The sequence below is a fragment of the Furipterus horrens genome, unplaced genomic scaffold (assembly GCF_987537825.1).
Source record: "Furipterus horrens unplaced genomic scaffold, mFurHor1.1.pri manual_scaffold_12, whole genome shotgun sequence".
In the NCBI taxonomy this organism is placed as follows: domain Eukaryota; kingdom Metazoa; phylum Chordata; class Mammalia; order Chiroptera; family Furipteridae; genus Furipterus; species Furipterus horrens.
In genome coordinates this window covers 26,820,944-26,965,122 of record NW_028327182.1, presented here as the reverse complement: position 1 = coordinate 26,965,122, position 144,179 = coordinate 26,820,944, and positions in this window count along the sequence as shown.

Sequence of the window (144,179 nt, the reverse complement as noted above, 5' to 3'; positions counted from 1 at the left end):
TATCTCACTGGCTTTCAATAAATTTCCTCAGCCCAATATTATCTTAATTCTTCCTAGTTATACTTCATAGATATGTATCATCCACCAATTATACAAATATGTGTTTTTATCTTCACTCAAATCATTAAAGAAAATACAGAACAAATTATACAGCTCATAATACAATCTTAGAAACACACCTTCAGTATCTCCCTTTTACATCCCTTAGTTATTTTTGTTCAACTATTAGTTATAAAGTAGTTATGAGGAAATAGTTACAGTCTGTTCTCATTATTTACCAGACTTATGTTTTATAAAGTCATGGAAGACACTGAATTAGCAAATATGGTTCATCATCCTTAAGGAAAATACAGTGTTAGCTTCCTGTGAACTTCTAGCCACAATATTTCCAATGATGACTCAATACATAATCTTGTTTTATAAGCGTTTCTGTTTAAAGACACTTTGTTTAGTACATGTTGCTGATCAGTAATATTAAAGTCACTGACAACAGCACTCTCATGTGTGAAGGAAGATTATCTAACAGGTATTTTCTCAGCAAGGAACATCACAGGCTGCTTCCACTTAGGAAACTTAGCGCTCAGCTGGGGACTATTTTAAACAGAAAAAGAAAAGCACAAAAAATGCAAAAATGTGGCACTATGGACTGTGAAAAGGACACTAGTTTACAGTGTTAGAACTTGATCAAGAAGAAAACATGACCATTTTTGCCTCGTATGAGAATGTGTACATTGGGGTGACTTTTTTTTCTGCTCTTTGCATGCAAATGACCAGGAATGACCTGAAAACATAGCATTGATTTTGGAGTTAAATAACTGTTAACAAGTAGGTGAATTCACAAATACAAAATATGCAAATAGAAGAGCGACTGCATATATTAGGCACCACCCTTACTTCTGCTGAGATAAAGTCAAATAAGACCTAGTCTGTTTCTTCACAGAGCTTTTGTGAGTATATGGGAAACTTCAATTGTCACAGATGTTTTATAACTTATTTCTTTCACTCGTTACACAAATATTTATAAATAAAGGAGTATGTCACTCACTTTATTTGTTGATCTATAGCATATATCAAAAGAATAATATGTGGTTCCTAGTCCCTACAGAGATCCCAGTGAGAAATATGAGCCAGTGAAAAACTATTAGTTCAATGCTCTGAACTGGAAAACTCAGGCTGCAATTGGGACACATGGAAAACCCGCCATGTATTCATTGTTTACAGGTTAATAATAATGTCTTAGTCAATAAGACTTTAAAGCTGAAACTTGAAAAACATGTGAATAAAAATTAGCCAAGTAGAAATAGAGTGGCAACAATAAAGTAAATGAAAATATATATCCAATAGCTTAGAGGTAAGAAACAGACATTGAAAGTCGCTTAGTACAGCAGTTGTTAGTGGGAAGTGAAAGAAGTTAATGTGTAGGGATTATTGTTAAGGGAAAATAAAATGGTAAAGGAGAAACAGTAAAATAAATTTATCTGGAAATGTAAGCAGAGGGCAGATGAAAGGTGTTAATATTAGTTAATTTAAGGTTCTGTTAATACTTTCTGATGGCAATGAGAATAATAATAGAAATTTCATAATGTGAATTAATTTTTATAGTGACAGTTTGACTACATATTTGAAAGTCATTGAAGATGGCTGGGGGAGCAGGAGGAGAGTGAGGTAGGATCCTGGCAAGCAAGGAGATCTATAAGAGGCTTTTTTCAGTAATCCTAGTGAGAGAGGATGTGGCATGGCCTGAAGACAGATAGTAAAAGTGAAGATCAAGACCAATGGATTAATTCAAGAGATATTTAGGAGTTGCAGTCAACTGGATTTGGTGATTGATTAGATGTGAGTAGTGGTTGTTGTGAAAGGCATTCTACTTCGGGCCCAATGGTCTTTGTGTGCAGAAAACAACCTATAGGGATGAAATCACATTCCCACCCGACAAAGAGCAGGCTTGCTTACTACTCACTATATAACTCAGTTTTCCTCCATTCTCACACAACCCACTGAATGTGCAGGTATCCACCTTGAGTGATGTACATTGTATCACGGAAACTGGAATATCGTGAAAACTGGTATGAACTGGAAGTCCTTGTTACCTCTTTTGTCTTGAGTAATAAAGTCATTTGTCTTTGACCCAGAAATCACATATCTTCTGCCAATATCTATGAAATAGATATTAGCTTATGAATTATAAATTAGTTTGTTAGCTTGGAAATAAGGTGAAATCCAAGACCCATCGGAATTCCTGACAGTGGTTAAATAAGCGGGTAGGGAAAGATTCAATGGTTTCTGATTTGTGTTACTCGAGATCACTGGGATAGGAGATGTAAGGTGAAGTTTGAGTTTAAGTGAGAAGAAGACAAGATCTCTTTTAAAAATGTTGAATTTGAAATGTCTAAAGTAACCACATGAAGAAAAGCCCGGCAGCATGTTCTATCTGCAAATCTGTTGGCATAGGACAGATAAAATATTTGAAATTTTTAGATTAGAATTTAATACACATATGAAAGAATATGTGAAATCCCAGAGTAAATACCTGGTCTGGTTAAAAAATTTTATAAAACAAATGCAGAATCATGTATGCATTTAAGAGATGAGTTAGAAAGAAACAGCAAACAGGAAAATTTGAAGCAAAAGGGCAGGCAATGGAATGGTTTAAAAAGAAAGTGCTCTACACTGTGAAACTATGCTAAAACATCAAATGGGCACTGTAATTGAAAACTGTCATTGGTAACTTTAACATAGTTTTTATAGACTTGATGAAAGAAAAAATCCAGAATATGTCATGCAATGACTGGATTTAAGGAAGTAAAAACCAGATATTAAGAAAGAAAGGGAAACAATATGATGGTGAAGAATATAGGAAGAAAGGGGTCTATTCCTCTTAATGGAAAATATTTGAGCATATTTGGCTTTAGATGGGAAAACATAGCAAAATTTATTGAGAAACACTTCTGAAAAATGGTAGAAGATGGTATTAGCCTTTAGATAATCTTTGCTGTTGTTACCAAGGAAGTGGAAAGAGGTGGGTAATAAGAAGAGGAAAGGGATAATTTTGGCTTCTCTCTTTTCAGTGCTGTAAAAAAGAGTTTATCAGCACAGAGAGGAAGCAGGTAGAGCAGTCCAAGGCATGCGGAGACCACTTTGTAAAGTATATGATTGTCTTACTACTATGTTGTACACCTCAAACTAATATAGAACAATATTGAATGTAAACTATTAAAAACATGGTAGAGAGAGATGCCTAAACATATGCAATAGGATAGCTGAGTACTTTGGAGAGTTGATGTTAAAGACTATGAATTAACAAAGGAAGTTACTTTTGAAATTTTGTGATATTTCTAGGGCAGCTTTTAGCACTAAAGGAGTGTCATTCCATAATGATGATTAGAGATGAAAGAACTTTGAACTGATGGAGTGGAGGGACTTTTCTCTAACTAGTGGAAATTCAAGGTACAAATTAGGTGATAAATTTGTGTCATGGACTGAGATACCATATATAATAGTTCTGATTCTTTTATTAAATAACTATCTACTGAGCTCCTCTTGCATTCTGAGAAATGTTCTAGGTGCCAGAGTTATTCTCGTGTAAAAGTTAAAATGCCTACTCCCCTGGACCTTTTATTACAAAGAGAGGAATTTATCATACTCCTGTAAGTATGCATATGTTTTTCCGCATATGTTTTTCCACATGTGTATGTCTAATATATATTGCTTTTTCTTTTAAAAAACTATACTACAAACACTTTGTTTTCCTTTTTTTTTCTTTTCTCTTAACAGTCTCTTGTGCATGTTTAGATCTAACTTATCTTTAACAGCCATAAGTTATGGGGTGAAAGTATCATAAATCTTTTTTGATGGAATTTGCATTTCTGATTTTCCAATTTTTCTGTATTATCTACATTGAGTTTGAGTAAGGTTATTGGAAAAAGAAATAATAAAAATAAAAGTATTCTATCAAAGTGTATAAAAAATTTTTTTAAATTATCAAATTATCAACAGCATGCCAACTTACATATCCACTACAGTTTTACAAAAATGCCATTTCCTGCTTTGTTACCAATATAAGCTCTTCCACATTTTTATTAACTTTATCAGTAAAAAATATATCATTATTATAACGTTTATTTTTTTAATTCTATTTTGAAATTTTAATGAGTTTGAGAAATTATTTTTATTTTTATTTTTTACATTTTGTATTACCTTGTCTGTAAACTTGTCTTTGTCCATATTTTCCATTGGACTGTCATCTGTCTCTTAGTGAGTCATTAAAAAAGAATATATATACATATACATTGAGTATAATTACATATAATTCAGGCTATATTTTGATAGAATAATTTTTCTATTTTATGTTGGCATTTCAAAACATGTTAATTATATTTTATTTAACCTTCTGCCGTGTGTCTCTAAAAAAGCACAGTCTTATAATAGCAACATTTGTAAAGAGCAAAGTCTACATGTTTAAAATATTAAGTTGTTCCTTGTCTTTATAGTTATTCAGATATGACTTTGATTGGATGATTTGTTTATAGAATCAAGTCTAAAAGTGTTTTGCAAAATGCATCATCTGAAATCCTGCCATACAAATGATAAGCACAAAAATAGTGTGGATTATGCATTTTAATTAAAGGATATGCCTACAAACTTAATACTGAGAGTTAGACAAGGAATCAAATTCTCTAGTAAATATACTTATTAGAATTTAAAGGACAGGCTAAATTGGTATGCTTTGTATTCCCAACATCCTCCAATTATACTGTATTCATTTCCATCTGTGAGTTTTTATGCACATATGTCATGCATGTGAAATAAGCTGCCATAATCTCTTATGAGTTAACTATATACTTGAATACAGAAAAATTGTAATTTGTATTACCAGAACTAGTAATTATTTCTCTGGCATATCTGGCATTTGTTGTTTGATAACCATAATCAAAGGGTAATAACTTGTCTATCTTGTTTGCCACCTATCCTTAGTGCCCACACAAGTAGCTAGCAAACAGCTGACAATTACAGTTTGGATGAATAAATTCAACTCTAATTATTCACTTTTGATATTTGCTTAACAGAAACATGTATATATGAGGACTGTCCAGAAGGTACCCAACTATATAATATAAAAAACAGAGACATTTATTGAAGAAGGAACAAGATACAAGAAACATTGTATATAGGACAAGGATGCCTCAATCCCCTTCAAAGTAGGCACCTTGGGACCTCACACAGTTCTCCCAATCACCATTAGCTGCTCCATTGTATTTTTCTGAATCTCTTGATGGTCTGAAATCCCTTCCCTTTCAAAGGAGATATTAGTTTTAGGAAAAGCCAGAAGTCACAGTGTGCCAATTCTGGGAAATAGTAGGGCTGAGTTACTCCAGGAATCTGATCTTTTGCCAAAAAACTCTACATGAGACATGATCCATGAATGAGTGCATAATTGTGATGAAGCTGCCAATCACTAGTTGCCCATAGCTGCAGCCTTCTGAATCATCCAAATAGTTTCAACAGAGGAATGTTCAAGCTCAACACAAAATTTGATGCAAACTTGTTGCTCTTCTAGCTCAGTTATTTTGAATGTGGTGGCCACACAGTGCACATGCTCACTCCACAGAATCTACCACCCCCACTGTCTAGTACAGTGAAGTCATCATTGTTCATACATGCACATTCCAGTCCACATTCCTTGGGTGCCAGGTTACATCAATGTTGTACAAACCATTCTCATTATAGTAACAATGTTTGGGCTTTTTCTGGACAGACTCTGTACATAAAGCAAATTAGGCCTTAGGATACCTATAGTTCATTTTCAATAGTAGGCTACTAAAAGCGAGGTCCTCAATACATATCAAACATATACAACTCTAAAAAAATTGTTGCCAGCCCTGGCTGGCATGGCTCAGTAAGTTGGGCATCATCCCACAAAGTGAAGAATAACTGATTTAACTCTCAGTCAGGGCACATGCATGTGTTGTGGGCCAGGTTCCAGGTTCGGGGCCTGCAAGAGGCATCCAATCAATGTTTCTCTCACAAATCTATGTTTGTCTCTCTTTCTCCCTCCTTTCCCCACCCTCTAAAAATAAATTTTTTTAAATGCTGCTAATGGTACATTTGAAAATTATTTTTGTTTTTGGCCTCTAAGATATTCATCAGAGGCTTTCTCACTTATTACTCAAAAGTGAGTTTAAAGTTGTGAGCATGCTAAAAAGAGTTTACTATTGTTCCCTCAGCCCAAACTAAATATAATGGGCAAAAAGGTTTTGGACAGGCGAGATGTGCCTAGCACACCTTCCTCCAAAGAAGCCCTTTTTTTTTTTTTTTTTTCTCCTAATGTGGAACATTGAAAAATTAATCCCTGCCTTTTGTCACCTAGTAATTATGGATTGAATGATGCTTTTTAACCCTTTTTGCCAAATCTGTTGCCCCCAGAACACAACAAGGATGCCAGCCTGCTAAACCAAGCACACCGTTGTCCGGAGACAGCCAACTGACCTGGAGTCTGCACGATCCTTCCCCATGTGGGAAGGCCACCCTCCCCTCCACACCCCCACTATTACGAAGGATTTCTGGACCCAAGAGTAGGTAGGACGACGACCATGTCCAGCTTGAAGCAGCTAGAGGAGCTTGAGACCTTCGCCCATTGTCCTTTACAAGATTACAAAGGGTCTTAATATCTGAGAGGGAGGGATAGTTATTTTTTACGAACCATGGGTATGGACTTGGGGGGGATGCTGGGGGAGGGAGATACTGGGTAGAGGGGAGTAAAGGGGAAAAAATTGGAACTAATGTAACAACATAATCAATAAAATATACTTAAAAAAAAACACTAAAATAAATAAGAAAAAAAACCAAAACATTCATTTATGATTAAAACACTCAATAAAATGGGTATAGAAGAAAAGTACCTCAACATAATAAAGGCTATATATGACAAGTCCTCAGCTAACTTCATACTGAATGGTGAAAAACTAAAAGCTTTTCCTTTAAGATCAGGAATAAAATAAAGATACCCACTCTAAACACTCTTATTCATTATAGTACTGGAAGTTCTAACCAGAGCAATCAAGCAAGAGAAAGAAATAAAAGGCATCCAAATTGGGGGAAAAAAAAAGAGTTTATTATTGTATTATTATTTATTACTTACTATATAATTATTATTAATAATAACTTACTTTTGCTTTCCAATGTATCTTTTTTGTGCTGCTAAACTTCACGTCCTTTTAGAATATAGGAAAGGAAAACACAGAATACTTTTTGATGGATAAAAATATTATACTTGGAAATTGCAACAGGTTTCTATTTATGTAGAGATTTAAGCTACCCCATGCCTCAGAAATTTAACTGCTTTCTCATCCAGTACATTTTATGTCCACATTTTATTGTCTGTGTAACTTATGGCAAAACCTTAGAGAAACAACTGTGTACTTGAATACACTATTTTTTTCTACTAGGTAGAGAGTACCCAATAATAATTATTATGCCACAATAATTTTAATAAAATAAGTAAGAAGTTTTATTTCTACACTATTTATTTTTATTGGGTAAATTTTATTATTAAAAAGGTTTTTAGCATAGTTCCTTCATGTTAAAATTTCAAAGCAATTTACATTTTAATGTTCATAGTTTTGATCCTCTTTTTCTTAAATTTCTTAAATTAACATTTCAAATAATAATGGCTTGGTTATGATGAATTCCTTTAGCTTTACCTGGTCTGGGAAGCACTTTTTTATCTGCCCTTCCATTCTAAATGATAGCTTTGCTGAATAGAGTAATCTTGATTATAGGTCCTTGTTTCATCACTTTGAATATTTCTTACCAGTCCCTTCTTGCCTGCAGTTTATTTTGAGAAATCAGCTGATAGTCTTATAGGCACCCCTTTGTAAGTAACTCTCTGCTTTTCTCTTGATGTTCTTAACATTCTCTCTTTATCTTGAACCTTTGACATTTTAATTATGATGTGTCTTGGTGTGGTCCTCTTTGGGTCTAGCTTGTTTGGAACTCTCTGTGCTTCCTGGACTTGTATATCTATTTCCTTTGCCCAATTAGGGAAGTTTTCCTTCAGTATTTTTTCAAATAAGTTCAATTTCATGCTCTTCTTTTTCTCCTTCTGGCACCCCTATGATTCAGATGTTGGCAGGTTTAAAGTTGTCCCAGAGGTTCCTAAACCTCTCCTCATTTTTTCCCCCCAATTCTTGTTTCTTCTTTCTGTTCTGGTTGACTGTTTATTCCTTCCTTATGTTCTAAATCATTTATATGAACCCCGGTTTCCTTCCTTTCACCATTGGTTTTGTGTGGATTTTAATTTGTCTCACTTAGCCTAGCCTTCATGTCTTCCTTTCTGCATCTGCGGTACCAAAGCATATCTGTCAAGTCTGTGAGCATCTTTATCACCAATATTTTGAACTCTGCATCTGTTAGGTTGGTTATTTTCTTGTCTGTCAGGTTGGCTAACTCCTCGCCACTCAGTGCTCCCACTGGAACCTTGATCCATTTCCTCTTTTGGGCCATACTTCTCTGTCTCCTTAACTTGACAGGCTCTTGTGTTTGCCTCTGTGTTTTAGATAGAGCTGTTGCACTTGTTACATCATAAGGGGTGGAGCCTTAGGTATTCATTACTACAGGGAGACCCATTTCACCACGTTGTGGCACTATCTGGGGGAAGTCTAAGAGGGGACAGTACCACTTAGCCCACACTCACCCCTTTTCCAAGAACTTCTCCCACTTCCTGTATGGGACTGGCAACTCTCTAGTTGTTGCTCTATTTGTGTTTCCCAGAGTGGGTGGGCCTGGGGGCATTCTAGGACCATGGGGGGCCTCTAAACAAACGGACTTTGCTGAGAGATCAGTAGTTACATCCTCCGCCCCAACACCCACTGACTTTCACAGTCAGAAGCAATGAGGCTCTATTTTCCCTGGCACTGGAACCGTGAGCTGTACAGTCTGGTCTGGGGCTAGGAGTGCTCCCCAGATGTCTCTCCTGAATTTTTAAATGTATGACTGCACTTTCTTCTGGCTGGCCACAGCCACTGCCACCACTGTCTCCCCTCACTACCTCCACACCGTGTGCTCTCTGCCCTGGCTCCACCCCTCCTACCTGTCTAGATAACTTTTTTTTTTTTTTAATATCTTTATTTGTTGGACCTCCACGCAGCTCTTTTTTCTGGAACTTCTGGTTGTTCTAGTTTTGAGGTAGTTGTATCCCTTCTTAATGATGGAGGGAGATGCAGTGTGTTTACCTATGCCTCCAACTTGGCCAGAACTCCTTAATGTATTTTGATGTTAGTAAGTTGTATTTTTTTGTGTGACATCTTTGTATTTAAATTGAGAGTTGATTTTTTCATTATATTTGCATAACTCACAATTAAATTCTATGAAAAAAAAATACAAATGTAGAATGGCAGCCCTTCACAATTGTTTTTGAGACTTTTGGATTCTCAATAAAAAATACATAAACTAGAAATGTAACTGCTCATTTCTTTCATTTGTAAAACTTTGCTAACTTGACCCTGAAGTCCACAAAACCTTCAATTCATTGGTAAGCTGCTGTATAAGTAAATGGCACACTTTGTCTTTTATTCAACAAAGTTGTTTCAAAATAAAACATGATACCTAAATAATTTTGCAGAATAAGTATAAAGACTGTATCAAATTGCATTTTAATTAATTTTATTTATAATTCATTTTTAATTTTTTAGTAAGAGTTACACTGTGAGACATTTCTGTACAGTGAATAAAATACAGCTTTTTAAACTCATCCATGCCTAAATTCAAATTGCCTAACCTCACTGAATTATGCTTTACCAAAAAACAAACAAAAAAATCCACTTAATTATTAATGTCATTTTCTTCACCTCTAATGTTTATAATGACCATATCACAGAATTTCAGGTTAACTAAAGAGAATTCTAAAGTAAAGTGCTTGGTTCAATGATTATCATGTAGCAGATCTTCAATAGATATCTCATAAATGTCTTTCCTTTTAATTTGTTCTAAGTTTTTAAATTATTTTATTCACTATTAAGTAATAATTGTTTGCTTTTAAAAACTGCTTTATTTTAAGATAATTTAAAGTAAAGACAATGGACTGAAATTATTATCTATATATTAATAAAATTTCTATTTGAAAATAGCAACATTTGAAATCCTTTTAAATCTTATAATATGCTATTTTGAATTAAAATACAGCTTTAAATATTATAACACTTACATCTGGTATTATTAATATAATTGAAAGAAATATTTTAATTGTTGTATATTATCTCATTCTTCACTGCATAAAATGAACATTATATATGAATCAATCATATGACTTACAGTTTTGTTTCTTTCTCCAACATAGTATTACAGGTTCATTTAACATATGTAAACTTATTTCTCTCCTCTAACATATCTTTCACTTTTATTCACCTGTGTGATAACTGACAAACTTTGACAGTGACCTGTACCATTTAATAAAGCTAACTGGATAAAGGAAAGAGTAAAATGATAATAACCTCAAAATGTAAATGGATGGAAATTTATTGGTTCTAGAAGTTAAGTTCTATTATTCATGCACTATGTCTTTTTAGAAGAGGATTAGAAAATCTATATTTAAACAGAGATCTGCTTAGAATAAAATGATCTGGTAAAAAACCTTTTCTTCCTTTAAGGTAAATTTTGATTTTTCTTTGACTTGATATATATCTTGACTTAATTTCTATTTTTTGTCTTTTTTAAGTCTGTAATCCATCTACTTTATTGATATAAGGCCAAATAACTATGAATATGTAATGATGTAATAATTAAAGAACATATCAAAATAATGGAGTATTTTATATTGCCTTTACAAAAACAAAAAATATATTTTCAGCAAAAATGTTACTACATAGAGTAGAAAAATTAAGCTGATTAATAATGTCTAATATTTTAGGTCATCTTATAGAAAGTCTAAAGTACACATATCATACATTTTTCAGTACACAATTAATAGAACTTAGATATTGTGCAAAGGTTTTTTTTCTTTTCAGTTCAATTAATCATCTTGAAATATGTTTTTGTGTTGAAAAATTGTTTCCAACTACTCTTGTATTTATATGACTTGAATAAGTTGTTGAAATGCTTTCAATGAATTTTATATTGTATATAATATGCCACTCAGAGAAGGAAAACTCTGACTCCAAAAAACCTCCGCTGCCTTGCGGCATACCTCTTCAGGGGAAAGGCTAAGGGAGTAAACCCCAACAGAAAATCTGGAGCCGGAGTCCCTAAGGCGGTTTTACGTTGTAGTCAACACCGGCAACTCCTGCGGCGCACCTGAAGCCAAGCTGTATTGACTCCGTCTTTCCCTTGGACCCTTCAGCTGCGAAGAGAGGGGGGGTCTGCTGCATGGGCAACAGCAGACCCTCCATATCACCCTGCCCAGGCTCTGTAGCTTCAGCATCATCGCAAGATGTCGATTCAACACGGGAGGAGACAGATACCATGTCACTCCCGAGTCGGACTGCACAGCCATTCTCGGCGGTGCAGATAGACTCTTAAGAAGCTACACCATCGTCTCTCGAGACGGACGACTGCCGACGACGACGATAATATGCCACTGTTAAGCACTCAAATTGAATTTTCCTATATGTCATCCTATTTTGGTGTATATTGATTTGAAGTAGTCAAAACCAGATCATCAATCAGGTTGCAAGTGGAAGTTCTAGAAATATAGATGAACTTATTTGTAAAAACCAGGTAGCACCAGAATTGATGGGATGAAGGGGAAGCAATATAGAAAATAAATGACAATGGACAGAAAAGGAAGAATAGTTGAGTATTAAATCCTAACCTAGGTCCTACTTGGATCTTTTGGGGAAGTTGCTGCTAGGTGCTTTGTAGCTACTCTGTCTCAGTCAAAAACCACTATAGAGTGCCTGCACGTGTTGCCTTGGCACAGTTAATTATATTGGCCAATGATGTCTTTTCATCTTCCTTATAGATTCAAAGTTCAAAATATTTGACTGGTCAAGTTTAGGTGGTGGTCAAGATCTCGGCCTGTGACTTTAAAGGGAAGGAAAATGTATCAAGCCTGTAAGCATTCCAGAGTGGAACAGGGTGGGGGCTATACAACAGGGTATTCTGTGAAATTAAGATACCTGTTTATGCTCAGAGGTGTTTCATAAAACTATATATCTACAAGTCCGAACATTTTTTTCTTCCATTGTTTAATTGTTTGTTTGTTTGTTTGTTTGTTTATTTATTTATTTATTTGGTATTCTATGGATTAATACTGGCCAGTTACTCAATTAAAAAAAAAAGAAGAAAATTACAAAGGAAAATTTAACTACTATCTAAACACAACTATAATTTGTATTTATTTCTCTTCCTTTTCTTATTTGTGAGGATATGTTTCTGTATACATTGATGTATATATCTATATGTATATATGTACAACTTACATTTATTTTTAAAAGTTAGATCCTGTATGAATAGATTTAATTCCATATCCTGTTTAACTATTTAACTGTTTAACTATTTGATGATTTAAAAAGTTCATCAAGAAGAGTAAATATTATTAAAACATAACTTTTACTTAATATAATTCCTTTCTACAAATGTATCACCATTTACTTGCATATTACTTTAGTTTAATCTATTAGATGTTCCCTTTTATTGTTATAAATGGTGACAAAGTAGACAACTTTTCTCAAAAATTTTATATGTATATGTTTACTCTTTTAGGATAATCCCTAAATGAAATTAACTTATGGGGTTATCTTTTAAATCTCCTTCAATATACTGTTATTTTTTTTCTAGAAAATTTAATTACCAGTAGTGTAAGATGTTATTTTTAAACTCTAATTTAATAATATTGTAGAGAATATTTTTCTTATAGAAAAAAACACAATGTGCTATTTTATATTTGTATTAATTTGACCACCTATGAAATTGATATGTTTATTTTATAAATATGTATTATATGTGTTGAGACTGTAATAAGTATTGGCAATACATTGATAAAAGCAGCCTAACCGGATCCCTTCTTTCTCAAAACATACAGTCCAGAGGAACAAGAAGTGATTAAAAGCTATAACTCTGGATGATGTTATGAGAAAATGTAATATGAGTAGCACAGCTAAAGCTCTGGAAGTCACTTGTGCTTCCAGAAAAACCATCTAGCCTTACAGTTGAGCAACTTTCCAAAGAAAGAAGAGAGTGGGGAAACATAATACACCTAGTGGAGAAACAGAATTTTTAGATTACTAATTACAAAGCTTTGGCTCCTGAGAATAAGATATAAGGGACTTAATGTAACTTAGAAAGTTACAGTGTAAAATGTGAAGGGTGGTGGCCCAATATGAGCCTGAAGGAATAAGCAGGAGCTAAATAGTATAAAGCTAAAACTATATACATAACAAGTTAAATTCAGGAACTGAAACTTCATTCTGACAGCAATAAAGATTTGTTGAATTTATTATTGTTTAAAGTGCAGAATGCCATGGTAAGATTTGTATGTTAGGAAGACCATTTTTATTATATGTCTACAGATAGATTTCTATGGAAATGGAGGTAGGAGGCCGTGGCTGTGTTTTTGATGAGACATCGTGAAAAAAAAAAAAAAAGCCTTGATAAGGAACAAAGAAATGTAAAAAAGTAAATATTTTGAAAATTACTTAACCTGGTGATAGATTTTTGTCTTGGGAAGTGAGTGGGAAAGAAGGAGATGGAATCAAATATTACAAACAATTCAGTTTGTGCACAATACTTTTGAATTTTCTTGTAAGATATCTAAGAGGATATGCAAAATTGACAGCTAGCATTTTGACTCTGTTTTGGACTAAACTGTGTCCCCACACAGTCTGTATGTAGAAGCTTTGGAAACAGGCTTTTCAGGAGGTAATTAAGGTTACATGAGTTCACATGGATAGGGTCCTAATCTGACAGGATTTTTAGGTTTAGAAGAAGAAGAAGAGGTATCTCTCTCTCTCTCTCTCTCTCTTCATCTTCCTCTCTCTTTCCCTTCATGCACTGATAAAAGTGAGAGTACAGAGTGAGAAGATTGCCATCTGCAAGCCAGGCAGCCCTTACCAGAACGAGATCATACTAGCATCTCAGATTTCTAGCCTTCGGAATTGTGAGTAAAATAATTTTTTGTGTGTTTAAGTTCCCCAGTCTGTGGTGTTTTATTATGGCAGCCTGAGGTGGCTAACACAGACTATCTCAGAGGAGATGAGTGAATAAACAAGCAGAGAACAGGCACTACGACAGAAAACTGAGTACGTAATACCAGCAAGGACCTAGATATTGTGTATAGTCCTAATAAAGTCTTTGCTTGTCTTTTTATTTTTCCTATTATGTCCGGTCATGTTATTTTTGTTTCCCTGGTGAAGTTTTAAAGATTCTTCTACTGTATATACCAAATCTTTGTATGTTAAACATATCAACTCTATTTCTCATGGTTTCAGTTGTCTTTTGTCAATTGTGGTAGATTTTCCATGATTGTCAAATCAAATTTTATCAAGGCAAATCAATCATTTATAGTATCGCCAGGCTCCAAATTGTGGTAGAACTTTTCCCATTTTCTGATCTACTGCATACTAAAAATGGTTCTGCTTTATGTAAACTTAGTTATACATGTAGCTTTATGAAAGATACGTGTTAGGCTATTTTTTCATTGCACTAACAAAAAATCCTCTCAGCCATGGAATAGATGAGGTGCACTGCTTAGCAACACTCTTCCATATATACTCTGTGTTGCTTAGCAGCAAACTTTCAATAAAGTGACTCTTCGAATTGGCATAATTTTGATATAATTCCTCTCTTCCCTGAGTAGAGAAATACACTGATATCCAGATCCAGCCTCCTCGATAGCTATATTGTGGAATCTGGACAGGGCAGCAAACTAATACTATCAGTTCTTTTGTCTTCTATATTCAGAAAACTGTTTCCCCAGACAATTTTTCTTTTTTTTTTTAAGTATATTTTATTGATTATATTGTTACAATAGTTCCAATTTTTTCCCCTTTGCTCCCCTCCGCCCAGCACCCCCCTTCCCCAACAATCCCCTCTCCAAGTCCATGCCCATGGGTTGTACATACAAGCTCTCCTGCCTCACCCTTTCATATATTCTTCTTCTTCTTTTTTAAAAATAATTAATTAATTAGTTAAATATTTTAACAATAAAAAATAACAATCCCTCCCTCTCAGACTTAAGACCCTTTACAATCTTATAAAAGACAATGGACGAAGGTCTCGAGCTCCTCTAGCTGCTTCAAGTTGGACATGGTCGTCATCCTACCTACCCATGGGTCAAGAAATCCTTATAAGAGTGAGGGTGTGGAGGGGAGGGTAGCCTTCCCACAAGGGGAAGGATCGTGCAGACTCCAGGTTGGTTGGCTGTCTCTGGACAATGGCATGCTTGGTTTAACAGGCTGGCATCCTTGTTGTTTTCTGGGGGCAACAGGGTTAAAGGACATCATTCAATCCGTAACCACTAGATGACAAAAGACAGGTATTAATTTTTCAATGTCCTACATTAGGGAAAAGAAGGGCTTCTTTGGAGGAAGGTATGTCAGGTACATCTCACCTGTCCAAAACCCTTTTGCCCATTATGCTTAGTTTGGGCTGAGGGAAATATTTTAGGTTTCCCCCCTCTCAGACCTCTGGGCTCTTTCTGTCCAAGCCATTAGGATAGAAAAGAGAAACCAGTTTCAAAGTGAAGCCCACAGACCACCCCATTCTTTACCAACCCAGCCACTTAATTCAGCCAAACCATTGAGTCTCAGGAGCCAGCGATGCAGACAGGATTAAGTGAGGCCTATACCTACAGACAATCACTCAGGTAATGAGATCGTAGGCTTATGCCCCCAGACAATTTTTCTTGACATACCAGAGGCCTGATAGTGAGTTTGTGAATATAAAGACTAATCTCTCTCAAAGAAACTCATAATTTGTCGATCTTTTCAAGCTTCAGAATTGTGGGATCTAGTATATACAGTATGTCTAAAACCCAGATTCATAAGTTTTATTGTTATTGTGTTTTCTCTGCTAAATCATACAATTTTTTTTCAAAAAGCAATTTCTTACAATTATGAACTATCCGATAATAATGCAGTTTTTGGCAAGACTAGAGGAGCAAGCCATCAACTGATTTCAATTCACTAGTGTTTGCCTTTGTTACTAACAGCAACCATTAAATACATGTACTAACCCTTTCTTTAATCCTCATACCAGTCTTATGAGGATTAAAGAACACTATGCATGTTAAAATATTAGCATACAGTAGACACTAAATATATACTATTATCAATACTATCTTTAGTCATTTCTACCGACTATTCTATTGTCATATTCTAACATTATTGTTAATAATTCAGGAAAATGTATAATTTAAATCCTATGAATATTAATTTCTTTTAGGTAAATCTCTTCTTTCTGTTCTTAGATGACCTTTCATCCTTCTTATTCTTCAAGGTTTTGTCCTCAATAATACCTAAGGTAGGTATTAAATTTCATTATAAATTTTCATTAATAATTTCATCATAGATTTCAGTAATATAACTAATTCACAGATTTCATCATAGATTTAATTAATATAATAACTAATTCACAGGTCCATATTTACTCATCAGAATAAATTTATGGAAATAATTTTTTGAGTAGGAAAGTTAAAAGTCTATTCTTATTACTTGTATAGGCAACATATTTTACATTTTAAACTGCGGAATTTCAAGTTGAACTGAAATACTAAATAAGCAGCATAGTTGTTCTCTTTCTATTTGTAAGCTATTGTGTTACAAGGATAGAGGTTTGTCTTATGTAGAATACAACCAAGCTTAAGTCAAGGTTAGCAAAAATGGTATACATTCACTAGTATACTAGCAAGATGAATTATGATTTATGTGTCCATTTAACTATGATGGGGGATAGCTTTGATTTTAACAAGCTAGCCTTTTAGTTTGAAGGTAGAAAATATAAGGTCCATTTTTTCTGAGAAGAAACTAAAATGGAACCAATATAGCAGTCCAAATAAGTGCAGACAGTTCAACAATATCACCACATATATGTTCTTTTGGGGAAAAAAGAAAACTACATTCTTCTAGTTCACACATTAAAAACTACACACTGATTGTTGCCAAGAGAGAGATAAGTAGAGGGATGGGTTAAAAGGTGAAGGGGAAGATAGCCTATAATGGTGTGATAGCTTTGCACAATGACAGATGGTTACTACAGTCAATGTGATGAATACATAGTAAGGTATATGTGTCCAATTTCTATGTTGTACACTTAAAGCTAATACATATTGTATGCCAAGTACACTTTTAAAAAGTTACAAGACTTTTAGAATGAATGAGTTTAAAACCTTACCCTTCAAAACTATAACCAAAACAGCAGCAATGCTTATACATATACTTACAAGGCTAAATTTCCAATATTTGCAGCTAGAGTAACTTTCAGTCTTTTTTTGGGGGGGGGGGGCATTCAGCCATGCTGTGTTTTGATTGGAGCACTTAACCATTTACATTTAAAGTAATAATTGGAGGAGGTAAGATGGCGGAGGAGTGAGGAGAGGTTGCGGTTTTAGGCTCCGGAGACCCGTCTGCAGTTTGGTCTAATTGCAGACAGAACATCTCAGTGAGCAGCTGGACATTGGCGGGAGTTGAGCCAAGGCACTGCTGGATTAGAGAAAATCCATCTGGGAACAACCTGTTTAGTGAGGATAGCGGAGAAAAAGGGGACGAAACGGGATTCCTGACCGGGGCGGCTGCCCGAGCTGTGGCGGGAAGCACACAAAGGATTATTGGCGACCACAGGCTACCCCAGAGAGGAGCCAGGCGGAGAGTGGATCTCTGACCGCTGGCAGAGACGGGACTCGACCAAGTGGCATTTGCCCTGAAGGACAGGAGACAGCGTGCTGCCGGGCAAGTGAGAACATAATTCTCCTTTATATTTTTCTCTAGTGGACTTCGCTTGTTGACTCCTGTAAAGGAGGAAAGAGGAAGGACATCTCTAAAATCAGAGAAGGAAAACTCTGACTCCAAAAAACCTCCACTGCCTTGCGGCATACCTCTTCAGGGGAAAGGCTAAGGGAGTAAACCCCGACAGAAAATCCGGAGCCGGAGTCCCTAAGGCGGTTTGACATTGTAGTCAACACCGGCAACTCCTGCAGCGCACCTGAAGCCAAGCTGTATTGACTTTGTCTTTCCCTTGGACCCTTCAGCTGCGAAGAGAGGGGAGGTCTGCTGCATGGGCAACAGCAGACCCTCCATATCACCCTGCCCAGGCTCTGTAGCTTCAGTTTCACTGGAGAGGACACTCCAGCGTCATCGCAAGATGTCGACTCAACACGGGAGGAGACAGATACCAGTTATAAGCTCATCAGATTGGCGAAGGAAACAAGCGCCAGGGGTCTCCTCTGACGGTGGGAGAGGTCATCGCACCTCACTGGACAGCTACCGTCTCGCCATGGCTCGCCTGCCCCACTGGGTGCGTGGGGATCAGAGAGGCGCCTCTCGAAAAGTGGGCCACAAAACACCCGCACCAGTTAATTCCAAGCAAACAACAAGAAAGAAGCCTCCGGCTCTTCGCCTCGCTAGCTGGAACATCAGGACCATGTGCCCCGGACTTATTGCAGACCTTCCGTGGATCAAGGGTGCCAGGAAAACCGCTGTCATCGATAGGGAACTGGCACGACTAAACATCGACATTGCGGCTCTACAGGAGACCCGGTTGGCCGACAACGGAACTATCAGAGAAACCAACTACACCTTCTACTGGCAAGGGAAGTCTCCGGACCAACCAAGACAGCACGGTGTTGGGTTCGCTGTGAAGAACACGCTTGTTAACTCCATAGAGCCACCCACAGGAGGCACAGAGAGATTACTTACCCTCCGATTGTCAACAACTTTCGGCCCAGTCAGCATTCTTAGCGCATATGCCCCAACCCTCTGCGCCACCACCGAAGAGAAAGAACAGTTCTACCATGCACTGGATGAAGCGTTATCCAAGATCCCCAGAAGTAACGCTCTCTATCTCCTTGGAGACTTCAACGCAAGAGTAGGAGCCGACCACATGGCCTGGCCCACCTGCCTTGGAAACTTTGGGAGAGGAAAGATCAATGAGAATGGTCAGCGACTGCTTGAGCTTTCGTGTCACACGGCCTGTGCGTGACAAACACATTCTTCAAGTGCAAAGAGATCCACCAGGTGTTATGGAGGCACCCCCGCTCCCGCCATTGGCACCAGCTTGACCTCGTCATCACCAGAAGAACGGATATTGGCAGCACCCTCCTCACCCGCAGCTACCACAGTGCAGACTGCGACATGGACCATGCCCTCGTGGTAAGCAAGGTGCGCATAATGCCGAAGAGGTTGCACCACTCCAAGATGAAGGGTCGCCCACGCATCAACACCAGTTGTGCCAGCAACCCAGTTAAGACCCAGCAATTCATCAACAAGATGGAAGATGCACTCGGCGAGGGAGTGGCGGCAGATGACATTATCGAATCCAATTGGCCACGTCTCCGCGACGCCATATACAACTCCGCCATTATTGCTTACGGGAAGAAAGAGCGGAAGAATGCTGACTGGTACGAGGCTCACTGGGAAGAAATGGAACCCGTGATTGAGGCTAAGAGGAAGGCCCTACTGGCTTACAAGGTCACGCCCACTCCCAGTACACTTCAAGCTCTACGGGCTGCCAGGAACAAAGTCCAGAAGACCGCCCGCCACTGTGCCAACACCTATTGGCTAAACTTGTGCAGAACCATCCAGGAAGCCGCCGATATAGGCAACGCACGAGGAATGTATGAGGGTATCAAGAAGGCAACAGGCCCAATCCCCTCCAAGATCGCCCCCCTTAAGTCCAAGACAGGTGAGGTCATCACTGACCAGGAACAGCAAATGCGGCGGTGGACCGAGCACTACCTCAAGCTGTACGCAACGAAGAACACCGCAACAGACACTGCTCTTAACGCCATCCCAGACCTACCAGTCATGGAGGAGCTAGACACCCCACCTACTGCGGCAGAGCTCGGCAAAGCCATCGACCGCCTCGCTTGCGGGAAAGCACCAGGAAGCGACGGAATCCCTCCAGAAATCCTAAAGAGCGGGAAACCAGTCCTGCTACAGCCGCTCCACCATCTACTCTGTCTCTGCTGGAAGGAGGGTTACATCCCCCAGGATATGAGAGACGTCAACATTATCACCATGTACAAGAACAAAGGAGACCGCAGCGACTGCAACAACTACCGGGGCATCACTCTCCTCAGCGTCGTCGGCAAAGTATTCGCCCGGGTCGCTCTTGCCCGCCTGCAGATCCTTGCTTCCCGCGTCTACCCAGAGTCCCAGTGTGGCTTCAGAGCTGGCCGATCAACAGTGGACATGATCTTCTCCCTACGCCACCTGCAGGAGAAGTGTCACGAGCAGCATAAACCACTCTACCTCGCCTTTATCGACCTCACGAAGGCGTTTGATCTGGTCAGTCGAAGCGGACTCTTCAGCTTGCTACGGAAGATTGGCTGTCCACCACATCTGCTTGCTGTGGTCATGTCCTTTCACGACAACATGCACAGCACGGTGTCCTACAACGGCGCAGCCTCTGAGGCCTTCCCAGTCAGCAGCGGAGTAAAGCAGGGCTGCGTCCTCGCGCCTACGCTGTTCGGAATCTTCTTCTCCATGCTCCTCCAATACGCCTTTAAGGACTGCAGCGAGGGTGTCTTCATTCACACCAGATCCGATGGCAAGCTCTACAACCTGGCCCGTCTACGAGCCAAGACCAAAGTCAAAGAGGTGCTCATCCGTGAGATGCTCTTCGCCGACGACGCAGCTTTGACATCACACTCCGAAGAGGGACTTCAGCAGCTAGTCACTTGCCTTTCCCACGCATGCAAGGAGTTCGGACTAGCCATCAGCCTGACGAAGACGAATGTTATGGCTCAAGGCACGGGGACTCCCCCATGCATCACCATCGACGGATACACCCTGGAGGCTGTCAACGACTTCACTTACCTCGGGTCCACCATCTCGAGCTCTCTGTCAGTCGACTTGGAGGTCAACCGGAGAATCGCCAGGGCAGCCACAGTTATGGCCAGACTGAACCGGCGAGTGTGGAACAATTCCAGCCTCACTGAGAAAACCAGACTGCGCATCTACCAAGCCTGCGTACTCAGCACTCTCCTCTATGGCAGCGAGACGTGGACCACCTACGCAAGGCACGAAAGGAAACTCAACAGCTTCCACATGAGGTGCCTGCGACGCGTCCTGCATGTCGCCTGGCAGGATAAGGTTCCCAACACCGAGGTGCTGAAGCGAGCCAATATGAGCAGTTTGCATGCAGTTCTTAGCGAGAGATGCCTCAGGTGGCTCGGCCATGTCAAAAGAATGGATGCAGGCCGTATCCCCAAAGACCTCCTCTACGGCGAGCTAGCAGAAGGCAAGAGGATGACAGGGCGCCCAAAACTACGGTTCAAAGACATCTGCAAAAAGGACATGACACAATGCTCCATCAATCTCAACACATGGGAAGTTCAAGCAGACGACCGCCTAGCCTGGAGGCTCGCGGTCAGGCAAGGTACGTCACGTGCAGAGGTTGCGCGCAACGAGGAGGCGGTCCAGAAAAGATCGAGGCGGAAGCAGCGTCAACAGCAGCAACAACGGCCATCTGCCTTCACCTGTAACAAGTGTGGCAGGGATTGTCACTCCCGAGTCGGACTGCACAGCCATTCTTGGCGGTGCAGATAGACTCTCAAGAAGCTACGCCATCGTCTCTCGAGACGGACGGCTGCCGACAACGACGAGTGGACGGTGGAGACGGGAGGAAAGTTTGGGGGCGGTAGGCCGTTCTAGAGGAGCCCAGGTGCAGAGGCCCGCTCATCCACTCCTCAACCCTACCATTGGGTCGCGGGGGCGCACATAGGGAAGTGCTCTCATTCACTGGCCCAGGTGCGCAGGGCCGTGAGTCCAGGTGTCCCTCGGACACTCCCCAACGGACATAAGATCAGTGTCCCAACGGGCACAGGGAGGGCCCACTGAACACGCAGAGGACTGTGCATAGACACCCCTAGACAGCTCCCGTGGGCGCAGGGCCCCAGGCCGGAAAGCAGACCACTAGCGCAGGCTCTGTTTGTGCCCGCCAAGACGGGTGAGGGAAGGTGGGCAGCTGCAGCACGGGAACAGCGGGAGGCGGCGACCCACGGATGCTCGATTCCACTGAGCACAAGTGTCCCTGGCCCTGCCCTAAGAGGCAAGAGACCAACTCCCGGAGCTCGGCTCAGCGGGACTGAGGGCACGGGGCGGCACGCGAGCGCAAAAGCACCTCAGCCCGGGGTCAGTGGGCACCAATCCCGGGGAAAGCGCTCGGGCCGCCCGCGCGGGCAGGGACGCCTCGGCGCGAACGGGGAACCGCCGCGGCCCAGCGAAAGCAGGAGCCAATCCCGGGGAAAGAGCTGGGGCTGCCCGCGCGGGCAGGGACGCCTCGGCGCGAACTGGGAACCGCCGCGACCCGGCAGAAGTGGGCTCCAACCGCGGGGCAAACTCTCGGGCCGCCCGAGAGCGCAGGGGCTTGCGCGCAAGGGCACCTCAACTGGCTCCAGCAAGCAGCAAGGGAGCGCGCCGTGCCGGCAACCGCGGGCGCGCACCATAGCAGCAACCGGGGGCGCACACCAGTCCTGCAAAAAACAAGAACCTCTGACCTGCCACATTAGACCAGCTGCGGACCCAGAAAAAGAAGGCAACACACCAAGGCTAAAACGGAGTAAAAACATCGATTTTTTTTTTCCAAATTTTTTCTCCCAAATTTTTTCTCCCTTGTTCTTTCTTTCTTCTTAATTATTTCTTTTCTTTCCTTCTTTCTTTATTCTTTTCCTGGGGTTTTTTTGGGTTTTTTTGGGGGGGTATATATATATATTTTTTTTAATTTTTTTTTCTTTTCTCTCTTTTTTCTTTCTTTCTTTCTTCTTTCTTTTCTATCTTTCTTTGTTCCTTTCTTTCTTCCCTTTTGGGGTTTTTTTTAGGGGGGGTTTTGTGGTAAATTTTTTATTTTCTTCTCTTTCTCTCTTCTATTTTTTGGGGATTTTTTGGGGGGGGTGTTTTTCCTTCACCTCTTCCAATAATAACAAACTTTATCTCTAACGTGTTGCATATAACCTCTCCTTCTCATCCTTTCTCTTTAATCGTGGTTTATTCGTTTGTGTGTCTAGCTTAGCCCCCCTATCACTCTAAATAATATAATATAATTACTATATAAACCCAAATACAATACAATCCCACTTTCTTACTATAATAGGTATTTTTCTATCCTTTTCTTCTATTTTTATTAACATACAATGTAAATATTACTAACTGGCTTGCACAGTCTCAACTATTATTAATCTATCAACCCCTCTATCAAAAATTATATTTTTCCTCCCCCAAAACAACTCTTATCTATTCTTCTTATAGTATAAAAGCTCAAATCTCTTTACATTTATATTAATACGGGCTAGTTGGCTAACGATAGCAGGATAGAGTGGGGGATACTTTCTGAGGGTGTGGGTCTCCTGCCTGGGCTGTGTGTTTATTATGTCTTTAACAGCATATCCACAAAAGAACTCAAGACAAAGCAGATAGAGTGACTCTCAACCAAGTAGCCAGAAGGAAGATCCTATCAAAGAACATCTGAAACATAACCAAACAGCATAAACAAACGACATAAAGGGTAACTCAAGACCATCAGGCTCAGGATATCAAAGAGACTGCACCACAAAAACTCCCAGACCTTCGATAAAGAATATTACACCACAAAGGAGGGAAGTCAAAGCAGACTACCCCCCCAAAATAAATAAATAAATAAATAAATAAATAAATAAATAAATAAATAAATAAATAAAAACAAAAAGAATCCAACATGGTAAGACGCAAAAATAACCCCTCAATGAAAAGAAAAGAAGAATCCTCAGAAAGAGAGATAGACGAAATAGACATAGCCCAAATGTCAGACATGGAATTCAAAACAATGGTGGTAAAGAAGCTCAATATACTCGACATCCTTAAAATCAACTATGACAACCTTCAAGGAAGTTACCAGCAGCTCCAAGAAAATTACAGGGAAATGGCAGAGAACTACACCAGCATAAAAAAAGACATAGAAATTGTTAACAGGAACCAGGAAGAACTTAAGAATACAATCTCTGAACTGAAAAACACAGTAGAATCAGTCAAAAGCAGACTTAACGAAGCAGAGGATCAGATTAGTGAGTTAGAAGATAATGTAGAGAAAAACTCCCAGACAATACAGCAAAATGAAAAACGATTGAAAAAATATGAACAAGATGTAAGGGAATTACAGGATAGCATTAGGAAAAATAATTTAAGGATCATCGGAATACGAGAGGGAGAAGAAAAGGAACATGGAATTGAAAATCTGATAGGAGAAATAGTGACAGAAAATTTTCCGAACCTGATGAGAGGAAAAGCTATGCAAGTCCAAGAAGCACTGAGAGTTCCAATCAAGAGGAACCCCCAAAAACCCACTCCAAGGCACATCATAGTTAAAATGGCAACATTCCAAGACAAAGAGAGAATCCTAAAAGCAGCAAGAGAAAAACAGCAAATAACATACAAGGGAGCTCCGATAAGGCTATCAACTGATTTCTCAACAGAAACATTACAAGCCAGAAGGGAATGGTCAAAAATATTTCAAACAATGAAAAACAAAGGCCTACAACCAAGAATACTCTACCCAGCAAGGCTCTCATTCAAAATAGAAGGTGAAATAAGGAGTTTCTCAGACAAAGGAAGACTGAAAGAATACATCTCCACCAAACCAGCATTGCAAGAGATGCTAAAGGGACTGTTCTAAGAAAAAAAGAAGAAAAAAACAAGAGAGGAGAGGAACAGAGGTACAAAGGGAAATGAATAAATACACGTCAATAATAACCTTAAATGTAAATGGATTAAATGCTCCAATTAAAAGACATAGGGTAACGGAATGGATAAGAAAACAGGACCCACATATTTGCTGTCTACAAGAAACACACCTCAAAACAAAAGATTTACACAGACTGAAAGTAAAGGGATATAAAAAAATATTCCAAGCAAACGGACCGGAAAAAAAAGCCGGGGTAGCAGTTCTCATATCAGACAAAATGGACTTCAAAGCAAGGACAATAAAAAGAGACAAAGAAGGACACTTCATAATACTTAAAGGAAAAATCCATCAAGAAGATATGACTTTGATAAACATATATGCACCCAACATAGGAGCACCCAAATACATAAAGCAAATACTAGAAGACCACAAAAAGGATATCAACAACAACACACTCACAGTAGGGGACTTCAACACTCCATTATCAACAATAGACAGATCATCAAAGCAAAGAAACACCCAGGATATACAGGCATTGAACAACACACTAAACCACATGGATCTAACTGATATATATAGAACTTTTCACCCCAAAGAAGCAAAATATACATTCTTTTCAAGTGCACATGGGACATTTTCAAAGATAGACCACATGATAGGTCACAAAACAAGCCTCAACAAATTCAAGAAAATTGAAATCATATCAAGCATCTTTTCAGATCACAATGCCCTGAAACTAGAAATCAACCTCAGAGAAAAAAATCAAAGACACCCAAACTCATGGAGATTGAATAACATGCTATTAAATAATGAATGGGTTAACAATGACATCAAAGAAGAAATCAAGAAATTTCTAGAAACTAATGATAATGAGCACACAACAACCCAAAACCTGTGGGACACAGCAAAAGCAGTCCTGAGAGGGAAGTTTATAGCAATACAGGCATATCTGAAAAGGCTAGAAGAATCTGAAATAAAAAACCTAACCACAATGCTACAAGAACTAGAACAACAACAACAAACAAAGCCTAGGGCAAGAAGAAGGAATGAAATCATCAAGATCAGAGCAGAACTAAATGACATAGAGACTAAACAAACAATCCAAAAGATCAACAAAACTAGGAGCTGGTTCTTCGAAAAAATCAACAAAATCGACAAGCCTCTAGCCAGTCTAATCAAGAAAAAAAGAGAGAAGACACAAATAAACAAAATCAGAAATGAAAGAGGAGAAATCACGACTGATACCTCAGAAATACAAATGATAGTTAGAAATTACTTCAGACAACTGTATGACAAGAAATTTGACAATCTAGAAGAAATGGACAAATTTCTAGAAACATACAACCTTCCAAAACTAAATCAAGAAGAAGTGGAAAGTCTCAACAAACCAATAACAAAAAAGGAAATTGAAACAGTAATCCAAAATCTCCCGGCACACAAAAGCCCTGGACCGGATGGCTTCACAGGCGAATTCTACAAAACATTCAGGGAAGAACTAACTCCTATCCTCCTCAAACTGTTCCAAAAAATCCAACAAGAGGGGAAAATCCCAAACTCTTTCTATGAAGCCAGTATTATCCTAATCCCCAAACCAGGTCAAGACACAACAAAGAAAGAAAACTACAGGCCAATATCACTGATGAACATCGATGCTAAAATCCTCAATAAAATATTGGCAAACAGGATCCAGCAATACATCAAAAAGATCATACATCATGATCAAGTGGGTTTCATTCCAGGGATGCAAGGATGGTTTAATATTCGCAAATCAATATATATATAATACATCACCTAAACAGAATGAAAGACAAAAATCACATGGTCATATCAATAGATGCAGAAAAAGCATTTGATAAAGTACAACACCCATTTATGATGAAAACACTCAGCAAAATGGGGATTAAAGGGAGCATATCTTAACATAATTAAGGCTATATATGAGAAGCCTGAGGCCAACATCATACTCAATAGACAAAAACTGAAAGCATTCCCCCTGAACTCAGGAACTAGACAAGGTTGTCCACTCTCTCCACTCCTTTTCAACATAATGTTGGAAGTCTTAGCCACAGCAATCAGACAAGACAAAGAAATAAAAGGCATCCAAATTGGGAAAGAGGAAGTAAAACTTTCATTATATGCAGATGACATGATAGTATACCTAGAAAATCCTATAAACTCCACTAAAAGACTACTCGATATAATAAGTGAATTTGGCAAAGTCGCAGGGTACAAAATAAATATACAGAAATCTAAGGCATTTCTGTACACCAACAATAAAATAGCAGAGACAGAGACAAAAAAGAAAATACCATTTACTATAGCAACAAGAAAAAGAAAGTACCTAGGAGTAAACTTAACCAAAGAGATAAAAGACCTGTACTCTGAAAATTACATAACATTGAAGAAAGAAATTAAGGAAGAAACAAATAAATGGAAGCAAATACCATGTTCTTGGATGGGAAGAATCAACATCATCAAAATGGCCATACTACCCAAAGCAATTTACAAATTCAATGCAATCCCTATTAAAATACCAATGACATATTTCACAGACCTAGAACAAATACTCCATAAATTCATATGGAATCAAAAAAGACCCCGAATAGCAAAAGCAATCTTGAGACAGAAGAACACAGCAGGAGGAATCACAACACCAGATATCAAACAATACTACAAAGCCACTGTAATCAAAACAGTATGGTACTGGCATAAGAACAGACATATAGATCAGTGGAACAGAATAGAGAGTCCAGAAATAAACCCAGGCCTCTATGGTCAACTAATCTTTGATAAATGAGGAAGGAACATAAAATGGAGTGAGAAGAGCCTCTTTAACAAATGGTGCTGCGAGAACTGGATAGGGACCTGCAAAAAAATGAAACTAGACCACCAACTTACACCACACACAAGAATAAACTCAAGATGGATCAAAGACTTAAATGTAAGCCGTGACACCATAAAAGTCCTAGAGGAAAACATAGGCAAGAAAATATCAGATATCTCACGTAACAATCTCTTCACGGATACATCTCCTAAAGCAAGAGAAATGAAGGAAAAAATAAATAAATGGGATTACATCAAACTGAAGAGTTTCGGCTCAGCAAAAGAAAACATCAGCAAGATGAAAAGGAAACCAACCATATGGGAAAACATATTTGCCAATGACATCACAGACAGGGGACTGATCTCCAAAATATATAAAGAGCTGATACGACTCAACATCAAGAAAACAAACAACCCAATTAAAAAATGGGCAAGGGACCTGAACAAACACTTCTCTGAAGAGGACATACAGAAGGTCCATAGACACATGAAAAAATGCTCAACATCATTAGCCATCAGGGAGATGCAAATAAAAACCACAATGAGATACCATTTTACACCAGTCAGAATGGCCATCATCAACAAATCAACAAGCAACAAGTGCTGGCGAGGATGTGGAGAAATGGGAACCCTACTGCACTGTTGGTGGGAATGCAGACTGGTGCAGCCACTATGGAGAACAGTATGGAATTACCTCAAAAGATTAAAAATGGAACTGCCTTTTGAACCAATGACTCCACTACTAGGATTATACCCGAAGAATCTTGAAACACCAATTCAAAAGAACTTATGCACCCCTATGTTCATTGCAGCACTGTTTACAATACCTAAGTGCTGGAAACAACCTAAGTGCCCATCTGTAGATGAGTGGATCAAAAAACTGTGGTACATTTACACAATGGAATACTATGTAGCAGAAAGAAAGAAGGAACTCCTGCCATTTGCGACAACATGGATGGAACTAGAGAGAATTATGCTTAGTGAAATAAGCCATGCAAAGAAAGAAAAATACCATATGTTATCACCTAATACAGAAAACTAAAGAACAACACAAACAAAGGAACTAAATAGAACAAAGAGCAGAATAGCAGTCAATAGGGGGGAGGGGAGAGGGAGAGAAGGGGGATAAGTAAGGGAAGGGTTTAATTAAAGAGCCTGTATGAAAGACTCATGGACATGGACAACGGGGAGGGATATGATTGTGGGAGAGGGGGTGGGTTGGGTGGGGGAGAGAAATTGGGGGAAAAGGGGACAACTGTAATTGAAAAACCAAAATAAAAAAATTAAAAAAAAATAAATAAAGTAATAATTGATAGTATCTAGTTATTGCCATTTTATTATTCAAATTTTCATCTTTTTATTTTCCTCCTTCTTAGAGAAGTTCCTTTAACATTTCTTGCAATACCTTTTTGGTGGTTATGAACTCATTTAGCTTTTTCTGGTCTAAGAAGGTCTTTATCTGTCCTTTGTTTCTAAATGATGCATACACTTCCTACAAGATACTTATTTCCAATTGAAAGTCACACACAGTAAAATGATGGGAAAATACAGTTTATGAAAATAAGAAGAAACTGGGATAGCAATACCTATATTATACAAAACAGACTTTAAAACAAAGGGAATAACAGGAGACAAAGAAGGACCCAGCAATTTTATTTCTTCATATTTATCCAAAGAAACTAAAAACACTAATTTTAAAAATATGCATCTCTATGTTCACTGCAGCATTATTCAGAATAGCCAATATATAGAAGCAACCTAAGTGTTCATTGATAGATGAATGGATGGAGAACAGATGGTACATATAGACAATGGAATATTATTCAGCCATAAAAAATAATAAAATCCTGCCATCTGAAATGAAATGGATAGACCTACAGAGTGTTATGCTAACTGAAATAACTCAAACAGAGGAAAACAAATACTATATGATTTTACTTATATATTAAATCTAAAAAACAAAATAAATGAACAAATAAAACAGCATCAACTCACAGATAACAGAGAACATTTTAATATTTGCCAGATGGGAGGAGGCTTGGGAGAAAGGGTAAAAAAGAATAAGGGATTAAGATATGCAAATTGCCAGTTATAAAATCAGTCATGAAAATGTAAAGTACAGCAGAGGGAATATAGTCAATAATATTGTAATAACTGAATATGCTATCAGCCGGGTACTCGTCTTATTGGGGTGATCGCTTTGTAAGTTATGTAAATGTCTAATCACTGTGTTGTACACCTGAAACTAATATAATATTGCATTGCAATTGTACTTGAAAAATAAAAATATTAAAAAAAAAACCAAAATGTCATTCAGTTCATTCTTTGATTTTCCACAATCTAGCTCATTTAATCTCTAAACTTCTTGCTCTCCTCCAGAACACTCATCTTAAATTGCCCACATACAACCTTTTTAAAAGGCTTCAGCTGATTAATTTGCTTGCTTTATTTTCCTCCCACAAAGCTAGATAATTCAAATATCTTCACCAGACAGAATGATTTGGTACAAGGAAGAGTTGAAACTCATTGCAAATGATTATTACATCAAGCCTAAGTTTTTATTGTCAATGCTACACAGCAGTTCAGAAGAATAAAAGTGAGTAAAACCAGTGATAATGACCAGCAATACAGTGTATTATATTCATACTGGAGTTACATTTCAGAAAAATCAATTGTTTTTAAATATTAATGGCAAATAACTACTTATTGAGAATTTTTCAAATAAAAATCAAATGGTTGAAAAACTAAAATACCAAGAATTTTTTGTTTGAGTTCAGCTCCAGACTGAACTTTCATCTAATTCTTGGTTGTATGATTTTAAAATGTAGGTAATTTTTTTTTACACTGCATAAAATATAGCTATGGTTTGGTAAAATCAGTATTCTATTTAGTATCTGAAGCACAGTTAAATTTCAATTGTTCCTGTTTATATTTTTATAAAGATGTATGCACACATATGTAAACTTCTATGCTATAGTCTTGAGTTTTAACAAATCCATAGGATATTTTGCTATTTATGTTACCTTAGTTTTATTTCAGCATGACTCTATGCTCTTATGCCTGTAATTATATTTCATTATAACATATTATGAAATATAGCCCTGGTTAGTGTGACTCAGTGTATTGAGCAATGGCCTGTGAACCAAAGGATCACCAGTTTGATTTCCAATCAGTGCACATGCCTGGGTTGCAGGCCAGGTCCCCAGTTGGGGGGCATGCAAGAGGCAACCACACATTGATGTTTTTCTTCCTCTCTTTTGACCCCCCTTCCCCTCTCCCTAAAAAAATAAATAAAATCTTAGAAATATATGTGTATATATAAATATATATTCTGTACATGGTTTGAAAGGTTTTCAATTTTTTTAAATACCAAAGCATGAAATAGAAGTGACTCAGCATTTTAAAAATAAAATCAGGCATACAGATACAGTTGAAAATTTGGGGGCATTTCTAGATTAATAACTGTCAGTCATACTTTGGTTTTAATGCTACTTCTTAATTGAAGCCTTCCCTAGTCACCCATTGTACTGCTCTTCTTTCTAATCCACCACTGTGTATCACATTTTTTATTTACTTAAAAAATATGTCAGTTATTTAAATGATCTTATTTCCTCCACTATAATGTAAACACACACAAGCAAGATCTTGTTTCTGTTTTTAACCACTGCATCCTGATCTAGAAGAATATCTGTTGGTCTCATAAATATAAAGTCTATAAATGAATAAGTAAATGAGTAAATAAATAAAATCACTATTATTTTTTGTATAATTACTTATTAAAATTACATGTCAGAGTAATAAAAGAACATATTAAATATTGACTGTGCAACTTCATTTCTACTTCTGTTTCATTGTTCAATGTGATTCTCTGAGATAACATAAACTTGTTAGATACTAAAATTTGAAAAAAAAACCTCTTCTAATTAATTTCTCATGTGTAAAATAATATTAAAACAAAATACTCTGAAATAAGTGGACTCATAACATCCGTTCAAGAAAAATCTTCTTAATAAATCCTAAAACAGTCACATAACCTTATAAATTCAGGATTTGATGAAATTGTTTTGTTATTATTTAGTTAAACATAGTTATTCAAAAGCATGTGAAAGGAGAACCAAAGAAGGAATTATGATACTTTGATATATCATACCGATTTTAACCATAACATTCTTTTGTCATGCAAACTTTTTAAACAGATTAATTTAGTAAGTCTCCATTTACTTGTGAATTTTTGAAATCGGGTAAATTGATATATTATTCATTGTTCTCTATGTAATCATAGAAACTGCAATCAAATGTGACATTATTAAATCCGATTGTCAAGCCTTATTCATATGTAGCCTTATGAAGAGTCAGAGTAGGCAGCTGAATATGTCATATGATTTGAAAGCACTGGAAATTATTTTTACTTAAAATATCTTCCTCATTACCTTTCTCTGTGAATGTAATTTCATCTTTAAAAATCTCTTGGGGTTTAAACTTGAGTTTTCACTTAATACATAGAAGTATAACTCTGCTCTCTTTCACAAATGTTCTTTGAGAGTTTGGAGATTCAGGAGGGAGGACTCCCCCTTTAAACCAACTTAAAGAACTTATATCTTATTTCAGGAAATTTTTTCCTATCAAGAAATTAAAATATGCTATATAAAGAAGGGAAGAGGTTGCCCTTGTAGCCAAATCATACCTGGGAAAAAGAAAATTGGTAAATCTCTCATGTTGCAGTCAAACAAAAGTCATATGACCAAAATCAGAGACCAGAAGAAAGATTAGGACTAGGAGGAAAATCCACAGAATAAAATCTTATAACATTATATTAGGAGAATATTCAGTCTATCTCTTCATCTTACAAAAAAACTGAACATCCAAGAGATTGTAATTTACTTATAGCAACATAATTTTAGTTGACAATTTTCACCCTCATTTCCTGGCAAACTGTCTCTTTCCTATTATGTACAACTACTTTCCAATCAAATCAGAGAGGGAAAAATACAATTGGACTTTAATTAATCTTTTTTGTGTCTATGGGTTCTTATTTTTTTGTTGTTATAATAGAACTCATTTTGAATGAATTACCCATCACAATGAAGCAACAGATTTAATTTGTTAAACAAACATAAAATTTAAAAAATAATAATTCCATTACCTAAAACATCCCACTTTCCAGTTTTTTTAATTAACTAATTTATTTGTTTGTTTGTTTACTTATTTTTTATTTTTAGAGAGAGGGGAAAGGATAAAGAGAGGAAGAGAAACATCACTGTGTGGTTCTCTCTCATTTGCGCCCCCAACCGGGAACCTGACGTGCAACCGAGTAATGTGTCCTGACTGAGAATCGAACCAGTGACACTTGGCTCGCAGGTCGACGCTCAATCCACTGAGCCACAGCAGCCAGAGCCCACTTTCCAGTTTTAATTTGAGTAATAAATATAAACATTCGATGATCAATATTTCCGATTCCCCTTTTCTCTTTTACTTTACACTTAGCAATAAACACTCCTTAACATACTACATGCTTTGCTTACATATTTATTGTCCCTTCCTTTCACTTTCTACAAAAATTAAGCATATGAGGGCACAGATTTTTACTGTTTGTTCATTGCTGTATCCCTGGTGCCTCCAACAACTTGATACATATTCAGCATTCAATAACATATTCTGAATAAATAGATAGATGCGATGTGAAACAAGAGAAGCACAATATTCATTAAACTAAAATGTTAACAGTACACTCTTACAATAATACATATCATTTTAAATGAATTCCAGGCATAATAAATGTACAGCGCAAATGCAGATGTTTTAAACAGGCAGTGACAAACGAGTCAAAGAAACCCCATAGAGCACAATAATTTTACAGAATAGCATATCTCATCTTTTAATGGCCTGTAACTTTATAGTCCAGATGTCCTTCTTAAGTATGTAGTATTTCACAGCTTCTAGAGGTACGTGGTAAGTGACCGCAAGCTTTGTAGGATTTATCCATATTCTCCTCCTATTCTTTTCAAAGTTTTCTGATGGATACAAGATAAATATACATTCAGTAGTACCTAAGTACTCTTTAATTAGCTATCTTGAACAGAGAGATTTTATTTAGAATGAAAAAAAATAGAATCCAGAGAGGAATTAAAGGAAAACACAATCTTAGGTTAAAAATTGCTTGATATTATTTCAGTTTTAATAGTATCTATTATTTAATTATAAGATAAAAATTTGTCAGTAACCCAGTTGTGACACAAACATAATTAAAAATCTTTCTTCTCCATATATTTTGAAAAAATGAGAAAAAATAATTAGATTTTTAATAAGTGTGTGATCACTTATAACAATCAATATTTTTAACTTACCTATAATGAGGAGTTCATTGTTTATTTTAAAAATATATAACATGGTGTTTATTTTCTAAACTTAAGAGAGCAAGCTCTATTAGAAGTATAGTACATCAGTGTTTGTTTTGATGTCGGTTAACTGCTTAACACTTCAGCTTGTCTTCAATCAACATAAATCTTTTATAATTCATTAACACTATGTGATTGAAGATTTTCATGACATATGAAGATAGTAGTTTAAACTGTAATTTTATTGAACATGGGTTAATAGTCTTCTGTGTCAAAGAAGAACGTTGAGGCAGTTCAGTTTATTACATAAATTAACCCTTAGTCATGAGCAATTGACACTAACATGTTAGTTACAAGAAGGCCCGCATCTCTAACATCCCCAATCGTATGGTGCACAATCACGATAACAAGACTATAAAATAATCCTGATTATGAAAGAAGTAGTTACAGGTAGACTGTAACCTAAACAATTCTATATAACATAAAAATAAATAAAACCTCAAATATCTGCAGCCAACAAAATGAAATGTAAGGTGATTATCTAGAAGCTTGAGGTTATTTATTATGTAGGTAAATGGTTTCTACAATTAAAAAAGCCTGTCTCATTATACAATCAATTTTATAGTAAACCTTATTACCATTCATTAAAAAAAAAATGATGTTCACATTTTCCCATTACATTTGAATAAGAGTTTATAATTTGGAATGTTTTTTATAAAATTCAGTAGAGAAATTAAGGTATTTTGAGTTAACTTAATAAATGATAACAGTGAGAATAAAGTAAATAATAAAAAATTATGTTTCTCTCTCCATCTTCTCTTCCTGCCTTCTTTTCTCCCCATTTATTCTTCAAACATCCAAACAAATTTATTATAAGCAGATTATATAATAAAATTCTACTTGGTACTAACACTATAAATAAAAATAAGATAAAATATTTAACCTCAAGAAGCTTTTAGTGGAGAATCTGGAATTATTGTCTAGTGACATTTAAACATTTATATGATTAGTATATAGTAACCAAACATCTTTCTCTCTTCCTCTACATGTCTACATATCTCTTTCTACATAACACATATATTCAGTAGGGGCACAATCAAAACTTTTAACTAAATATAGGAGAACATAAAGAAAAAAGTTTTCAATACAGTGATCTCAAATCAGAGTATCTTGACTGATGGATGATAAAGAGAAAATTAACTGCAGGATATTAAAACATGAGCTTTTCATCCAGAAAGAACGGTTTCTAACTAAGCACAAACTACCTGATTGACAATGGCATGCTCCTTACTCTCCTTTATAAGGCTGGAGCTCCACAAAGGGAAGGACTGCTCCATCAAGCTCACTGATTATTTCTAGTACATAGCACAATGCCTAGTACAAAGTAGCAACTCAATAAATATGCCTTTTAATAAATGAATAATTTCCAAAGTTTAAAAGTCTTTTAAGACCTTGTGGAAAAGCAGCTATTACACTGGGGAACACAATTTTTGTTGAGTTAGATCTGACACTTGTTTTTGACTAACTTTTGGCATCTGAATCCAAAATGACCCCAGTTTTTCTCTATCACATCAACTTTTTAAGGTACAGGTTACCCTCCCTTTGTCCCAAAAATAATACAAAATTTACATACAGAGGGAAATACAGAAAAAATTTACCTGACTATACTGTTTACTTAGAGTCATTTTATTCACATAAAAGCTATATATTGTTACTGTAAGTCAAATTGTGTACAAGTAGTAAAGTTCTGCTACCAAACATACATATTAAGGTATTTTATCTTTTCAAATGACAGGCTTGCAAATGCCAAAATAAGATACTTGAAACAGTCTCCTTCAGTGGGCCAAGCTTTAACAAATTGCTTCATGAGACCCAGTTTTATGTGCAGAGGTGGGAATAGAATGCTCTTTCTGTCAACAAGTGGCTCATGTAGAATGTTTGGATCACCAGGTTTGAGGTCAGACCTTGGAGGCCAATTCGACTCCACCCAATGCTTCTCATGAGCTCTGCTGTCCCACATACACAGGAAACAGGGATACTTGGTGTATCCATGTTGCTGACCAATAAGGAAGCAGACCATTTGAAGGTCAACAAACATGATCCAGTTGTGCTTGTGATATTGCAACAGATCAATGACTCTCTTTATGTCTTCATATTCTTCATGAAAACAAACCAAATGGCCAATTGGGACTGCACCAAATAAATTACCAATGTGCAGGAGGACACACTTCAAGCTCCACTTTGAGCTATCGATGAACAGTCACCACTCAGTTGCGGTATAGATTGGAATTCCCAATTCCTCCATTAAACCATGTATGTTATGGCAATGCACAAAGCCACTGTCACTTCGAAAGCACTGCAGAAATGCACTTCCTCTTGATCAAAAGTAGGATGCCTTCGCTCCTTTTTCAAGCAAGTTTTCCTTATGCAGTCTTGATGCTAGGAGTTCTGAAGCCTTTTTGGATAGTCTGAAATCTCGTGCCAAATCATTCAACTCATGCTGATCAAATCCCTTACAAACTGAGTCATCTTCAATTTAAAAATCTTCATTATTGCTGTCATTTAGTTCTTCACCATACTCTTGTTTTTTGAAAGAGGGTAGTTCAGTGAAAACTGGCACTGGGATTTCAGCTGAATAAGGCACTGAGAGTATAGCTGATGGTAGGCTAGGATACTTTATTTTGCATTTATCTTTCTTGTTTAAAGGTTGACATTTTCACTCTACAAAAACAACAGTCACTTGAACGATCTCTGAGCTCTTGCCAAACCACAGGTATACCAAACGGTGATTTATCACGTGTTGCCTTCGTCCACATCCATAAACTCTCAACATGCTGCTTGCATAGCTTGTGAGGGGCCCAACACTTATTTTGATTCACCAAGTTTGACCTTAGAATATGCAAAATAGGCTTGCCTGACTGATGAACTGATGTTCATCCTTTGAGACTTGCCTGACTAATGCACTGACGTTTGTCCTTTGACTGGGAATGGTGAAACTGCCACAGATATAACAAAACAAATCAGGGTTGTCTAGGCACTTATGACAAGAAATAGTAGAGGCAGACATGATCTGAAGGAAAGAAAGTAAGTATGTATGTAAATCAAGAACTAAATCCTGCCAACTCCTTGTGTACAGACGAGAACTCGGACTACACTTCGGAATACAATTCACTATATAGAGCAGCACACAACCTCTCACCACACTGTCTCATGTGTAGCTGAATAGCCTAGACAAGCATGAACCTGTCGCTGGTCTCCAAGGTCATCCCTCACCCCTCCCCACTCGAGGGAGGTTTGCTCTCAGCCAATAGGAGAGCACTAGTGCTTCCCTCCCCCTGGCTGGTTTGGCTCAGTGGATTGAGCGTCGGCCTGCGAGCTAAGTGTCGCTGGTTCGATCTTCCAGTCAGGGCACATCAGAGAAGGAAAACTCTGACTCCAAAAAACCTCCGCTGCCTTGCGGCATACCTCTTCAGGGGAAAGGCTAAGGGACTAAACCCCGACAGAAAATCCGGAGCCGGAGTCCCTAAGGCAGTTCGACGTTGTAGTCAACACCGGCAACTCCTGCGGCGCACCTGAAGCCAAGCTGTATTGACTCCGTCTTTCCCTTGGACCCTTCAGCTGCGAAGAGAGGGGGGGTCTGCTGCATGGGCAACAGCAGACCCTCCATATCACCCTGCCCAGGCTCTGTAGCTTCAGCTTCACTGGAGAGGACACTCCAGCGTCATCGCAAGATGTCGATTCAACACGGGAGGAGACACTGTCACTCCCGAGTCAGACTGCACAGCCATTCTCGGCGGTGCAGATAAGACTCTTGGGAAGCTACACCATCGTCTCTCGAGACGGACGGCTGCCGACGAGTGCTTCCCTCAATCCAGGCTCGACCCAGACTATAGTGGTTGCATTAAGATAAGCTATACAGAAAAAAACCTGACATGATAGAAGAAAACTACCTGCAATTTTGAAATAAGCATGCATATTTAAGTCTAAAACAGCTGAAAAATCAAACTCAATAGGTATTATGTCAAAAATTGTTCCCTTGTGTTATTCATTTTAAACTTGTTTTAGATCTTACCCTAGGATAGATTAAGTCTCTTGTTATATGTTCTAGTAAGACCTCAGAATTGTCCTACATGGTATTTACTGCACTTGCTAATTATTAAGTAACTTCTTTCTTTTTTCTTTCTTTCTGTCTTCCTCTCTAGATTGTAAGGTCTATAAAAACAAAACACACCTATTTAATACATTACAGTATCTCTACTAAATGTCGTCGGCAGCCGTCCGTCTCGAGAGATGATGGTGTAGCTTCTTAAGAGTCTATCTGCACCGCCGAGAATGGCTGTGCAGTCCGACTCGGGAGTGACACGGTGTCTGTCTCCTCCGGTGTTGAATCGACATCTTGCGATGACGCTGGAGTGTCCTCTCCAGTGAAGCTGAAGCTACAGAGCCTGGGCAGGGTGATATGGAGGGTCTGCTGTTGCCCATGCAGCAGACCCCCCCTCTCTTCGCAGCTGAAGGGTCCAAGGGAAAGACGGAGTCAATACAGCTTGGCTTCAGGTGCGCCGCAGGAGTTGCCGGTGTTGACTACAACGTCAAACCGCCTTAGGGACTCCGGCTCCGGATTTTCTGTCGGGGTTTACTCCCTTAGCCTTTCCCCTGAAGAGGTATGCCGCAAGGCAGCGGAGGTTTTTTGGAGTCAGAGTTTTCCTTCTCTGATGTGCCCTGACTGGAAGATCGAACCAGCGACACTTAGCTCGCAGGCCGACGCTCAATCCACTGAGCCAAACCAGCCAAGGGCTTTCTACTAAATGTAATTTTCCCAGAAACTCTATTAATAACTATGCTTCAGTTTACTAGAAGCTAATGCAAACCATAACCTATTTTAGCATGGATTTTTTTTTATATAGCTACACTATGTTAGGAGGGTAACATTATGAATTTTACATAAGTTTTACAAATTTTTGATTTTTCAAAATAAAAAATTTATAAAGATAACCAATCAACAATAAAGTTAGCCCAACTAATTCTAATTTTGCTTCTATTAGATTATAAGCACTTTAAATATTTTCTTTAATTAAATCTATGATTTAAAAAGTTATTACAAGCTATTAAAATAGGATCTACTAATTGTATTTAGGCAAGAAATCATAAAGTTAAATAAAACTTAGTTAATTTTCTATAAAGCTTTAAACTTACCTTTTTTGACTAGAAATGCATTGCATTTTAATGGCTAAAAATATGAAGAGCAAGATAACCTTTGAGAAAAGAAAAATGTCACTTTTATTGCCAATAGGGCACAAAAACATGACAGATTTTTTTATTGGTATATTTAGAATACTGATGACAAAGGTGTCTTGTCAGTGAATGATAATTGTTGAATTTCCCTGAATGTGTTGGAATTGCACTGTTTCTTTGCAAAGCTGCAAGGTGAGAGGAGTGTTTTTATTTTCCTTCTCAGCTTATCATTCACATTCTCCTTTCTTTTAACCAGCACCTCTCTTCACAGCGTCTCCATGAAAGCCCAGATCACTCGCGGGCCCTCTTCATTTTACACAGAGCCTCATTTCAGCACCCCACACAATGATTATCTCCCCTGACCTATGAGCCACATTACTTATTTCAAGTCCCACGTCCAATACTCCATACTTTAGTTATTTTCTTAGCTTTTGTCATGTAACAAAGTTGTCTGTTAAACTAAGTCACATGAAGCTGGCAGGGCATTTTATTAACCTTTGCATTTGTATGTTTATTTTAAAGCAGATGGGTAAAAGTGATACTATCTTAAATCTGTGTAGCGGCATTCAGGCAAACATAGGAACTTTCTGTGGGTAGATTTAAGGCATATTAGGCAGAGCAGAATTTTCATTGACTTTCCAATTCTGAATCCTAGTTGTCTATTCTATTTTTATACTTTGTCAGAAAAAAATATTATTTAATAGTCCCACTTATTAATCCCTTAACCAAAGGATATTGATTTCAATTTTTAAAAAGCCATTTTTTTAAAACAGTCATAGAAACAAAAAGGAATGATGCTTGTGTTTCAAATTTTTAATTGAAGGCATGTTATATTTATCATCAAGAGTTCAATGGTTGTGCCAAGCTTGCTGTGATGGTGTGAAGCTGCCGTTGTGCCACACGTGAGGGCTTTTATATGAATTCTCAAAGATTCGTAGTACTTATGAACCATCATTGTCATTAACTTTGGACCTCAATTTAAAGCCTCCTGGCAAAGGAGTTACTGTATCAATATTTGAAAGAAAACTATAAAACTCCCCCTGCTGGCAGAAAGTACTGAGCAAATTATCTGTGTACACAAACTTCTTTTGCAGGCAACAGAGGAAAAAATGATAAGAATCAATCAGTTGCCCAAGGAAATATAATAATCAGAAACCAATCAGCAAGTTAACTGCTTTGGGGTGATGACTGGCTTTCTAATGGCTGATAGATAATGACACTTTGGCAGAAAAACAGGCTCATAGGTAAGTCACCTTCATTTTTCCAAAGGCAGTGCACACTATCTATTATACTGTCATGATTCCATAGCTGGAGGCTTAGAGAGCGCTTGACTTGTAAATAGATTTTGGATAATGGTTAACTCCAAATGACTTCATTCTTGAGGCAGATTACAGATCGCAATTTTTTAGGAAGCTTTGGTGGCAAGACTAGCTAGTTGTAATTTTCCACTGTCGTAACATTTTGACCCTTAGAAAAATGTTGAAGTAATTCTGTTTGACCCTTTTTTGGGTCAGGTTTTTGTTGTTAGAATAATAGCATCTTCTCAAATGTCTAAGGTTTTTATGACCTATCTAAAGTATTTTCAACATTAACTTTCGAAGACAATTTTAATGTGAAGTATAACTTAACAAGTAAGGCATAAATTTGAGCTGCTCTCTTAGTGATATTTTAATATAAAACAAAACCCTAATACAAAGGCATTCAAATTAGAATTTTAGGCATTGACACATATTAAATAATGGGATTATTTGTGGGGGAGGATTTCTCAAGGCAGAATTCTTTTGCTCCTTTTCCTATAAAGATAAATCAATAGGTCTACATTACTACTTTTGCAAAATATTATTTTTACATACATGAGTCTATGTTCAAGCGTTTGGGAAACACTGCTTAATGTATATCTGCTAGTGTCCCCAATATACATTAGTATATTGAGTTATCTGGAGTTTGTAAAAATACTTATGTTTGACACAACTTTCCCGAAGATATAAGACCATTTTAATTTTTTATTTATTTGTAGAGAGAGGGGGAGGAGGGGAGAAAGAGAGGGAGAGAAACATCAATGTGTGGTTGCCTCTTGTGCACTCCCAACTCGGGACCTGGACTGTAACACAGGCATGTACCCTGACTGGGAATCAAACCAGTGACCCTTTGGTCTGCAGGCTTGTTCTCAATTCACTGAGCCACACCAACCAGGGCTAAGACCATTTTTAAATATAAATTTTTATAACATCTTAGCAAACATTATTTGAGAAATACTGACATGAGGGAAAAAAAAAAAAGGACATTGACTTGTCTTCGATTGTATTGAAACCAACATATTTTTCTAAGGAAAAAAGGCACAGTAAGATAATTGATATTAAAGCAAAATTATACAGATAGTTAACATTAGATGTAAATTGTGGCATGTTGCCATATGAGAAATTATTTTAGGTGTTCACAATGGCTGTCCTCACATTTACATTTTCTTCACAAATATTGTACAGTACATACAGCTCCCAAAAGCAATATGTGATGATTACAAGGTAGTCTTTCTCCATCTGAGATATTACAGAGACATGAGTCACAGGAGAACAGAAGGGGGTTATAGGATTATAGGGCACTCAAATGCTCACAGGTGAGAAAGAGCATTACAATTTCAGCAAAGTAAGGATGGCTCAGCACAGACAGATGATATAGGCTACCATGTCTGCTGGTCTAATGTATAGTTTGGAAGCAAGATGAAGATGTGAAAAGAGGCAGCGGTCAGAACATCAAATGTTTTGCAGGCAAAGACAAAATCTTGGAAGTAGTTTGTAATCTATAAAGAGGAGTTTTTAATTTTTTTAATTTTTTTGCGGGGGTGGGAGGAATAACCGAGGGAAAATAAAAATGTTCACCGCCTGCATTTTTCTCCTACAAATTAAAAGAGACTTGTTGAATTACATGAATAATATATGTTCTTATAACTTGGATGATCTGTTCTTTTGAATAAAAGAATGTTACTGAGAAACTGACACTGCTCTTTAATAATGAAAATTATTATTAATATCTAGAAATATTTTTGCATGAACTACATAGAAACAGCCTTATCGTTCATTCTTCTCATTCTTGATTTGCTTTAGAATTTAACTGGTAGGTTCAATGCGTGATCTCATTGCATGCTCACTTTGTAGAGAAAGCTGTTGAAGTTTAGACATTGCAAGTTACTCCTCAGTCTCAGACTGTGTAGAAATTCAAACTGATTCCTTTCAATGTAGCGTTTGTTGAGCGTGTATTGAGTGTCAGAGCATTGAGATAGAGCAGTGAGTACAATAGTCCTCCTTCACCCTTTTCAAATTAAGGACTTTTTATTTTGTAGGTATAGGCTCTTTGTCACTTGGGCTAGCCTGAAGCATCATTTTGTCTGTGATCTCTCGAAAGGGCAAGATGCTAGGGCAACCTTACTCTCATTGCATTGCTCTCCAAATCCTAGACCCAAGCCCCAGCAAGGGCACAACACTGTTCATTTACAGGCTGAGCAGTGCTACAAATCCTTTTGTTAAACTCATTCTTGAATTTGTGGTTACATGTTGGTTGTACCACACTCACTCCGCCCCCAGTGCTTCTCCTTTGCAAATGTCGAATGCTGCCCTTGAAATTAATTTGCAAAGCTAAAAAGGATATATGTTGGTGGTGGGCAATGAGTTGTTCATGCTTGTGCTTCCTGAAAGGAGAGTACTATAACTTAGAAAGATAATCCAAGCTTATTTATACTAAACCCTCAATGTAGAAAAATGTATACAATTTAATATTTTTAAAAATCTAGGACAAGACTAGGCACCACTTCATAGGTAAGTTAGAAGGCTGTTGCAGAAAGAAAAATGAGAAATGTAATGGTCCAGCTAAAGTAGAGGAAAGAAGACAGAGAAGATGGATTAGGAAAATATTTAGAGGATAAAATCAAAAGTGTTTAATGTCTGAATAGGTGTGAATGAAAACAGCACAATCTAGTATAACTTCCATGTTTCTGAGTTGCACACTCAGAATGGAAGGAAGAATGGAAAATGTCAGTTACCCAGTTCAAATAACTGAGTCTATGTATATCTATTCAGACATATAAAGGTTGCTATTTTCTTGCTAATTTCTTTTCTCTCACTCTCAAATTCCTAGGAAATTTCACTAAATTCCATAGTTTAAACTAGTACTTATTACTCACCAGGACTTTAATATATAGTATATTATATATACAGGTGAACAAATTAGGTTTGCAGTTGTAAGTAAAACAGAATTTATTCTTTTTATTTATTAATTATTGTATTAGTTATTTGTATTACAACTATAAACTTACTTTTGCCTACCCCATAATACTAGATACCCTCCCTGTTAGGCACTTTCAACTACATTTTTTACTGATAATTCCATATTTCCTAATCTGTACTCATAGTCTTTATAGCCTACATTTTTCTCCCTGATATACAACACATAAAAACTATATAACCTGGGTTAAATCAATTTTCTTATCTATAAAAGTGTAATAAGAGTACTTACACTAGATTGTGCCTATGAAGATTTTTAGGATATAAACGTATGAGCATCATACTCTTACATTAGTAAATACTGAATAATTAAAACTTAATGATTTGTTCATACATTTATTCATTAGTTCTTAAATAAGTATATATTGAATCATTATTATTTAGACATTGTTATAGGTATTGGTTGGCCAAAAAGTTCATTTAGTTTTTCCTGTATGATGGCTCTAGTAGTGATAGTTGTTTTTAACTTAATTCAAAACAATGTTTTTAGATTGTATGTCGCAGTTGTCATACCAGCGTGCATTTGAAAAAAAAATATCAAAATTAATGGATTTTTGTGCAGCCATTTTAATATTGAAGATGGAAGAAAATATACAACATTTTTTCTTTATTATTTCAAGAAAAGCAAAAATGCAACTAAAACACACACAAAAAAAGATTTGTGCATTATATGGAGAAGGTGCTGTGACTGACCCAACACATCAAAAGTGTTTTGTGAAGTTTCTTTGTACCATGACATTTTGGCCAAATCTTTGCTATGGAGCTGTCTTATGCATTGGAAGATGTTTAGCAGCACCCCTGGTCTCTACCCATTAGAAGCCAATAGTGGAAGATAGTCAACATACTCAAAACGTTCAAATCAATGAAGTTATTGGTGAAAATAAGAAATGTGTCTTTTATTTTACAGAAGCAAAAAAAAAAAAAAAACTAAATGAACTTTTCTGGCCAACCCAATACCAAAGATCGAGAAATGAATTAAATAGGCCTCAAGTGCCCTGTAACTCAGTCTAATTAAGGGAAAGCAAATGATAAAAAAATATATGATGGAGTTAATGGTATATGCAATAAATATAAATAAAGTAAACTCTGGAGATCCAGAATAATTGGAGTTCTCTTTTTGGTTAAAAAAAAAAAGAAAGAAAGAAAAAGAAAAACACTGAAGGCCATTTAGAAGAGGTGATATTTGAGATAAGATAAGTTAAAAAGTAATGAATAGAATGACTAGCTTTCAAGGAAGAGAATTAGAAACTGAAAAGGCAGAAGTCTGATTAGTATATTTTAGGGTTAGCAAGAGGCCAGTATAGCTGTTACTGAGTAAGCAAGAGGTGAAATCTATAAGAAATAAGGTCAGAGAGAGCCATTGGCCAGATATACTGGTGCTTATTGCATATTGTGGATTGCTATTTATCTTAGAAACACCAGAGGGAGGTAAAAATCTTTTTTTAAAAAATAATCAATGGCAAAACTAACAACAAAACTTGTGTAAAGAAACCAATAATAAGAAATTATTTAAAATAAGTCAGCATGATATTGTGGCCATTCTTTTTACATATTTTTCTTGAATATGGTTTAGTTAATCCAGCATTTTTTAAGTACCAAAACTATTCTTAACAAGTGGTAAAATTATACATTTTAACCAAATTTAAATATTCCCTTTAAAATGCATTTGGCTTGTTGTAAATATAAAAGATGCAATCACTTTCCATTTTGAACATTTTCTAAAAAATGTCAACATAAGAAATCTTCAAACCTATAGAGAAATTTTATGAGTTTTATGAGTTTATTTGAGCCAAACTGATGACAATTACTGGGAAGCAAAATCTCAGTAATTGAATAAATGCTCCAGAAAATGGCAGTTTTGCATCTTATTTTATACATTACAATCGAAAGAGAAGAGGTCAGTGGGTTACATGAAATCCATTGGTGATACATTAGGGAGGAGTGAGAAAGCAAAGCAAGGAAATCTCTAGGATTGAATAAAAAAGTAAAATGATAGACACATACTTCTTTTACATAGGTGAGTACAGGATAGTTAACAGTCAACAATTAACATTGATAATAATAACAATGAGGGGATTTTGCACTTCCTATAAGGCATTTTTTCCATGAGAAAATATATGTTAGCTGAGTCTCAATCCAATATAAAGATATTTTCATAATTTAAATTTGTGTTTTGAGATGGTGAAAAAAAGGTTAATATTTACATGAAGTACTTGAGGATTATAAACAGAAATGCTGTGTTTCTTTCAATTAACTATAATTTAGCTACATTTCAAGACCGTTCTATTTATATTTATTTTTTGGTTTTATTTATTTATTTATTTTCAGAGAGAGAGAAAAAAAAGGAGGGAGAGAAACATTGATGTGAGAAAGAAACATCAGTTGGCTGCCTCTCCCACGCCCTCACCTGGGGACCTGGACCTCAGCCAAGCTTGTGCCCCAACTGGGAGTCAAATCTGTGACCTTTTGGTTCACAGGCTGGTGCTCAGTCCACTGAGCCACACCAACCAGGGCTCAAGAACTTTTCAAAAATGATACTCTTAAAGAAAAGTTGTATTTTCTTTCTTTCTTCCATTGTGTTATATACCCATCCAGAAAGCTTATTTCATTGAGCTCATAAAATGTCTACATACTTTACTGTGAATGGGGAAACAAAAACCTCTAATAATAATTCATTTGTGGGTCTAATTTAATATGCCAGTCAAGGAAGTGTCTTGACTCTCTGCAGAGAGTTCACTGAATCTCCTGAACTCTAAGTATGAAGGTGTCACATAGTACAAGGTGGAAATGCCTTCCAATATGGATTAGAGTTGGAAAAGCACTTATTAATTGCTTACAGACAGGAACTTGAAATTCATCTTGTTCGTTATCATTGTAGTGTGACGTTGTTTTAGTGAACATCGAATCGGGCTCACTTTTTTAAGAAGTTTCGATTTAAGTTAAAACTTGAGTTGGCCTAGGGTCATGCAAGAGTCAGGTCCATATATACATGTACAAGGTTAAACTGAGATGTCCATTATTACTACATATTCTCACTCATTTAGCACCTGTCAATAACCTAGAGGATAAAAACACAAGTATGTATTTCAAAATGTTGTATGGTCCCATAAACTTGCTCTATTCATCATAAATTAATTCTACTATTCTGTTTTAATTACATGTTTTGCCCATAATAAACAGGTTTCTATTACTCCATACTTAGTACATTGTTGATACTTAAATGTCTTTACACACAGTTTTCTTTGTCTTTTAATCACAATTTTAGTAAATATCTGTTATCAAGTCTATTTAATAGATATTTATTATATATTAATTATGTGCTAAGAAATAAAATATATAATAAGCTAAAATTATCACAATATTATCCATTTAGTAAGTGTTTATTTTTAATATCTACTTTGTTCTAGGCATGATTCTAAGAAGTAAGGATACCATGGTGAGCCAAAAATAAATTATCACCATCATGATGTTGAAGGAAACCAGAATTTATCACCTCTAAATATGTGTCTTTGACATAATTATTTTGAACTGAAGGTAATTTTAAAAAATATTAATGCAGGGAAACCTCTCTCTGTCTTTGGTTTCTATGCCTAAAGGCCAGAAATATTATTGGAGGCAGAGTCCTGTTATACCAGGGATGACACCTGGGGACTCCGTAAGTAAGCCTTACTACATTAGTTTCCCCCATTATATTTTTCTTCCCACTGTTTGCCATGCTTGGAAGCCTCAAACTGCTTTCTCCTGTTCTGTTATTACGCTACAAATTTATTCTTTGTTGGAGGTGTTTTGTGGGCCAGAGTTCCAAGCCACCACTTTGAGTTACTTTGTTTTTTGAGGTTTCTCCCACATTATATGCACTGCATGTGTAAAAACTCTGTTTGTTTCTCTTGTTAGTCTGTCTTTTTATCAAAGGGCCCTAGCTAAAAACCAATGATGCATTAGAAGTAAAATTTCGTCTCACCTACAATGATTACATTTAATTGGGAAATTAAGAAAATAAGCAAATAAATGATACAATATTACCACTATAAACAGTTATCTATATAGAAAATGCACTGGACAAAAGAAATTTTTTCAAGAATATTATAATAGGGGAGGCAGGCCAAAAATAATCTTAACTCTACTTTAGTGAAAGAAAACACAGGATAAATTTTAAGGGTTGGGATGAACTAGTGGAAAACTACCATAGAATGTTTGAAAGGCAACGGATCAGAGGGATGCATGGAGTTCGTCATTTCTTCTGTTTGTAGGTGTGTGTGTGTGTGTGTTGTTGTTTGTTTGTTTTAAGCCATCTGTGTTTGCTAATTGGCTGCCATGGAAGTTAAGCTTCTAACCTCCCTATAAGAATGGGAGATGGGGATGCTATCTTTCTTGATTATATTTCAAAGACATGTTCCCAAGCCTGTGAGAAAGTTATTCGTGGGTTGTAACTGGCAAGAGGCTTTTTAAAAAAGATGTTTGTATATCTCAAGTGGGCAGAAAAATAATTCACAATTGTAAGTTTTCTAAAGAAAATACTCAAAGGAAAGAGAGATTAGGGACCTCGAGTAGGGAAGAAGCCCATCTACTGTTTGGTCAAGCTGAGGGAGATATGAAGGCCATCTCATTCAGGAAAAAACAAGCAGGAAGGAATAATCGGAGACAATTAGTTTATGATGGATTTTAGGGAGATGACTGTGGTGATATAGGAGCAGTGGCAAATAGTGAGTATTCCTGAGGGCACAAAGTTTCTAGCAAGGAGAAAAGAAAAGAAGCTTTGTTTTCTAATGTCCCCTTTTTTCACTTCCATTTTCAACATTGTCCTAAAACAGGGGCAAAAGTTAAATAGTTTCTCTAGTCCTCTCTTTTATACTCTTGGACAAGAGGACAGCCTTGATCATGAGTAACTGGCTTCTCATCTTCAACTCTTCAGCTGCTCTAAGATGGTCCTATAATAAAATGTGTAAAAACATAAGGTTATTGAAGAAGAAAGGCCAAAGACTACATGCATTTCTTACAGGAAAGAAATGCTCTATCATGTGTTTTATTTACTGTGTTGCCTTACACAAAAATACAATGTAAACCATTATAATTTGTCTCTAATTACTGTTACTATGTAATTGCTGTATAATCTACAGTCTCTTTAATTTATATTCAGTACAATTATTTATTCAAAGATATTAGGAAGCAACTCCACACTGCCCTATATTTTTATTGCTTTAATACATTTTCAATGACTGAAAACTATATTTGCGATAAAAATTGTCTATTTAGCCATCTCACAAGCACCTGTTTCATGATATAGTCTTTCCTACAAGCCAGCCTTCTATTCTCACTCAGGTCGTCTAAACTGGAACTTCAGAACTGAAAGTGCCAAGCCACCTGTATGACCATGAGTCCTACAGGTGACACTGGCACTGAGAAATAATAGGGAGCCAATACAAGTAACTATGCTATTCACTTGGCTTTTATTAATGCAGATTCACTCCATATCCATAGTACCGTAATGACAATACTAATCACTCAGATGAAATCAGTAATGACATCCCACAAGAGAATTGGGGGATAATGAACCCAAGTCCCAAAGTCTTAGTCTGAGCGTCTGGGACACAGCACGGTAGGTGGAGGGGCCATCACCATCTGATAAGGCAGAACTTCCAGAGCCAAGCTGGCAGCAAGGCAAACTAAGTTCTCAGTTCAGCAGGGCTGAGCCTTCGGCAGCATGGCAGTCAGGAGATCAGCATGGTGTGGAGCAGCACCTTGCCAAGTGGAGATTTGGTGTCTCAGTGGTGGCTTTGAAGTCCACCTCAACTAGCATCCATGAGGGCTGTGTCTTCCCACCTTCTGGGTCTCTTGATAAGTGTCTTATGACCCATGATAAGTTGTCAGGGAATTTTAGGTGCACTTATCCATGGGTACTTCACCTCTATAGACGTGTCTGTCCAAGTCATGTATGCAGACATCTTGAACACTCCACCCTGTCAGGCATGACTTAGTTTCCTTCTTGAACCAAAGTGTCATGGCTGACCAGCAGCTATCTTGGTTGACATGAGTGACATCATTCTGTTTTATATATTTTATCCTATCTTGACCAGACCAATGCCATTTTATTAGCCCTGCTCTCCACAAACCACATTTTTATAGTAGGCTAAAAATTCCAAATTCAAACTTGTTTGAATTTAAAATGTAAATTGAATTACAAAATGTTTGCGATGACACAGTATCACTATTATGTTCATCTATTCCAAACAATTGTTAACAAAGTGCTTCTAAGTGGAGATCCTCTAAGTTATCCTTTAATGAATAGATAAGCTTCATTAACACTTTATTTGCACATTAATAAGGATGAAGTACTTGAATATTCTCTCAGATTAGTTAATTATTTCTTATGCAATTTTATTTTCTTACTGTTAAAATGGTTTCTTTTTTATACAAAACAAATGGGAAAAAAGTAAATTGTAGCCATAAAATCCAAATATAGTTAGTTTTATTATTACTCCCCCTCTCTCATAAACACACACACACAGTTAAGTGAATTTTCAGCAAATGGCTTCTACTCTAGCTGGACTTACAAAGCTGAATTCTTTATAGATAAGTTAAGAATGGTAAAACTTTACTAAGAGTAACTGTACAAATTGAATTTATATGTAAGTGTGAAACAGGGTGCAAAGCAAGGGTCTCCTGAAAACCCCCACAGCCCAAGGTTGAGAATCCGGGGAAGGGGATGATATGGCACTTAAGATCTTTGCATAACTATGGCAAGTCTTTCCTGAAGGGAAGCAGGCTGCCACCTCAGGGTAAAAGAACTATGTGACTTTCAGGGTGTGTCCTGACTCATGACTTAGCCAGGGGAGACAGAGGCCCATGCGTTGTTGAGTCACTCTTGCTCTAACTAAAGAGGGCAGCTGATAGAATGTAAACAAATGCTGTGGGGAAACTGAAAAATGTAGCACATTGTGGGAGGAGCTAGATAGGAGATCGTGTAGGAAGTTCCAAGTCAGGATTTAAAATAAGGGCCATCTGAAAGAGAAGGAGACTCTGCCATGCTGCCTGTAGTAAGGGAGGAGCTACATCTGCCCCTCTGAGGATTCGGCTATGTGGGCCTGGGCTACTAAGAAAGAGGCAGCTGGTCCACTGTCGGGGAGACAAGGAGAGGTAGCAGCCATGATAAGCTGTAGTGAGCAAGGGGCAGCTATGAGGGATTCAGCCATGAGGTCTGAGAGAGAAAGCAGCTATGTAGTGTGTACTCAGGTTTCTGGGTGGAGCAAGGAAACAGCAGCCAAGAGGGTAAGAACAGCACACTGCTGCTCGATCATGCCCACTCTAGCAGACTCCAAAGCCACCAAGGACTCTGCCTGGCAAGATGCTGACCTGCTGCCTCACAGACCTGTATTCTAGCTGGACTCTTAGGACTCAGGACACAGGGAAAGGCCACTTTCTTGGGGCTTGTGCCTTCCTGTACTTAACCATGATCCAGTGTAATATGGCATATGTATTCCTGGACTATCACATGGAGGCTGAAGACAATGTACCCTAGAACCTGAAGGAGAGCGTAGCTGCAAGAGGATGGCAACTTAGAAATTCATGAGTGTACCTTCCAGAGGGACTGGAGAACTGTTTGCACAGCTGGCTTAAGAACAGATAAGAATTTGGAGAACTATTGGGCTTGGTTTTGGCTTATAGGCTGGTGCAGAGCAAGGGAAGTGATGAGTCTCATGGAAGAGCAAAACTCTAAGAAGGGGCATTCCCAGCCTCTTCAAGGTTGGAATCCAGTAAATAAAAACTTGTTTCACTCAAAACTAATGGTTCGGTCGTGCATGAAGGTGCCATGTGTACTGGTCTCCAGTTTACTTGATTACAAGTGTTCTAGAATTATTGTTCAGTTTGGATAGTAATAACATTAGATGAAAAACAACAGTGCATATCAGCTTCTTAGAGTCCTGTATCATTTAAGTTATTACAACAAATACACACATTTATATTTCAATAAAATAAAAAAAATTAATTTAGGCAAAGTCTTGATTAGGGTAAATTAATATGAATAGCAACTTATGAGAAGTCCTTAGTTCTAAAAGTACTTACTTTAAAAAAAATAAACTAAATTAATGAAAATATGGTAGTGTAAAATATTTCACACGAGTAAATTATTCTCTTTAAAATTGCTACAAGTATGTGAATAGTAAAAAATATTCTGACATTATAAAACCACTTGCTTAAAAAATAGCTTTAATCACACTACAATATAAATACATAGGAATAATTTTCTATGAGATGAAATTTACTCTTTACCAAAAAATTTAAAGCTTTAAAATGGGTTAACAGCTTACAAATTATTAACCTACCAAGAATAATTTTTTTATATTTTAGTAATTTGTTAGGTTTAGCTGACAGTTTGTTAGCCCTGGCTGGTTTGGCTCAGTGGATTGAGCGTCGGCCTGCGAGCTAAGTGTCGCTGGTTCGATCTTCCAGTCAGGGCACATCAGAGAAGGAAAACTCTGACTCCAAAAAACCTCCGCTGCCTTGTGGCATACCTCTTCAGGGGAAAGGCTAAGGGAGTAAAGCCCGACAGAAAATCCGGAGCCGGAGTCCCTAAGGCGGTTTGACGTTGTAGTCAACACCGGCAACTCCTGCGGCGCACCTGAAGCCAAGCTGTATTGACTCCGTCTTTCCCTTGGACCCTTCAGCTGCGAAGAGAGGGGGGGTCTGCTGCATGGGCAACAGCAGACCCTCCATATCACCCTGCCCAGGCTCTGTAGCTTCAGCTCCACTGGAGAGGACACTCCAGCGTCATCGCAAGATGTCGATTCAACACGGGAGGAGACAGATACGGTGTCACTCCCGAGTCGGACTGCACAGCCATTCTCGGCGGTGCAGATAGACTCTTAAGAAGCTACACCATCGTCTCTCGAGACGGATGGCTGCCGACGACGAGCTGACAGTTTCAGTTAACTGAATGCTTTAACAATTTATAATTTAACAATTATAAACAATTGTTTTTATTTAAATGTAATCTATTTTCAAATTATTATTCAGTAATAGTGTCCTTTGTTATGTAAATATTTGTTTGATATAGCCACCAAGCACAGAGTATTCTTTATGTGAGGATTTGCCCATTCCCACCTTGGCAAGGATAAAAATTCCCAAATGTTATGCATTATCCACAGTGTAATGTACCAAACAAAGGCACTGTGTAGCAAGAAAGTCAATATCTCATTAGTCTTTTGAACAAGATTTACACTGCAACACTTCCTCAAGCTTCAGTCTATAAATTATGTAGAGCCGTTACCCCCAACCAGGGACACATTTGAAGCTGCTATTCAAAGGACAGGCCAAAAACAAATAAACAAGCAAACAAACAAACAAAAAAACAAACTTCTCATTACTGATTTTAACTAGAAGTCTAAATTCTAAAAAAAGTGAATTTTAACATTAACACTTTAAATGTATGTAGATTAATGAATTTTTATAAAATTATACTCTATGGTGACAGATATATAATATGTTTGTCTCAAAAATACACAATAAACAAATGGAGCAAGAATTACATGAGATGAGCACTTATTTTATAAAAAAGAATTGATACGTATTTTTGAATACCTTGGATTGTACCCAGGCATCAAATGTGCATGTGTTCATTAACCTGTTTTCTTTTTCTTTCCCTCTGAGGACTTAAAAATAATGGCATAAAACACATTCTACTAAAACAACAATATTTTAAAGAGTCAGAATAATATTTTTATAGAGTAAGTATAAGAATTTAGACAAAAATTATTTTATAGACATCATTTTGGACTTAGAAATTCAGAAACAATTTGACTCTTGGTTCTGATATCTAATAAGGGAAGTAAAAGTGGCTACACCATTAAAGCTGTCTGATGTTTCATTTGCTCATGTGATACAATAGGTGTCACAATAATTTCCAATAATTATGAATCAAAAACGTGTGTAAATCCCTTTACATGTTTATTAGGATCCCTCAAAGAATATGCACCTCTGAATAATACAGGCTATTGATGTTTATTTTTAACCTTGGCCCCAGCATGTGCCTTCATCATTAGTCACTTGTAAAGCCACAATAATATCCTATGTGGCATCATTATTTTAACATTATAGAGCCTCATAATTAACACACCACCGTCTTATTTCCAAAGTTTCTCTTTATTTCTTTAATCAATTATTTAAGGGCTTTTACTATTTCCCCCCTAATCTATTGTTTTTCCTTTCTTCTCACTATTGCTCTTCCAGAAACATACATTTCTACCAAACTTGTGGTTTTATATTTCTTACATATTTCTTCCTCTGTGCCTTGTCTTGTCCTCACGTCTGTTTTATTCTATAAAAATTCTCATCTTCTAAAAATTATTCAAATCTTTCATATAATTTTTACTGACTTTCATCTTTCCCCTCCCTTGCATTGTATTGTGTATATAGTACTTATATAGCATAGAACAAATTGCTTTGTGCTGGAATTGTATAAAGTTTTCATCTACTTTTGTAAAATATAGATGATATGAGGGCCCAACACTGTCTTACACACTGTCTTATATACCTTTATAACCCTAACTTCTCATGTTAAATATATATATATATACACACACATGTATATTATCTTAACTTCTCATATTAAATATATATTTTCCTGATGAGTAATACTACGATGTCGAGTTTATCTGAAGCATGTTCTGCTCACTGAAATAAGTCAGTTCCCAAATTTAAAAATATGTTAATTTGATCTGCTTTATATTTATTTATTTTTAGCCCTTAAACTTAAAGCTTAAATATAGAATGTATATAGCACTGTGTAAGAGTATTGTAGTCACAACTTTATGTAATATACCTTCTGACAGTTTAGAAAGTGATGTGAATGCAAGAGTGATAACCTTGAAAGAGGATTTAATTTTTTTTTTTCCCCTGAGATGGAAGGATACTTGTTGGGGTGGTGAACACACAATACAATATACAGATCATGTATTATAGAATTGTGCACCTGAATTCTATATAATTTTATTAACCAATTTCAGCCCAATAAATTCAATAAAAATAATAATGAAGTAAAAGAAAATAATTGTTCATATATAAAAAAGGTTAGGATATAACTTTATTGAGAAATACACAAATATACAAACACATTTATATATATAACCAAAACACTCATTTATTGAAGGAATTCTATAAATAAGGGTGCAGAACAATTTTACAAAACCTTATTATAAAATAATTATAAGCTAACTTTGAGATTAGCAGAAAGTTTGTTAAGAGCACTTAAAAAAATGACTTGCTAATAGTGAGCTAATGTCTCTAAAAACTTTAGAGAGAAAGGGGTCATTTTATAATCAGCATATTGTTTAACCTGTTATTTGGACAAAAATCCAAAAGGAGTAGGCAAATATATTCAGACTGATATCTTTTGCAAGAAGAATCTGGCAGCAAGTTCCTAAAGCAACTGGAGCTATTGCAGTGCCTCATGGGCCAGAAACCAGCAGAGGATGGCAGTAATCTAATCCTGATATAGCAAAAGCGGGAATGACCATTTCAAGATCTACTTCAAATAGACAGGATTATAACTTAATAGGGGCTCCATTACTTTTAAAAAGTACCTTTTCTGGGATATTAAATACCATGAAACAATATAAATCCAGAAAAATGTAGAGATAATAGTATTTTATAATTATTTATTTTAATAGTAATAAAAATATTTAGCTCAAAAAAGTAAAAACAAAAACTAATATAATATAAAATACAATTAAGACAAAAGGGGAACATATTGCAGTTTTGTTTATTTCTGCAAATATTCTTTCACAACCTATAGTAAATATGTGTCACAAATTACACTGTAAGTACGCTGGCTGGATAAATTATAGAAATCGTGTAAATATATAAAGGTACTGACCATTATTTCTACTCTATGATTAGAATCCAACTCTACTAGAAGTAATTTAGAATGTATAAAAATCATAAACAACATTAACATAATGAATGAACAGTTAAAAATAAAATAACATTTAAATTTTTTTCTGTTGTTATTTTATTATAGTTGTCCTAAATTTTCTCCCTTTGCCCTCCTCCACCCATCCCTCCCCTGCTCCCACAGTCAATTCCCTCACTGTTGTTCATGTCTGTGGGTCATTCACACATGTTCTTTGTCTAGTCCCTTCCCCTTCTTTCCACAATTGTTCCCCTACCCCCTAACCCTCTGGTCACTGTCAGTCTGTTCCATGTTTCCATGCCTGTGGTTCTATTTTTTTAAGTATATTTTATTGATTATATTGTTAAAATAGTTTCAATTTTTCCCCTTTGCTCCCCTCCGCCCAGCACCCCCTCTCCCCCAACAATCCCCCCCAAGTCCATGCCCATGGGTCATACATACAAGCTCTTCTGCCTCACCCTTGTATGTTCCTAGATGCTTTTCCCTTGCTGATTTTCAGATACTTTCTTTGTCCTTAAAATTTGCCATTTAAATTATGATGTGTCTTGGAGTAGGCCTCTTTGGGTTCATCTTGATGGGACACTCTGTGCTTCCTGAACTTGCATGACTTTTTCCCTCACAAAGTTAGGAAAGTTTTCTGTCATTTTTCAAACAGGTTTTCTTTCCCTTGCTCCTTTTCTTCATTTTTTGTTATTCCTATGATGTAAATGCTATTATGTTTCATGTTGTCCTGATGTTCCCTTAAACTATGCTCATTCTTTCTGAGTCATTTTTCATTTTGTTGCTCTGTTGGTGTTTCTTTCTACATTGTCTTCCACCTTGCTGATTTGGTCTTCTGCTTCATCTAGTCTGTTTTAAATTCCATATAGTGTATTTTTCATTTCAGATATTGTGTTCTTCATTTCTTCCTGGTTCTTATTCTGTTCAGTCTTCTGCAAAAATTGTGGGTGTGTTCCCCCTGCCCATGCACCACCTGTCTTGTCTTGGTCTGTCCAAGATTATTTCTAATAATGTACATTTTCTTATGAATTAGCTGTGTCAAGGGGGATGGGGCAATCTGTATAAGAGGGTCAGCTCTTTCCTGCTTGGTTCTTATGGTAGCTCTGTGTGAAAGCCGAGGCTGGGCAGGGCCCCTGAATTCCTCTTGCTATATCTATTTCTGACCTCCCTACTTTGCTGGCGTCAGTGAAATAGTGCCCTCAGAATCATTATATTTTGTCTCCTTGAGAAAAGTTCAAAATGGGTCCTTTTGGTGTGGTGTTCCTCTCTCTTTCTCTTGTGCAAATGCACTCTGCAGGGGGTTGTTGAGTATGATGTGCCCATTTTGCAGATCTTCCCTGTTGGTTGGTATTGTTTTCAATCCTGCAGCAGGTAGAGGTTCGGTGTGACCTCATCTTCCCAAACATTTGATCTCTTCTTGGGAAGTGGCCTCTGTCTGGTTGTAAATAATCTCAGGTGCTCACCTCCCACCCTTCCAGTTCCCAGCACATTCTCCTCACAGGAGACAAAATCCTGAACTCTCCACTCTGTGCAACCTCCACCCTGCCAGCTGCATCAGGCTGGGTTTGAGAAAATCCCTTGCTGTGTACTTTTCTGACCTTTCTGCCCAGCTGCACTGAGTAGGAGCAAACTGTGCCCTCAATCCTTTCTCCTTGCTGGCAGAGCAGCTGAACATGGGGTCCTGCCTAGAATGCCTCACTTCCCTTTTCAAAAGTCTCTCTGGCCATTCCCACTGAAGCATGGAGTCACTGTCTGGTTTTCCACGTGCACCACCTCTCCAAAAAATCCAGAGTCTCTCATAGCCACAAATGACCATGGTCAGCATCCTCCATCATACCCAGGTGCAGATAGAATCCCCCTTTCTCTGGCACTCTCCTTGTCAGCATTTGTCACTACAGCTATGGGTATGCTGCTGCTGCTGCTCTGTGTGTGTGTGTGTGTGTGTGTGTGTGTGTGTGTGTGTGTATCCTGGATCTCCCTAACTTCTTTGTATATCCAAGTTGCTCCTACCCTGGATCTGGGTGTTTCCTGCCCTGGGAGGGATGGAAGCTACAAAGCTGTGATCTCTGACCAAGTTTTCCACAGCTGCATAATAATAGCACTAATAAACACATTTATTTAAATAAAATATATTTTATTTTCTCCTTCCACCTATAAAATATCTTTATTGCCCATGGTGAAGCATCCTCTGTACTCTAAGGCTTCCAAACTTTGTATCAGTTAAGATTCTGTAGAATGTTCAGTTTATTTTTCAGAAGATCAGCCATGTGTCTGAGTTAGGTGCAAAAGCCAGGGGACTTAGCTTCCAACTACTTAGCTGCCATCTTTTGGGTTTAAAATAACATTCATAATGAAATTAAAAAGCTAACCTTAGACTGAATAAAGAAGAAAATAAAAGATAGAAGCATTTTTTTTCAGTACAAAGAGTTAAACAATGATTTTATAGAGATATACATATATATAAATATATACATATATATATAATTCCAACTAGAGTGATAATAATCTATGATATAAATGATGTATTTGGGTTAAAGGGTTATACTTTATGAGCACCATCAAGTGTCAAGTCAACTCAAAGAAAATAACAGTCAACCTGAAATTATTTGTATTGTATTATTGTTACGATAGCATTGTCATTACTTAACTATAAACAGGATTTTATATTAAAGCATTTCAAACCCTAAATTTCTGTCCAGTTGTGACTATAAAAGTGTTTTAACTTCTTAGTTCATTCAAACCAGTTGATTTGATTTTCCTCCATCTCTCTCATTCTCAGTCTCCTAGCTCTGTCCACATAGACACACACAAAGTATGTAACTATTACTGAGGACTATTTATTAACTTTGACATTTAAAATAGTAAGTGCATCTAGAGTTCCAATACATTAGGATAAATAGGACTGCACTGCTAGATCTTTAACAATGGCTGGCATCCCAACCCTTATGTTAGTTTGCAAGCAGATGGGCCACTATGGCCACATAGAAGTAATATAAATATTTATGCTCTAATCTCTGATCAGTCATAATGATACAGATCTGTTGGTATACCACAAATTCCTAAATGAAGTATTTATAGATGTAGTTGTTTGCTAAACTCATGAAAATTGCCTGCTCCTTGAGATTAAGCAGTCAAAATATTAATTACAGTCTTGATAAATAAAGAAGTGAATTTGTTGTAAGATTTGTCAAAATACCCACATAAATGATTGGATAAAACATCCAAATGTTTAAACAGAAAAATTAAAATAACATTTAGTTATCCATTCCTTCCTTAAAAAAAGAAATATAGCTTATTCTATTCAAACATACCTAACAATAATTTCTGTTCACTAAACAATTAAGAATAATGAGACCATAAGAATGGATTGAAATCTTAATAGATGTGTGAAGCCTCTATTTAGTGAAAATATCAGTGATTTTAGTAATTCACAAAGGAACCATTCCATTTTTCCCTCTGTGAATTTCATGCAAAAGAGCTTAAGGACCAAAGTATGTGATATTATTAAGCCCATACTAACATACTGAGTAGCATTAATAAACAAAGAAAAATTAGTATAAAAATAGCTTTTTCTATAGAAGGCGGGGAAAGAAGAGGAGGAAGAGGAGAAAAAATTACCAGCCAGGTTCAAAAGTTTAATCACATAAGCTCAGGAAGAACCAAAGAGAAGTTTGCAAAGTGAAATGTTTAGTGTCCACCCCCACAAGATACTCCCCTACACACACAGATTACTGTAATGAAATAATAAAAATCAACTGTTTCTCAAAGGAAAGTTGGTTTTTTATCTAACTCTGCTCAAAACCTAAGAAGTACAGGTGGATTATATTTTGAAAGCAACTTCAGGAGACTGTCAAGAAATTACCAAAAAAGCTATTAGAAAATATTTGGTGTTGGCAAAAATAAAAGAGGAGTCTTTTTTTCTTTATTTATATTATCACAAGAGTAAAGAACTCCTGACCCTCAGGGCAGTTTCTGATAAAGACAAACCAGAGTCCTCTCATCTTTGCTTTTATAGTTGATTTCTGAACCTAGATAAAGACCTTCCAATTTATCACCAGAAAAACATTTTAGAGTGCACAACCTTGTAGTTTGAGGAATCTTGCTTTTGAAAAATCAGAAAATAACAGAAGCACAATAAATTGCCATTGATGATCTAACTGCCTTCTGCACCGAGCAGTGGACCTGCTGATTTGTAAGAGCTTTACTGAGTACTGCTACAAACCTTGGGGATATCATCAGTCCACACACTTACCCTTCAGACCAGAGGGGATAATGATTTCTTCTTTTCACCTTCCACACATCATGTGAGCGTGCATTTTGATGAAATCCAAAGCAGAATTTTGCTGACAACATTGTCCAGTTTGCCAGCATGTATTATAATAGAAAAAAATTGAGGAGGACATAGATGATCCTTGTATCAAAAGGTAGTACCGGGGAATAGTGAGTCATTAGTTAGCAATCAGAAAAATTGAGCCATAAAAATGGTAACAAAATATAGATGATGGATGTGAGAAGAAGGGGAAAATCTAGTTGTGTGTTTTTTGTTGTTGTTGTTGATGTTGTTTTGTCTAGCAATACATATATATGGTAAATATGTGGTGAGGAAGAGGAAGAGACTGGGGAGGTGAAAAGCACCAGATCTCAATTTATAGATGTTATCAAAATTATTCAGGGGATGTAGAATAACACTTTCAATGAATTAATAATATATATTATTATATACATATAATAGTAGTAGGAATGAATCAAGATGAGCCACTTATATAGAAATAAAAGATTCATTATAGATATTAAATCTTATTCAATTGGGGGAGAGGTGGAGAAGATTCTAAAAACTCTGTATGCCATGTTGGCGTTTGTCACCACTGACTAAGCTTGTCTAGCACTCATGATGAGAAGTAGCAGAGCGTATGGAAAACTGGAACCCACAATAATATGGGAACTTTAAACACAAAATGGGACCTCACATGAAAACATGGAACTCATATCTGTCTGGTGGAGTTATGGAGCTGTCTCATATTAGTTCATGGGTGCCAAATGTTAAATCTTAAGAAGTTATAGAGGCCATGGTGAGAAAGTATTCATTATAAAAACTTAAATTCTTCTAATCGGAGATTTTATTTTCTGGAAAGACAATTTCTAAACATTTATCCATACAACACTGCATCTACCTCTGACCATTTCCAGCCTCAGCGATGCAATTGACCTATGTTTCACCCTGCAAGGTACCACTGGGCAACATTGCTGCCTAGTCTAGGACTCAGAAAAGATGAAGGAGCAAATCCATAGGAGCTAGAGCTGCAGCCAGGGCAATGCCATTGTCAAGGATGTAAGACATCAACATGTGTTCTGACGAAAGGAATAATTTAGCCTGAATTTCAGAACATAAAAATAGCTACTGCTTTACTTCTTCTTAATCTTGCTTAAATTTTCCATATTATAAAACCTATTTCAGAAGTATTTAAGGAAAATAATTCTAGAGAATACAGTTCTAACTCAGCTAAGTTGACAAAGCCACTACACAGTCGGGCACATGTATTTTCACAGTGTATTTTTCGGGATAGCTATAACTCTTTTCCATTTTCTATCAGAAATATATCAACTCTCTGTACAATTTTGCACAATGTGTTAATTATCTACAATGCTGACAGCATTGCATTGATGGTACATAAAAAAATGTGTAGTATTTAGACTTCTAATTAAGGGTCTCCGGATAAATCTTCCTGCTGGCCTGGACCCCACTTACAATTAGCACTGTGGTGGGATGCCTTTTATTCCCAGTTCTTCATTTCCCACTGGTAGTACAGTAAGACACACACTTGCAATGGTCTCATTGAGAGTGAAGTACACTTCTGTTTTCCTAAACCGTAATTTCAACTAGGCCAAGTAATTTGCTTTAGCCAATGGGATTAAAGCACATGTATGAAATAAGTATGGATCTTTTGATTTGGTACTTTTGTGCTCCTTTTGCACACCTGCTATTGCAACTTGAAAGAAATACTCCAGACAACCAATATCCCTGAAGCCTAGACCCGAGGCCAGCTGAGTTTGTGAAAATTTCAGCTAAACTGTAGATTTGCGACCTGAAGGAAAACCATACTAGCTGACCTGAAGAGCTATAAAAAAAAGGTAAAAAGATCATGTTTAGTGCTTAATGTTGGATATCAGTGAATTTTCAGGTGGTTTGTTAATGAAGTTTTAATTTTTGGTACAGGAAATACTTCTTAAATTAATTGAAAAATAAATCACTTAAATACATATTTAATAAACTTGCTTATGTCAGTTCGGACTCTAGACAAAGTCCATTTAAAATATTGAAGAGTGAGATTAGCATTTAGCTATAGTTTGTTTTAAAAAGTGACAGTTTACTGGCTGAGTCAGTCCCAAAATTCAAATTCAAGACTATTACCAGTGAACTCTGTAAGTATGAAGAATCAAATAGCCATCTTTTCAGGACAGTGTGAAAGAACAGAACATGTATGCAGTTGATAGCAAAGGTACAGAACACCTGCAAAAGGCCTCTTGTATGCGTTCTTCTGTCTTGACTATATGAGAAAGGACATGACTTCTGGTACCTGACAACACGTCCCTGTTGCCTTTCTCAACATTCAGCAGGCACCTTCTACCTCAAGAGGCAAGAATCTACTCTTTTAATACTTCTTAGAGTCACCCTAATTTTTTGATCCTGAAATTGGTGGAAATAACATAATAAACAACTCCTCAAGTCTTATATGGTTCTGTATTACTTTCTTGGGGCTTTCATAAGAAATTACTACAAACTTGGTGGCTCCATCCAATAGAAGTTTTTTGTTGAATCACTCTGGAGACTAAAGGTCTGAAGTCAAGGTATTGACAGGGCCATGCTCTCTCTGAAGGCTGTAGGGAAAAATAATTTATTTTCTCTTCCTAGCTTCCTGTGGCTCGCAGCCACTCTTGCAATTCATTAGTTCATGGCTGTCTTCCCTCCCCCCTCTTCTTACAAGGACATCAATCATTAGATTTGAAGCCTACCCGAATCAAGTATGTTCTAATTTTAACCTATTACATTTGAAAAGATCCTATTCCAAAATAAGGTCAAGTTCTGAGGTTATAAGTAAGCATGAATTTTTGGAAAACACTATTCAATCCACTATAGTCTATCCTCTTGTTCCCTAAAATTTACACCTATCCAATACACAAAATATATTCACTTCATCTCCCAATGTCTTAATCCATTATAGCATTTGCTTTAAATCCAAAATCTTACCTAAAATTATCAGCTCTAAATTTTCTAAATGTCAAAATCTAATTGATACATGGGTGAGACTTGATAAAATACAACCTGGACAATTTTTTTTCTCTATTTATGGGCCTGTGAAATGAGAAAGCAAGTTATTTGCATTCAGAATATAATGGTGGGACAGGCCTAGGGTAGGCATTCCCATTCAAAAACAAAGAAAATGGAAGGAATAAAAAGACCACCACACTGAAGTCAGTTCACAACCAAGAAAAGTAAGTTCCATTAGATTTTAGTCCTTGGTTTGTAAGCCAGCAGTCAATCTACTGAGCCACACCAGCCAGGGCCATGGCTTCTTTTATGGAGTCAATCCAGTTGATATTTGGTCTTTCTTTTTTTGAAGCTGCCTTTTGTTTCACTCAGAGTTATTCTTCTTTCCAAAGAACCCTGCTTTCACATGATATGCCCAAAGTAGGACAGCTGCAGTATTGTCACTCTTGCCTTCAGTGACTTTTTCAGCTTAATTTGCTCTAGGACTCGTTTCCTTTTCTGTTGGTCCAAGGTATCTGCAAAGTTTTTCTCCAACAGCATATTTCAAGTGAATCATTTTTTTCCCTATAATCCTTCCTCACATCTAACTTTTGAATCTGTATATAGTAATTGGGATTATGAGCATGTGGATGATCTTAACTTTGGCCTTTAATGTCATATCTTTGCTCTTTGTGATATTTTCTAATTTTTCTATTGCTGTCCCTCCGAGTCTCAGCTTTCTCTTGATTTCATGGCTGCAGTCTCCATTTGGACTAATGACTAAACCAAGGTAAGCAAAATCTTTAACAATTTCAATGTCTTCATTGTCTGTGTTAAAGTTGTGAATTTCTTCTGTAATTGTGATTTTGTCTTCTTTTTCATTTTCACTATGTAACCCAAAATTTAGTAGGTTTGAACAGTCATTTATTATTATCTTTTGTATTGATGTGTGTTTTCTCAGTGTAGCTATGTGTTCTTGCTTAGATCTCTCATCCATTACAGCCAGGTAGCAGATAAGGCAAGAATCACCAAGAGGGTCACTGACATGGCTCTTGATGCTGTTTGTCAGTCAGGAGTTCAGCTGGAGCTTCAACCAGACACCCTACACATGGCCTCTTAATGTGGATTGGGCTTCAAACAGGAAGACACCTGTGTTTCAACTGGGAGCATCTTAAAATTCAGCATTTAAAAATATGTGAATCTGCAAGCTTGATTGAGGTCTACCGACAGAATTGTCAAGATGACATTTTTTACTAATCTGTTAAAGCTGTCCCAGAGTTTGCTCATAGTCAAGTGGCTGTGAAATAAGTGGAACTTCTTGATGAGAGAATAACACCATCACATTTTGAAGAGCATAGAGGAATGGACTATGGTTGTGACCATCTCTGGAAAATATGACTTCAAAAGGGGATTCTCTTGTGAGAGAAACCAGAAGGTAACTACTATGGTCTGAATGTTTCTGTCCCCTCCTCAGTTTTATACATTGAAATCTTTTCCTTTAAAAGTGATAGTATTGGGAAATAGGGTCTTTAGCTGGTACTTAATTCATGAGGCTCCGGAGAGCTCCCCAGTCCTTTCAGTCATAGGAGGAAACAATCAAAAGTTTGTGACCAAGAAGGGGCCCTCTTTCAACTATTCTGACACCCTAAACCCACTCTTCCAACTGCCAGAACTGTGAGAAATAAATTTCTAATGTTTATAAGCTAACCAGCTTCTGGTGTTTTTTAATAGCAGCCCAAATTGATAAAACAGTCGTCGTCGTCGTCGTCGTCGGCAGCCGTCCGTCTCGAGAGACGATGGCGTAGCTTCTTGAGAGTCTATCTGCACCGCCGAGAATGGCTGTGCAGTCCGACTCGGGAGTGACAATCCCTGCCACACTTGTTACAGGTGAAGGCAGATGGCCGTTGTTGCTGCTGTTGACGCTGCTTCCGCCTCGATCTTTTCTGGACCGCCTCCTCGTTGCGCGCAGCCTCTGCGCGTGACATACCTACCTTGCCTGACCGCGAGCCTCCAGGCTAGGCGGTCGTCTGCTTGAACTTCCCATGTGTTGAGATTGATGGAGCATTGTGTCATGTCCTTTTTGCAGATGTCTTTGAACCGCAGTTTTGGGCGCCCTGTCATCCTCTTGCCTTCTGCTAGCTCGCCGTAGAGGAGGTCTTTGGGGATACGGCCTGCATCCATTCTTTTGACATGGCCGAGCCACCTGAGGCGTCTCTCGCTAAGAACTGCATGCAAACTGCTCATATTGGCTCGCTTCAGCACCTCGGTGTTGGGGACCTTATCCTGCCAGGCGACATGCAGGACGCGTCGCAGGCACCTCATGTGGAAGCTGTTGAGTTTCCTTTCGTGCCTTGCGTAGGTGGTCCACGTCTCGCTGCCATAGAGGAGAGTGCTGAGTACGCAGGCTTGGTAGATGCGCAGTCTGGTTTTCTCAGTGAGGCTGGAATTGTTCCACGCTCGCCGGTTCAGTCTGGCCATAACTGTGGCTGCCCTGGCGATTCTCCGGTTGACCTCCAAGTCGACTGACAGAGAGCTCGAGATGGTGGACCCGAGGTAAGTGAAGTCGTTGACAACCTCCAGGGTGTATCCGTCGATGGTGATGCATGGGGGAGTCCCTGTGCCTTGAGCCATAACATTCGTCTTCGTCAGGCTGATGGCTAGTCCGAACTCCTTGCATGCGTGGGAAAGGCAAGTGACTAGCTGCTGGAGTCCCTCTTCGGAGTGTGATGTCAAAGCTGCGTCGTCGGCGAAGAGCATCTCACGGATGAGCACCTCTTTGACTTTGGTCTTGGCTCGTAGACGGGCCAGGTTGTAGAGCTTGCCATCGGATCTGGTGTGAATGAAGACACCCTCGCTGCAGTCCTTAAAGGCGTATTGGAGGAGCATGGAGAAGAAGATAAAACACTCAGGATCTATGGCTCTGAGATCTCAGGGTCTGGGGCTGAGACCCGCGGCATGTTTTTCCCAGTGTGTTATCGTGAACACAGGACTCGTTGGCGCAAGAACACGTAAGGACGCTGTGAGGGAACGTGCAGAACTCAGGTCGTGTCTTTGCAACTTTGATTCCCTTTTCTCAGCCTACAGTTATTTCAAAGTTAAAAGTGTTTTATGTAGTATGTAAATGTGCAACTGAATAGGGTGGTCCTGGTTGCAGGTTATATCTTTGTTTGCTGGACTTCCATGCACTTTGATTTTCTGGAACTTATGGTTGTTTCTAGTTTTGAGGTAATTGTATTCCTTCTTAGTTGTGGAGGGAGACGCCGCATGTCTGTCTATGCCTCCATCTTGGCCAGAAGTCCTCCTAGTGAATATTTTAATTGAATTATTATATTCTTCAATTCCTGAAGTTCTGTTTTTTAAGATACTTTCATTTTGTTCATGCATCATTTTCCTGATTTTCCTTAGTTGTCTGTTTTCTCTCGAAGTTCATTGAACTTATTTAAGATGGTCGTTTTTATTTTTGTCTCATAATTATTAGGTCTTCATTTCTTTAAGGTTGTTTCTGTGCTGGCTTAGGGGAGGGGCTCTCATGGGTGAAATAATTTTTTTAACCATTTTAATGTAGCTGGTTTTGGCTTTGCACTTTCCTGGGATATTATGACTTTTTAACTGGTTTCTGGAGTTCTCTTAAAGCGTTTTTAGACAGTATATTGTTAAGTTCGTGTCTCTGTGGAAGAACAAAGTGTGGGGCTTCTTATTTTTCTAAAGGATTGGGCTGGCCTGGCAGAGGGTCCCTGGTTTATTCTTTGGGTGTTCTAGAGGGAACAGGCTATGAGGCAGAAGCCTGTCATTCTTCCAAAGTTGTGTAGTTTTTGTATTTTATGCTGTTTTAGTTTGTAACTAGCCCTATAGAAATAAGGTGATTAAAACAGGGGGAAATGATAGCAGGGCCCAGGTGTTAGAGTTTAGCCTTAATTGATAGGCTTAAGTAATTGAAGCTGTGACTGGATAGACTTTCTTTATCACCAAACCTTTGCTTCTGGAATTTTGCCTAGAGGGTGGCGGCAGGCAGCAGGACCCCAAATTGCTTTTCGGTAGCATAACTACTATTGAATCAAGATTAAAGCATTTCCATCTCCCTAAAAATTATCCTGTGTCTTGTTGTATCATCCTTTCCTCTAGCCCCATAGCCCAAGGCAACCAGTGATCTACTTTCTGTCTCTATAATTTTGCATTTTCTAGAACTTCATGTAGACTTTTATGCTTTGCTTCTTTCACTTAGCGTAATGCTTTTTGAGATTCATTTGTGTTGTTTTGTGTATCAGTATTTTGATCTTTTTTATTGCTGTGGATGTCTGTGACACGATATTCTAGCGTCCGCATCGTTTAGAGCTGCGACTCAGAACATGGCGCGTTCCTAGAAGCCGCTTTCGGCATCAGTGGGCGGCGGCGCGTGGACTTGCAAGCGTGGGGCGCGAGACCAACCGACGCCACTTCGTGTTGGACAGTGGAAGCTGGAGAGCCGGGCTATTCGGACTGAGCCAATTGGTTTCCATGGATCTCAATAGTGCCAGCACTGTTGTTCTTCAAGTCTTAACTCAGGCCACCAGTCAGGATACTGCTGTGTTAAAGCCAGCTGAGGAGCAGTTGAAACAGTGGGAAACACAGCCAGGTTTTTATTCAGTGTTGCTGGTAAGTTGCTTAAAAATAGTTATTATTTTTAATAAAATGAGACACTATTCTATTGTTTTAAAAACCTACTTGTGTTGGTGGTTTACTTAGTGAAACTGATCCAAATGTTTGGCTGCCATTGCACTGCCATTTACTAATTCGAGGCATGGCACTTGGAGGACATTTAAGAGATGTTTATTGTTGGGTGAGTATACCCAAGCAGGGTATTGGTAGTATCTGCTTAGAAGGTTACACTGCCAGTTTTCTATTTTAGCCTGTAAATGCTGCCCTCAAGACTGTAAAGGAGGAAAGAGGAAGGACATCTCTAAAATCAGAGAAGGAAAACTCTGACTCCAAAAACCTCCGCTGCCTTGCGGCATACCTCTTCAGGGGAAAGGCTAAGGGAGTAAACCCCGACAGAAAATCCGGAGCCGGGGTCCCTAAGGCGGTTTGACATTGTAGTCAACACCGGCAACTCCTGCAGCGCACCTGAAGCCAAGCTGTATTGACTTTGTCTTTCCCTTGGACCCTTCAGCTGCGAAGAGAGGGGAGGTCTGCTGCATGGGCAACAGCAGACCCTACATATCACCCTGCCCAGGCTCTGTAGCTTCAGTTTCACTTGAGAGGACACTCCAGCGTCATCGCAAGATGTCGACTCAACACGGGAGGAGGCAGATACCGGTTATAAGCTCATCCGATTGGCGAAGGAAACGAGCGCCAGGGGTCTCCTCTGACGGTGGGAGAGGTCATCGCACCTCACTGGACAGCTACCGTCTCGCCATGGCTCGCCTGCCCCACTGGGTGCGTGGGGATCAGAGAGGCGCCTCTCGAAAAGTGGGCCACAAAACACCCGCACCAGTTAATTCCAAGCAAACAACAAGAAAGAAGCCTCCGGCTCTTCGCCTCGCTAGCTGGAACATCAGGACCATGTGCCCCGATAAAACAGTAACCATCTGAATACATTTCCATTTCTGGGCACAGAGCTTGATGGCATGTAAAAGTTCTTTAACTTTTAGAAATGGCTGTATCACTGATATCCCAGCAATAGAATAAACAGAAATGTATGAACCACTCCTATATCTAAGCCATAATTCTTTGCAGTGTGTTATCATATTATTTTTCTATTCAGTCAACTAGAATAGTGATGCCCAGGGCAACCTGGGAAACCACATGTTGAAGATGATAGAACTTCTGTGACTCTGAGTTCCTAAACAATTCTGTTGATTGATCAGAAAAACCATTCCTGACAGAAAACCTTGACCTTCATTCTTTATATGTATGGTGTGTAATGTATGTGGAATTCTAATATGACCCCCACGAATGACCATCACACTTGTATAATTTCCTCTTGTTGAGTGTGGGCAGAATTTATATATATGCTAAGGTATAATTTTCAGGCTTTAGTAACATTCTATGACAAATTATATTTGCAGATGTAGTTTCCAAAATTGAATAGGAAGGTAGGAAGGTTATTTGGGGGGAAATAAACCTAAGTAGCTCCTTCTGGTAAAGAAAGGGAGAGAGAGAGAGAGAGAGAGAGAGAGAGAGAGAGAGAGAGAGAGAGAGAGAGAGAGAGAGAGAGAGAGAGATTTGAAGCATAAGAGATATTTGATGTGTGGGAGATTCTCTATTACTGGTTGTGGCAAGGAATGCTAGTGGTATTTAGGACTTAAGGACATCTGGATGACAACCAGCCAGGAAATGGAGATTCCAGTTCTATAGCCACAAGGAACTGGATTTGGCCAACACCCTGAATGATCTTGAAAGAGTAACCCAAGATCCACGTGACAAAACACACTGCCAAAACCTTGATTTCAGCCTGGCAAGATCTTAAGCAAAGAACCTAGCCATATAGAACCTCAACTTCTGACTTAACAGAGTCTGTGTTGTTTTTAATTTACTGTTTTTTGACTTTATTGCACAGGTAAACTGAGTGAAACTTTAAGAAAATAAATAGACGTTATATTTCAAAATGGTTTTAGGTGGACAAAAACGTTGCACAGAAAATACAGAGAGTTCCTCCCGCACACACTTTTGCCTCTTAATGTACTATATTAGTGTGGTACCTTTGTTATAACTAATGAACCAATATTGGTGCACTATTATTAACAAAAGTCCATAATTTATGTTAAGTTTACTCTTTGTGTTGTATAGTTTTATAAACTTTGACAAATGCATAATGTCACATAGCCCCCATTTCATTAATATACAGAAGTCTCACTACTTTAAAAAATGCCTTATTCTACCTATTCATCTCTCCCTCTCTACCAGTTATCTTTTTAATGTCTCTACAGTTTGTCTTTTCCAGAATGTTATCAGGGAGTTGTAGTATAATATGTAACCTTTTCAAACTGACTTCTTTCAATTAACACTCTGAATTTAAGTTTTATCCATATATTTTGGGGTCTTATAGCTAATTTCTCTTTATCATTGAGTAATATTCCATTGTATGGGTCAGTTCAACTTTGTTTGCTCACCTATTGAAGGACATCTTGGTTGCTTTCAGTTTTGGGCTATTACGAGTAAAGTTGCTATAAACATTTACGTGAAGTTTTTTTTGGTGTACACATACATTTGCAACTAATTTGGTCGAATGGGTAGGTATATGATATTTTGATTGTAAGACTCTATTTAGCTTTGTAAGAAACTGTCAATCTGTCTTCCGAAATAACTGTTACCATTTCACATTCCCATCATCAATGAATGAGGTTTGCTATTGCTCCAAATCTTGGTCAGTATTGGGTGCTGCCTGTGTTTTGGATGTTAGTCAATCTAATAGGTAACTGGTGATATCTTGTTTTCATATGCTATTCTCTAATGACATCTGATGTTGAGCATCTTTTCATATGTTTATTTAAAATCTGTATATTTTCTTTGGTGTCTGTACAGACCTTAGGCTCCTTTTTTTTAATCTGTTTTTTATAAATTATTGAATATAAAGAATCTTTTGTGTATTTGGATACAAGTGCTTTATCAGATATATGTTTTGCAAATATTTTTCTCCCAGGCTGTAGCTTGTCTTTTCATTCTCTTAACAGTAAGTTTCACAAAGCAGAACTGTTTAATTTTAATGAAGTGCAACTTTTCAATTTTTTCTTTTATGAATTATGCCTTTGGGGTTGTATCTAAAGGGTTAGCAAATCCAAGGTCACTTACATTTTCTCCATTGTTAGTTTCCAGAGTTTTTGTATTTTACATTTAGAATTATGTTCTATTTTGAGTTAATATTTATGAATGTTGTAGGGTCTAGAGAGTTGTATCTAAATTTATTTTCTTGCATGTGGATGTCTTCTAGGATAATGTTTTTTAAATAAATTATTTTCTCCACTGAATTAATTGTCTTTATTTCATGATTAAAGGTCAGTTGACAATGTTTATGTGCATCTATTTCTGCTCCATTTATGTTTTTGGCTACTCTTTCTCTAATACCACAATGTTTTAATTCCTATAGCCTTATGGGAAAACATGAATTTAGCTTGTGTCAGTTCTCCAACTTGTTTCTTTTTTTAAATTTTTATGAGCATTGTTTTAACCTGCCAACAAATTTGTGGTAATTTCTTTATTCATCAATAGACCAGCTGTATAAGTTTAGAATGGTTTAAACATTGTTACCTTTTTTTTTCTGATATACTTAATTTTATTTATTTTATTTTTATTTCTTAAAGTATATTTTATTTATTATGTTACAGTAGTTCCAATGTTTTCCACTTTCTCTCCTCTGCCCAGTAACCCCCTTCCCTCCAGCAATTCCATCTCCTTTAGTTCATGTCCATGTGTCATGCATATAAGTTCTTTGGCTTCACCCTTTCCTATAATTATTCTAACTTCCCCCTGTCTATTTTGTACCAACCAATTATGCTTCTTAGTCCCTGCACCATATCCCCATTTATCCCCCTCCCCCATCCCAGCTGATAACCCTACAAATGATCTCCATACCTATGATTCTGTTTCTATTCTGGTTTACTTAGTTGGATTTTGTTTTTGTTTTTTTGTTTTTTCTAGATTCAGTTGTTATAGTTGTGAGTTTGTTGTCATTTTAGGGTTTATAGTTTCGATCTTTTTTTTTCTTATGTAAGTCCTTTTGACATTTTATATAGTAATGGCTTGGTGATGATGAAATCCTTTAGCTTTATCTTGTCCGTGAAACACTTTTCCTGCCCTTCCATTCCAAATGATAGCTTTGCTGGATAGAGTAATCCTGGTTGCAGGTTGCTTTTCATCACATTGAATACCCCTTGCCAGTTCCTTTCTGCCTGCAATGTGTCCTCTGAGAAATCAGCTAATAGTCCTATAGGCAACCCCCTGTAGGCAACTCTCTGTCTCTTTCTTGCTGCCCCCAGGACTCTCTCTTTTTCTTTCACTTTTGGCATCTCAATCATGATGCATCCTGGTGTGGTCCCCTCTGGGTCCAGCTCATCCAGGACCCTTCATGCTTCCTGGACCTGTATGTCCATCTCCTTCGCAAAATTTGGGATTTTTTCCTCATTTTTTTCAATTCTTGTTTCCTCATTCTGCACTGCTTGACTTTTTTTTCCCTTATGTTCCAAATCATTAATTTGAACCCCGATTTCCTTCCCTTCACCATTGGTTTTGTGTGGATCTTTCTTCATTTCATTTAGTATAGCCTTCACTTCTTCTTTTATGTGTTTGCCATACTCAAGCATATCTGTCAAGCCTGTGAGCATCTTTGTCACCAGTGTTTTGAATTCTGTGTCCGTTAGGTTGTCTATCTCCTCATCTGTGAGGTTGGCTATCTCCTCATTGCTTAGTTTTCCCACTAGAACCTTGATCTATTTCCCTTTTGGGCCATACTTCTCTTGTTTCCTCATTCTGGCTCCTGTGTTTGTTTGCCTCTGCATCCCAGGTAGAGCTACCACTCCTGTTATGTTGTCAGTGGTGGAGCCTCAGGGATTCATCAGTACAGGGTGACCTGTTTCACCACCTTGTGGTGCTGTATGTGGGGGAGGCATCCAAGAGGGAACAATGTCATCTGCCCATCACTCGCCCCTTTTCCAGGAACCTCTCCCACTTCTGTACTGGACTGGCACCTCTCTAGCTGTTGCCGTGGCCATCGTTCCCAGAGTTGGTGTGTCTGTGGATATTCCAGGACCATGGAGGTCCTTTAAACAAGGAGACTCTGCTGAGAGACCAGAAGTTTCTGCTTCCACTCCAACCCCCACTGATCTGCACAGTCAGAAGCAATGAGGCTTGATTTTCCCTGATGCTGGGACTGTAAGCTTCGAGGTCTGGTGAGGAGCTGGGGACGCTACCCAGGTGTCCCCCCTGACTTTTTAAAATGTGCAACTGCACTTTCTACCAGCCTGCTGCTGCCACCACTGCTGCCACTAGCACACCACGTCCTCTTTACCCTGGCTCTGCCCCTCCTACCTGTCTGGATGAGTATTTCTTCTTAATATCTTTGTTGGACTTCTATGCAGTTTGATTTTCTGGAACTTCTGGTTGTTTCTAGTTTTGAGGTAGTTGTATTCCTTCCTGGTTGTGGAGGGAGACTCAGTGTGTCTGTCTATGCCTCCATTTAGTCGTAAGTCATACGTTGTTACCTTTACAACACAGTTTGCATGTCTATCTATGTGTTACTACAGCACAGTGTATCCTAAATATGCCTCAATTTTATCAGAAAATTTGGTAATTTAGAAAACATTTTTTTCCATAAAAGCCTCATAGAAACCTCTGATTGAAGCTCTCTAGCTTCGTGTTATTTGTAAAAAGATTGATTAGTGATTAAAGTTCCCTCACTTTCATGAGTCAGTTATGTAAATTTAGTTTTTCTAGATATTTACCCATTAATTTAAATATTCAAATACTTTGACGTAAAATGTCTTATAATGTCCTATATTGATATTTTTGTGTCTTCACCATCTGTTGTGATAGCTCTTTCTCTTTGTTAGTATTGTTTATTTGTACATTCAGTCTCCTTTTCATGCTCATGAGAAAATTGTAAGTATAATTTGCCTTTACAAACACTTATAGAGCAGGATACTGAGTTATTTGATGTTTGGTCTTTCTATATTGTCCCACATTGATCAATTTTTAAAAATGTTTTATATCTGCATAGAAGCACGGTTATTATATTATTACTGCATGCATTTTTAATACTTGTATAGTAAGTGAACTTATAATTTGTGTTGTGTAATTGTTTTATACCCTGATTATTTTTGTTTTCTATCAATTACCAGAAAAGATGAGTTAATACCTCCCTATATGATGGGGGATTTTTCTCTTACTCTTTACAGTTTTCTTTCTCTCTCTCTCTCTCTTTCTCTCTCGTTTTATATACATATATAAATTTTTAATCACTTAATTTCTTACTATGTGCTATGTAGAAAAGGGAATTCTTTTTTTATTATTATTCCTTTAGTGATAACTCAAGAACTTATAACATGCATAGTTAGCTTATCAAAGTAAAAAGTTAATCAATACTTATATTTCTCTTTCAGATATAACAGGTTAGCTATATCTACTCCTACATAATATTGTTGCTGCATATATGATCTCACTTTTTTAGCACCATTAAGCATTATAATTTCTGCTATATATAGTTGATAATTTATAATTACCTATGTATTAATCATATTGCATTACTTTCTTCCTCCTTCTGACTCTTCTTAGAACTGTTATATATATATATCGTCGTCGGCAGCCATCCGTCTCGAGAGACGATGGTGTAGCTTCTTAAGAGTCTATCTGCACCACCGAGAATGGTTGTGCAGTCCGACTCGGGAGTGACACGGTATCTGTCTCCTCCCGTGTTGAATCGACATCTTATGATGACGCTGGAGTGTCCTCTCCAGTGAAGCTGAAGCTACAGAGCCTGGGCAGGGTGATATGGAGGGTCTGCTGTTGCCCATGCAGCAGACGCCCCCTCTCTTCGCAGCTGAAGGGTCCAAGGGAAAGACGGAGTCAATACAGCTTGGCTTCAGGTGCGCCGCAGGAGTTGCCGGTGTTGACTACAACGTCAAACCGCCTTAGGGACTCCGGCTCCGGATTTTCTGTCGGGGTTTAGTCCCTTAGCCTTTCCCCTGAAGAGGTATGCCGCAAGGCAGCAGAGGTATTTTGGAATCAGAGTTTTCCTTCTCTGATATATATATATATATAGTCTTAATTTACTTTAGTGAGTGTTTGCTATTTTCAAAATTTCTATTTTTGTTTATATGAATTGATTATTTAGTCATTAAGGATATTTTTGGTAATTATAGACTTGTAGGTCATTAGTAGTTTCTTTTCAGTATTATTAAAAATTTTATGACACTATCTAGTGAGTTCTATTGTGATCTTATACTGTACCCAAATCCTTTAACCTCTTTTACATCTTTTGTATTTATTATTTTTGTTCCTGCATCCTGGATAATTGTTAAAATCTGTTTACCAGTTTATCAATTCATTATGCAACAATGTCAAATGGGTTATTAAATCTGTCCTGTGTTGATTATTTTTTTAAATTTTAATTCCTTATTTTCTAAATGTCACGACACTGTCCACATTCTTAATTTTTTTCTTATATTTTTCAAAGTTAGTGAGTAGTTTTTTAAATATTTGCATTCAATAGTTACAGTGTCCAAATACATTGTGTATTAGTGTTTTAGTGTAATAGAGTATGTATAACTTTCTGCTCTCTCTTCCCTCTAATATGTCTCAGTTGTGCTTTATTTTTGTCTCTGTTAGGATATTATTTACTATACTTAAATTATTTTTGAAGTACTATTTATAACATACCATTGAGGACTAGGATGAATATATTATCTTCAAGATAATATTTAGATATAATTCTGGTAGATTCAAATCAATTCATATTTAGCATATAATTTATATCTTGAAGCTTATGAAACACTGGTGATGCAAGTCTGCACTTTAAATCAGTGTGAATACCAAAAGTATTTGATGTTTCTCAGAAATAGCTTTCCTTCTCCCTGTCCTATACAGCAACAAAGAATCTACATGTGATCAGAAAGTTATTACTACTGGTCCAATTATGCCAAGAGAATATATCTTTTATAAGGGAAATATCTCTTTAGGCTACTAAACTTAGTAGTCTCTGAATTATGATTTTTATACTCCTTACTCTAGTAGGCCATGGAAACTATAGTATATTTCTTTAATATTAGCTCTTAGGAAAGATGTGTTTTTTTGTCTTTCCCTTAACTTTCTGTAATCTAGATACCTCTTAATTTTAATCTTGTAGTTCCTTTTCTTTTAAATAAAATTCTGATGTTTTTAATAAGACCTTCAAATTGTTTATCCCACATTTTTATTTGTTTTCAGTACGAGGTTTGGTTTACATATTCTAGTATGTACTAATTCTGAAAATATATGTCTTAAATAAAATGACTTGTTATTCCCACTACTTGGAACAAGGGCAGAAGTGAGGTCAATATATGAACTAATTCCTGGGCTGTGGCTAATTATCCTGCCAGATGTTAGGGAACCTGTCTGTAGCAAAAGTAAATGGCTAATGTCAAAAATGTTTTAGAAAGAAGAAAATAAATAAACCTCTTCAAATTATCCAGAAATTAAGGCTATTCATGGACTGTGTTTGTTCATCAAGAGGTTCAAATTAAACAACAGGTTCTTACACATCTTCTAGAAAAAGTGATTATTTTAAGATTAATGAGCTTTTGAACAGAATGAGAATTGCAATGAGAATTCCAACTATAAATGGGCTCAACAATATGGGCTATTCTCATTACAGGTACTCTTACCTCTGCTTAAACAAGTATTGCACAATTTTCTGGACACAACCTTAACACAAGGCTTCCTCTATGTAAGAGTGGTCAGTAATTTGTCTGTTAAGTAATGCACAGTTATTTTGTAATTTTATGTGCTTTTTCTTCATCTAATTTCTTATAGCTTTACTTCTAAAAAATAATTCACATCATGATAGAGTTACTGTCTTGGCTAGGATGATTGATCTTGTCTAGCAGTGGAAGGACTGAACTGCAACTACACAATAGAAATAAGAGAGTTTGTTGTAATATAGGACATACTTTAGGGTGTCACTCAGTGCCACCATGATATTAAGGTCAGTTGAAAACAAGAACAGCCCAATCCGGGCAGGACTACTGGTGATCCAGATCCTTGAGGAATAAAGTTTGGGTCACTCCACCAGGTAAAGAACCAATACAAGCTAATAGTCAAGGCATAGACTATAGAGAATGGGAAATGAAAGAAGCTAATTACAATTACCAGTCACAATAGCATGACCAGATATAGCAATGAGGACCATGGTTTCCATGAGTATTCTTAATTAATTAGTTTATTTATTTATTTATTTATTTATTTATTTATTTATAAATTTGAGTGGATCACAGGATCCCCAGTTACCTGAATAAACATGATTTTTGGTGTGTCACTGGGAGTATTACTAAAAGAGATGAGCATTTGAATCAGTAGACCAGCAAATCGCTTTCCCCTCCCTAATGTGGGTGGGCATCATCCAGTTCACTGAGGGTCTTTATAGAAGCTAAAAGTGGGGGAAAGAAGGTTTCACTCTTTCTCTGCCTGAATGCTTTAGCTAGGACACATTCTCCTAACTTCAGTGTTTTTGTTTCCAAGACCTTGAAGCTCAGATTAAAGTCAACACCATCATTTTGCTGGCTCTCATGCTTTTGAAATATATACCTCTAGATGACCTGGATCTGCAGCTTGCAGATGGCAGATTGTGGGACTCATCTATAATCATGAGTGAATACTTTATTATAATAAATCAATATCTGTCTATCTATCTATCATCTATCTATCATCTACTTAGTTATCTATCTACTTTCCAATTGGTTATTTTTAGTTGTTAGTTTGTGGGGTTTCCTTTTTCTCTGTTTTGAGAATGCTGATTTATTCATCAAGGACTGTAAGTGTAAGAAACATAGGTTTAGTTAATTTATTTAAAATAACTACAAATAAGTGGCAGAGCCAGGGCATAATACTACTATTTATTTTTTTATTTCTCTGTTATTTTCATAATAGAAGAAATAAAAAAGAATAGATTATGGCTCAAATCCGTTTATTTCTTACTATGTCTGAATTCCCCATGACAAGGAAAAAATGGTGAGACAGAAAGTCTGAGGTAAACTATTATTTCTTTCTGAATATTTTATTGGATATAGCTAAAGCTTTTTGAGTACTTTCTCTTGATGTATTGAATTATATTTTATTTGGCAAGTCTTTTCTCTGCACATGAATTCTGTTCTACAAATAAGTTATACAATACTCAAGGACAAGATAACTGGCTTGCTTATATCACTCTTCATCATTACCCCTAATGGGTTCATAAATGCTGCTAATTTCATTTAGGCAATTATATAAAATGTAAAGTTGTTTGGAAAAAATTCATCTGCTCTTTATGTCTATTGGTGTATGCATGTGTGTGTTTGAATATAAAGCCTTCACACCACATTAATGAAAGACTTTGCATTTATATTAAATGCAAAATTATATATTAATTAAACTTTGGATATAAACTCAGTAAATATAGCTTCTCAGTCATTACCATTATTAAACCCTCATTCCATAATAATCACTACACAATAAAATGACCATTTAATATTTTAAAGACTTTTATTTTCTCTAAAATAAACATAAATATCTTATATCTATATATAGAATTCTCTTGAAATAAGAATAATCCCCATAATGCTTAATTTTTTAAAAGTTATTTTAGTTTACAGTGAAGCTATAGAGTAAATATAAATATAAATTTATAATTTATAAAACATTATTTTTTACTTATTTATTGAGCAAAATCAGTGAATTAAATGGCTTCATTAAAGAGCATTGAAAAACAATGCTCATTTCAGCAGTATATAGTTTGCCTCAGTTAACACAACACACAGAATGTGCTATGTAACAGATGGTGGTATAAAAGCAAAGTAGTATTTCCCTTTTGGTGCTTTTATATTTATGTGCCTATTTATTGGAGAAGAAAACAGCAAATCTGTTTTATTTGAAGAAAAAAAAGAAATGGGGCTTCAAGAGAAAAATTTTCAAGACTGGATTGCTATATCGTATGCTACAGTAAAGCTACTACAAAATTATAGAAATAAAAATTTTTAAAAATTCTTCAATTCACATAGTCTGAAGGGGAATAGCAGTGAAAGAATTGGCAAGGGCATTTGTAAAACTTTGTGTTTGCAAAACTGTACTTGAAAAGCACACTTTAAAGGCTTTCCACTAAAGCTTAATATGTGTTGAATTAACTGACTTAACTTTGTATTTAACACTGAAGACTGTCATTTCAAATTAACTCTGTGTGTGTGTGTGAGTGTGTGCGTATGTGTTCAAAAGAGGTTCTATAAACCTGAAACACATAAACTCAAGTAATATCACTGATTTCCCATCTTGTGTACAGATATTAAGCACTTTAATTAATCTTTTTATTATGTGATTTTCACCAGTTTTATCCTGATTTCTTAGACAAGGGAATTGAAATTTAAAAAAAGTAATTTATCTACGTTTAGGGAAGAAGAATGTGGTGGCACTGGGATTTTGCTTCACCAGAGAACTTTCAAAACTATGCCACAAAGTCAAAATTCAGAATTCAACTTTAACTTTTTATGTTAAGGTCTTGATGTCTTACCATTTTTTTTTTTTTTGTGAGAATTCAGAATGTATCATTCCAGCATGAGTAGAGGTATATTTATCATGACATAAATGAAATGTGAGCTTCAGGATTTCTTTACTCCCTTACATAAAACCCCCAAAACTTGGCACACTTTCCCACATGAATTACTGAATTTTAGTTTATTTTACTTCAAAACCCCCATTGGTATGTTCTCCCTGTCATCATACGGAGATATAATAATCTATAATGCTTTATTTTGGCCTTGTACTTTAGAAGAATCTGTGACCATCATAAAAAAAAGAGCAATGTGTTGATAACTATAGATATTCTTTCTCAGAATAATACACTTTATATTCGCTCAGAAGTGGTTCTCAGACTTCAGCTGTATAGGCCTTTTCAGAAGCTTACCTTCAGTGTAAGCGACTTCAAAGCAGGGATCATAGGTTATTTGTTATTTTACTATCACTTCCTAGAATAGGTACCTTGGTATGTTGAAATTTCTCTCTTATTCCTTATGTATTTATTTCACACAAAAAGTAAAAGGTTAACATAATGAGGGGTCTAGAGCTTTATGGATAAATAAGTGCTATTCAGAAACAGTAGACATTTCTAGCACTAATCACTTGAGAATAAAAGGCATAGGTTTTCTCAAATATTGGCTAGGGAATCAATAGGAGTGAGCTTTGGAGAAGAGGGCAGGCAATGTTCTGCTTATCTCTAACTCTAAAATAAGATTCAAATAGCTGCTGTCTGGAAACAAGAAAAGTGAGACCTCCAGAGTACATTACGGCGTGGGGTTGTAATTAATCGGCAAAGTTACATAATGTCATGCTATTCTCTGTGTAAACTTCTTCTGATTGAGATATATGTATGTGGCTTTTATGCTTGGGTTATACTGCACACATACAACAGGACAATGTGTTTCTCCTCATTTCTTTGTTTACTGATGCAATACTTTCACTATAGATAAATATGCACAAATACACTCACACCTATAATATATGCATGCACACACAAGCACACTTTTATTTTTAATTTTTGGTACTAGGCCTTTTGCCTGCTGGGGTCTTTATGTCTTTATTCTTACTTTTATGAGATGTAAGAGTTATATTAAAATAGCATTGAAATCTGATTAAGTTTGTAAATTCAATTCAAAATGCAGCAATTTTGTAAGGTGAAAACTTCAAATATATTACTTTTAGAAGGCCCTAGATCATCAACTTTTTAAAAATAACATTTAGAAAAAAACCTAGTCAACCATGCAAAAATTGATGGGCCTGCGAGGGCAGTGAGAGCCAGAAGAATTAGAACCATAGTATGCAATCTAATATCACATACACACACAAAAGGGTTCTGATATTTTAAGGATCTGAAATATGTTGAGTTACACTGGCGAGGCTGACCCAAGGTGAGGTTGTCTGAAGCCAGAATAATATCACAAAGTATATTAAAACATGAAGCAGTATGTGGCAAAGCAGTGGTAATTCCTATAGCGCTATTTAAAAATTGTTCTTTTGGATACAATTGTAGCAGATGCCAGCTGATCATGATGTTGCTCCATGCTACCAATGGGGTAAAGTCTAAAAGGTGTTAAAAGACTCATAGATACAGAGAACAGACTGGTGGTTGCCAGAAGATGGAGAGTTGGTACACTGGGTGAAAAAGGTGAAGGGGTGGAGAAGTACAGATTGGTAATTACAAAACAGTCTTGGGGATGTAAAGTACAGCATAGAAAATATAGTCAATAATATTGTTGTAACTATGTATGGTGCCAGATGGGTACTGGAAATACCAGGGAAACACTTTGTAAAGTATATGAAAGTTTAACCACTATTCTGTATACCTGAAACTAGTACAAAGTAATATTGAATGCAAACTGTAATTGAGTTAAGTAAATAAATAAATAAAAGGTGCTGAAAGAGCACAGGCTGAGTGAGTATTCTGTTAGAACACTGGCTGAGTGAGTAACAGAATATGGAGTCAGTCTATGTTAAAAAAAACTCAGCCTGTGTTCTAACAGAATATAGACTCATTCTATGTTTAAAGAATACCCAATCAGCCTGTGTTCCAACAGAATATGGACTCAGACTATGTTCAAAGAATACTCACTCAGACCGTGTGCAAAAAAAAAAAAAAGGTGCTGAAAGAGTGCACAGTTTTCCATGAGCTGACTCGGACCAACCAACATCCTTAGGTCCAACAGCTGAGCAGACCAAGTGCATGCTCCCTCATCCCCGTGACTTTGAACAACATGGTTTCTCTAGAGGGAATCATCCCCTTGTCCCTTACTTGTCTTGCTCATTCCTCATTCCCATAATAACTCTGTTCATTGTTGATGTTCCCTAAGAAGCCTTTTATGGCCCACTTGGTGAGCTAAATACTTCTCCATCTTCTCTACTAGACTAAACGCTCCACTGTGTGTGTCATCAGTATTTCTTTTTTCCACTAAGCTGAAACAAGGTGAAGAGAGAAGCATCCCCCTTACCTACTAATGTGAACAGTTTCCCTTCTTCGTTTAGAACCCACCTCTTTCCAATATAAAATTAATTCCCCAAAAGGATAATACCTATTCTGTGGCTTTGTAAGCACAGCCTAGGGACTACACAACAAATGACTGTTTAATATACAAATGAATTATAGCTTTTCTATCTTTATTTGCCATAGAGAAGTAATACAAAGTTATAATGGCATGATGAGCATCTTGAAGAATATTTTAAAATACTTTATAATGTGCTAGAAATCAACCATGACAATCAAATAAATGAATCAAAAATAACTTATTCATGTTGTATGGCTATAGAGCATTTGTTGAATTAATTTGTTTTTATTTCCTTCTCTCATTAACTATTTTATCAAAGTTTCTTACAAATTTGAATATAAGGTTGTTTATTCAAGAATCATGTAGTCTATCTTTTATAACTATGGGTAGGTAAACACATTGCTAGATTAATTTATTTTAAAACTAGATTACATGGTTTTGTTGGCATTATAGAAGAAATAATATAGTAAAGTTAAACAGTGAAGAAAAGTGGCCAAGAAATTAAGGTCTAAAATCAGACTGTGGTTTAAGTCTTATTTCTTATGTTTATTAATCTGTGACTTCAGACAGAATCACACTTAATTTTTCCATTTTTAAAGAGAGGATAATTGTAACCCCTCCACTTTGGGTTGTTGGAAGAGTTTAATGAAATAATAATTATAGAAGTTTTTTTCCATAGTTCCTGGAACATGATATATGTTCAATAATATTAGCTATTTTTCACTTTAATAGAGAACTAGCATAAGCAACAAAATAGAAAACTAGGTGAAAAAAAAAATCAACCAACCTTAACTATCCAGGCTCTCTAGCTGAGGATCTCAGGAAGTACAGTTATTAGATTTATGGGTTATAAGACAGATGAAAGTCTATGTGAAAATTGGAGACTCAGGTAGAAGGGTCCCACTAATGACCTTGGTGTGAAAAAACAATCACAGGAATCACTGATCCATGACACATGCTTCAAGGTGGCATAAAGGAGACCTTTGAAAAGAGAAAATCAGCATGGAATAAAGAGGAACAGAATTAGAGGAACAATTGGGAGAAAACCATTTTCAGAAGTTTTGAATTTTTTTTCAATGACATCTTGATGAAAGTTCTCTAAATGTATTCTGCAATTATTCTTTTAAAGTCTAAAGGAAAGGAAACAAATTGTATAGGTGCTCACTGCAAAAGGAATTCTACCTATGACATATTGTTAAATAAATAAAAAAGAAAAGTAAACGATTTTATATTAATAAATTTCATATAGAGTATATAAATAGCAATGTGCTTTCTTTGTTATTGGGGCAATAAAATATTCAGAATCACAAAGTGGTATTTTAGGGGAGGTAAATTGTTTATTATCTTATAATTTTAATGTGTACTAAATTTTAATCAGTATCAGTTATCTAAGGAATTGATCAAAACTATATTAATTTAAAAATAGTGACAAAGTAATAGTGAACCCAAGAACACATGTAGTTGCATATTACAGAAAAGAAAAATCTTAAATTAATGTACCTGTGATAAAACTCTAATTCTATTACCAATAACACACATTTTCAATAAGCAAGTCTGCACCAGTGTTGAAATTCCTGCTTGGGAATGGTTTTTACTTTAATGGCATGAGTATGTTTTAGTGACAGAGCCTCAAACCATTCTTCATTCAGATGTCCAAACTTTTTAATTTGGTAGAGAAGTAACATAATCCAGAATCTGGTAGTTTCAGTGAATCCTGAAGGAAAGACCCAGCTGAATTGTTTGGTTCAATGTTTTTCTATCTTTTGTAAAGCCGGAATATCTGCCCATATGAGCTCTTGCATTCGCATCTGGTGACTGCCTCCTTCAGAAACAGAGAAACTACTGGCTGTGAACCCCACACCTCAACACTTCTGCTGCTCATTTCAGAGCCACTTCACCTTCTGTATGTCACCTGCCTGGTTATGTAAACATTTGATTCTGGGCTCCTCATTGTGTAGTGTTATGCAGAGATTTTTGGCAAAACATCAAATCACCTGGATGCCTCAGCCCTGCCACAGCCCACATTTGGCACCTTGAGACTTGGGCTTTTGCTAAAACTAAAATCACCTTTCAAAGGGAAGGGATTTCAGACTATCAATGAGATTCAGGAAAATACAACAGAATGGTTGATGGCAATTGGGAGAATTGTGTAAGGTTCCAAGGTGCCTACTTTGAAGGGGACAGAGACATTATTGTCCTATGTACAATGTTTCTTGTATCTTGTATCTTCTTCAATAAATGTATTTTTCATAGTACATGGCTGGATACTTTTTGGAAACACCGTGTGTGTGTGTGTGTGTGTGTGTGTGTGTGTGTGTGTGTTAAACCCAGAAAAGAAGAAGATAGGAAGTACAACAGACTTAACACTTAACCTAAAAGGAATTTAATTAGAATAGAATGGTGAGAAGGTTGTTAAATTTTTATTTGTAATTCTCTATATTATTTGAATTGTTAAATAATGTATGTATTATTTCTGAATTCAAAAGAAAATCTCATAACAGAATTACTATTAAAGACCAAAAATAAAAAACAGAAAGAAAGAAAAAAAAAAAGCATTCTTGGCTGGTATGACTCAGTTGGTGAAGCATTATTCTCTAACCAAAGGGTTGTGGGTTCAATTCCCAGTCAGGGCACATACCTAGGTTTTGGGTTTGATTCCCTGTTTTGGGCACTCTGGTCCAGGTATAAATTGGAAACAATGCTTCCCTTTTGCATGATGTTTTTCTCTCTCCCTTCCTCTCTCTCTAAACACAATGAAAAAAAAATCTTGGATAAGGATAAAATATATATATTAAAAAAGAGAAAAAGAAAGGAAATTATCACTGGAATTGAGAAGTATAATCATACACTCTACCTGCCCTAGTTTTGTCAAATCTCGGCTATATAGTCATATGAAAAACATACAGTTAGCACATACTTGTAAAACAAAAATTTCTCAAGGATTAAGAATCTAAATCTCTTCCCTTAAGGAATTTATAATCCATTGAGAGAATATGAACAAAAACAAATTAACCAAGAAACAAAAATAAGCAAACAAATAAATAAGAACATAGTTTAAATAGTAAAATGATGCACACGATTTTCTAAATATGCATAACATATTTAGTACTGCAAAGTTTTAATTTCTTTTAAGAATATTTTTCAAGTACATAAGTCTATTAATTCAATTTATGTTCACAACATATTTAGAGGCAGGTATCATCATTCTTCTATTTTAGATCAAAAAAAAAAAAAAAAAAAGAATGCTCAGAAAAGAATTTATCTCCTTGTATTTACACCAAGCTTGAAATAAGAAACAAATTGTATAATTTCTTCCTACACTACTGGCTCTTTAATGTAATGTTCTGTCTTAGAAGTATTTTAAAAGGTCATATAGTGCAGTGTTCAATTTCATCTTCACAAGATGGAGATGGATTCTTACAAACTTGATATTTGAACTTCATTTTGAGTAGAGACCTACCAAGTTACCCTTAGGACATTTTCTCCTAATTGCTGACTGTTATTGGTCAGCCTCATTAGATTTTTAGTCCTGGTCTCTTATCTGATATTTAAAAATGTTCATCTTAAAAATACTTTCCAAGATTAAGAATCTCCTGATGTTTTAGGCTTGCTAAAGGAAAGGAGCAAGAAGAGAGTTCACTAATGTATATTGAAAATGTGAGGAAAACAATAAAGATTCCTAATAGGTTTTGTTGTGAAAGAATAATGTGCTGAAAAACTTCGCTTGAGGGGAACATATAGGAGTTTAATCTAGACAAGTTTTAAAAACTGGATTTATTGATTGACTCAGTTGCTTATTACCCATTTGTGGTTGAAAAAAAAAAAAGTGGATTTTAAAGTCACTGTCAGCTGGGCTCCATCCAACCAGACCTTTCTTTCTTTCTTTCTTTCTTTCTTTCTTTCTTTCTTTATTTATTTATTTATTTGTGGGGGGTCTGCTCTGTAACAATTCCCACGTCTTAGAATTAAGACCCTTTATAATCTTATAAAGGTCAATGGGCAAAGGTCTCATGCTCCTCTAGCTGCCTCAAGCTGGACGGAAATCCCTAATAAGAGTGGCAGTGTGGAGGGGAGGGTGGCCTTCCCACATGGGGAAGGATCGTGCAGACTCCAGGGGCTGAACATGATTTTGCTGTTCTGAGAGTAGATTCTCTTTTAACTCAAGGTCAGCATCAAATGTAGTCTTAAAATATCTACAGAAGTGAATTTGATTCTGCAGGAGCCTGGGGCTATTGCTTGTATTTTTCTGGTTCTCTGTCTGTATCTGTTCCCAAATCCCCATTCAAATAACCATTCCCATCATATATTAATAATAAAACTTGCAAGGTTAAACACAAAGTTTCCAACCAAAGTGTTCTGAGAAAAAGAAATCCAAAATTGATTCTATAAACTTGGGAATAAATAAAATCTCTTTAATCAGTGATTAATATTTATGTTAATTTGTTTTAGGTGGAAAAATTTTTGTTAGGTAGAGGTCAGTTGAAGGAGGGGAGTGATCAAAGCCTGGCTGAAGAGAAAGAAAATTACTTCGTAATCCCCATAAAATATGACAGAGATTCGAACCATTGTCAAATGGGAATGGAATGAAAAAGGCATTTTGTAAGAGAATTTAGGAAGGAAGATTTGAAAATATTTGGTGATGGAATAGACATGGAGGTAGATAATTAAATAAATGTCAAGGATGTTGTTGCATTTAGTTTCTTACCAAAATTATGATGATTTTTTTTTAAAAAGGAGGTCTAGAAAATAAGCTGATTTTTAAAAATATTGATGTTCACTGTTCAACCTATGGAGGAGTTTAAGGTGAAATGAATGCTAAATGGCAGTTAAAATGAGTATAAACTTGAATATTCAAAACTGACTACGAACACTTAGAAAGAAAAAAAAAAGTGGTTCTTTATATTGTATGTAAAATTGCTTGGTGGTTTTAAATCAATCGTCCTTGAAATTTTTGACATCCTTTCATTGAGAAGTAGAATGTATGGCCATCTCCTTGATTCAGCATTGTTTTGTGACTGCTTTGACCAACAGAATATAGCAGAAGTAACACTGTGTGACTGCCAGGGCCACCTGGTTCTCTCAGAATGCTTGCTCTCCATAAGCTCTGTCCTATAAACCAATGAAGAAGCCACATGTTAGCTTTCTGGTTCCCAGTGCCAGAAGTGATCATTCTAAAGCCATTACAGCTCAGGTTAAGTGACAAAGACATCTCGGAAATAAACCCTCCAGTTTAATTTTTCTTCCCCTCATTCATTTGAGTCTTTCTAGCTATAGTTTCCTTTCTGAATTCCTGATACACAGAAACTGTGAGCTGAATAAAAGTTTGCTGCTTTGCATAATATGATTAGAACACTGTGTTACATGGTAATAGCAACCAGAGCAGCATCTGTCAATAATCCCAATCAGTCAGATCTGCCCAGCTGAGGCCCAGGCACCATGGTACAGACACAAGCCTGCTGTGCTCTGTCAGACTTTCTACTCCAAAGAATCCATGAACATTACCAAACATTTTTACACCACTAAATTGGGTTAGTTTGTTATCCAGCAATAGCTAAAACATAGAGCCTTGAGAAAATGTGATAAAATTTATGAATGTCTTCCATACATTGCACTACACACAAAAAATTGATTCTAACTATGAAGTGTTCTAAGACTCCCTTGTTTTTATTGCACTAATGAAAACAGTTAACATTGAACAGATGCTTATGGGAAAATACCTTCAAGAACAATTTATATGAAGAAATTGATCTGTCTCTCAAAACATATGGAGGTACTCTAGTTATCTTACTCTGTAAAGTAGATAGTATTACTGATAGTTCAACATTACATATAAAGAAACTGAAGCTCAAAGAGGGTAATTTTTCCAACTTCATGTGATTATTTAGTTATGGAGAAAGTATATAAACTCACACAGTCTCCCTGAGACTCTGTGCTCTTAACTCCTGCACTATCATGCCTCTCAACTAAACCTAAAGAAGACAAATATCTCTACTAAGATTAAACACTTGGTTGCAGATTGTGTTTAAAGTAAATTTAAGTTTCTTAACTCCAATTCCATGCTTCTTCGTTCAGTGTGTCTCAACAAATAATGAATTAATAATTATTCTACTTTTCTATGTAAACTGAACAGTAATTAAGATGTGTTTTTCTAAAAAACATAAGGCTGAAAACCTACACAAGAAGTATATACATTGAGCACAGCAGGATACCAATCAGTGGTCATTAAATAAAAGTAAGTTAATTAAGGGCAATAAACCATTTCATAGCATGATGATCTGACCTAAAAACATACAGCTTTTTCCTGCTCTATTAAATTTGAATTGTGCCCTTGTAGATCTCCTCCTTTTGAAAAAAGCTAAAATATATCTGGGGATAGAAAATTAGAATATCATGAGATATTTACTATCTTATAGGAATGTCTTATTTTTGAACTTGCTTCAGTGGTTTCATTATGGATGTTTTAACAAGAGAGAAGTGCTTTGTTTTGTCTTGTTTTGTTTTTGTTTTTGTCTTTTTAAGGTTGATATTCCTTTAACTGGGGAATAATATAAAGGAAAGGGTTCTGTCAGCTAAATCAACTGATTTCAGATGCTGTTAACAGAAGGACAGTGTTTCATCTCAATCACTCTCATCCTCTGTTTCATTGTGCTGTATTTCCACAGTCATTCCCATATCTCTTGGGCATGTGCTATCTCTTTTGAGTCAGCATGTTGTATTTGCGCTAACGGTGGTTGCCATAGAAGGCAATGCATATGGCATTAGGTGTGGCCCAGTTCTTTTTTCAAGAATTTTTACTTTTTATGTTGACTCTATTCTTTGTAATCCTGTTCATCATGCAAATATAGATAACATTTGAGAAAATGACACACCTCTTCTCTGTTTAATATACTTTGTTGTACCTCCTCTACTCAGTTATTTTGTTTGTGATAATATGATTCTTTAGTTTAATCGATCATTTAGTTTTACAGTTAAACTTCGAAAGTTTTTTCACCTCTCCTTATCAATGACTCCCTTCTTGATATCTTTTTTATCCTGTGAATTTCTGCAATATTCTTCCTTTTTTATTTTTTTATAAAAATATTTCCTTTTTGGTGAAATAACACATAAGTCATCTACAAGAAAACTGTCATCAGAGGCAGGTTTTTAAAGCCTGCTTTTTAGTTACTGGATTTCATTTCACTACAAAATATACAATAAAAATTGTCTCTAATCCAGTCCTCACTTTAACAACTTTGGTAGTATGTATTTCTCCCTAACATCATTCATTTTGTTCACTTTTATTGTATTTTTTTATTACCATTTATTTCCCATACCCTTTCCACCTCCACCCAGACACTTCCTGCACAGCATTCTTTTTAAAATAAAGCCTGCCACTTCCATTTGACCTTTTGATTTAACTCTCTGAGTTTTTCTATAATGATGTATATTATATACTATATATGTATCAATGTATGCTATTTATAATAATGCACCTATTGTATTTATATTGTATATTATAATATACACACATATTAAACCATTTTATTTAAGATACTTAAAAAAAGACAATTGCATTAATTTCTATCTATACCAAGGATGCATTCGAAGTTCATATGCATTTTTAATTCTTTTAGTAAATACCTCTTGATTTTGACATTGCTCCTTATGATCAATTGTACATTATCCATAGAAGAAATAAGCCCTCTAGAAAAATCTTTCTATTTTATATGTAGCCTTTCATTATCGACTTCTTGCACATCTACCCAGTCCCAAATCTTGCCACAATCCTTACATCATTATTCTACAGCAATAATGAACCATCTATGATTTCTGAAATATCACAATTGCACCATGGAGTTGCCATCGTTGGCATCAAAGGCAGAGATTTTTTTCCCCACTGCTGTTTTCTTAACAACTGGCAGCATAGAGGCATAAATGTTTGTTGGGGGAAAAAATCTGTCATTCATAGTATTTACTACATATTTACTGAAACCTTAATACATAGCCTAACTTTTTAAAAACTTCTTGTACCTGAAATACTTTCATCAAATTTTTGTTATCTGCATGTTTCTTCTAAATATGGGGCATTTACTCGCTGTGAGTATTATTTAGTTCCATGGTCTTGGAGCATTTCAGCTCTGTGATATTATTTGAATTGCCTAAATGAAAAAATAAGTCCTATAAGACAGATTTGCTAAATTCTACTCTTCTAGAATCTCTAGGGAACAGCATCTTGGATTGTAATTGTGACAACATTATTTCCATCTGCTAATAGACACATATATTTTACCTTTAGTTTTACTATTGACACTTACAGATGGCCCCATTTTCTCCCACTTTGCCCACCTCCACCCAGCCCTGACCCCCTTCCCTCTGGCCAACACCACACTGTCTGTGTCTATGGGTTATGTATATATGTTCTTTGGCTAATCCCTTCACCTTCCCTATATAGTTCATCCCTCTTCTACATACATATTTTTAAATTAAAAGAAAGTGCTTATTTTTCACAACAAGAAACTTTTCCTGAGCGAAAAATAACAACTTTACAATCTTTGTCGGTTAATCAAGTATTGGAAATTTTAGCGGTTTTAACGAAGGAACTGTAGCACTGAGTCTGTTGCAAAGTTCTTGATAAAAATGCTGCTCTCTGTGATGGGAATAATTATCACTGTAGAGTAGGCATAAAAATACTCCACAATAGTTAAACAAACAAATAAAATGCAAATTAGAAAAAAATCATTGAAACATGATTGAATATTCATGAGATAGCTTAATCCAGTCCCAATAACTCTTATATTTTAATATATTTTATAATTTAATCAACATATTGGGCTCAAATGCTTTTTATATCTAGAGTCAATGCAATGAGACAGAACTGATGCCCATCAATACAGATGTTCCATGAATTCAAATAATCAGTCCTTGAGTTTGCCAAGCCTCACACTCTACCACTTTGTTGTCTCCTTTTAGTCCCTTGATTAAATGGCATCCTGTTCTTTCCAAAAACTTTTTTGCAAAGTTGGATTGTGGAGAGCTGAATGAAGCTTATATAATAATACTTTTGGGTACCAGTTATGAAAAGAAAACACCTTTTGTAATGATAAGTGTAATTTCCATGTTCACTTTTCTAATATCCTCTATTCTCTTTAATTTTATATTACATATATCTTAATTAGCATATTTTATTGATACTTTATAATGTATGGTAATAAAAATGTGTGTTTATGTGGGTATGTATGTATGACACAGGTCTTTTAGTTTTACATAAACCAAACTAGTAAGATAAATTAAATATATTTTATGTTTTTGTTATTTATTTTAGAATACTTATTAAGTAATCACCTTGTAATTTTTATAGCAATATCAGAAATGCAAAGTCTTTATCTTAAGAATCAATATGAGGAAAACTATATTTTATGCTTAATCTGGCAAACATAAGCAGAAAGGATTTGTCCGAGACTAAATGCAGAGATTTAAGGAGAATGTAGAAATTTGCTCTTTATAATTTTGAAGATAGTATTTGAAAATCTGGCTTCATTTATTTTGTCCTTAATCACCAGATTTTTCTTTCATTCAGTCCAAAGAGACTGTTTATATTTTTTCCCAAAACCATTTCTTAAGCAAGGAATCCCACCAGTATTTTATCCTCTCAGCAGACAGCCTTGCTTCTTGTTTCAGAAAAAAATAGAGGCTATCCATTAAAACTTCCCTTTTTAAAATTTCTTTTCCACCTTTAAGCTTTTCTGAACTGCACAGAGTATCCCCTTCTGTGCAGTTGATTACACTTCCTTGCTTCTTTTTGGCAAACTTAATCTCTCAGTTGTTTCTTTATTTTATTTTCAATTTCTCACCCTCCAATGAGTCCTTCTTCCTCCTATAAGCACCTCTTTTAAAAGAAAATAAAAATAAACAAGCAAAACAGGAAAGTGTTCATTTTTCCAACTTCCAATCACATTGCATGTTATTTTCCTTTAAGCTCAAATTTTCCCTACATCACTCATTTGCTCCCTATCTTTGTTTTATTCCTCCCTTGGATCCTTTAAATTACTCATTTCCATTATGCATTTCTGAAGCAAAAATGTGTATTAGATGCTTAATATGTACAGAATATTCTTCCAAATGCTAGGCCTGGGTGGCCAAAGGAAATACCATCCTGCTTGTGGGTCAGACTCATAGGAATCTAATCAATAACAAACCATTACAGTACACTGTCCAATGAAAAGGCAGATGTAAAAATGGAGAAATACATAAGAGCAAAAGGATTGATGTTTCATAAGTAAACATTCTTTTAAAATCAACTAGAAAAAGACACACCTATATAACACATATCCAGGAGTTATCTATTTATTCATTCACTTCATTTAGTAATATTTACTGAGAAACAACTATATGCCAAGCACAGTATTAGGCAGGGTACAGATAGGAAAATGAAACCATTACATGGCCCTTAGGTAAGTAAATATTTAGTGAGAGTGATAGAGTAACTATGATGTCAAAGGAGAAGTGACTATTTCAGCCTGGAGGTAGCATAGAAAGAGTCCAGGAAAGGTTACTTGTGACTTGAGCATAAAAGTCCCAATGCTTGGCCAGGTGAGTCTATGGAGAGGTAGAGGAAAGTGTGGTACTAACAGCAGAGGATGCCTTAGGAACAGGCTCACACAGGGCTTTCCCATTTTTCCATTAAATTACATTTAACTACAAAGGATAGTGATTCATAGGCTCAGCTCAGAGTGCTTTTGTAACTGGGAACAAAATTTCCCTATCTTACTTTAAAAATACATGCAAATTGTACATACTCATGTTGAAAAGCTTAGATTCCTTTCTCCCTAAGTACTCTATGGGGGTAGTAAAGGGTATTCATATGGAAAATGACATCTTTAGAGTTGACATTTGGATACATCATTTTGTCAGCCTTGTTAAAATAGGTTAAGTTGGATGGGATACAAGTTGATGTTAAGAAGGTATTTAAACAACCTGGTGAAAATGGTAAGATGTAGATAAAGGTTGTGTAGATAGTAATGAAGGGAAAGGTTGATATTTGAAAATAAAGAAACATGGGCACTTCTGAGTGAAAGAAGCTGCTTTCTACTGAACATAAAAGAAGTTTCAGAGAGGGAAGATTATAGCCTAAACACTTCAGGAAGAAATCCCACCATTTTTGGATTGATTCTCTATTATTATGTAACAATAACCACCGACTCATAAAATTTAAAGCATTCACTTGTTAGCTCATGGTTATGAATTCAAAAGCCCAGGCATGGTATGACTGGATTCTTTGCTCAGGTCTCATTAGGTAGGTTGAAACCAGTGTTGGCTGGAACTGCAGTTTCCATGTGGGCCTCAGTGTCTGGTAGGTTCACTGGGATCAGAGATTAAGAAGTATTATGGGAGAAAAGAGATAAAGTCAGATCTGTGTTTAAAAATAGGTGGAGACTAAATTAAATAACATTGCCCCATGTCTCAATCTGTGTACATTGGAGTTTGTTATACTATACCTCTTACTTTTATAAATTTTTGGTATTTTCCAAAGTATACTTTTTAAAGCACTAAGATAGTTGATAGGCATTTGATCTTACACTTTTTTTTTTTTTTTTTAGAATATACTTTCCAGCCCTGTTAGAGTTTAGGTATTGGTCATATGATTAAATACCTGACACTGAAATATGAGCAGAAGTGATCTTTGCTATGTTCACTGGTCCTGGATTATAAAAAGAAAAAGTCTCCCTCCTAGATATTCTCGTCAATTTTTTTACCTGCTAGAACCTGAGCGAGCCAGTCTCAATAATATACTCTCCTCAGAACTGCCTAGGAATTTGTTAGACCCTTCAAAGAAGAAGCTGGGTTTTTTATTCAATAAATGACAAATGAGTCACCCAAAAGTCTTAAAATAATAAATAAATAAATTAATTAATTAATAAAACTAAATCTAGAATGGCTATGTAAACAAGAAATAGACTACTTTTGTGTTTGAGCCATTACAGTTTTGAGTTTTTTCAATAGCAGTTTAGCACCCTAGTGATTATGGTGATGATTTGTTGTGTATGCTCTTCTGAAAACAAAATAAAACTAAGTTAAATGTTAAAACATTTTAGGAAAAAACATTGAATATTAATCTAAAATAACACTGATAGAATAATTATTAGATGGTTTACAAATTCATTATATCTACCAAGATATAGGTATACCTAATTCTAGGTAATGTTAAATATTCAAACCAGGAAATTTTGTTAATGAAGATGTACTGCTACACTATTTATGATAATAAAATTTTATATTCAAATTATTGTATAATTATTGTATCACACAAGCTTTTGTTACAAAATTAAAATTTTTAAGTTTATTATCATAGCACATAATCTGTTGAGTTTTTAGAAAAAATAAAAGTGTGTTATAATAATAGCTTGTGATATTTATTCATCTACTCAAAATATTTTATTGAACACATAAGATAAACACATAGTCTACTAGAAAAAAATGAAAACTTTAATAAGCAATTAGAATACAAAGTTTTTAGTGCCACATAAGACTAAATGCAAGTTACCAAGAACTCAGCAGTCACATAAATTTGGGACCTGAAGAGAAAAGTTTAATTATGTTCTAAGAAATGAGTGGACAGACTTTTTGAACATTTGAGTGCTATGTGTATGCATTGGTTTGGCCAAAGAGCTCATTTAGCTTTTTCCATAAAATAAAAGGCACATTTTTAATTTTCATCAATAACTTTACTGATTTGGATATTTTGAGTAATTTGACTATCTCCTGCTTTTGGCTTCTGGTGGGTAGAGGCCAGGGGTGCTGCTAAACATTTCCAATGCATAAGGCAGCCCCATAGGAAAGAATTATTTAGCCAAAATGCCAATAGTACAAGAAACTCTGCAAACCACTTTAGACATGTTTGATTGGTCACAGTACTGTCCCAATACATTGCACAAAAAATATTTTTTTTTGCGTTTCAGTTGTGTGTTTACCTTTCTTGAAATAATAAAGCATAATACCCAAAAATGTTGCATATTTTCTTCCATCTTCAATATTAAAATGGCTGCACAAAAATTCACCAGTTTTGGTAACTTTTTTATAATGCTTGCTGATATGACACCTGACACAATACAATCTAAAAGAAGCATTTCAAATGAAGTTAAAGACAACTGCGCACTACTAGAGTCATTTTATGGAAAAAACTAAACAAACTTTTTGGTCAACCCAATACATGTGTTTGTGTGTGTGCACTGTGTATATGTACACAATGCACACACACAATGGTAAGAAAAACCATTCTGACATTAAGACAACAGATGATAATATCCATTATAAATGTAAAACTGTTACATAGAATGTTTCAGGTTTGTTTCCTGACAGTAAAGTACGCTGATTCAGTTTAGTGTTCAGGACATTTATTAGGTATAATAACTCATGTGGAAAAGAAAAGGAAGCAGAATTGGGTAGAAGTCATCGTATTATGCAGGTCCTGTAAAACCTCAGGCAACCCCATCAGGAACTGTAACAATACGGCCTGTCAGAGCTGTCCTGCAGAGGTTTAAAACGGCCACATCATTATACACTTGACTGATGCAGACCCTTCAGGGAGTGGCACTCCCTTGGTAAAAGTGGTTCTATGAAGTTGAGGCAAACCTTGAAATATGTAACAGCTGGAAACTGTGTATTGGCAGCTGGGAAGTAAGTCTTCCTTTTAACATGGATCTTGGGGGCACAGCTCATGTTTCCTGGAACTTGGAACAATGGTGTTTGAATGAATACAACTGAAGAATGTCAATGCTTTATAAATAAACTGGCTATGGACGGAGAGGTGGCTGAGGTAGGATTGGTCTTTGATAATGACAGAGCTTTGTCTGGACTAAGTTAGACTTTAATATACAATAGGTCTTGATACATTACCTGAAAGAATAGCTCTATAACTAATAGTTTTTCATCCTCTTTTACACAGAATTTTGCTTATTAGAAAACATAATGGTCTCCAATTCTGGACTGAACTGACTTATCAGTCAAATAACTTCATTGTACTTTTATCTTGGAGCATTTTCACTGACAAATTACAATAGAGTGTAATCAGAAACTTAGAAATAAAATACTGCATATTTCTATTTTCATCCACTTATGTAAGTTACCATAGTTCAGAATGAGTGACATTATTCCTGGGGATTGTCACCTTGTGTAAAAATAGAAATCAATCATGGGGATAATCATATCTTCAGAGAATAATAACACAATAGAGCTGGAAGGATCTTAGTAATTATCTAATTCAGTGGTTTTCTAACTGGATCTGTGAGAATTACTTTTCATCAGGAAAGCTGCAAGACCCCCTTGGGAAAAGTGGACTGATTTCTGGGTTCCACTCTATAACCTCAGCCAAGATACATCACATTTTATCTGTTCAATAGATCAGGAGAAAACAGAATTGATTTAATAAAAAAAATCAATGTAACAGAATTCAAAACACATATTGTCTGTATAAGAAAACCAAAGCTCAGGATAAGTAGGTTGTTAGACATGGATAAAATGAAGTAATGAAAGAAAATAGATTACAGTGGCATAGATGTATATTGGCTGTCTGTGATTTATTTACACAAAGTTTATTCTTTGAAGTAATTATTTATCACAATAAAAGATTCTTAAAGTTCTTCTCTAGAATTGATGCCTGCCCTCCTTTTAAACTCTTGGCATAATGTTTTAATCACTTTTCTTTGAGACCATTGTAATAGCTCCCTAACTTGCCTTATTGACTGCATCTTCTTCATTTCTAGTCCATAACCTTTATATTACCACCTATGCTAAATTGTCTTCATTGGTCCTAACACTTATTCCATAGCACAGCTGATCAGTTATTTCATAAACTAGAGTTCACCACTCCTTCAAATTTCAGCTTAAACCATTCCATCCTATACACCTCATGCTACATTCCCACTGTTCCATGTTTATACAATGTATTTTCACACAATACCTAGACACATCAGTTTTACTTCCTGAAATAATACATATCTCTGCCTGTATTTTTTTAAAGCATTATTCAGAATCAAGTGTAGATGCCTCTATGAGGCTATCTTAGGCAGCTTTAGCTGTGGCTGCTTCTATGCTTTCACAGATGTTTTCCATATAGCCATTGTGATGTGGATTATATTGTTTAACCAAAGTCTACATATGCATTATTTCATATATGTGAAAGACATACAGACCTCCAAGAATAGGTGATCCTCTCATCATTTGCCTTCCATCCAGCTACTTTTCTGCATACTACCTTTTGTGATAGAGAAAGAGGCATTTTTCTTCTTAGGAAGACTGATCCTAACACCAGTGATCATTGTTTGAAGAGGCAGTGTACTTATCTGCAGATGACTGACATGCTTCCCTGGAATAGCTGGACACTCAAGTCCTGTGCTTTAATTTCTAATGTCCTATTGGTGTCTATGACAAATTGCAACTACCACAGAGCTAACTTTACCCCATTCAAGTTTCTCTTCTCTTTTAGCATTATAGCTTCTGTTTTTGAACACTTCATGGTCTCAAGCAACCATGGCAGAGACATATTTGTAGCTGACACCATCTCAGGTGTTCACCAGAGGCAAATTTCCCAATTTGCAATCAAGCTTGGAGGGATACTGTGGCAGACATAATGAGGTTTTGTTTGTTTGTTTGTTCGTTTTTAGTATAAAAGTAGACTTGACAGTAACAAACTGTGAACTAAAGTGTCAGGACTACCTGATGAACCAAAATCTGAACAACATGAATCAAGGATACATAACTAACTGGGGACTTGTTCAGATTGGGAAAACATTTTGAATATCAAGTTGCCACAGTAATTCTTGAAAGAAGGTCCTTAAACTGGAGGAGCACCCAGAAAAAACCATCACAGGCTTGTATTGATTTGATCTTGTAATATGTAACTTATATTTAATCTAATATAATTGTTTTAGTTGAGAAAGAAAATTGGATGTTTATATGCTGATTTTCAGAATTCTCTAAGGTTCATTTGCCCACATTCCTCTGTCAGAAAAATAAGTGTCTTGGAGAACAAGGTCATGATACCTCCACTCTGCAAAATTCAGTCAGACACTTGTCCTTTAGAGTTTTTCTGTGTAGCTTTCTTCATAAGCTGAGGATGCTAGTGAGAATTTAACTTCTTGGTATTCACAAAGAAGGTAATTTTTTTTTGTTTCCTTGACCCTCACACTTGGATTATTTTAGCATCTAGCATTTTTATACTCAAAACTAGGGCTTATATTTATTCCTTTTGCCTTCAAGATTATACCTAAAATAAATCATCTATCCCTCAGAGCAGGAATACATAAGAAACATGATTCATAACCAGGTCAGATTCTAGTCACTAGAGATTTGTAATATATCTGTTTTCATGCATTGGGCACACATTAAGTACTTAGAATCATAACTCCAATTGATACTAAGCCAGCATGGGCTGATCATATGCCACAGCATGTAAAAAGAGTAGCATCTCCTTATCACATGCTAGAAATTTATTTTTAAGTATCTAAATGTTTATATTTATATTTATATATGGTATACTATATATACCATAATATATTGTAGTTCCTGAAGAGCTATATTTATTATACTTATTCCTATATTTCTGTGCTGGCACACATAGATATTCTATGAAGGTTTAAAGAATAAAAGAATAACTGGTATTTTATTATTTCAATAATATGTATACATTGCCCTATTAGCAGTTTATTTTCATAAATATTTCTGGGTCATATATATGACAAAGTCGTTCCATAAAGTATCCAGCCACACACTATAAAAAATAGAGACATTAATTGAAAAAGATATAAGATATAAGAAACAGAGAGGGTGATGATGGTTGCCAAGTAAGTAGAAGCTGAGTTCACTTGCTCTTGCACACAACTTGGACACTTGGCTGATCTTCTGAAAAAGGAACTGAACATACAATGGAATCTTAGCTTATGGGAGTTTGGAAGCCAAGGAGAACAGAAGATGCTTCACATTGGGTAGAAAGGAGATTCTTAAGTTAAAGGAGAAATACCCCATGCATGGTGCCTGCAGCCATGGAGAGCCTGGTCAGATATTGCAGCTTTGTGGCTCTCTCCCCTTCCAGGGCAGGTAACCCCCAGACCTGGGCCTGGAGTAACTTGAATACACAAAGTTGAGGAGACCTAAGCTACACACACATACAGCAAGCAGCATGCCCATAGCTGCAGCTGCAAACACCAACTGGGAGAATGTGAGAGAAAGAGAGAGAAGAGAGAGAGAGAGAGAGAGAGAGAGAGAGAGAGAGAGAGAGAGAGAGAGAGAGAGAGAGAGAGAGAGAGACTCTCTTTCTGCACCTGAGTCAGACAGAGGAAGCAGGCCACAGCCAGCTGTGGCTGTGAGACTCCTGGCTATTTGGAGAAATAGTATGTACAGAAAACCAGCTTCAGTGCTGTGCTGTGAGTTTATTTTAAATGAAAAGGAACATAAAAAGCTTCCAAGAGAAAAGAGGGTTAAAAGAGTACACCTTCACTGAGCCAGCACTGCAGGGTATGCTAAAGTGGCAGCTTTAAGAAGAAGAGAACTTCCAGTCAAGATGAAGGCATAGATGGACATGCTGCGTCTCCTTCCACAACTAAGAAGGAATAAAACTACCTCAAAACTATAAACAACCAGAAGTTCCAGAAAATCAAACTGCATGGAAGTCCAGCAAAGAAAGATGTAAAGAAGAAATACTCATTCAGAGAGGTAAGAGGGGCGGAGCCGGTGTGGAGAGGACATGGTGTGGTGGTGGCAGCAGCAGAGGCGGTTGCAGAGGTAGGCCAGCAGAAAGTGCAGTCATATGTTTTAAAAAGTCAGGAGGGATACCTGAGGAGCATTCCCAGCTCCTCACCAGACCTCGCAGCTCACGGTCCCAGCACTGGGGAAAATCAAGCCTCATTGCTTCTGACTGTGCAGACCAGTGGGCGTTGGAGTGGAAGCAGAAACTGCTGGTCTCTCAGCAGAGTCTGCTTGTTTAAAGGACCTCCATGGTCCTAGAATGTCCGCAGACCCACACACTCTGGGAAAAATGGCCAGGGCAGCAGCTAGAGGGGCACTAGTCCAGTGCAGAAGAGGGAGAGGTGCCTGGAAAAGGGGCGAGTGCTGGGTAGGTGGCATTATTCCCTCTTCGACCCCTCCCCCACATACAGCGCCACAAGGTGGTGAAACAGGTCACCCTGTACTGACGAATCCCTAAGGCTCCACCCCTGACAACATAACAGGAGTGGTAGCTCTACCTGGGATGCAGAGGCAAACAAACACAGGAGCCAGAATGAGGAGACAAGAGAAGTATGGTCCAAAAGGGGGAACAGATCAAGGTTCCAGTGGGAAAACTAAGCGATGAGGAGATAGCCAACCTAACAGATGAGAAGATAGACAACCTGACAGATGAAGAATTCAAAACACTGGTGATAAAGATGCTCACAGGCTTGACAGATATGCTTGAGAGTGACAAATGCATAAGGGAAGAAATGAAGGCTATACTAAGTGAAACGAAGAAAAATCCACAGAAAACCAGTGGTGAAGGGAAGGAAACAGGGATTCAAATCAATGATCTGGAACATAGAAAGAAAAAACAGTCAACCAGTGCAGAATGAGAAAGCAAGAATTGAAAAAAAGTTAGGAAAACTCCCCATATTTTGCAAAGGAGATGGACATACAGGTCCGGGAATCATGGAGGTTCCTGGGAGATCTGGACCCAGAGGGGACCACACCAGGATACATCATGACTGAGATGCCAAAGGTGAAAGATAAAGACAAAGTCCTGGGGGCAGCAAGAGAGAGGTGGAGAGTTGCCTACAGGGGGGTTCATACAGGACTACCAGCTGATTTCTCAGAGGACACTTTGCAGGCAGGAAGGGACTGGCAAGGGGTATTCAATGTGATGAAAAGCAACCTACAACCAAGATTACTCTATCCAGCAAAGCTATCATTTGGAGTGGAAGGGCAGATGAAGTGTTTCCCAGACAAGGTGAGGCTAAAGGAGTTCATCATCACCAAGCCATTATTATATGAAATATCAAAGGAACTTACTTAAGAAAAAGAATATCAAAACTATGAACACTAAAATGACAACAAACTCACAACTATCAACAACTGAACCTAAAAAATAAGAACAAAATCCAACTAAGCAAACTAGAATAGAAACAGAATCATAGGTATGGGGATCATTTGGAGGGTTATCAGCTGGGAGGGGCACGGGATAGAAATGGGGAAATGGTGCAGGGACTAAGAAGCATAATCGGTTGGTACAAAATATACAGGGGAATGTTAAGAATAATATAGGAGGCCCTGGATGCTGTGGCTCAGTGGATTAAGCATCGGCCTGTGAACCAAGTGTCTCTGGTTCAATTCCTAGTAAGGGCACATGACTAGGTTGCACGCCAGGTCCCCAGTTGGGGTGTGTTAGAGGCCACTGCACATTGATGTTTCTCTCCCTCTCTTTCTCCTTTCCCCTCTCTCTAAAAAAAGATAAATAAAATAAAGTAACCTTGTTAAAAAATAAATTTAAAAAAAGAATAATAAAGGAAAGTGTGAAGCCAAAGAACTTATATGCAAAACCCATGGACATGAACTAAGGGAGTGGGATTGTTGGAGGGAATGGGGGTACTGGGCAGAGGGGAGCAAAGGGGAAAAATTGGAACTACTGTAACAACATAATAAAATATTCTTTTAAAAAAGGAAGAAGAAATAAAGGCAGAGAGACACAATTACAAAGGGATAAAATGACAATGAATAAGTACCTATGAATAATAAGCTAAAATATAAAAGGACTAAATGCTCCAATTAAAAGACATAGGGTAGCTGAATGAATAAAAAAACATAAACAGCATATATACTGTCAAAATGAGACCCACAACAGAAGAAAAGATCTACAGAGTTGAAAGTGGAGGGATAAAAAAAAAAAAAAAAAAAAAATCTAAGCAAATGGACATGAAGAGAAAGCTGGGATAGCAATACTTATATCAGACAAAATAGACCTCAAAAACCATAAAAAGAGACAAAGAAGGTAACTACATAATACTTAAAGGACAAATATGTATCCAGCATAGGAGCACCTAAATATATAAAGAAAATCTTGAAGGACTTCAAGAAAGATATTGACAGCAACATTATAGGGGATTTTAACACCCCACTGTCAACAAAAGAGAGATATTTCAAACAGAATCAACAGGATATAGTGGCACTGAATGACAGTCTAGATCAGATGGACTTAATTGACACATATAGAACAATTCATCCCAAAGTAGCAAAATATATATTCTTTTTCAAATGCACATGGAACATTTTCAAAGATAGAGCACATGGCAGAACACTAAACAAGCATCAACAAATTCAAGAAAATTGAAATCATATCAAACATCTGCTCAATTCACAATGGATTGAAACTAGAAACCTACCTCAAGAAAAAACTCAGTCATTCATATACATGGAGACTGAATAACATGTTATTAAATAATGAATGGGTCAAAAATGAGACCGTACAAGAAATAAAAAAGTATCTGTAAATAAATGAAAATGAACATACAACCCAAAATCCATGGGACACAGTGAAGGCAGTAGTGAGAGGGAAATTTTTAGCAATACAGGCCTACCTAAAGAAGATAGAAAAATCTCAAATAACAACCTAACCCTACAATTATAAGAACAAGAGAAACAACAACAAAGCCCAGAGTAGAAGGAAGGAAATAGTCAAGATTAGTGCAGAATTAAATGATGTAGAGACTAAAAGAACAATTCAAAAGATCAATAAATCCAGGAGATGTTTCTTTGAATATATAAACAAAATTGACAAACATTTAACCAGAGTCAACAAGAAAAACAAGAGGATTCAAATAAACAAACTCAAAAATGAAAGAGAAGTTATAACTGATACCACAGATTTATAAAGGATTGTAAGAAATTACTATGAACAACTATATGCCAAGAAATTGGATAACTTGGGCAAAATGGACACATTTTAGAAACATAAAATTTATCAGATACTGAATCAAGAAGAAGCAGAAAGCCTGAATAGGACAATAACAACTAGTGAAACAGTAGCAGTAATAAAAAAAACTCCCAACATACAAATGCCCTGGACTGGATGCCTTCACAGGTGAATTTTACCAAGTATGTAAGTAAAAACTAACTCCAGTCCTTCTCAAACTATTGAAAAAATTTCAAGAAGAGAGAAGAGTCCTAAACTCTTTATGAGCCAGTATCGTCCTAATTCCAAGACCAGGTAAAGACACAACAAAGAAAGAAAAATATAGGCCAATGTCTCTGATGAACACAAATGCTAAAATCCTCAACAAAATACTGGCAAACTGAATTCACAAATACATTAAAAAAATCATACAATATTATCAAGTGGGATTCACCCCAGTGATGCAAAGAGGATACATTATTTGCAAATCAATAAATGTCGTCGTCGGCAGCCGTCCGTCTTGAGAGACGATGGTGTAGCTTCTTAAGAGTCTATCTGCACCGCCGAGAATGGCTGTGCAGTCCGACTCGGGAGTGACACGGTATCTGTCTCCTCCCGTGTTGAATCGACATCTTGCGATGACGCTGAAGCTACAGAGCCTGGGCAGGGTGATATGGAGGGTCTGCTGTTGCCCATGCAGCAGACCCCCCCTCTCTTCGCAGCTGAAGGGTCCAAGGGAAAGACGGAGTCAATACAACTTGGCTTCAGGTGCGCCGCAGGAGTTGCCGGTGTTGACTACAACGTCAAACCGCCTTAGGGACTCCGGCTCCGGATTTTCTGTCGGGGTTTACTCCCTTAGCCTTTCCCCTGAAGAGGTATGCCGCAAGGCAGCGGAGGTTTTTTGGAGTCAGAGTTTTCCTTCTCTGATGAGATAAGGACTAATAATAAATGTAATGCACACATAAACAAGAGGAAGGGCAAATATCACATGATCATATCAATAGATGCTGGAAAAGCATTTGATAAATTCCAACACTCATTTATGATAAAAATGTTCAGCAAAATGGGAATAAAGGGAGCATACCATAATATAATAAAGGCCATATGTAAGAAACCTGCAGTCAACATCATACTCAATGGGCAAAAACTAAAATCTTCCCTGCTAAGATCAGGAACAAGACAATGGTGTTCACTTTCACCATTCTTATTCAACATAGTACTGGAAGTTCTAACCACAGGATGAAACACGGAAAAGAAATAAAGGGAATCTGAATTGGAAAGGAAGAAATTAAACTGTCATTATTTGTAGCAGGCATGATAGTGTACATAAAAAACCCTATATACTCCACCAAAAAACTACTTGATTTAATAAGAGAACTTGACAAAATAGTGGGATAAAAATAAATATTCAGAAATCAATGGCATTTTTGTACACCAACAATGAAATATCAGAAAGAGAAACTAGGAAAAAATTCCCATTTTGTATAGTGATAAGAAAAATAATGTACCTAGGGATAAATCTAAGCAAGACCTGTACTTGGAAAACTATAAAACACTGAAGAAAAAAATTAAGGAAGAGACAAATAAATGGAAGCATACACCATGTTCATGGAAGAATTAATATCATTTAGAATAAATAATTCAAAAATTTATATTAAACCAAAAACAACCACAAATAGCCTCAGCCGTCTTGAGAGAGAACAAAGTAGGTGGGATCACAATACCTGATATCAAAGTATACTACAAGGCCACTGTAATCAAAATAGTTTGATACTGGCATTAAAAAAAGGCACATTGACCAATGGAACAAAATAGAGAACCCAGAAATAAACCCAAATCTCTACAGTCAATTAATATTTGACAAAGGGGACATGAGCATACAATGGAGTAAAGATGGCCTCTTCAATAAGTGGTGTTGGGAGAACTGGAATGCAGTACATGAAAAAAAATGAAACTAGACTACAACTTACACCATACACCAGAATAAACTCAAAGTGGATAAAAGACTTAAGTGTAAGTCATGACACCATAAATGTCACAGGAAAAAATCATAGGCAGAAATATTTCAGATATCCCATGTAGCAGTATTTTTGTTGATACATCTCCTACAGCAAGGGTTATAAAGGAAAGATTAAACAAATGGACTACATCAACTTAAAAAGTTTCTACGTGGCTAACGGAATCATCATCAAAATGAAAAGGAACAAAACATATTGGAGAACATATTTGCCAATGATATATCAGACAAGGTCTTATTCTTCAAAATATATAAAGAACTCATAGGACTTAACACTAGGAAGATAAACAATACACTTAAAAATGGGCAAAGGATCTGAACATACACTTCTCCAAAGAGGACATACAGAGGACCCATAGACATATGAAAAGATGCTCAACATCATTTGCCACCAAAGAGATGCAAATTAAAACCACAATGATATATCACCTAACACCTGTCAGAATGACATCATTAATAAATAAACAAACGTGTTGGTGAGGATATGGAGAAAAAAGAAACCTAGTGCACTGTTGGTGGGAATGCAGACTGGTGCAGCCACTGTGGAAAACAGTATGGAATTTCCTTTAACAACTGAAAATGCAGTTGCCTTTTGACCCAGTGATTCTGATGCTGGGAATATACCCTTAGAATCCCAAATCACCAACTCAAAAGACGTTATGTACCCCTATGTTCATAGCAGAGCCATATACAATAGCCAAGTGCTGGAAATAGCATAAGTATGCATCAATAAATGAGGGGATCAAAAATCTGTGGTACATTTACACATTGAAATACTGTGCAGCAGAAAGAGAAAAGAAACTCTTACCTTTTGCAACAGCATGGTTGGAACTGGAGGATACTATGCTAAGTGAAATAAGCCAGTCAGTGAAAGACAAATGCTATTCAATCTCACCCATAAGAGAAATCTTATCATAAAATTAACAAATAAGCAAAATACTACTGAAGGCATAGAACAGACTAACAGTGGCCAGAAGGAAGTGTGGAGGGGAATAATGGTGGAAAGAAGGGGAAGGGACTAAAAAACATGTATGAATAACCCATGGACATAAACACAGTGTGTGGGAATTGACTCTGGAAGTGGGGGGTGGGATAAATGGAAGAGAGCAAAGAAGGAAGAAAAATTGGGACAATTGTAGTAGAATAACAATAAAAAATTAATTTAAATTTTTTTCCAAAACCTAAATTAAATACAAATATGAAAGTATTACCATAACTAGAACAGAATATCCTTCTTTGATCTAAAAAGTATATTTTAGCCTTCATTAAGAAAAATTATATGTCTTGTGAATGGCTAAGTATACTATATGCATCGAATCAGAATGTCAGACTTTTCTAAATAAACTATTATTAAGGAACAATAAAAAAAGATACAAAAAACATTGTACATAGGACAATGACACCTCAGTTCCCTTCAAAATAGGCACCTTGGGACCTCACACAGTTCTCCCAATCGCATCAGCTGCCCCATTGTATTTCTCTGAATCTTATTGATGGCCTGAAAATGCTTCCCTTTCAAAGGTGATTTTAGTTTTAGGGAAAGCCAGAAGCTACAGGGCACCAAATCTGGGCTGTAAGGGGGCTGAGTCTTCTGGGTGATTTGATGTTTTGGCAAAAGATTCTGCAAGAGATGTGATGCACAAGTGGGCATGTTGTCATGATGAAGCTTCCAGTCACCAGTTGCCCATAGCTGCAGTCTTCTGAATCATCTGAATAGTTTCCATGGATGAATATTCAAGCTTAACACAAGATCTGATGGAGATTTGTTGCTCGACTAACTCAGTTGTTTTGAATGCAATGGCCAAACAGTACACATGCTCACTCAACAGTGTCCACCACTCCCACTGACTAGTACAGTGATGTCATCATTGTTCACATGTTCACATGTACACATTCCAGTCCACTCTTCTTGGCTGCCAGGTTACATAGATGTTGAGGAAACCATTCTCATTATATTAACAATGGTTGGATTTTTCCAGATAGATCTTGCACATTATTTAACTCAGATTCCTAAATCTCCTTTCCCCTCCTCACATTTAGGTTAAATATTTAATAAGTATAATTTGTTAAATCAGTACTCAACTGGTTGTTTGTTGATGCTTATTTAAATGTAAACATATATAATTCACACAACTGGCATTTTTTCACAGTAACAAATGTATTACTATATGGCCATTATTTTTAAAAACATGATTTATGAATATTATTTTTGCAAGAAATATTCATTGGTTCTATACAATCTTGAGTAGAGAAAGTTTGTAAAACTTTCATTTAAAATATTAAGTAGGTTATTTTACTATAGGATTTTGGACACCCATTTAAAATGCTCATATATGCTATGATTTCCTAAGATCAAGATATTAGGTTCAGATCCTCTCATAAGTTTTCTCAATTCTGAATTATTTTTCTATAGAGCTATTCATTGAAATGATGTTCAGTAGAATACAATCTTAGAAAGCCCTAATTAGAAAATTAACTTCATTAATATTCAGCGAATCTTAGACAAGCCTTCATATATTCCACTTCATAGGCTCACCTATAACTTTAAAATATTTTTGTGTAATTTTTTCTAATATAGTTAACGCTGCATCTTTACTCATACTCTAGATGTTTGAACTAGTGTTATAATTTTGTTTGACTGCCCAACAATTCATATATCATTAAAAATCACTCATATCAATATATTGCAAATATTTCAGTTTATTGTAGATGTGTTAGATATGTTGGTTTATATTTGATTAAGAAATACTATATTATTTGAATTTAGCAAGAAATAGCACAATAAATCTACATAAAATTAAGAATAAAGGTTCACTGTAAAGGTGTTATCTTAATCAAAACACAATATATGTAAATGAAACTCCATAGAGTAATTCTCTGTTTGTAGACCCATGAAATTTATATATGTAAAATTACTGGCCTGGGAGTTTCTAAATCTAATACTAAGATGCTTTAACAATTAAAGCAAATTAATAAACTTTTTGTATCTAAAGGGTCATTATCACTAAAATTCCTCCTGAATGTAAGATTTTATGAAATAACTTCATCATCAATCACTTAAGCATTAAACAACTGTAATGGTAAATTACAAATCATGATAATCAAATAGAATTAAGTTTTAAAAGAAACTTCTAAATTCTCAAAAGGAATTATCTTTTTGATGGATTTAAATAATGTGACCCTCTTCATAGTTAAAGCAAAATTTCATGAGCAGACCAGTATAATGTACATGATGAAAAAATTCAGTGTCCATGGTGATTTCTGTAAAGATGTACTAATAATTTTATTTAAGGATAATATCATTTTATGCACATCTATAGCAATGTCTATTTGAACAAAAAATAAAGATACCTCTTCAATCGATGGTAACTAATTTTAAAAGCTAGTGTAACATGTCATCTTTCTACATTCCATTCACAAATAAGTAATGGATGAGAGGCCCTTTGGTGAAAGGGACATACACTACACAAGGAGAAAAGTACTGGAAACATTGGTTGGTCTGTCTGCCTCCACTGTATTTGTAATTAGAAGCTTTAAAACTTACTGTTGTTATACCTTTCATTGGCACATACCCCATAAAAAATCTTGAGACAAGATCTGATTATAAAGATAGGTCAGCTATTTTGTTAAATATAAAGGGTTTAAACTGCCAAAGAAAATAAATAGCTCGAGATCCCTTTTGTAGAACATACACTCATCAAATATTTGAGGGTGTTAGATGAACCAGAAGCCAATTTTTATTCCTAAGGGTTAAAAGATAAGAGCTGACAGGCCATGGTGTCGTCTGGAGACTAAAGGTAAACTGAGAACCAGTGTTCTACTCTATAAATAGTCAAATTGCTTATCAAAGAGTTTTTACATTTTAAGTAGAAAATATATGAAAAAAATGACTTTAAAAATTGATTTAAAAGTGAGTCAAAATTGTCCAAAGCAGCACTGCAGTAGCTAGAACATTGGGAGCTGCGGGGAGAGAGGCCTATGGGGTGGGGCCTGTAACCTTCTCAAGCCTGGATGCTTTTCTCTTTAATCCCAGACTGGGCTTCAAACACCACCACCTGCCTGAGCACCCACACTGGTCTGCTCTGTAACTTTTTAAAATTTTGTGCCCAATGTTTCTCAGTGAGCCTAGCAATGAGAGAAAAAGAAAAAGAAATTCTGTCTCTGGAGAATCAGGGAAGTCATGCATAATAATAGGCACTAATAAATATGGGATGAGGGAATAAGGAAATAATTACATTAGAAGATCAATAACAAAATCAAGATCTTTGTCTTCCATAACAGAGCAAACTTTATCAACTTCATCTACTCCTAAATCAGCATGTTAATTCAGGAGAAAAATTTCAAGAAGGGAAGTTTTTGGTTTTTGTTTCTTTTTTAGTTTAAAAACATATAACAATGCAAGGGTAAAAAGAAGGATAACCGGTATGACTTTCTATTTATTGTTGGCAAAGTTAAGAATGATCACATTTAAGTAGTCATGGACTAGGAATGTACCCTGTCATCATGCTTTGAATTTTTTTTTTTTTTTGCCATTTTAATATAGATAATTTATATAGAACTAATTCTGGCAATATATTGTCAAATAAGATTTTAGATGGTGAGACTGGATATGTCTGATTACCTAAATTTAGTGATACATTTGTGATGTCTAACACTTAGTGAATTTATGTTTATATTATATTTACTTGGCCAGTCATTGCACTAAATAGTTGAACTTTTGGATTTTATTGTCTTGATGTTTAAATGTAATCTAACATTTTCATGAAGTCATTATTTTGCATAACTGTAACAAATATTTTAACCAATTAAAGAAAGGCAGGGTGTTATTGACATTATATATTGAAATGTTAACATTTTAGTACTTATAGTGTTTATTATTTTGCAATGATTTATCATTAGTAATTATATCAGAGTCAATATTTTGTTTGTTTTCAGGTGTATAGATGCAGCTTAATGTCATAGTATAGTTATACTGTTTGTGAAGTTAATACTATAGTATCAATGTACAGATAGATTTATAAAATATTTAATTTCATACAAAAATAAAAATAGCCAGTTTGTAGCTACATGATTTTCTCTAGCACAATGTTTTGAGCTGACAGTTTAGTTCTTCTATACCCTCTATAATTTGAGGTATGAAATGTGATATTTTATGGACTGATAACATTGTTGCTGTTAATCTTCCAATATAAATTAGACATAAATTGAAATATATGTGTGTGAACTAATATCAAACAAATATATGATCCTTTTAAGTAATCTTTAGATGACTAACACTAAAAATTATTTAAAATAAATGATCTGTTATTTAAGAGCTATTATCTTGCCATTAAAGATAAGATTCTTTTAAAAAATTTAACAATTTACTTTTATAAGTAAATCATCAACCACCTGTTTGTATAGTATTTGGACTTTTATTTATTCAAATATGTGTAGATACACTACTGAATTATTTACTCACATATGTTTCTCACAATCCAATAGACAATATATAGCTTTTGGATTAGTGGACAGATGAAAACAAAAAATGATAAAAAGTCAGATGATATACAATCCAGGACTGAGGCACCAAATATAAATACATTTTCAAGGGTGGATGTGACTTCTGTTGAGGGCCCAATGCATAGATTCACACAGGTAGGTAAGTGGGTATCAATGACATCCAATAGAAAAACAAAATGTCAGTAGTGGCACTTTTAGGAAATTAAATATAAGTAAACATGATTCTGCTCACAGTTACTGAGAATACCAACGCTAGAATATAACTTTATTCACAAGGAACATCAGGTTGTAAGGTGGAGCCCAGAGTTGGAAAAGCAGAAGTGCACAGGTTTCAAAGGATGAATTTGAATATGGGATCAAAAAGACAATGGCTCAACTATTAGACTTAGATTATAAGGCAAGAGCTCTGCTATAGAAAAACTTTCTCACCCTTTCATTAATTAATTTATTCATCAAATTTAAAATATTAATGGAAAAACTGACAGTAATAATTTTAGGTACCAAGTAAACAAACATAAATAAGACATACTTCTCTCAAAAAACAATATTTGGATACAACAAAGAAAGAGTAACATTTAGAGAACAGACAAAAATGAAGTGGAGTGTGATATATAAGGTGTGAGATGAAACGCAAGAATGTTGAGTTTGTTAACAAGAGACAGAGAGCTTCAGAGATGTGTTAAATCTTTAGTTTTACATGACTTGCAGGGTTTCTCTTACTAGTTGTGGTGAAGGATTTGGGAAGAACACCTAAAAATAAAAAAATATATATGCATAAAGACATGAAAGTATGAAAATTTTTGGAACATTCTGGAAATGACATAACTGGTTGTGACTAAACTAAATGATCTGAGGGATGAAGTGGCATGGGCTGAACTGGGGAGATAGGGCTGTGACCAGATTGGGAAGCACTCTTTCTGTAGACATAAAAGCTTCAGTTTCCAGCTGTGATGTGGAGAATTCTGCAAGTTTCTACCGTAGCATATAAAAGTGTTAGTATAAGATTTGGAAAATCAGTTTAGAGGCAGGAAAGATTGGTCTGGTAGAAAGAATGGAGAGAGCAAGACAAGTTAAGAAAATATTGAAAAATTCAAGGCCAGAGATGATGAGGAACTGAGTAAATGGGGTGGCCAACTTGATGAAGAGAAATGAATGTCTTAGATAAATCTTTGGAACATTGATTACAAGACTTTGTTGACTATCATGGGTAACGGAGAAAATAAATATCCACACCTGGGTTTCTGAGCCAGATGATTTATGGGCGGTAGCATTACTCACTGCCTTACCGTTTTGCACTTAAGTGGAAGAAGAGAAAATTTCAGAGAAAAATAAGGACTGACAATAATTTCTGTTGTAGCTGTACCTATGGAATGATGATACAGGTCTGCCTATGTCTGTCTGATATCCTTGTAAAATTTTCATAAACAATTTGAGACTTAAAATGAAGTTAATGTGCATAAAGCTAGAGTGAGCAATAAAAATAAAGGTAATCATGTAGTTTCAATACTTTGCAATTAGACCTGAGGAAAATGTGTGTGTGTGTGTGTGTGTAGGCCAAAAAAAATAACTACTTATCTGTCAATGTTTTGATCTTTATTAAAAAACCTTTTAGCAAGGTCTGATTTTTGAATTTTAGGAAGAGTTAAAGTATATATAATGATTAGCTTATGATTCATCTTGTTTGCCTCTCACCACAATTTTTAGTTTTACCAAGAAATAATTTACTGAGAAAGGTCAGTAAGCAGATATCAGCATGCTTATTTACTCTCCTGGAAGTAAAGCCCAGACTCTGAAGGATAGAGTTCTGAAAATGTCTTTTTAAGAATCTCCTAGACAATCTTTACAGAAAATTAGCTAGTAGCCATGACTTCAGTCTCTAAAACACAAACTTTGCCATCCTCTCTTTGTGGTTTTGCTTTACTAAGAGCATTATAAATAAAATCAGTCATATAAAGTAATTAGAAGATTTAAGATCATGAGGTAACAAAGCTTTTAAGGCATATAAGTGATTAATTTACATAAGGTAGAAATCCAAAACTGATTATATTTGGTTATTCTGTGAATGTATCAAAACATAGCTAAAAAGAGCTAGTAGTTCTGTCATTAAAATCAGTGACAATAGGAAGAGCAATTGCTACTCCCTAAAGTTGGAGATTCTTGTCAAAAACTACTGTATCACAATCATATGAATACAGATTTTTATAAATCCTAATTTTGGATGATGTGGCAGAAAAACCAAAATTGATTGAAAAAACAAGGAGTGGAAATGGTAGGAAAAGTTTTGGGTTAAGAAATACTTGCCAAAAAACACCTAATAAAGCAAAATAACAAGAGTTAAGTATGGAATTATGGAGAATTTTAAGGGGGGTCTATTTTAATACCTAAGAAAAGAAAAGAACAATTACCTTTTATGGGGACAACATGGAAGAGAATGTTTAGTTCCTGCTGTCACAGACCTCCAGGAAAGAGCAATTCAGTGAAAACACGCGAGTTCGTTTTCTGAGAAGTTAAACAAAACAAAACAAGTTAATGCACAAAATATTCTATCTTGTTAGTGGTAAAGGATCTTACAGAGGACCCTGTTATTTTTGAAGCATAAGCGGAGAATAACTAATTCAATAAATCAAGTCTTCTCATTTACACATTGTAAAGCAATCTCTACTGACTACCTTTCATCAGGAGTTCATCTGAATACATTTGAAATGGTCTAGAAAAAGAAATGCCCACACACTGTGTGACTACAGCATCTGAAAATCACTTTGGTTCCTAGTGAGGACAATTTCGCTTCTGCTTATTTGCATCTGCTGTAGTATCCAAAGTTTCTCAAACTGAACTTGGTTTGTATGTTTAATTCCTGCTCTGAGATTAACATTTTACTTTTGGTCATTTCTGATCTGAATCACTTTTATTTTAATTGTAAAATTCATTTTTCTCTACTTATATTAATTGATGTCTGAACAATTTCAGCTTCTGTGTTTCTATCACCTACACTTTTTCTATGATCTAAGCTTGGAAAACCTCCAGTTTTACTCAACTTTATCACAAACAGTAAGTTCCCAGTTAAGGTCTGTGTTATAACAGTTGGTGCTTCCTCTGGGCACAGGTAGGCTGACTTACCTAGAGACTGCAAGTCACATCACTATTAGCTAGCTGCTTTTTACTGTCTCCTAGCTGCTCTGAAGTCAAGACTGAAATACTATAAAGGTCTAAAGAGAGTCTGCAGGTATATTCTTGGAATTCCTATTCTACATGATGTGGTAAAATCTATTAGGTGATAAAGCAACACTTCATATACTTCCCTGGAAATGACTTGATTACATTTTTAGTAAGTCAGCTGACAGGGAGAAATGTGAGTTAGGTCACACATAAAAGTAAAGTTCCCTTAAATCAGTATGAAGAAAAGTTATAGTTGAAATATGACAAGGTTATATAAACTCCTACATTATACGAGTAAGATGTATAATCATGAGTGCTATAATCATATCATGGGACCAGAAATCAATCTCATAAAAGGCAGCACCTTCTCCCCCGCCACACCCCCACTCAGAACATGATTAAAACAAACCAACGGTAACCAAGTACTTAGTGAAAAAGTTCTTGATAATTCACTTGAAATTATATTCTCTTCATACAAGTAATAAATAACCTCCCCAAACTCATAATTCATGCAACTTGGTGGAGGTAATGCTAATATCTTGTATAAAAGTCTAAGCCATTATCCTGGCTGTAGCAATATTGTCCAATGAGACTAATTTTAGAGATTGCACCGACACAGATGTACAATTGGGTTAGCATGACAGAAACTTAGCTCCTAATATCTATTCAGAGAACAAACTTTATTTTTACTGTAGCTTCACTGCTCATTTTAGTTGGGTATTATTTAAATTGTTGTTTCTCTGCAACACAGAATTAATACAACTAACTAAATGTGTAAGTCCTTTCTGAATAAATGTCTTCATTCCTGACTATTCTGCCTACTATAATGTCCTGAGTCCTGCCCATCTCTTGAGATTTCTCTAGGAATTTTCCTTTAAGAATCATGAACTCCCCTACATATATACCATCCCCCTGATCCAGACTGTAACAAAAGCAAAGCATCTAGGAATCTCTTGATTTCAGTGTATCCTGAGGCTGAGATTGCTCCAACAACCACTGACCTGTGATATTCTGAACACACAGATAAAAGGGAACCTAGATTATACAGTTCAAGGTATCACAGTCTTGTGAGGTTTTAGCAGTGTGATAAATTAAAGAATCTCAGATAAAGTTCATGTTAAACTAGATTGGCCTAGAATGCATTTCTAAAAAATTATTGAATCAAAGGATTATACTACTTAGAGTTATATCCACATGACCCACAAATGAGTGACCAACTAATACAAACTGTTATGGAATATTTTTAATGAAATCAATTTCTATATTTTGGGATGAAAAGATGCAAATTTATCCAACAGTGCTTAAGGGTGAAAAAAATTTGATCACATATCACATCTCCTCCATCTAATTTTATCTCCTTTCATGTACAAACCACTGGTCCTAGAGTGGTTAGTGTCCTATGTTACATGATTTTACTTCCATAGATGATCTACCCTCCTTATTTCCTCATTTTTCTGAACTATAATTTTAGACAGAATATGGAGAGATTCATTTTAGCTTGTAGAGAAAAGAATATAATTATGGAGATATTTTTTAAATAAAATATATTTATATTTTCAAGAAAATATATATGCGTCAAAACATATCCAGAATTTGATCATGTCTTACCACTTGCACTACCACTGTCAAACCACTGCCATCTTAGGCTTAATTATTGTAATAGCTTCATAACTGTTTTACAAGCTATTTATTATCCCTGTCCCTCTCTACTATATTCTCAAACATAGCGTCCAGGGAGACTCTTTTAAAATATAAACCTAGTAGTGTTGTTTCTGTTTAGATAACTCCTATAATTTCCCTTTACAATAAGTATAAGAGAAAAGCTTTCACTATAGCCTACCAGGAGCTGTCTGTGCTTTATACCTGCCATATTTCTGATTTTATTTTTTGCTCAAACATTCCCAACTCCTCAACCCCTGCCCTATGTATTCTTATGCTTTGGTATGTAAACATATTTATCTTCAGAGTCTTTGTATTTACTATTCCTACTGCCTGAACCTTTTGTTCCCAGTATCCAATCCAACAGACTCTCTCATTCACATCTTCTATGTCTCTACTCACATATAACCTTATAGGTAAGTCCTTCTCTGACTACCTTAAATAAAAAAGAAATTCCCCAAATTACTGTAGAGCACATCTTCACTCATTTGTGGTATATTTTTCTCCATAATACTAGTGTGACATATATTAATTTTGTCTGACCTCATTACGAGTTTGAAGACAAAATACCTGTCTATATTATGAATTTATGTTACTGTAGCACCTGGAATGATGCCTAACATATGGTAGGTTATAAAAATTAATAAATAATATTTGTTAAATTAACGACTTGGATCTGTACTTAATGATGTAATTTCATAAGTACTCAATTGAATAACTACTTTTAAAGCAACAGCAGGTGAGTCAGGGCAACTTCTTCACTTCTACTAACTTGAAAACCAACTCAGTCCTTGGATACCAGAATTATTTGAAGAGAAACCCAAATATATCTTTATGTAAAATAATATATTTTACCAAGTATTACCTACCTATAATTATTATAAATTATTATTATCTATACAAATATTGTCTTCAGAATTTAATAACTTGGCATAATGTGACACTAGGAGATATTTCAGCAGCAGATGACCACTTTATGCCTATTGGCAGTATACTACAGAGGTGCTTCTTAGAAGTACATTATAAATGGATTCTGATTATAATGCAAAGAAACATTCAAATATATCTATTAAGTCGCTGAAAGGTGTGAATTATAAGGGCAATTCAAAACCTGTACCATCTGTGAAAAAAACAATGTGGAGGACTCTGGGTCTTCCACTTCTATCGACCCCTAGGTGGCTCTATAGAGCTGAATTATTTCACATTTCTTCTCCACTAGCCACAGATGAAATTGTGACATGTTTGGTTTAGAATCTTTTGAGACCCCATGTCCTCTAGGAAGACTTACATTTATATTTGAAAAGTCCAACTTTTGATGGTCTTTCTTTAAGAATCAAATTATGCTAATTTTCCACTGTTAACTGCATTTCCAAGGCTTTCAAAAATGCCTGCATGTCTGTGTAGTAATAATGAAAGTGCTTTGTATACCTCTAAGAAAAAAAAAGGTGTCTACCATACAGTTCTGGCATATTTTCAATTTGTATGTGAATCTGGGGGTATTAAGAGATGTTTTCTGAATCATGTTGTTACTTTGGGTGTTACCAAAATTGTTATGTAAACCCAATTTGGGGGTGGGGGAGAATATAATCAGTGAGGATGCTTTTCTGTATCTATCATTATTTGTACTTCCCCAAAGTGACAGCTTCATTCTCACTTCACCAATATAGAATGCCACCTCAAAAATCATTGATATTGTGACAAGAAACTTTTAAATAGCTTTTAGCTCATTTTCTTCTACAGATATTCAATTTATCTTCATATACGTAACAACTGGCTTATGTATTTAAAAAATTAGGACTTCATTTATCAAAAATGTGATTATGTTAAAGCATATGCTCAGGGTTTGGTGGATTTTTGCTGAAAATTGGAGGAGAAATAATAAAGATTTTGTGTTTTTCTTATAAAATAATTATGGCTACTCCCTTATGGCTTTCATCAAGTTGTGGAAACACATATATTTTTGACTTGATAAAATCAAATGAAAGCTTAAAATTATGTATTTAAAACTTAATTTTCAATGAAAATTGTAATTACACACACTAAAAAAGGACTTGTAGTAAAATTTTTTTCTGCAGCAGAGCCTGATTCTCTTATTTTGCAGAAACTCTATTGTCAAGTTTTCCCTATTGTCCTGGCTCACTACTCTCAGATATTTCTTTTTTTAAATCATTATTCATTTTGGGCTTATCTGGAAAGGTGTTGGAAAACATGATTGCCTTGGGTAATCTACCTTTGAAACCTATTGCTCGAAGAGTTTGGCAGTCTAAAAGCTAGTTTATAGCTCAAAGAGTTAAATGTAGTTTTAAGTTGGGCTTGTTTCTTCAGTAATAGTGTTCTCTAATAGGCTTCTGATTTACTCACTTCCAGTCCCTTCCTTGGTGCAAGTAGTTGTTCTCCAAAATTTTCCTCTTGAGCTCCTCAAATCCACTTGATTTCTTTCTTTCACACCATGTGATTCTCTCTCATCTTGATGTGGCTACTTTGATCACAAGAGTCTTATGTGGGAAGGTTATCTTAATATCATTTTTGACTTCTCTTACTTTTTATAACTGAAAGATATTATTAGACCCTTATCATTGAAAAGATTTTTAAAAATTCTGTCATAAAGCTGTCAGCTTTCACAAATGTGCAAGATTCTGAATTGATGTAATGTTATTTTTTGCATTTTTGCCTGCAGACAGGCTCATTTCTGTCCTGCAAACCTTGTCTAATATAGCCAGTAATACGCAATACAATACTAAAAAGTTTCTGAAATATTTCTTCTCAAGTAAGCATGTGACTTGCCTCACAAATGATTTCATTTGTTCCCTTTTCAAATATGTTGCCAGTACACAACATGTATTATGGTCTTTCCAGCCCCTGATTTGATTTATTCACTCCTTACTATCTCTCTCCTAATTAAATAACAAATATGTTTAGGATTTTGATATAACTTATACCTCTCTTTTAACATCAATTTCTGTTTTAAGGTAAGTATTCACCAATTTTGAAAGCCCTACTTCTATTTTTATTTTCCCCAAAAGAGATTTGTCACTAACATAAAGTCTAATGCAAATTGGGCTATCTCCTTTCTTCAAGCTATGCATTCTAGAATAAGTTACTTCCAAGATATGTATAGCAAGGGAAACGAAGCCATGACAATTGCATAGGATGATTTTAAGAGTCATGCGTGGGAGTGGCTTTAATTACTCCTACCCAAATCAAAGGGGCCAAAACACTGTCTTGTCAGATCAGAGTAAATGCAAGGAGTCTGGGAAATGTAGAAGAACACAAAGATTACTGGTAATCACTAGAAATGTTCACTACAGTGACTCATTTATAACAGTGAAAAAAAAGAAAAAGCAGTTGTAGCTTAAGATGCAAGATACATTTATTATTCAATACATTGATTATGAGGTATCTTTGAGATCCAAGAAGAGAATAAGAAAAGTTAAACACAAGTTTAATAAGAAAAAAAAACAACAAGCAAACACAGTGCTTTAGAACACTGAAATCTAAACAGCCAATGAAAGAGACTCACAATCACAAAGTCACAAATGAACATAAAATATAAGGGATTCTTAAGATATCAGGATGATAAAGGAAAACCATCATAAAAGTACAGCAAGCTGAGCAAGTCATACACCAAACCTTGAAAGAGGAACTGTTTATAAGATATAAATGGAAAATGTGTCAAGATTTTAAGAGATATAGCTATTATGTCCAGAAAAGCACATTATATTTTTAAAAACGTATTTTTTTTTGTTTAGAAGTTATTTGGAGTACAATTTTCAACCATAAAGATTTGAAGAAAGTGATGTTTTGCCATTTTACTGATGCAAAGTTAATATTTTGGGAATATTTAATTAACTTTAACTCTTATATTAGAAGACCGTAATTTTGATTTAGAGTAAAAAAAAAATCTCCCAGAGATAAAAAGTATACTTATTTCAAATAAAACAGATGAGTTTTGTTTTTTATGTTATTATATAATAATCTTGAATGTACTATATACCATCAAGAAAATTTAGGTTTTAAAGGTGTTGCACATTTCCAAAAAATACATTTTGTGCAATTATTCTGTGTTGTTCTATGAAACAGAAAAGATCTTGTAAGAATATACAATATTTAAGAGAGAAGAAATGATATTCAACTTAGTTTACATATATTTGCAAATGTTATTCTTATACCCAAGACCAACTTTAAGACAGGCACCAAGAGAACAGAACTTTGCAGTGAAACGAGGATTGCTGAGCAGTAACTTGCAGATTGTGTGTCATCTCTCATCATTTTGAAGGATATTTTGACATGAAGTTTAATTTGAGAATCAGTTACCATCTTTTAAAAATCCCATAGTTCTTATTTTCTACCATCTCTTTTTATCAATTGTCAGAATGAAACTAATGCAAAGTGTTTTTACAACCTGCAATTTCAAAAGTAATGCTCATCCTCCAAACTCAAATATGCACATGGACCGCTCTCACTTGAATAAAACTGTTGTTATTAAATTAAATGGCTAACACTCCTTCTCAGTTAAAGTATAAGAGTACATACGAAAGCCCTTCACTATTTCAGACAACATGGGGAGTGTAGCAGATTGTATTTTCTGGGGTGTGACTGGATAAGAATGATAAGACTAGTTTATATGTAATATTTAAAAAATTTGAAGATCTGCAACAATTTTTGCCTTTGAAAATCAAAGTAAATTTAATTCTCATAAAAGTGATGTGCTTTACTACATAGATTAGATTTTTGGATTGAATGTAGGCAAAGAATGGCTGTATCAGAAAATATACACAGGTTTTAGTTAAAAATGTGGAATCTAATGAACAAACTGAACTAACAAGCAAAACAGAGACAGACTAATAGACAGACAGCAAGATGACAGCTATGGCAGGGAACGGCTCTTCAGAGGTGACCTACATTGTAACAAGAGAGGTGAGGTTTTATATTTCCTCACTCACTGATCAGTGATTAGAGGTAGGCTATCTGAGGAAGGTGGGTGAGGCAGCTTTCTCTAGTTAAAAGCAATTTATAAAGAGGGCGGAAAATTGAGAGTTGTCTTCTGACAGTCCCAGTACCTGGGGACTTAAGTCCTTCCATTTTTAATGGAGATGTAGGTAGCATGTAACAATATTCACTACATATTATTAAATGAAAATGGAAAAAGGAGAAGTCACGATAGCAACTCAACTAAATGCATCAATGTTAACAAAGATACAATATTGTGCTATAGAAAACTCTACCAAAACAAACAGAGAATGTAAAATGGACCCACTTTTGTCCCTCTCTGCATAGCAGAACAGTAACGAGGATTATTCTGTCATTAGCATTCTCCAGGGGATTGTGTGAGTTCTTCAACCAAGACTGTACTACGGCACAAGTTCTTCATCTGCCCGAAACTGCTTCTTTATTTTTTCTTTTACACACTTGACTTCTCAAGACCATACTCCCTAATGAAATTCTTGCTTATAACTGGTATTTCAAAAAATTAATTAAACAGTACATAGGTGATTTCCTAGACTCAGGAAATGAAAATATGGCTCTATTGCTTCTTTTGAACTTTCTGGAGAACTTGAGAATCTAAAGAACCACTTCAAAATAGCCAAGATGTTTTCGTCTAAATTTAATACATAGAAGTCATAACATGAACGGATCCACAATACCATCTACTGCATATCATATTCAACAAAAAAAGTAGTTTTGGACTATTAAGTCTCCCTTAGTGCAATGTCAGCTCCTATGATAGGACAATAGGAGGCTACAACTACATGGTACCTGCTTCAAGAGCACAAGCTAGCTGATCAGTATCACTTTAATGAAATGTCAAGACTTAGCAATACGCGGCAGGTAGGAGCTTCAGTAGATATCTGAGATTATCAGGTGGTACATAGCAACAATACATCATGAGAGAGGTGTGTTGACGAGGGTAAGTATAAGGAACGAAAGTAAGAATCGTTATCAGACATCAGAAGGATTTAGAAGGGAAGATGAACACAACAGAGACTTCAGCAGTGGAGAAGTCATGCTAAAGGTTAAAAGGGCTGGGTACCACTGGAAGGGAAAGAAATGAATAAAAAGGTTAGGAATATAAAGGATATATAAATTGTTTTTTGAGGTATCATAAATATGAAATAATAGGGCGATGCAGTAAATGTATTAACATATAGATAACAGGATGATATTCACCATTTAGTTTTAAAATTGTGTGTGTATATGTTGTGTCGTTATTAATTGTGGTGAAAATACAAATTTGGTAAAGAGTAACATTAATACTAAATATTAATACTGAATACATGTACTTTAATAGACATTGGGGATTCAACAAATATTTATTTAGTTTCTGTTATGAACCACTAAGTGTTCTCAAGGCTTAGGATACAAAAGAAACAAAATGACAAAAAACCCTGCCCTTATGCCATTTACACTGCAGTGAATAATTAGATTCTTGTAGATCTCTATTTTAATCAATTTCTAAGGTGCGTTCACATACTGCAAAGGCTAAAATATTAAAAACTGAATGCTGCTCTCTGTAGCTAGGATTCTAGATGAAAACTAATGTGTACCTCTTAGATGAACACTCATGAGATTTGGAATCAGACATTAAATGAAATGTTATCTTCTATCCCATTATAGCTCTTTTTTTTTTTTTCCCGGCGTGTAAGTGATGACAATTTTTCTGCAGAGTTCCAGTTCATATTTGGATGTTGCGAGGCAACTACAGCAGCAACAGAAGAAAGGATTCCTGATTCCAACTTTGAGATTGCAGCTAATAGTATACATTCTTGAGCTCTTGATTTGTGTTGCAGGCTCATATGTTGTCGTTCCGCAAGTGAATCTGTTATTTTAAATTTCCAGGACTTACGCTGGAGTCACAGCTCTTACAGACATTTGAACAATTTTGTTAGTATCTAATTATCTGTATAAAATCTCTTGTCACTCAAAATAACCTAGGTTTATGTTTCCCTCACTGTGTAAGCACATTATTCTATAATGCAAGAGACTTATAGTATAGGGATATAGGTTAGCATATATATTTTAATGGATGCTGGAGATATTTTTAATTCATTAATTTAATCAGACTGAATCAATCTACATAACAATAACATTAATTCAATTGCATAAAAGTAGAGTTCTCTAATGATAGTGGCATAGGTAAAAGTGTAGAGAAAAACACCAGTAATTAAGGCAAGAATGAATTAATTTGAATACACTAATTCTAAAATTTCTTCACAAAAACATCACCATGAGTAAAGTAAAATTACAAGCCTGGAATGGAACAATTTATTTTGCCAAATAGTAATATAAGTTAAAAAACAATTGCAGATATTGATGAACAAAGGAAACGAACAAAAAATTCACCAAAAAAGAGAAAGTTTTATGTTAAAAGATGCTCAGCCTCATAAATAATTAGGGAAATACAAACCAAAATCTTGATTAATCATTTTATGTAGTTCAAATTAGCAATCCTTAACATGTATGATGAATTTAAGTGTGTGAGTATGCTTAAATGATACAAAATTTAGAATTTGTATTTGAGAGGAAACTGAGTTGAAAATGCTAAAAGAGTATGAACCAACATACTCACTTCTAAGTAAAGACCTAAAGGGCCCTGGCTGCTGTGGCTCAGAGGATTGAGCATTGGCCTGTGAGCCAAGTGTCGCTGGTTTGATTCCCAGTCAGGGCACATGACTAAGTTGCATGTCAGATCCCCTGTTGGGGGCATGAGTGAGAGGCAACCACACAGTGATGTTTCTCTCCCTCTCTTTCTCCTTTCCCCTCTCTCTAAAAATAAATAAACAAACAAATAAATAAATAAATGATTTACTTCTTAAAAAAAAAAAAAGACCTTAAAGGAATTCTCTTAGCTACCTAAAACCGACACATCTAGGTGTAATCATTGAAGAGTTATAAAAGTTGTAAATAACTTGGTACAATAGGAAAATGAATGAATAAAATATATATGTCACAGTCAATTATATACAGAATTTAAGTAACATGTAAGATATATCATAATAGATAGGCTTCCAAACCATGATGCTGAATGGAAAAATTATACTATGAAATGATAAGTACTCTGCAAAGTACAATTAAAAAATATTCAGAGGTAGAAAAAGTATAAAAGCATGCAAGAAAATGCTAAATATCGAATTTACTCTAGTAATTAGTTGGAGAAAGAAAAAGAAAAAGGGTAATGTTTCATTGCTTCTATTATCTTGTAATATTTAAAAGAAAACTAGAAAGAAAAATATTGGCTATTACAGCTATTTTTCCACTTTTTAAGATTATTATAATGAAGATGACTTCAGCAGAAAACAATAATTACTGTTTTAAGATAGCCAATTAATTACTATATATTTGCTGCGATATAAATATCTCTAAAAGCAATAAACACTTGCTTCCAGTTAATTTTAAAGGCATCTGGCTCACTGTTATTTAATTTCTAAAGCAATTTACATGCTAATTAAAACCTTTAGTACCTGCACTGAAGGATCCCATCAAAAGCAACTTAATTTTTTATGAATCTGGAAAATAAGCCCAGGTTTTAGAAAATTTGAAGTAACAAAATGTGATATCTGGGAAAACACTGAATTACAAGAATAAGATGGTTTTCTCATAAGCCACTTCTTCATTTTAACCTTTCCCCTCAGGTACAGTTAATTATAAGGACCCATTTAAAAATAAGTAAATTTAGAAGAAGAAAGGTTTCAAAAAAAGTCCTGGTGATCTTTCCTTATTCTCCATGAAATCAGGAGCCTTTTTTCAAAAGAAATATTTAAAATTGGCTATAAATTCCCATATTAAAAACAGGTTAAATGATCTGAATATAAAGGCTATTCATCAAACAGTTTTGAGCAACACATTGATGTATATATTGCGGTGGAATTTGAGGCTAAAAACAGGTGAAAATGTGTGGTCCCTAATTTTAGGCAATTAAGTTTAATTTATTTGACTATGTTGACATTAAAATAAAAAAATACGCAGAGAAAAATCATCTATTCTGAGGCTACTTCAACAAAAGCATTAAATCTAGTCCAATGTAACATAGTGATTTAAACTATCAGCTTTTGTTCTTGCCACACATTAGTTATTTAGTTATGTGACCTTGACAAAAGTATATGACTCCCTTAAAATGTGATTTCCTGATTAACAAAATAAAACTAATTAATTTCATAGAATTGTTGTTAGTATGTTGTTAGATCCATTAATGTACATGTTACAATGCTTGGAACAACTGTGACTTTATTAGTTATTTTTATTAGGGTCTTAATTCAAAATTTTACAATGCCAGCTTAATTATTTAATAAGCTGAATATTTCCTATGACATATATTATAGGTTGAATATTAAATTTAGAGCTCAATTTGTGCATAAATCATTTACCTTTAATTCTGATTTTAAAAGTCAGAGTTAAAATATGCAGGTCAAACCATCACTGTTGTCCTCATGAATGAACTGCATTTTGAATTAAGAATAGTCAGCTCTAAGCTAAATATAGTTTTTAAATATATTGTGAAAAATGTGACATATATGGGGAAAATTAAATCCCATTGTTTATAATTAATTCTTTTTAAATATCCAAAAAGACAAATAACAAATAAAATGATCCATTATCCATGTTCTAAAATAGAGATGTAGGTGAATTTTAACAAAAATAACACAGATTTTAGACACACATAGTTACTTTATAATTAAATACCTGATTACCAGGCTTCAGAGTTGATACTTCCATATGAGTATTTACATTAGATAATATGCTAAGGAATAAACCTAAAAAATAAGAAGCAAAGAAGTTATGAATCACAATGAAACTGGAAAACAGTCTCAACTGGTAAAATAGTATATTCAAGAATAACTTAAGTTTTAGAAGAAATAATGATTTAAATACTGGTTGCTATATAAACACCTTGTACATTCCTTTGTGTAATACTTTTAATTACCTTTGTAAATCTTTGCCTAATCTTTGAAGACATGGCCACATATTTATATATTTACTCATTAGACATTCAACAAATATTCATTAGGTGTCCACTATGTGCCCAACATTCTTATAGATAACTTAATTGGTTCTTAGATTTATTTTTTATCTTATGTAGTTGCTACTGCTCTTGATGTATAGTAGATGCTCAACAACAAATGAATAGAGGGATTATGTTCTGGTTTTAACTGCCCAACAAATGCATAGAGGTGCCTGGCCAACAAATGAATGAATGTGTTATGTTCTGGTTTTAACTGGGAGGTTAAAAACAAAAATCCAATACTGCCATGTTAGATCAATTACCAGCCAAGATTAGTTTAAGGGAGAAAATTAGAAAAAAAGATATTGTAGTAACTATACCAGTGTAAAAATATAGACCTGAAAAAGTATAAAAAATTAATTATCATGCAGATTAAAAAGATCAAGTAGATTGTTTTAACTTTTTGTCTATTACAAGTAATGCTGCAATAAACATTTACATATAAGTTGAATGGAAATTTTTATTTCTCTTGGGTAAATACCTAAAAATAGATTTGTTGAATACTATAGTAACTCTGCATTTAATGTTTTGAGGAACTACCACACTGTTTCCCAAATTTTCTATACCATTTTGTATTTTCAATAACAACATGAGGGTTCCAATTTTTCCTCATGCTCACCAAAATATGTTATTCTGTATTTTTATTATAGCTGTTCTGATGATTCTGAAAGGTATTTTATTGTAGTTTGGACTTGTATCTTTCAAATGTCCATTAACTGATGATTAGATAAACAAAATGTAGCATATCCATATAATGCATGGGTGAACCTCAAAATATTATAAAAAGCCAATCACAAAAGATCATATGTGGTATGATTCCATTTATATGAACTTCCCAAATAGCAAACCTAGGGTGACAGAAAATAGGTTAGTGGCTGCCTAGGGTTGGGGAAAGGGTGGGTGTTGATAGTAGACAATAGGCAGTGATAGCTAAGTACCAAGTCCATTTCTGTAGTGATGAAAATGTCCTAAAATTGGATCGTGGCTATGGCTGCACAACTCAGTAAATATAGTAAAAATTATTAAATTGTATACTTAAAAAGTAAACTTTATGTTACCAGTAAAACTTATAAAACAAGAATTTTAAAAACTAAATAAAATTGTAATAGAAAAACAATACACTGAACAAAATAACTTATTTAAAAAGTTTTTGTAAATACTATAGTATATTTAAAACATTATGAATAATCCATTCATTTACTCAACAAATACTGATTGAGAACCTACAACATGCCAGATACTAAAGTAGATATTGAAACAACAGCAATGAAACAGACATTTTCCTGTCATCATGCAGTTTAGACATTTTTAACACCTCCACAAACATCACTGATTTCACATTTTTAAAGAGAATAACAGTTTCTTCAAAGGACCTTGTATGTGTATGGATATATAAAGGAAATGCTATAGTTATTAAATCAAGGGAGCCTTAATCATTCAACTTGCTCCAAGCCACCTTCCTTGTGGATTTTGAAATCTTGAAAATTTATGATGCAAGTGAAAATCAGTATATTTTCATATAGTTCTTTGTTCAGTTTCTTATTCTTATTTAGTCTATTACAATTGTCCCAATTTTCCCCCTTTGCCCTCACCGTTCAGCAGCCCCCACCCTGCTCCCATACCGTTGTCCATGTCCATGGGTCATTCATACATGTTCTTTGACTAGCCCCTTCCTCTTTATTTCTCCCCGTCCTCTTACCCCCCTCCCCTCTTTCTCTGGCAGCTGTCAGTCTGGTCCCTGTTTTCAAGTATCGGGTTATGTTTTACTCATTAGTTTATTTTGTTCATTAGATTCCTCTTATAAGTGAGGTCATATGGTATTTGTCTTTCACTGACTGCATTATTTCACTTATCATAATAGTCTCCAGTTCCATCCATGCTGTTGCAAAGGGTAAGAATTCCTTCTTCTCTCTTTGGGCTGCATAGTGTTTTGTTGTGTAAATGTACCAGCATTTTTTAATCCAGTCATCAGCTAATGGGCACTTAGGCTGTTTCCAACATTTGGCTACTGTAAATAGCGCTGCTATGAACACAGAGGTACATAAGTGGGATTCTTAGGGTACAGTCCCAGCAGCAGAATCACCGGATCAAACGGCAGTTCCATTTTCAACTTTTCTGAGGAAATTCCATGCTGTTTTCCTCACTGGCTGCACCAGTCTGCATTCCCACCAGCAGTGCACTAGAGTTCCCTTTTCTCCACATCCTCACCAACAATTGCTCTTTGCCAATTTATTAGTGATAATCATTCTGACAAGTATGAAGCGATATCTTACTGTGGTTTTAATCTGCACCTTTTTGATGGCTAGTGATGTTGAGCATTTTTTCATATGTCTATGGGCCATCTGTGTGTCCTCCTTGGAAAAGTGTCTATTCTGGTCTTTTGACCATTTTTTAAAATTTATTTATTTCTTTATTTATTATCTGTTTATTTGTTCATTTATTTATTTTTAGAGAGAGGGGAAAGGATAAAGAGAGGGAGAGAAACATCACTGTGTGGTTGCCTCTCACTCATGCCCCCAACTGGGAACCTGACGTGCAACCTAGTCATGTGCCCTGACTGGGAATCAAACCAGCAACACTTACTTTGCAGGCCGATGCTCATTGACCATTTTTAAATTGGATTGTTTGTCTTCCTGGTGTTAAATTGTATGGATTATTTATATATTTTGGAGAGTAGACCCTTGTCCAATGTATCATTGGCAAATACATTCTCCCATACAGTCAGTTCCCTTTCCATTTTGATGATGGTTTCTTTAGCTGTGCAGAAGATTTTTATTTATTTGTTTGTTTTTAGGTTCCTTTTTTATCATTTAACAGCACTTCTTTATTTTTTATTGTTTCTCCTATCAGAGTTGTCCCATTTTTTTTCCTTCTTCGCCCTCTACCCAGCCCACCCCTCCAGCCCACAGTCAGTCCTCTCTCTCTGTTGTCCCCGTCCATGCATCATTCATTATATACTTTGACTAGTCCCTTCCCCTTTTAATTTTGATGTAGTCTCATTTTTTCCCTTGCCCTAGGAGATATATCAGCAAAAATATTGCTGTGTGGGATGTCTGAAATTTTCCTGCCTATTACTGCCTATGTTTTTTCTCTGAGACTTTCATGGTATCACAACTTACTTTTTTTTTTTAAGGATAATGACTTATGTTTAAATATTTTATTCATTTTGAATTTATTCTGATGACTGGTGTAAGTTGGTGTTCTAGTTTCTTTTTTTTTTTTGCATGTACCAGTCCAGTTCTCCTAACAGCGTTTATTGAAGAGGTTATTTTTATTCCATTGTATTCTCCTGCCCCCTTTATCAAATATTAATTGACCATAGAGACATGAGCTTATTTCTGGGCTCTGTATTCTGTTCCCTTGATCTATGCATCTGTTCTTAAGCCAGTACCAGACTCTTTTAATTACAGTGGACTTGTAATATAGTTTTATATAAAGTATTTTGATCCTTCCAACTGTGTTCTTTCTCATAATTGCTGAGGCTATTCAGGGTCTTTTCTGGTTCCATTAAATTTTTGAAATATTTGTTCTAGATCTGTGAAATATGCCATTGGTATTTTAATAGAATTGCATTGAATCTATAGGTAGTTCTAGGTAGTATGGACCTAATTTTATTTAATTTGAACTTTTCCTCATTTTGCTTTTGATTCAAATCAGCCTTGTCCAGCCTGAGAGTACCCTGACCACCTGCTTTCCCTTCCATTGAATGTCGAGTCTCTTAATCATTACGCATTTGGGACAATGAGACACTGTTCAGCATTAAACAATCTTAGGAATAAATCCTTGGATCTGTTGACCACAGAGAAATACATCATCTAGGTATCAGTTGTCCTTCAGCTTCAGACCTAGGAGAGTGGAATGACCTCATCAACTACACCTTTTTGAAACCAGACTGAGAGACACCATGGCTGTTTCACTGATTTAACTATCCCCTACCCTAGCACCAACTAATCTAATCACAAATCTAACTCCCTTAGTCACCATGATTAATGCTTTTTCCTCTACGTAACCCATCCCCTGGAAGACATCCAGGAGCCAGGTCTTTGACTTAGACCTCACATGTGACTCTCAGCATTGGTGCCATCTCCTTAATTAATAAACCTTTACTTCCTTGGATACAAACTCCTGTTCATGTTTGATTGGACTTGATGTGGACAGACGAACAAACCCCTTTAGTTTGGTAGCAATTTTGGCTTTATGTATCCAGAGAAAATCGTCTAAGGTACGCAGTTTCCAACTCAACATGACTATTGAAACTCCTCCTTCATTTTTGGCCTAGAGCATCACTTTCTGTCTGATCTAACCTCATGGATGGAAACTACACATTGTCAGTGAAATCACTGGGGATAAAACTAATTATAACTCTCCAAAGTCAAGATTTCATTCACTTAAAAACTATTTCTCAAGTTTCTAGCCAAACTCTTGGAATTGAAATAAAAATGCAAAAAAAAAAAATATTTTTTTTTTTTTTTTTGCTTCCAAGACAAATGCTGTCAAGTAGAGCAAAGCATTAAGTACATAAATTATCATGATACAGGAAAATATTTTCTCTTCCTATTAGATGATGGACAAGATACTATAGAAACATATATGAAAGTCACCTTTCATCTTTAATCCTGAAAATACAGGAGGGATATTATATATGTTGGTGTTTTGTATTCTTCTACAACATATTAATTTAGGAAAAATGAAAGCTTGCGAACAAAACACCTCCCTTTCCATTTTACCTTCCAGGACAACTGATGGACTAAAATTATTTTTCACCCTTGCTACATCTCAGATAATTTAATCACTGAAATCCTAGAAAAACATGCCTTTTTTATGAACTCTGCTGTCCAAAAACTAGACAGAGTCTATCTATAGTCACTACCTATTATATAGGTGTCCTGTCCTGGTAGTGGCATTTAATTTGGAGCATTCCCATTACTGTAGCAAATTGGTAGTCAACCAAAAAAAAAAATGACAATTTTTATGAAACAAAATATGTAGAGTGTGGGAAGGTGAAAGAGGAGGATATACTGCAGATGGGGGTAATGAGACTTATTATATAAAGTTCCTACCACTAATCAGTTCCATAATGTATCCAAGGCAGTGAAGGTTTCCAGGAGCTATCAGCCTGTTCCTAATGAAGCTTTGACTGGCTGAAAACCTGACCTTCATTTTAATAGAACTGCATAAATACCAACTTTTTTTTTTTCCATGGGAATTTCCACTAAGTTCTTTTAACTAGAGAAAGCTTCTAATATTAAATAAAGTTGCCTGGGGAAATAATTAAAGATTATTATTAACATTTGGTCTTAACAAGGTAATTAAATATTGTGTCACCATGTAAGAGTTGAAGTATGCTTTTTTGTTATTGCTAATTGATGGGCCTAGGATTTTGAAAGCATCCTATTGCTTTATAACTTATAGTCTGATAATGATACCATTCTTTATATATTTATACACACACATAGCTGTAAGAGATTTTCAGCATGAACTATATTTAAATATTTATTAAAGGCACAGTTTGGGTTATTTTTCAAGATAAATACATAGATTATAAATGACCCCAAGAGGTCATTGTGAAAGGCCTGAAATTTTGCCATCTTTACAAACTACTGTGTTACACTGACATATTTTTCATGGGTGTTGGCTGAAAACATGATATTCCTGATCCAAGACTAAGGAATTTATACTCGTGGCACAGAAATCAGTGTGACCATTAGTGTATTTACATTAGTTCATCCTGTCCACATACCCCGAAGAGGCAATAGGGATGGGTAGAGATGGATTCCAGCTCAAATATTGGACATATAGTGTTATAGAAAAGAAATGCTGAGCTTGAGGAGCCTTCTTCTTTGAAGGAGGATATCATCTCATTATACTAAAGAGTATGAATGCTTGTCTTTTCATCTGAGAGGAGACACTGTATCTTCCAAGGCTGTACACTGTGCAAACATTCTTGAGAAGAATGATTTAAAAAGAAGGTTATTGTGTTGCTCATAAGAAATGAAAAAACATGAAACATGAGACATATGTAGGTAGCATTGTCTTATGAGCATGCCACTTGGTCAACTATCTTGATTAATCTATTCTATAGACTGGGATCATACTTTTCAATTGTTTTATATAACACTTAACTAAGGCTATTGTTAAGAGATTTCCTTGTAGCAGGATGAGGTCAACTTGAGTATTAACCTCAACCATCCCCTCAATGTCCTGTACAAAATCAGCTGAACAAATCCCAAAAAGTACCAAAGTCTACCTTAAAAAGCCATGTGACTTTCTCATTAAATGTATGTACTGATGTTTCCCACTTCTCAAAGCATCATTCCACATGCCATATTTAGCAATGCCCGTACTCCACCTTGGCCTACAAAGAGAAAGTCTATGACAATTCTATCATTCGTAACAGTGCTGGATAATAAGTTGATACTAATCTGACTCTTCTAGTGCCAAAGTCTTTTTGCTGAAAATTCCAACTAAAGTCAGGGATATATTCCATTACACCTTTTTAATTAGATGACTCCCATTATAAGAAGAAGTGCATATATAGGGAGCACATGAATAAGCATTAGTTTTCTTTCCAGGATGATTGCCTAAATAACCAAAGATAGTCTCATTTTGGAGAGATCTTCCAGTCATCTGAGAGCTAGCTAAATACCCAAATACTTAAAGATCTCTACAATTTCATCTAAGACACAAATCATCATGTTTTCACCACAGGGAGGCATGTTAACACCTGATATTTCACAGAAAAAGTTTAGTTCTGATAGTGTACACCTTTACCCTAAAAATAAAAAAAAATTGTTTTCAACTGCTAGGGCCTCTTATGAGTGACATATCAGTTAAGGGCAAAGATTACAAAGACTTCCAATCTGACTTCTAGAATGATAGTTCATTTCAAATACTGGAGTCAAGACCTTGAATTTGGAAAAAGTGTTAGTCCTGACTGAGGGGCAGGGAGAGAAAGGGCTGGGACACACAGACCATCAGTAGCAGCTCAGAATGGCAGAATCACACCAGAAGTGCTCTGGCCACAACCACACTTTCCACAGAGGAAGCCTGATCTCAAGGGATCTCTGGAAATCCACGGAACTGGAACCGGGCAGGCAAGTCCTGGGATAAGACACACCAGGGTACTCCCAGACTGAAAGCCTGTGTCATCTGCAAAAACTTTGCCTCATCCCATCTAGTGCTTAATCCCCAGTGCTTGTGGACTTGTGGACCATCCACAACCAGAGTCACACCATTGCAGTGCCTCACCCCAGAGGCCCTCGCAGGTGCCAGGGGAAACTGCTCTGACCCAAATACTGTGCACCGGAAGGACTTTCAAAGCCAGAACAGGGGAGAGCACTGTGCATGGCCCAGCAGGGGCACACATAGGGTCTCATGTAGCCTGTTTTCCCAAACTTCTAGGTGATTGAAATTCATTCACTTCACAGACTAACCCCTTTTGAGCTGTGGGAATTGGTGTGGGGAAAATGAAAACATCTAGAGGTGTTGACTCATGTTTTGTTCCTTAAGTTCAGAGGCTGGGAGCCAGACCTTTGTTGTTTCTGAGACACATTTCAGTAATTAAGATGAATAGTGACCAAATAATGGTCAGAAACTCTGTCAGGCTATGGAAAACCCAACAGTCAGTTAAATTTACATGCCTGCAATGTTCGGGAGAGTTGCTTTAGAGTTTTCCTTTTTTGGAGGAGGGCTTTGGGGTGAATCTCAAAGAGAAAAATCATTAATGTACCTCCATTTTTCAGACTTCACTGGGTCAAAAATGCCTCTCTCAGTTGTGTCCCTCTCCTTTGCCACAAAAATCAGTGTGTCCTATTCAGTAGGTATAGACTCAACCTTTTCCCAGTTATTTCATACTCACATGAAAACCTTTCATCTGGGACTCTTTCAAGCAAACATAATAGCCTAGATGATGAAATCAAGAATTACATTTGTAGTCCCATTTGTTAATTTTTTTCTTTATTTCCCTTGTCCTAGGAGATATATTGGTGAAATGTTGCTACATGGGGTATCTGAGATTTTCCTGCCCGTTTTCCTCTTTGACTTTTATGGTGTCATCACTTACATTTAAGTCTTTGATCCATCTCGAGTTTATTCTGGTGTAGGGTGTAAGTTGGTGGTCTACTTTCATTTTTTTTTTGCATATCCCTGTCCAGTTCTCCCAACACCATTTGTTGAAGAGGCTAGGCTATTTTCACTTCAGTTTATGCTTCTTCCTCCTTTGTCAAATATCAATTGACCATAGAAACCTGGGTTTATTTATGGGCTCTCTGTTCTGTTCCATTTATCTATATGTCTGTTCTTATGCCAGTAGCAGACTGTTTTGATTACAGTGGCCTTGTAGTATAGTTTGATATTAGGTATTGTGATTCCTCCTACTTTATTCCTCTTCTTCAATATTGCTGAGGTTATTCGGGTCTTTTTTGGTTCCCAATAAATTTTTGTAGTATTTTTTCTAGGTCTGTGAAATATGTCATTGGTATTTTAACAGAGATTGCATTGAATCTATAAATTGCTTTGGGTAATATAGACACACAAACAAATGAGAAAAATAGAACCAGAGCTATGTAAACAAGGATCAGACTGACAGTGACCAGGAGGTAGTGGGGAGGAGGAAAAGGTAGTAAAGAAGGGTAAGGGTCTAGTTAAGGAACTAGTGTAAATGATCCATGGATATGGACAACAAGGAGGGGAATGACTGTGGGAGAAAGGGTGGGCAGGATGGGGGGAGCAATGGGGGAAAATTGGAACAATTGTAATAGAAAAACAATAAAATTAAAAAAAATTAAATTTGAATGTTCTTGCCCTCTTTTGGTCAGCCTGACACCTGCTGGGTGTTAAGGAAAGAAATGAAGCATCATGTCCCAGAATGAACAGATAGAATCCTGAGTTTCAAAATAGGTCTGTATAACTTCCCACTTTTTAAAAATGATCTTTAATCAGGAAAGAGTGAGGTGGGTGCTCCCATTTGGGGATAGATATGCAGAGTGACAAAACTTTCTTGCTAAACATGAAGAATATTTTGTCTTGGGTGAGTAATAGAACATTTGTGGAAAAAAATTTAAATTTTAAATATAATTTGCTATTTGTTTGCTTTATTTAAATAAACCAGTTGGTCTAAAGTGAACTTGATTTAATTTTTCTGTTTTATATTAGCTTCAATGAAAAAGAAAATTTTAAACATCAGTTAAAAAATTAAACTTTGAATACTATAGAAACATTTTAACTTCTACCCTAAATAGGCTGTGTATTGTACTGACAATATTGAACATCATTCTAACTTTGTGTTGGGGTCCCCCTGGGAAAGTATCGAGACTTAGAGCCCTGTGCAGGCCAAGCAAAGGAAATGGAGCCTGTAAGACCTGACTGGAAAACCAGGAAAGCTGGGTGCATGCTTGCCTTGATGCTATAGCCAGTGGGCCCTGGTGGGAATTGGGCCATGAGAAAATGCGTTATGTCCTTTGAAGCTTGTCCTGTTCTTTTACCTTGCTTGATTGCTTTATTTTACCAGCAGCAGAGGTTTTGACTTTAACTCAAAATGCACTCACTCTCCCTATTTTACAGCCATCTGAAGTCTTTGTGTCCAACACACCCTGACCTGAGGAAGATCTCAACATTCCTTCAGTTGTTATCCCTGAACAATATCTGTTTTCTGTAATCAGCACTGTTTAACATTGGTTGAACAGCTTTACATGCATGCTATATGCTCTTAAGCTTACTGCACTCAATCAAAGAAGACCTTGGAGGAAGGCAATCAGGCATTTGTCTCTCAGACATTTGCCAGCCTTCTCTCCCCTAGCACAAGCTGCCTGGGGAGTCTTCATTTCATTTGCAACAACAGGGGATCTCTGTGAGGGGGTCCCCAATACTTCGTCTTAAAATTTTTTATTTGGTTTTCTATGCACATTTTCCTATTTGTAAAATGAAGGGACTGGACAAGCTGTTTATTAAAATTTCTTAAGATCTAATCACTGACACATACAAATAGCTCCTGGAGAGTTTTGCTGGGTTTACATTTATTTCATGTAACAAATATGAATAATTTATAAATAATTGGGGGATTTTGTCTATTTAAATTATTTGGCTAGAAATCCAGAAATATCTCTATGAGTTTTTGTACCTTACACATTACCAGTATTCTTTTTTCTTTCCTGGTTTCTGCTTATAATGGTGATACAATATTATGATATATTTTTTCAAACATTTTCAGTTATAGTTGACATATAACATTATAAGTTTAAAGTGTAAAGTGTGGTGATTTGATACCCTTATATATTCTCAAATGAAGACCACTTAAGGTTGGTATGTGCAGACAAGAACTGAAGGTGGAAGAAGCTATTAGTGTAAAAGGTATCTTGAAGGAATAGCAGGGATGCTGAAGTGGCTACAGGAAAGTGTGAGAAATAGGCAACGAAGTCAGAGAGGTAAGGATATAATGTGGACAATTCTTGTAGGTTTGCTGCAGAGCGACGTAAAGAATTTGGTTGTTTCTGAATGAAACTGGGATCCATTGAAGAGGTTTTTTTTTGTTGTTCGTTCGTTTGTTTTGTTTTCCATGTGGAGTCACAAGATTTTAAAGGTAAGCCACTGTTTAACTTTTTTTTTAAACACTGTGAGGGTTCATTTGAAGGGGCTTATATGTGACTAAATGCTTGTGGCAAGCAGCCAGCTTGTGATTTCTACAACTGAATGTTTTTTATTGCCTCATTGTTTTTACAATTGTATCTTGCATTTAAAATATTCTTTGTCTAATATATAAAATATTTCTCCTTGATATCTTTAACCAAATTGTTACATAACCTATTTCTATTTCTCAATTACTTTAAAGAATTCCCCAATCCAACCTATGTGCTGTCTGAGTTTTGACTCCTGCCATCTCACGCATCTTGGGGCCAAGATCTTTGTGTGACTATGGCTCTCAATTAGACCATAGAAGAGTCCTTTACTCTGCTTATTTGTAGTTGATGTTGAGTGGAACATGATTATTAACATCAAATAAACCTGTACCACTGTCAGAGTGAGCATCTTCTGACACCTCTTGGCCTCTAATTTCTCCCATTATAAATGTTGACTCCTCGAATCAACTTCTTATAGGTTTTGCACTTTTATGTGAAGGGAAGGAAATTAATCTACCTTGTTTTATTGCAAACCTCCATTCACCAAAAGTGTATTTATTGAAATAATTTTTTTAAATTTATTGATTTAGAGAGAGAGCAAGATCAATGTGTTTTCCCACTTATTTATACATTCATTGGCTTTTTTTTTTTTTAATGTTCTTTTTCAGTTTACAGTATTCTCTGTAGAAAGTTGGACAGTTACACATTTAGATGGGGCACTTTTGTATGTAAGATCTTAAAATTTAAATGAGAGATGTTTAAGCACTCTTGCTTCTAAATTTTTAAGTTTAATGGTCAAAAGAGTCATCACAAATATATTTCTAATTGGGACATTCAACTTGCCCCAGACCTTCAGAACAAGAGCTAAAATTTTTGAATTTGCTAATCATTTTGCTCTCAATAATACCTCATTCTCAATTAACAGGAATAAATTACTAGTTTCTAACTTCATTTGAAAATTAATTAGGTTAAGTGAAATTGTTAGTATTGGGTATTTGCTAAATAAATAGGTAGTATTTGGGAGATTAAACAATAGTGAATTTCTATAGATGAAAACTATTGTCTAAAGGAAATCTTAAGGCAACATAAAGCAGTAAGGTTTATTTGCTTTTTTTTTTTTGCTACAGAGGTGAAATTATATAGTAGATAAATAATATTATTATGTAAAGTATAAACTAAAGAAAGAATATAATGACAAATTTTTAGAAAAGATTCCAGTTAGTAAAATATTTTTTTTTGTTTTTTGTTTTTCCATACAATCTTTAAATTAATTCCATGAAGATTTATTTCAAAGATGCATTTCTAAACATAATTATCTATAATATAAGAACAATAGATGTTATGGATTCACTCACTTTGGAATCAAATGATGTTTTATGGAAATTCAGGAATTGTTTTAAAAAATAACAAGGTATCATAAAAAGAATGCATTTACCTGATCATATATTACAATACAAGAATGTTTAAAAATGCACAAAAATTTTGAAATGCTTTGCAGATTATTTAAATGGCTTGTTTTATGATTGTTTAAAATGTTAGCAGTTACTCTGTTTTATTATCACTGTTTATGTATATGTAGTTAGACTAAAGAGCTAGACACCCCACCTACTGCGGCAGAGCTCGGCAAAGCCATCGACCGCCTCGCTTGCGGGAAAGCACCAGGAAGCGACGGAATCCCTCCAGAAATCCTAAAGAGCGGGAAACCAGTCCTGCTACAGCCGCTCCACCATCTACTCTGTCGCTGCTGGAAGGAGGGTTACATCCCCCAGGATATGAGAGACGCCAACATTATCACCATGTACAAGAACAAAGGAGACCACAGCGACTGCAACAACTACCGGGGCATCTCTCTCCTCAGCGTCGTCGGCAAAGTATTCGCCCGGGTCGCTCTTGCCCGCCTGCAGACCCTTGCTTCCCGCGTCTACCCAGAGTCCCAGTGTGGCTTCAGAGCTGGCCGCTCAACAGTGGACATGATCTTCTCCCTACGCCAGCTGCAGGAGAAGTGTCACGAGCAGCATAAACCACTCTACCTCGCCTTTATCGACCTCACGAAGGCGTTTGATCTGGTCAGTCGAAGCGGTCTCTTCAGCTTGCTACGGAAGATTGGCTGTCCACCACATCTGCTTGCTGTGGTCATGTCCTTTCACGACAACATGCACAGCACGGTGTCCTACAACGGCGCAACCTCCGAGGCCTTCCCAGTCAGCAGCGGAGTAAAGCAGGGCTGCGTCCTCGTGCCTACGCTGTTCGGAATCTTCTTCTCCATGCTCCTCCAATACGCCTTTAAGGACTGCAGCGAGGGTGTCTTCATTCACACCAGATCCGATGGCAAGCTCTACAACCTGGCCCGTCTACGAGCCAAGAACAAAGTCAAAGAGGTGCTCATCCGTGAGATGCTCTTCGCCGACGACGCAGCTTTGACATCACACTCCGAAGAGGGACTCCAGCAGCTAGTCACTTGCCTTTCCCACGCATGCAAGGAGTTCGGACTAGCCATCAGCCTGACGAAGACGAACGTTATGGCTCAAGGCACGGGGACTCCCCCATGCATCACCATCGACAGATACACCCTGGAGGTTGTCAACGATTTCACTTACCTCGGGTCCACCATCTCGAGCTCTCTGTCAGTCGACCTGGAGGTCAACCGGAGAATCGCCAGGGCAGCCACAGTCATGGCCAGACTGAACTGGCGAGCGTGGAACAATTCCAGCCTCACTGAGAAAACCAGACTGCGCATCTACCAAGCCTGCGTACTCAGCACTCTCCTCTATGGCAGCGAGACGTGGACCACCTACGCAAGGCACGAAAGGAAACTCAACAGCTTCCACATGAGGTGCCTGCGACGCGTCCTGCATGTCGCCTGGCAGGATAAGGTCCCCAACACCGAGGTGCTGAAGCGAGCCAATATGAGCAGTTTGCATGCAGTTCTTAGCGAGAGATGCCTCAGGTGGCTCGGCCATGTCAAAAGAATGGATGCAGGCCGTATCCCCAAAGACCTCCTCTACGGCGAGCTAGCAGAAGGCAAGAGGATGACAGGGCGCCCAGAACTGCGGTTCAAAGACATCTGCAAAAAGGACATGACACAATGCTCCATCAATCTCAACACATGGGAAGTTCAAGCAGATGACCGCCTAGCCTGGAGGCTCGCGGTCAGGCAAGGTACGTCACGCGCGGAGGCTGCGCGCAACGAGGAGGCGGTCCAGAAAAGATCGAGGCGGAAGCAGCGTCAACAGCAGCAACAACGGCCATCTGCCTTCACCTGTAACAAGTGTGGCAGGGGTTGTCACTCCCGAGTCGGACTGCACAGCCATTCTCGGCGGTGCAGATAGACTCTCGGGAAGCTACGCCATCATCTCTCGAGACGGACGGCTGCTGACGACGACGAGTTAGACTAAAAGGTTTACACTTAAGGGAGAATATGTCTGCCTCAATCACTTACGACACATTTAATGGAACCATGCAATTTAAGTTTATGCTAACTTTAAATGTATGTATTTATTTAATCTTCATGATGATCTTATTAGTCTGTAATTGCATTAAAATCTTTCAAATGAGGTGATTTAAATGTGGAGTTGTTAAATACTTTGATAGAGTCAGAGCTACTAAAGGCAAGGGCCTGCCATTTCCATCATTCTGCTCAATCTCCAAGCAAAGTACTCCGTTTCGTCTTCTTTTTTTTTATTAACATGAATAAGATATTATCATATCTTATTTTGAAGACCAAGTTGTTTGTTTAATATTACAATTATATTAATACAAGTAATTTCCTATTAAATTAAAAATAGTAAATGCATATTATTTATTTGAAATTTTAAGATGCAAGATTTTCTTTAGCAAGCTATGAGAGACCAATTTTTTCTATGAAATTGCTTTTCTTTTTAATATACAATATATTTTTCTATAAAAATACATTCACCTGAACCTGGTTGAATCTTTTTAGGAAATATATTTATATTTATGAACAGTTAGCTCTTATTGTACAAATCTTGCTGAGACTCAGACCCTGGCTGAAAGACAAGCCTTGGAAGTTAATTTATAACTCATTAGCTATAGGTCATAAGAAAGATACACAGATATACTTTTTCAGAAATATGTGTCTGTATTTCAAAAACAATGTGACTTAAAAGCAGGAGATATTCCCTGGTTTGTAAAGTTGGAGACACTAGTCTTATACCACCCTTGAAGGATTTCTTTTCATAACAAAGAGTAGGACCCAGGATCCCTCCTCTTATATTCCCTTCTCCAAAAAAAAAAAAAAAAAAAAAGACAAAACAAACAAACAAAAAGGCTCTTTCTAAAGTAAATGGGGTAATATTCTATATAAACGTTCATATTTATCTTTTTGTGTTGTCTGTTCTATTTAACTAAGAAGAGTTGAGAAAATGTTTGGATATGCAGAGGAAAAATTCCAAGGCAAGATTCAGCTAAAGTGAAAATGTGTGTGAAACCACAGAAGAGATTTAACAAAGTGAGTGGGTGGAAGACTGGTTAAAATGGGAGGCTGATGGATTTACAAGGGAGAAGTAATATCCATTGCACAATTGGCTAAGATCTTAAGTGTTCCATAATATAAGAATAAAGCTTTAAGTAGGTGTAATAAGTGATTCCCCTTGCCTCCTATTGACAGTGGTTTGCCACTTCTTATATTAGACTTCTTCATAAAAGAAATGTAGTTTCATTTCAGTTTTCTTCTTCAAGGACATGGACACCATGGCTACTGCATTATAAAGTTACAAAATATTGACTTAATATTAAAATATAAATTTATATGGGGAGTGACTTAATACAAAATAATTAAAGATTTATACTATATGTATGGTACGGCATAAGTTAACTGTATCAGAGGAAACATACTGATGATCTTAAAGTTATTTGCTGTTAGAAAGCCACATTTTAAAATCTCTGATTTGAAGGAAGTAATTTTATGTTAAAAAAATTTAACATAATTGGAAAAGAAAGATTTTAGTCACACTATCACTTGTTCAAATTGTTGCTCTCTTACTTATTATTTGTGATCATGTACAAATTACTCCAGCTGCAAGTTTAATTTTCTTATCTTAATTGTCTTAGGGTCATTTCTGAGACATAAATGAGATAATGTATAAAAGACATCTGGCACAGAGACAGGCAAGAATAAGATACACATACCTAAACATATATAATCATAATTGCTGCTATTATTATTTTAAATTGCCTCCAGTTGACACACAATCTTTATTGCTATCCCTAATCTCTTCCTTGAGTTACATATGGCCTTCTATATCCAACTATCTTTTTAACATGCCCCCTTGGATGCAAAATGCACTTTTCATATTAGGTATACTTAATCTATCTAAAACATTAAATTCCCACTCTGTCTAATCATCTACGCCTCCCTTCTTCCTACCTTGCTGAACAATATCGCCCATTTCCACATGTTGCTAATACCAAAAAACCTGAGTAACCCTAGATATTTCTCTGTTCCTCATCAAACACATCCAATCTTCAGCAAATTTTGTTAGCTCTGGTTCCAAACTGTAGCTTGTATCAAACCAATTCTCACCATTTCAACTGAAAAACACTAGACCAGGCCTGTATCATATGGACTTATACAACAGTTTGGAAACTAGTATTCTTTCCAGGTTTTCCACAGCCAACATTTTGTTTCAACACAAAAGCCAGAGGCCTTTCTGAAATGTGTATTCTGTTGTGTTACTGCCCTGCTTGAATTTCCTTATTTCTATCCTAATTAGTATTCAATTTCATTGAAGTCCTAAACATTCATCATGATCAACAGAACCAATCATTATCATGTGTCTGCCTTCCTGTAATGCATTGTCTTGTAGTACTCTCTCCCTTGATCACAGCGTTCCAATTACATTAGCCTAACCACGTAGTTTATTTCCACATTTACTAAGTAGTGGGCTCTAATGTCTATTGGGTGCTAAATATATTCTAGATAATGCTCAAAACATTTTGTATGAATTAATTCATTTAATCCTCACATCAACCTAATGAAGTAGCTACTATTTTTAGTACCATTTTATTTGAAATGTATTTGAGGACTGGAGGTTACAAGATTAATAGATGACAGAATCCAAGTTGAAAACCTGGGTATTGTTTCCTAGAGCCTGAGTTCTTCACTTCCTCTGTAAGCAATATTTTATTTTATATTTATTTTTTCAGACCTTTGCAGCTCTCTACTTTGCATTCTTGCAATTTTTAGTCATTTGTATTCTTAATACATTATAGTAAAGGTACTCTGGTTTTGTTCTTGTTTGTTAAGATTGCCTAGATTCGTTGTTCCTATGAATTTCCATGTAAATTTGAGAATCCATTTATCAAATTTGATCCTAACTTTGAATTTTGACTAAGATCTCAGTGAATCCATTGATTAATCCAGAAAAGTTGAGACATTTATCATACTGTATCAAGTTTTCTAGAACATGAGCAGACTATATTTTTGTCCCATTCATTTGGGTCTTATAATATTTCTCTCACAAATGTCTAGTAGAGAAATTTTGCATATCTTCTGTTCCATGTATTTGTAAGCATTCAATAATTTTGACACTATATTCTTTAACTTTTAAGTTTCAGTTATTTATCACTGGTATATAGAAAGAAAAATTTTTTATATGGATCATGTAATCAACAATCTTGTTAAATTCATTTATTTAAATGAAATTTACATTTCTTCTTTCTCTTATTAATTTCTTTCTGATTTATTTATTCCTGACAATAAATATGACATTTATATGTGGCAGCTTGTACAGCTATATTTTCTCTTATCAAGAGAAAATGAGAGAGAGAGAGACAGAGAGAGAGACTGGGCCTGCAAGAGAACATTTACCATTCTAAGGTATACTAGAATTTCTCTGGGATAAAATGGGGAATGTCTCTTATCCAGTCACCCCCTAAAATGCAAATAAATTACTTTAGGAAAGATAAATCTGAAAATCTCTCTGGGTTCATTCAATAGTTCAAATTTTCAAGGCTTATTTGCCATCCAATCATTCTTTAACCTGGGTAGCCAGTAATTTGTTCTGAGAGCTCTGACCATGCAGACTTAAAAATAATCATATTGAATATTAACAGGCATTTCTATAAGTTTGCTTTTGGATTGTTTTTGAGTTCAGACTTTTAGTTCTTCTTTTCCAATCTTGTGCTTTTAAAAGTATTTTATTCTCTTACCACACTTCCTTAAACCTCATCTCCAGTACAATGTTTTGATGAAGGGGAATATTTTATCACTTATCATCTTAGCAAAAAATGTTCAATCAGTATTTACCATTAACTATAATGTTTGCTATGATATTTTTATACTTATATTTCATATAATTCAATGAATTATCTTTTATTCCTCATTTGTTAAGGACTTGTGTGTTGCAGGTAGGTGTTAAATATTGTTATACACTTTTTCTTCATGTGTTAAAACTATTATCTCATTTTTTATTAAATGTGAGGATTTCAATTGTTTATTTACATTTGAATATTAAAGCACCCTTGTATTTCTACAATAAATCCTCTTGGTCAAACTATTTTATTACTTTATATATTACTAGGTTTAATGAGCTTATATTTTGTTTAGGATATTTTTATGCAATTGAGAGAGTCTATAATTTTCTTTTCTTGTGGTATTCTTGTCAACTATTTTTATTAACACTATGATGGACTCAGAAAAATACTTGTGGTATGTTTCTTCTACTACTAGTTTTTTGATAATCTTTTGTAAAATTGATATTATTCTTCCATAGATATTCAGAAGAATTTACCAGTGAAATAATGTAGATCTGGGGTGAATTCTGCTTTTATGTTAATAATTTTCTTCTAAGTTTAATGCTGTTCTTTGTTTCAAGCTTTTTCAGATACAAATTAGATCGTTGCTTTTCAATCTTTTTTTCCCTCTTAATATATACATTTGAGGCTATACATTTTCTTGAAATTTAGCTGTATCTATCTAAATTTTGAAATTTTGTGTCTTTATTAATGTTCAAACTATTTCAAGTTGTCTTTAATCAGGGGCTAATTCCCTAGTGGTTGAGCATTTTCTAATTATGTTTTTGTTATTTTTGTTAATTATACTGTGTTTAGAGAGCATATTTGTTTTTATTTATTTTTTATTGCTTAACTATTATTGTTGTCCCACTTTTTCCCTCTTTGTCTCCTCCACCCAGTCCAGCCCCCCAACACTTCCATAATCAGTCTTCTCACTCCTGTCCATGTCCATGGGCACTTCATATATGTTATTTGACTAATTCCTTCATCTTTCAACCAGTCCACACCTCACCACTCCCCACTTAAAGCTGTCAGTCTATTCCATGATTTTACGCCTCTGGTTCTATTTTGCCCATTAGGTCATTTTGTTCATTACATTCCTCTTATAATTGAGATCATATGGTATTTGTCTTTCACTGACTGGGTTATTTCGCCTAGCATAATAGTCTCCAGTTCCATCCACTGCTGTCACGAAAGGTAAGAGATCCTTCTTCCTTTCTGCTGTGCAGTATTCAATTATGTAGATGTATCAGTTTTTTTATCCATTCATCTACTGATGGATACTTAGGCTGTTTCCAAATCTTGGCTATTGTAAATAGTGCTTCTATGAACATGAGAGCACATAAATTCTTTTGAATTGATGATTTGGGATTCTTTGGGTATATTCCCAGCAGTGGAATTGCTGGGTGAAAAAGCAGTTCTATTTTTAGTTTTTTGAGGAAATTCCATATTGTTTTCCACAGTGGCTGCACCAGTCTGCATTCCCACTAAAAGTGCACTAGGGTTCCCTTCTCTCCACATCCTCACCAGCACTTTTTGTTTGTTCGTTTATTAATAACAGCCATTTTGGCAGGTGTGAAGTTATGTCACATTGTGGTTTTAATTTGCATATCTCTGAGGGCTAGTGATGTTGAGCATTTTTTCGTATGTCTGTGGGCACTGTGTATGTTGGAACAGTGTCTGTCTGGCCCTTTGCACATTTTTTAATTGGATTGTCTTCCTGGTGTTGACCCATACATGTTCCTTTTTAAAAATC